The 135,456-nt window shown below is 36.1% G+C and overlaps 4 protein-coding genes across 7 annotated transcripts; 3 read left to right on the forward strand and 1 right to left on the reverse strand.

Annotated features, from left to right (window-relative positions):
- Positions 1 to 9,960: 9,960 nt before the first annotated feature.
- On the forward strand, positions 9,961 to 12,612 carry LOC108979356 (aspartic proteinase NANA, chloroplast). Its single transcript, XM_018950025.2, has 2 exons — positions 9,961 to 10,890; positions 11,674 to 12,612. The coding sequence occupies exons 1-2, from the start codon at positions 10,250 to 10,252 to the stop codon at positions 12,485 to 12,487; spliced, it is 1,455 nt and encodes a 484-aa protein (XP_018805570.1). The 5' UTR covers positions 9,961 to 10,249; the 3' UTR covers positions 12,488 to 12,612.
- Positions 12,613 to 34,990: 22,378 nt separating this feature from the next.
- LOC108979355 (YTH domain-containing protein ECT4-like) lies at positions 34,991 to 40,651 on the forward strand. Of its 3 annotated transcripts, none has more exons than XM_018950022.2 (10): positions 34,991 to 35,399; positions 36,002 to 36,088; positions 36,680 to 36,845; positions 36,928 to 37,004; positions 38,036 to 38,345; positions 38,439 to 38,476; positions 38,557 to 39,111; positions 39,229 to 39,441; positions 39,563 to 39,715; positions 40,144 to 40,651. In XM_018950022.2, exons 2-10 carry the CDS (start codon positions 36,029 to 36,031, stop codon positions 40,240 to 40,242), a joined length of 1,671 nt encoding a protein of 556 aa, XP_018805567.2. In that variant the 5' UTR covers positions 34,991 to 35,399; positions 36,002 to 36,028; the 3' UTR covers positions 40,243 to 40,651. The 3 variants fall into 3 exon arrangements, with proteins under 3 accessions (XP_018805567.2, XP_018805568.2, XP_035546908.1); XM_018950023.2 differs by having other exon boundaries at positions 34,992 to 35,399; positions 38,584 to 39,111; XM_035691015.1 differs by lacking the exon at positions 34,991 to 35,399 and adding an exon at positions 35,432 to 35,640.
- Positions 40,652 to 49,916: 9,265 nt separating this feature from the next.
- Positions 49,917 to 112,817, reverse strand: LOC108979354 (nuclear-pore anchor-like). Of its 2 annotated transcripts, none has more exons than XM_018950018.2 (48): positions 112,368 to 112,817; positions 112,084 to 112,230; positions 111,871 to 111,969; positions 110,055 to 110,183; positions 109,833 to 109,925; positions 109,676 to 109,741; positions 99,969 to 100,058; positions 99,793 to 99,870; positions 99,349 to 99,458; positions 80,460 to 80,580; positions 80,277 to 80,369; positions 79,723 to 79,771; positions 78,813 to 78,916; positions 78,674 to 78,742; positions 77,750 to 77,887; positions 77,534 to 77,638; positions 77,314 to 77,427; positions 76,038 to 76,116; positions 75,537 to 75,580; positions 75,375 to 75,448; positions 74,356 to 74,458; positions 74,049 to 74,183; positions 73,877 to 73,975; positions 73,771 to 73,812; positions 73,620 to 73,673; positions 73,265 to 73,444; positions 73,067 to 73,114; positions 72,302 to 72,352; positions 71,146 to 71,229; positions 70,993 to 71,067; positions 70,692 to 70,876; positions 70,515 to 70,617; positions 69,928 to 70,044; positions 68,051 to 68,143; positions 67,641 to 67,799; positions 67,487 to 67,540; positions 58,893 to 59,006; positions 58,039 to 58,116; positions 57,779 to 57,928; positions 57,629 to 57,700; positions 55,395 to 55,550; positions 55,229 to 55,282; positions 55,012 to 55,099; positions 54,878 to 54,942; positions 54,691 to 54,798; positions 52,597 to 52,701; positions 51,835 to 52,012; positions 49,917 to 51,729 (listed from the first exon to the last, which is right to left on the reverse strand). In XM_018950018.2, the coding sequence occupies exons 1-48, from the start codon at positions 112,671 to 112,673 to the stop codon at positions 50,240 to 50,242; spliced, it is 6,348 nt and encodes a 2,115-aa protein (XP_018805563.2). In that variant the 5' UTR covers positions 112,674 to 112,817; the 3' UTR covers positions 49,917 to 50,239. The 2 variants fall into 2 exon arrangements, with proteins under 2 accessions (XP_018805563.2, XP_018805561.2); XM_018950016.2 differs by having other exon boundaries at positions 99,948 to 100,058.
- A 3,702-nt stretch (positions 112,818 to 116,519) lies between these two features.
- Positions 116,520 to 117,401, forward strand: LOC108979352 (17.8 kDa class I heat shock protein-like). The gene has a single exon (XM_018950013.2). The coding sequence runs from the start codon at positions 116,746 to 116,748 to the stop codon at positions 117,238 to 117,240; it is 495 nt and encodes a 164-aa protein (XP_018805558.1). The 5' UTR covers positions 116,520 to 116,745; the 3' UTR covers positions 117,241 to 117,401.
- Positions 117,402 to 135,456: the final 18,055 nt, after the last annotated feature.

Raw genomic sequence — 135,456 nt, forward strand, 5'->3', positions numbered from 1 at the left:
ACTCACGTTTTAGTTATGTCTATCTGATCTCCTATCGATTTGAAGCATTGACCTGCTTCAAGCGCTTTGTGGTTAAGGTTGAGAATCAAAAAGAAAAGAATTTAAAAATTCTATGAATTGATCAAGGTTGAGAGTACTTGTCTAAAGAGTTTCAGTTACTATGTAAGCAAAAGGAGATATACACAGGCAATTAACAATTTCTGGCACACCACAACAAAATGGTGTTGTGGAAAGGAGGAATTGTACCTTATTGGAAACGGTTCGATCAATGATGGCGCAAGCTAACCTACCAATATCATTTTAGGGGATACTCTTCTAGCGGCTGCCTACATTTTGAATCTTGTGCCTTCTAAGTCCATTCCTTCAACCCCATATAAATTATGGAATAATGCAAAATCAAATTTGGAACATTTGCGGCCTTGGGGTTCTGCTGGTTATGCTCACACCACTTTCCATAAATATAGAAAACTTGGCCCTAGAGCAAATAAGCATATCTTCATACGATATTCAAAGAGCTCAAATGGCTATATAATGTTTGGTGAACATCTTAATGGAGGGATGCAAAAATAGAGTCATGTGATGTCATATTTATCGAGAATGATTTTTCCCATATTGGTGAAACAAAGAAAGATCTTGAACTTTTTTAGTTGCAAAAACTTGAGGGAGTTACACCATCTTTTGTCGAGGTTGAAGAATAATCACATCCTAGAATCGTAAAAGATAGTGAGAGTGATTTGCCTCCTAGTGGGATTATACCACTAGAAAGTGACTCACAAGAGTCTCAGTTACGTAGAAGTGAACATCGTCATTTTGAAATTGAAGAGAAATCTTTCATGTGTGCTCCATGTGACTTTGATAAGCCTTCTTCTTATGAGGAAACACTAAATTCACTTACTTTAAATAAATGGCTGGCTGCTATGAGATAGAAGATGAGTTCTATAGCAAAGACCCAAGTTTGAGAGTTAGTTGACCTTCCACCTGGGTGCAAATCTATTGGAAATAAATGGATTTTAAAAATTAAGCGCCAGGCAGATGGATCAATTGACAAGTATAAGGCTCAACTCATGACGAGGGGCTATACCCAAAAAGAGGGTATAAATTATGAAGAAACATTCTCCCCAGTGGTGAGATTTGCTCTCATTCGCCTCATTTTAGCTATAGTTGCACATCTAGATTTAGAACTTTTTCAAATGGATGTGAAAGTTGCATTTCTCAATGGAGAAGTAGATAAGGAGATTTATATGAATCAACCTGTTGGTTTTGAGGTTGAGGGACAAAAGTGCAAAGTATGACAGCTGAAACATTCCAGTTATGGCCTTAAACAATCATCTAAACAATAGTACTTCAGATTTCATGAGGCAATTATTTCAATTGTCTTTACGATGCTAGAAGAAGACCATTATGTATATGTCAAACGTACAGGGAAGAGTTTTCTAATTTTTTCTTTATACATGGATGAAATTTTATTAGCTGGAAATGATATGGAGATAATTGTCGCTACAAAAGAGTGGTTGTTGTCTATTTTTTAGATGAATAACATGGTTAAAGCAAACTATGTGCTGGGAGTTAAAAGTTCAAAGTATTTTGATCTAGGAAGCTTCTTGGTTTGTCTTAAGAGACTTACATTAAGAAAATTCTAGAACTATTTTGTATGCAGAACACCAAGCCCATAGACACTCCAATTGAGAAAGGTTATACATTGAGGCTAAAACATTACCCTAAGAATGATGAGAAAAAGAAAGAGATGATCAGAGTTCCTTATGCAAGTGCAATTGGAAGCCTGATGTACGCTATGTTGTGTACACAATCTGACATTTGTTTTGCAGTTGAATTGGTTAGTCATTACCAGAGTAATCCAGGACCTGTTCATTAGCAAGTAGTTAAGAGTTTTTTCGATACATTCATAGGACATCAGACCTCATTCTTTGCTATTAGGGTAGAGACATGAGACTGAAGAGTTATAGCGATGCTAATTGGGCTAGTGATAAAGATGAGCGAAAATCCACGACATGTTACACATTTATGCTTAGTGGTGGAGCTATTTCTTGGTGTAGCAAGAAACAATCATGCATTGCTTTGTCCATGATGGAATCACAGTAAGTTGCTTGTTCAGCAACTATACAAGAGACTGTTTGGTTGAGAAAATTTTTGCAGCTTCTAGAGGTTACGACTCTTCCAGATGAAGCCATTAAGATATACAATGATAGTCTGACAACTTTAGCATATACTTTGGCATATGCCAATGATCCCAAATATGATGGCGAAACCAAACACAGATATTCATTTTCAATACATTCGAGATGTTGTTGCAAGAGTTAAGGTTTTCCTATAACATATCTCTACTAGTAAGATGATAGTTGATTCTCTTACTAAGGCTATGTTTTCCAAACTCATGTTAGAAGTTTGGGACTTCATTTAATTTGATATATGTTGTATTGAGGATATCTTAGACTTTATTATACATTTGACACTGTTAGTATCTATTGCAGTGAGATTATTGTGTTTATCTCATATTATTAATTAATTGATACTAAGTGAAACGCACACATTATAAAGATGTCACAATGCAAATATCAGTCCACTCACATGGATGATCACCTTAGCACTTGAATAGCAAGAAAGATGAGACAAATTAATTACTTTGGAGTTTCGAAAACGAGCTAGTAAATATCTTAATGCTTTTGGAGCATTTAAGATAAATTTAAAGAATGTCGCCTTACTTTAGCTAATATGAGACTTTCAAGAGTCGTGTATAAAATATTTGTACAACTTCATGAACCCTAATTAAAGTGAAATGTGAGATTTTAGGCAGCCGTTAGATGAGTGATTGTGCTAAGAAACTCAAGTTAGAGAGCCTTTGTGACAACTAGACTAAGATTCTTACGGCATTTGAATGTGACAAGTCCAATTAAGTGGGAGTTCTGCCATAAAATACATTTCATATTGTATGTGCTATAGATGATCATATGAGGGAGTAATTGGATGGGTCCCTACTCCATTACTATGTGAGCCCTAACTGATCAATAAATGATCTATTCCTATGCTCTTAAACTTGGAACTATGTCATAAAATGAAAACTTGATGCTGCTGTTTTAGCATATTTTCTTAGGGCCACGAATGGTATGGTCTTGCGGAGCATGTCTAGGAAAGCAATAAATTCTAATTGAATTGACATGAGTGTCTAGGGAAGAGTGTTTTGATTCTTACATGTTATTTATGTCTCATAGCCTAGGCAATTATGTCATTTTGAACATATTATGAACATATTATATCATGTGAAGTCCCAAACTCGTAAAGGATTAAGGACCCTTGACTAGAAGGGTATAGACTATACTTCTCTCATAGAACATGGTAGTTTTAGTTTGGTTACACAGATGAGATGAGATGAGATAAAAGTTAAAAGTTGAATAAAATATTATTAGAATATAATTTTTTAACATTATTTTTATTTGAATATTTGAAAAAGTTGAATTGTTTATTGTATTTTATGCGGGAGTTTGAAAAAATTGTAATGATCAGATGAGATAATTTGTGTAAGCAAACGAGACCATAGAGGCTGGGCTCGTTTGTTTTCAGAGATGAGATGAGATAAGATGAGATGAGTTGAGATTAAAGTTAAAAAGTTGAATAAAATATTGTTAGAATATATTTTTTAATATTATTGTTGTTTTGGGATTTGAAAAAGTTGAATTGTTTATTTTATTTTGTGTGGAGATTTGAAAAAGTTGTAATGATGAGGTGAGATGAGATGTTTTTGGAAAACAAACAAGGCCTGTTGTTCCCCATTTTTTTATTTTAAAAAGAAAAAAAAATCTATTTACAAACTTTTTATTAACACATCAAGCACGACACAGATACGTTAGTTAATATAAAAAAATATTTATCTATCGACTTTTTTTTAGAAGTATTAAAGAGGATTCACAAAAAATAAATTCACAAACTAATACGACTTCACGTGATTCGTTAGATTTACTTTACAATAAAAATAACTTTATAATCTGACGTATCATATCAAGCCACGTCAATTTATGAGTTTACTTTTATGAAATTCTTTTGTGATTAAAGTTTTTTTTTTTAAATTACAATAGCAATAAATGATGTGTTTACGTACCAATTTATAAATAATTGAATTAGTTGAAAAATGGTTAACATCTCTATGACCTTTCCCTCCCTCACCGCCATGCAAGTTGAACCAAAGGTGATTATACAAGTATTAATAGTCATACTTGTACATTTTTATAATATGACGCATCATATACAGTCATGTTAATTTATAAATTTATTTTTATAAAATTATTTTATAATTAAGTGATGCGTTTACACATCAATTTATAAGTAACATAATTATTTGATAAAGATAAATTATTCTTATCAGTCACTATTTATCATTTCATATCTCATACTTTTTGCAAAATATTTTTACATCTTATGAAAAAGTTATAGGTATAGAATGTGTGATATGAACAATTAATGATTTGTAGCATAACTCTGACAAATGGGTAACATCTTTCTGACCATTTCCTCCCTCACCGCCATGCAAGTTGAAATACCACGGTGATGATTCGCAGGCATTTACTTGTGTTTGCTCAGAATTTATATATACATCTTAATTTGACTTCTTTTGTCAGTATATATATATATATATATATATATATATATATATATAGATATATAGATAGATATAATGTGATTTTTTATTCAGATCATGTTTTGGTGTATTCCACTAACACTCCTCCGCCCTTTGAAAATTAATGGAGAATTAACAATTAAACGCGGATTCGCCGACGTTCTTATTGAGTATCTGTTACTCCACGCCAAGACGGCGAGTTTTTAATTTATAGGAAATCTCCTTGATCTTGTTTGGATGCTTTCACATATTAAACTTGGTCAAGCAATTCCCAATATTGACAATTAGACAGAATTTCCATTTCCAAGAAATTGCAATGCCATTTCTTGTTTAATTAATTCGGTACGTAGTATATGGGACAATGATCAACAAGGCTGCCTTTGAAGATACATGCATGCAACTACAAGTAATATTTGAGTACATTTCGAAGAGAGATACTATTATTCGTTATGAATTTTAGTTATCATTTTCAAAGTCTCCCAAGTACTTGATGTTGAGCATTTTAATTAAGTGAATAATATTATTGTTTATTATGAGTTTTATTATTATTTATAATCGCATCGATTGATCTGGCATCTTTTATATGATTGAGTTTTGTTATATACAGTTATTGTTGCGTATTTTTTACGCACTTTATTGAAGTGATTGGCCAAATGAGTTATTTTATATTAGTAAAAAGTGACAGAATCAATCATATTAGTGAAGTGTACAAGGAATATACAAAAGTGACTGCATATAAAAAAAATTTGTTTTCGTGACTAAAAATGTATTTATGTGATTAGACGTGACAAAATCAAAATCTTGAAATATATTTTGGAGTATATTTTTTATTATATATATTTTGTTTTTGTGCATTAATGCATGATCTGCAAAATGTTTTTGGATCCACCCAAAATTTTATAATTAGCCAAAAAAAAACTAATGAAGATTGTAGTTTCCAGCTCATCTTTTACATGATATGGTTGAATAAGATGTAAAAAATAAGTCATTTTCTTGTGAAAGGCAAAGTAAATGATTAATGGCTGTGGATGACCGAATTGAAGAGGTCAATTATCCAGTTAATGTGGGTAAGCCGAAAAACTATATATATATATATATATATATATATATATATATGTATGTATGTATGTTCTGTTATTCATGATGCAGTACCAATTAAACACATAAACTTAGCTGTTTCCAATTGATCTCTAGCTAGCTAGATATTTTGAATAACTAATGTTTATGAACTATCACTCTCTCTTGCAAGTTGATCCGAACGGTGACTCCACAAAAAATAAAAAATAAAATATATCTTTATTTGTTTTTATAGATGAGATGAGATAAGATGTGTTCAGACTAAAATTAAAAATTGAATAAAATATTATTATAATATATTTTTTTAATATTATTTTTATTTTGAGATTTGAAAAAGTTGAATTATTTATTTTATTTTATGTGAAATTTTGAAAAAATTGTAATAATTAAATGAGATGAGTTGAGAAGAGTTATAAAAACAAACGAGATTTCTTATCCACTAAATAAATAAATAAAAAATACCATCAATGTTAAACTTTTAAAATATAAGCATTTGAATCAAGGAATAATTGATCATTTGAAAATCTATTTATAAGTCTTATTTTTTACACACCTAACATATCTCTGATATAGAAGCTTTCTAAATCATCTATGTTAAAAAATTATTAGTGTTTTAATTTTTTTTTTTTTTTTTTTAAGTTGTAATGAGTTTCAACTACAAATAGCGTGTTAACGCACAAGCCTGTTGTGCATGTGCAGCAAAACTCTGAGATCGTAATACTGTTATTATTATGATTTTCTACATATATACCCATATGAAGACATGAATTCCCTATTAGTTTCCACGAAAATTAAAGATACTATGATTTGCTAGTTTCTTGATCAATGAAGTGAATGCATTCTAGGAATGAACTTTTTTACTACTTTTCATTCATTTCTTGCTATTACTTGGGTGCGTAACACATGAAGATAGGATGATTTGAAATAAGAAAAATTCTTATCATCAGTCATTATTTATCACTTCATACTCTATGAAAAATACTCACGCATTCTATAAAAAACACATTCATATCTTATGAAAAAATAAATAAATAAATTTTCAGGTGGGGTGAGCGATATGAATGGTTGCTAATTTGTAGCAAAACTCTTAAAATAAAGCTCTCAAGATTGAACGCGTTGTAGCTGTTCACATATCCAAGTATTGTATAGAATTGCTCAAAATGTTGGTAGGTTTTCAAGTTGGATAGAAGTTTCTTTGGATCCGATTTGGGTCCCCCGTAATCCTTTACAAGTAAAGCTTGCATTATTTTAAACACGCGCTTCCATCGGGTGAATCGGGAATGGGTCGTGGACGTGGTTCCACTTCCACCCTTGCAACGTGGACAGCTGTTATTCGGAAGTCTACCATATATTTTTGGAAATTTATTTGTAAATATTGTTTGGGTTTTTTTTTTTTAAATGAGAAGTTCTATAAGAGAGATCTACAGAATAAACGTATAAGTTGACATAATTTTATATGATATATTAAATTTAATTTATAATAAAAATAGTTAATGTAACATACCAAATCATGCAAATTTATAAAATCTTGTTATAATTAAAATATTTTTCTTTTTTGAAAATTTTTGTTCAAACTCTAGCATCACGAAAAAGAGTGAGACATACATATCAAATGAGTTCAACAACATTTATTATTGATTGGTTAAATCTCTCGAATAACGCTAAACGCTGAAATAAGGTTTCGTTTATTTTCATAACTTCTCTTATCTCATCTCATCTCATTTAATTATTATAATTTTTTTAAAATTTTTACAAAATAAAATAAACTATTCAACTTTTCAAATCTCAAAATAAAAATAATATTAAAAGAATATATTCTAATAATATTTTATTTAACTTTTAACCTTAATTCCAACTCATCTCATCTCATTTCATCTCATATGTAAAAACAAGTGAAGCTTAAATGCCTATTTTATATTTGTATATTTCTCTAATTATAGACACTTGTTCAATTGTTAATAAGGGAGCTAGACACATAAATCAGTTTGTTCTATTGAAGAAACATCCATCAGAACTAAATTGTGCTTTGGAACTGTCAATAATTAAGGCGGTCTTTGAGAATTTGCTCGATCTCCCGCTTCTTTCGAGAAGGGAGCATACAAAAGTATTTCAGGGTAGAAGAAGCATGAGGAGCTCTTAGTAAAATGGAACATCGGCTTCTACAGCAGCGAGTGGGAGCAACTAACTACTAGTCAAGATGTGAAGGTGTGTTGTTCAATGGGAGATTAGTTGTCAGACACGAAGAGACTTTCGACATAGCACGGTGTGGTTGAGGAGCGCCGACACCAGAAGCATTTGGGAGGCACTTGGCAGCCGCGCGTTGGAAGGTGGAGATGAAAGATCGATGTGGAGGGTGGACAAAGGTGGGGTGGGCACTTCTAATGGTTGGGGGGCATTTGGTTGGGGAGAATATGTGGTGGTGGACTATCCTTGGATTTGAAATTTATTTCTACTCATTTCATCTCATTTTATTATTAATTATATTTTAAATTTTTACATAAAATATAATAAATAATTTTAATTTTTTTAAATTTTAAAATAATAATAATATTAAAAAATAATATTCTAATAATAATTTATTTAACTCATTTAAAATCATCTCAATTTATCTCTAAATTCAAATGAATCTAATTCTTAGATATGGTTTAAATAGTAAGTTGAGATGAGATTAAAATTAAATAAAATATTATTAATATTAAATAAACTAGAGAGAAAGATAAAAATAAAATAAAAATAAAAAATAAAAAAAGGTGAGGTGATAAAGGACTATATTTGTCGGGGGTGATTGTCGGAGAAGAGGGAGGCGCCGCGTGTAAGTTGGACTACTCGATATAAAGCAACTCGAATATCTAAGATTGCCTGAAAGAATGCGTGTCTCGCACAGTATTTCCTTAGAGAAAAGTTCGGGTCAGATCGGTTGAAAAATATCCCAATGTACTCATAAGCTAGAGATTTTAGTCACATTTTATACAGTTAATTATTCTCTCATATGTAATAGTCAACATGGGCTGCATCAAATCATGATCAAAAGCATTTAAATTAATCTCGTTTGAATTTAGAGATAAGTTAAAATAGTTTATGAATAGTAGTGAGATTTGTAAATTCATAAATAATAGTAAACAATAATAAGATAAGTTAAGATAATCTCAACTCATCTCTCAATCCAAACCGACGATAAGAATATCCTTGCAGTGATGTATTTGATAAGCTCATGATGCGCCGTTGAAATTGTGAGGTCTATTACATTTGTTCATCTCTCTATCACTCTAAGAATTCTAAGGGATCCAAATTCTGAGAAGAAATAAAATAAATAAATAAATAAATAAAACAATAATATTTTTCATTATTGGGAGACCCCATCATTGCTGTATATTTTTGGATGAAAATAGGTTTGTAGATAAATTTTTTCCGAGAGAAGTGGGTGCACCCTCAACGTGCTAACTGCTAAGAATGGTGGTGTTGGGCCCAACAGTACTGATTATAGATCTGAAGCCTTTGCCTTTGAAGTGAAAGCAAGTCATATAGGAAGTGCTTGTGGGCATACAAAGTACTATATTTAAAAAAAAAAAAAAAAAAAACATGTATAAGAAGAATTCTATACATTAGCTAATGTTTATTTTCACACTCTACAATTATAATTTTTTTTCAAAGAATATAAAGATATTTTTCATAAGTTGTGAATATATTTTTCATAAGGTATAGGGCAGGGCCGGCTCAATGGTAAGGTCATTTAGGCCATTACCTAAGGCCCTCACCCTATGTAAGGCCCCTAAAAATAAAAATGAGGTGTTTTTTTTTCTTTTTTTGTAAAAAAACAAAAACCATTTCATTAAATAAAATTTTAAATAACTTTTATAGTTTTCAATGTGTGCAAAACTCCATAATACTAAATTTGATATTTAATACAATGAATTTTTTTTATAAGTAATACAATGAATTATTTATATTTTAAATAATTTTTTTAAGATCTTAATAAATTGAGGCACAAAATCTGTATTGAAGTCTCATTTTAAGTTGTTGTTACAAATATAAATTTATAAAAACTATATTTAAATACTTTAAATAAAATCTCATTTTATTGAAAAGTTTGAAAATATTCTATATAATAATTTATATTTTATTATATTATAATTACGAATAATTCATAAGCTTTAGCCGTCTCTAATGTAGTGAATGAGATTGTGAATAGCGATTGAGAGAATTTTTCTATATATAATAGGATAAAAAAAAGTAGACAACAAACATGGAATCAGAAGACAGAGGTGCACACCAGCACGATATATAGCCTCCAAATCCAACATAAAGGCGCCTCCCTTTCTAGCTCTCTCTCTATATCTTTTATTTATCTTTTGTTGTTAGGTCCCCCCTCCCCCCTTCACAATTCCTTTCCCAAAATTTACAAACCACTGAATATAACACGTTCCCAACTGCAAAAACCAAACCAAATTGCTGCTCCCAAGCCTCAATTCCCGTTATTATTGTTTATCTTCTTCTGTAGCTAATTCTAGCTGCTGCTGCTGCTGTTCCTCCATAAATTCAGAGCTTATGATGAAGTGGAGAACGATTTCTCTCCTCTTCATGATCTTCTTGCTTTCCATTTGTCTTAGTTTTCATGGTTTGGTTTTGGCTCACGACTTTCCCTATGAGGAACCCGACATGATGAGATTGGAGTTAATACATCGGCACAGTCCTCAATTCATTGGGACAGTGCATGGGGGGCCATGGCCTTTTAAAACTCGGCTGGAACGCATTAAAGAGCTCGTCGAGCGTGACATCGTGCGGCACCGCGTCACCATCTCCCACAAACGCGGCGGCCAAGGCCGGTTGAGCACGAGGAGAAAGGACCAGGAAACCTCTGCCGAAATGCCAATGCGCTCGGGTGCGGATTATGGGACGGGTCAGTACTTTGTGCACGTCAAAGTTGGGAAGCCGGCGCGGTCATTTCTTCTGATTGCGGATGCTGGGAGCGAGTTGACATGGGTGAACTGTAGATATGGTTGTGGGCCGAAGAACTGCAACACCCATAAAGGAAGACTAAGAGACCACCGGCGGGTCTATCTCACGGATCGCTCTTCTTCCTTTGAGACTATCCCATGCTCATCCAAGATGTGTAAGATTGAGCTCATGAATCTCTTCTCCCTCGCGCGCTGCCCCACCCCATCCACCCCCTGCGCCTATGATTACAGGTTTGTAACTTCGTTTTTCTTGTTCTTTTCCATTTGGGCAAGATCACATTCACATTATGGGCGATAAAAACTGTCCAGTTTAGCATTTCTAATGGTTAATCACAAATGTTTGATCAAACAATATGGTACGGAAGTAAATATTGTAAGATCTAATGCTGCAACAATGGCTTAATTATGGGAAACAGTTGATAGTATCGAGTGATTCGGGTTCCAATGGAGAAGGAAAAAAAATCAACCAATGGAATACTTTTTTGAGGTCGAGTTCAGTCTTAAAAGCAAGCCTAAAAATAGCTGGAACGTGTCTTTATTGAAGTGAGTTGAGTCTGGTTGGGTTTATTTAATAGACTACTGATACTAGTTATTGTGGGTTGGGAATTCATTATAAGCATCTCAACATCTTCGACCCTTGTTCACGGGTTGTTCTGTTATAATTAAATCAATGGACTGCAGCCACAAAAATAGTTAGCACACCCAATTCTCACAATCACATACACTGGTGAAGCAGGGCAATTTGACCTGCTGTTAAAAGCAAGCACTTGACCTCTTACCTAAATCCAAGACAAGATTTAAATGGCAGTTATTGTCAGTAGGTAAGCTTCACGCGACCCACATTTTTGTACCCTTCTTCTGCATATGTCAGTTGCTGCAATGTCAATGCCAGTCGTTAATAATAAGCTGCATTTCATATAGTTCAAGGCTTTTTTTTTTTTTTTTTGCATCCCCTCAATTTACCAGCACTATTTTAATTTGTTTACCGACCTTGTGTATCCTGATTCTGATTAGTTACCTTGACGGATCGGCTGCATTGGGGTTCTTCGCCAACGACACCATAACAGTTGGCCTAACAAATGGTAGGAAGATGATGCTAGAGAATGTGCTAATTGGTTGTACCGAGTCTACTCGGGGTGAGGGGTTCAAGGGAGCTGATGGTGTATTAGGGTTGGGCTACGGCAAGCACAGCTTTGCGACAAAAGCAGCTGGAAAATTTGGTGACAAGTTTTCATATTGCCTAGTTGATCACTTAAGCCCCAAGAACATCTCAAATCAGCTCATTTTTGGTACCAATAGAAATAAGGATTCATTGTCAAGGAATATCCAACATACCAAGCTCCTTCTCGATGCCATACCGCCATTCTATGCTGTAAACATATTGGGCATCTCCATTGGTGGGGTGATGTTGAGAATACCAACAGAAGTTTGGGATGCAAGTCTTGGTGGTGGAACAATTCTTGATTCAGGCTCAAGCCTAACACTTCTAGCAGAGCCAGCTTACAATCCCGTCATGACTGCATTGCAAATGTCTGTATCAACATATGAAAGATTGGACATAAAACCATTTGAGTATTGCTTCAAATCGACAGGATTCAATGAGTCATTGGTGCCAAGATTAGTATTTCATTTCACAGACGGAGCTCGATTTGAGCCGCCGGTTAAGAGCTATATCATTGATGTTGCTCCTCGGTCGAAGTGTCTCGGATTTGTGTCAGTAATTTGGCCTTCCACCTCTATAATTGGCAATATTATGCAGCAAAACAATTTGTGGGAATTTGATTTGGTGCAAGGTACAGTGGGTTTTGCGCCCTCTAGCTGCACCTAGTCCTCTTTAAGTCGACTTTCTTTTTTATTTTCTGTTCACATACTTGTCTATTTTTCTGTTTCTTAAATTCTTTGCAATTCTTCTTGTAATTTCTTGAGCTTCAGCAAGTATAATCACTTGGTTCATTGTTGGGATGTTTTTCTTCTAAATGAATGTGTTTTAAAGGAACAAGCGCAACCCCTGTGCGTGTATAAAGAGCATTGCATAAAGAACAAAACTCTATTCCTTGTGATTGATGTCTAAAGATTATTCTCCAAACAACATTATTCATTAGAATTTGGCATCTGCTTACATGTCTGTATGAGTAATGCTACATACAGTCTACGCAAGTGTCTCTTTTCATGTAAATCTCGTATTTTATTCATTTTTTTTAAAGTGATTGTACGGCGCATTCACACTCACGACTGTAACTATCATTTCTCTTTCTTCTGTATTCACTTAATCCAAGTAACTTCGGCGCAACCACGATTAAAAGCATATTTTCTCCCCCCTAAAAGAAATTCATTTTCTTGAAAACAATGCATGTGAAACTTCCGAACTATCAATTTAGACAAGACATGAAACATATGCGCCTTCCCACTACTTGCATGTGACATGGGTTGAATTGATAGAGTCAAAGTTGTGGATGTAATACCCAAATGTCCTAGTGTGCTTGGAGAAAGTGAAAACATAAAAACACATGCATGCCATGTTAAATGCAGTAGAGCTGGCATTGGATGGCATCTAGTTTTTTTCTCCTTTTTTTTTTTTTTTTTGTTTTATTTCATATGATAAAAAAGTTTGTAAAGAATCACTAATAACAATCATATTCATTCCATAATAACTATATGTATCACTATTCATATATATGACATCCACGCAGATATTATCCCTTAACCAGATGTCAATTTAATTTAAAAATAATTTTTTTCATCAGCTACTATTCATTACTTCACATCTCATATCTTGAAAAAAAAACTGTTACATATAAAGTGAAAAATATGAAGATAAATAGTAGTTGATATATAGTAAAATTCTTAATTTGAACATCCAAACCTCAACTAAGGACTCAAAATAAATATATCCACTAAAAGAAATAAAAAGAAGGTAGTGAAATAGGTTGACAAATATAAGGGGTAACTATATGATAATGATTTATCATATACATTGAATTTTGCACAACATGAATGCTTACTAGAAGAACATGGCGTAGAATGAACAATGATCACAACTACGCAACACAATTAATGCTACTCACGCGAATCAACGTGAGTGACACCATTTCTGACGTGCACGCCTAAAACACACACAAAAATAAAATAAAAGAAAACCAATAATGCAGGGGGGCAGAGATGCTTGTTTGCTGCTGATCTATTAATTTCTTCACTCAAAACAAACAACATTTGATTTGGCTCTTCGTGCACATTTTGATTTGGGGTAGGGAAAGCTTTAGAACTGAATCCAATGACATTTCAATAATAATATTTGATGAATGTTGCTTAAGATTACCTAATTTCAATCAGATATATCTTAAAGTGGGACCCCACAATCAATCCATTTTGTCAGTTTATCATCATCATCCTAAAACATTTGACTATACTTTGTGCTAAGCAGCTCAATGATTATTATTTGGGTGGGGCCGGTGGTATTTGATTGCAACTTGTAGAACGTGGCATCCATCATCCATGAAAGTTTATTATAAAGTAAATCTTATCATTTTCAATCATTATGATATATTTTAAATAATTATTATTAAATTGATTAATAAAAGCAATGGTTAAAAATGATTCATAACTATAAGTGTGACTAAAGATAATAAAATATAAGATAAAAAGTAGCATTATTAAAAAATATATAATTAATTAATAAAATCAAATAAGGTTAAAAGACTCATTAGATGCTTAGAAGATATCAACCGAACGAAGATTTATTCAGGTTGTTGGTGAAATGTAGATATAAAGTTTTGTTATTGCGTCGTTCAAATGTCCCTCTTGATATTCAAAAATACATATTCAAATCAAAATGGCGTCCAAAATTAAATGACCAAGTAGCATTATTATTATTTTAAAAAAAAATCATGTGGTATCATATTAAGAGGATTATATAAGTTGTAAGTTTCATATGGAGAAGTAGCATTATCCATAAATGTATAGTATGGATCTTACCGTATTAAATATTTAATATATACTTTAAACACAAATAGATTAGACAAAAATAAATACATAAATTGATATGATTTGATGTGATACGTCAGATTCTAAAATTATTAGTTATTGTATTTATCTTTGTATTTGTAATTTTGTATTCCGCAAATTGGAGCTAGCAAGATTGAGGGAATCTTTTATCCTCATCAATCATGTGGTTTTACATGAAACAAGGCATTTCGCCCGCTACCTAAGCTACCAACTATGGGCTTTGATATTTAGATGCATCTCCTTTTGTATGTACAAGTCTATCTATCTATTTAAATAAATAAATAAATAAATAGATAAAAAGTATAAAATCTCATTTGAGACAAGAAAGTCGTGGATCCCATGTGCAGCAGCACTATGGCTAATTCTTTTAGGGATGAGATTACATGACTCAGGCTCTCTGGGTTGTCTTCTTCTGTGCCTGGACTTTGGCCTAGTCATGGTCATGGACTGACTCCTGCGTTTGGAGGGGAGCAGGTATATATACATACAAAGCTCAAATTGTCAACTCCAGGATCCGATCAATAACCACTGTGATTTTAAATGGTTCAATGAAGTTTTTTTTTTTTTTTTTTGCTTAAGTTTTTATACAGGAAAATGCGAGAATGCAGCACGAGAAAAGTTACCGATTGATATTTTATTTTATTTTCCTATAATTATTTTTACTTAATTATTAAGAAAGTGTTTTTAAATGAGTTTGTAATTTAAATATTTAAAGAAATTTTAAAAAATGCTTAAAAAAATACAAAATAAAAAAATATATTTTGTACTTATCGGTAAGAATCCTAAGGACGACTCTCGGTGGCTCCAACATGATCCTTTTAGCTGGACCTTTTGGGTACTGAGACTATATCAGGTATTCTCAGAATATCTTATTTGATTATACAGATGAGATGAGATGAAATAAAAATTAAAAGTTGAATAAAATATTATTTTTATTTTAAAATTTAAAAAATTTATTATATTTTATATAAAAATTTAAAAAATTATATCGATTATATTAGATAAGATATGTTAACCAAATAAAAGTCCACTGGCTCAAGAAATTTATATTCTATTTAAAACAGAATTTACAAAAAAAATTATTTAAACAAAAATGATTTGTCGTTTTGTTTATAATTAAATCAGGTATCATATTCATTTGATCCATTAGAAACGATGACTAGTACATACGAGTTAGACTCGTTGGATTCACGATAAAATAGTAAATAATAGTAATTAATAATAAAAATTAATGAAAACTATATACAAAATAATTATAAAATAATAAATAATAAATAATAATGGAGTGATTTAAAAAACTCATTATACTTCTTAAAAATGGGCCCAAATATAATTTATTTTACAATTTGTATAGTGTAGTTTTCATGATGAAAGGAGGATGATACCCAAATATTACAGATTATAAGGCTAGGGCCCAATGGCTTTTACCCAAATAAATCTTCCTAGCGTTCATCCTCTTGGGCTGTGAACTTCTGCTTTATTTCAATGGGACAGCTTTTGGTTTAGGGTGGCTCTACTGCCGCTCCCAGCTTCCGGAGTTACCCTTAGTGCAATTGTATTTTTTTTAATTTTTTTTATATGTATTTTTTTAATATTTTATTTTTATTTAAAAAAAATACAACATCATTAAAAAATATTTACTTAATTATTAATTAAAAATAATAATAAAAATAAAAAAATGCAACGAGAGCTCTCAGCTGGAGCCTGGAGTTGAGAGCAATGAGAGTAGCTTTACTCTTTAGTTTATTTGCAAACCATAAGTTCTGTTTGTTTTAGTTTTTTTCTTTCTCCAGTCATTGTTTTTTATATATAATATTTTAAGAGTAGTGGTATATGTATTTACAGTTTTACTTACACTTTTATTTATAAGACTCATTTTGTTAGTTTTCTTTTGAAATTTAAAATTCAAATTTCATGATTTTTAACATATCAATAATTGACATGTGGAGAAAAAAGTTTTTATAAATTTTTCTTAAGTACGTATAGCATTTTCCATATTTTAAATGATTTTCTAGTAAAATCGAGTTTGAGCATAGCAAATGATTTTCAGTAATATTATTTCTGTGTACATCGGGGGATATGAGCTGCTTTTAATTACGAGCATTTTTTTCCCCTAAGCAACGGATGTGTGCTATTATGTATTCAAGTTGCAAGAAATTCTTCCAACAAATATGCAGCTTCCTCGCTCTAAGTAGTAAATAACGTTTTGCTCGGTCTGTGGGTTCAATGATCGCAATATTATAAAATTTTATTTTAAAAAATTAAATAAATAGAGTTTGAATGCCCCATCAATATTTTTTCATGAAAAAATATTCATAATATTTAGGCTTTGATTTAAAAAAAAAAAAAAAAGAACCAAGTGCAACCCGAAACCCGGGTTCTGGATTTTTAAAAGCTGGTTTCAATCCGGGTTTCGGCCCGGTTTTGAAACCCGGGTTTCAGTCTAAGTATACCCGAGTTCTTGGGCTGGAACCCGGATGTACAGTCCAAATGAGAGCAATTCAATCAACAGAGGAGGCTAGTTCTGTAACACCCTATCTCTCTAGATTAATGAAACGATGTGAATTGAAGACGAAAATGATTTTTGTGAGACTGGAGACTTTCTTCTTCTCTCAAAATTTTTCTTATATTGTTTTTCTTTTTAATAAGAAAGCCATGTCAGCGTCGGTGCATGGTTTGGTGTGCCATACCGCTTGTATCTAGCAAGACTCGAAATGAAATTTCATATATCGTAACTTTTTCTAGGATCTGGGTTAAAAATAAAAAAACAATTATACTACAGGTACCTAGCATTGGGTACCTATTGCGGAATCGGCTAACATGGTTAATGCCACATCAGCCGATATTATTTAAATAAATTAATTAAAATTAAAAAAAAAAATAATTTCTTAAAAAAAAATCCCATCCCAGCCAGCACTCAAATCGATATCAGAAGTAAATCAAATCCATCTCAGATAAAAGCTATTGGGGTTTACGAAAGGAAGGAATCAAAGGTCTTTGTTCTTTCATTTTTACAGATTCGGCTTCTTATAGGATTGGTTGCCTTCTTTCATTTTTGCAATACTATTTGGGTAAGAAAAAGTCTACTTTCTTATACCTAGGTGATGAAAGCCCCAGATCTACACACTTTAGACTTCATTCCAACAATATTTCTACCATCAGACTTTGCCTTGTTCTTTCATTCTTTCAACACTTTCGTATACCCAGGTGATGAAAGCCCCAAATCATGATGATCAAATTGTTGCCCACAATTACACTTCCAATCTCTTTCCATATTTTCTTCATGTTTCTTCTTCATTCGTCTTCTTTTTTTTTTTTCTTTTTTTTTTCTATTCTTGTTTGAATATTCTTTGCTTTTCGTACTCTGTCTGGTTTTCAATTCATATCCATGGTAGCCATCATGAGTAGATCCTTGATTCCTACCAATTGTTGGTTGAAGAAACACTACCAATGGGGCATGGCTTCGTCAAAAAATAGCGAAGTCGAAGAAGATGAGGACCAATACCCATGAAGAACTTGTCTTCATGTTTCGTCTTCGTGGTCTTCTGTGGGGAAGCTTGCTCCCGAAGTCGAAGTGCTGCATTCCGTGAGAAGAAAATGTGAAGAAGATGCAAAGAAGAAGATGAGAGGTAGCTGAATTTAAATGAAATGCACCATTTTATTTTTACACGTGGTTAGACGTGTACGCGAGGTACCCCTCCCGAATGCAAATAGCTTTTTTGAAAAAAGAATCAGGTCGAATAGAAAAAATTGAATTTTTCTTAATTAGGTTCGGGTCATAAAATCAATTAACTGGATTCAGTTTGGAAACATTTAATCGGAACTACAAATAACCTCTCAAAACTCTAACTGAAGTATGAGAAAAACACAAATTTTCTCTTTTCGTACGTACGATGCCTCACACCTCCCTCTCTTTCTTTTCTACCTTTTCTTCTTTGTCTCACAAACACACACGACACGTCACATTTTAAAACACAAATATATTGTATAGAATTACCAAAGTGCCACTCAGAGGGCTCACATGGGCTTCCCTCAAATGGAGGGATCAACCCAACAAATCTCCCATTCCTAACTATGTGAGGGGCTCCACCAAGCTTGTTCTTCTTTTACATACTTTAAGCTTTTGCATAGGCAGTGGTTTTGTCATCATATTTGACCAGTTTTCATCAGTATGGATTTTTTCAATTTGTAATAACTTCATCTCAAATGCATCAAAAATCCAGTGATACCTTATATCAATATGATTGGATCTTGAATGAAAAATTTAGTTCTTAATGACATGGATAGTACTCTGACTATCATTGTAGAAAATAAATATACTTCTCTTGTTTATGATCTATTATTTTAAGAACTTCTTCATTCATAACTCCTTTCTAGCTTTAGCGTTGGAAAAAATCGCAACCTATGTGGTAGACAAAACAACACATTTCTACAATTTGGATTGCCATGATACAGTTCTCCCTAAATAAGTAATCAAGTACCCTGAAGTAGACTTATTAAAATCAATATCACCAGCCATATATGCATTTGTAAACCTATCAAACATATACTTAATATTTCCAAAGCACAAACACACCCTAAAAGTATCTTTAAGATACTTGAGAATCCATTTCACAGCTGCCCAATGTATTTTGCTAGAATTAGAGAGGAATTGACTAGCAACTCCAATAGAATGAGCGATATCAGGTCTTGTGCACACTATGACATACATTAAGCTACCCACAGTTGATGCATAAGGCACATTTTGTATCTCTTCATTTTCTTTCTCACTTGTAGGACTCTACTTTGAATTTAGCTTCAAATGTCATGTAAGTGGAAAGCTTTTTTGCCTTGCCCATGTTGTAAATGTCTAGTACCTTTTTAATATAACTCTCTTGAGATAGCCACAACTTGACATTCTTTTTGTCACAAGAGATTTTCATACCAAGGCTCTGTTTTGCGAGTCCCAAATCTTTCATAGCTAAAGATTTAGGGGATGTTTGTAAATAATTCTCATCATATTCTTCATCTTATCTCATCTCATCTTTTTCTGAAACATCACTCAAACACAAACACTTTCAAACTAATCATTACAACTTTTTCAACTAATCATTACATGTAACACCCTGTATTTTAGTATATTTTTATTGAAGGATTATTTTTATTAATTTAAAAATTTATTCTCTTGTTTTAAAGTTGTTGGATTTTTAGTTGGTTTATTTTTATGATTTTTAATTTTATGAAAATTATTTTGAAGTGCTTTCTTAATATTAATTATTGTTATGCATTTAAATTATTTTTCATATTAAATTAATTTATTGTTGGATTTAATTATTTTACTTTCATTTAATCACTACGTTTGAATTATTTTATTTAACGTGTTGTTTTGAAATCTTTCTCGTTAGATCATTTTTGTGACCTAAGATGTGAAGATTGGGCCTCATTTCTTTCCCTCACTTTTTCTTTTTCCTCTTTTTCTTTTCTTCTTCTTTTCTTTTCTCCTCTCTCTCTCTCTCTTCTCTCCTGTGCGCACAGCACCCCCTCCCCTGTTCGTTTGGTTGCTCACCACCCACTGTCGCCGTGCGGCCCCGTGATCGACACCGCCCCTCTCCTTCCCTTCCTCACCGGCCGGCGACCACCCCCCTTCAATCCCAGTCCCTTTCGCATTGCCGTGAGTCCCCACGCATGGCTTGAAGCCGCGGCATTCCTTGCGCCGCCGTCACGCCACCTCCGGCCACCATTTTCTCACCACATCATCATCGACCTCTTAGCAACCTAATGCACCCATTCTTAGCTCCAATTTGTCACCAGTGAAGTACATCCAACTCCATTTTCGTTTTGAGATTTTTGGTCTTCAACCGCCCTCTACGCCGCCACCCACAGCCAACCACCACCACCATTAGTTTCATCGACATCCCTACGTCCTTCCCTAGCAATCTCGAGTCTTCGTTTGTTCCTGTTCAAAAGTGAGTTTTTGAGACCCACGGCCACAGTGCATTTGGTACTATTCTGTCGCTCTGTTGCCACTTCTTGCAGCTCCGTGATCCTTTGAAAATTATAAAATAGCACTGTAAGTATTTTTCTAAAGAACTTTCGTGATTTAAATGTATTTTTGTACTAACTCATTTTATTGTGAACTGGTTGGTTATGTCGGACTGAGTCCGAGGAGTAAGGGGGTCAAATGGATTGGAGGATGGAGTTGTTTGTGTGTTTTGGACTATGTTGTGAATTGTTGGATGTTGGATATTGAGACGTTTCATGTCCATTGCATATTTGCATGCATGATCATATTTGTAAATGAAACTAGGTTTTCATGTAATTGCATTCATGTTTATGTGTTTATTGAAAACTGGGTTTTCATGTGATATGGTTTTCGAGTGCGTGTGTATCACGACCTCATGCTGAGATGGGGCATTATCTCGATGGAGCTCCTCTGGTGACTCGGGAGCGGAATATATTGAGTGACATCCCCTGGGTTGTCGTTGGGCGACAACAGGATCGGACGAGATGGTAACGATCTCGTGCCGACTCTGTGGCCCCTCTACTGGCGAGAGCTAGAGGATGCTTGACCACATACGCGCTGGGCGCAGAACTGAACGTCTCTCTTTACGAAGTCACACACACGGTCGTTACCCATGATGTGGCGAAGGGAGCCAAGGTGTGCGGATGGTCCCTAGGGGAGATCATGGTGCATACGGTTAAAATGAATAATGGGCTATTTTCTGGAAAAATAGCGTGTGTTGGATAAAATGATTTTGTGTGGGTCATTTTCTGAAAAAATGACGGATTATTATTTTTAGGCCAAATGAGATTTTGGCGTGCATTGGTAAATGTTCATTTTCGGAGAAAATGTTGTTTTGAGAATAATGCATACTTCATCATATGCATGCATGTTGGTTACATTAATGTATTTTTATTCTCGTGAGTTGTTTAGATTATACTTGCCTACTGTACCATTTATGGTAACGCAGATTTCGATACAGATGATGCTGAGGACGAGCCTGAGGATTCGGCCCCGCCAGAGGAGTGATATGGGATCACTCGTTATCGTATTTGGACTTGTATTATATTTTATTTTGGGATACTGTATAACTCTCTTTAAACATTTTACCTATGTAAATTTGTATTAAAAATTCTGGTACTTAGTTAACTTACTTAAATTATCTGATGCGTTGTTCATTGTACGCTATTTGCATGTACACACACTTGACACTATCGTTAGGATGCGTGACCGTTTGTCATCATCCGGGTGTCTCAATTCCTGTGTTTCCGTAAATGGGGGTCGGGGACGCCACATTACAGCTTTCCCAAACTTTCAAACAAAAAATAATTCAAATTTTTCAAATTTAAAAAAATTATATTAAAAATTATATTCTAACAATATTTTAACTTCATAATATTTTTTATTCAATTTTTTTTATCTCCTTTCCCAAAATTCAAAAAATACTTAACTCAAACTATCTCATTACTATTCACAAATCATATTACTATTATTCACAAAATTCTCATCTTCTCATTCCCCAAACATCCCCTTATTCAATTATCTTCTCAATTTGTCAATTTTTCCAGAATCACGACCAACTATCAACATATCATCCACATATAGCAAGAAAATAATAAGTTTACCATTGAAAAATTTTCAACAAATACACCATGATCAGAAGTAGTTCTATCATACCCATGCTAAACCATAAAGAAATCAAATTTTTTGTACCACTGTCTAAGTGCCTGCTTGAGTCCATGTAAACTCTTCTTCTGTCGACACACAAGATGCTCTTTACTCTTTGTTGTGAACCCCTATGGTTGCTCCATATATTTTTCCTCCTTCAAGTCACTATAGAGGAAAGCAATCGTCACATTATGTTGTTCAATCTCTAAATTCATACTAGCAACCAAATCTAAGACAACTCTAATAGAAGACATTTTTAACATGGATGAATAAATTTATTCCAAATCAATGCCTTTCTTCTGACTAGACTCCTTCGCAACCAATCATGCCTTGTAACTTAGTTTTGAGCTATTTGGCTCAATCTTCAGTCTGAAAACTTATTTATTTCTCAATGCTCTTTTATCCTTTGGTAGTTCTACCAACTTATAGGTATGGTTCTCATATAGGTATTACATATCTCTTGCTTGGCTCTCAACCACTCTTTTTTTTTATCATGCAGGATAGCCTCTTGATAACATTATGACTCTCCCCCATCTGAAAGCAAAACACACTCCATAGCAGAAAACCAGGTGGAAGGTTGATGCTCTTTAGCATATCTTCTTAATTGATTTTTTTATAGCTGGTTATAAAAGAGGTTCCTCGACTTTTTGTTCTAGTCTTATATCATTAATTTCAGGTTCACCAATTTCAATAGTATCAACATATTATTCCAATACATCTCTCTCATGTTCATCATGCATCATCAAGTTCTTCACTGAAAGACTCAGGCTTTTTTACTCTAATTCACAGTTTTAATGATTTGATCTTCAAAGAAAACATCTTTGATCCTTTGAATTTTCTTCTTAACTGGATCCCACAATCTGTAACCAAATTCTTCTTGTGCATAACCCTAGAAGTTGCACTACTTGGATTTGCTATCAACTTTGAACCTCTTCTCTTTAGCAACATGAACAAAAGTCATGTAGCCAAATAACCTCCAATACTCGAGAAATATATTTTCCTGTCCAAGCCCTTTCATGAATGCCAACATCCAAAGGAACTGAAGGAGAAAGGTTGACCAAGTCAACTACTATCCTCGTTGCCTTATCTGAAAAGAAATTAGGAGAAAAGGTTAACCAAATCAATTGTTGTCCTCATTGTCTCACCTAAAAATGAATTAGGCAATTTTGCATGAAAGAGCATACACTTGATTCTTTCACAAATTGTTCTATTTATTTTCTCTGCTACACCATTATATTGTGGTGTCTTGGAAACTGTTTCTCAAGCCTAATGCCATGACTTATGCCATAACACTCCAATGGAAAACCCAAGTCACATGGTCTATACAAAGAGACTAGTCAATAATACAATTGGAGCTCCATTGGAATATTATAAAGAGCAAGAATTTCTCCTTCCCAAGCAATGAGAGATCTCATACACCACCTACCCTTATCATTTATCATAATGGGCTATCACAAGCTCATCTATATTCCCTGCTTTCTCGTCAAGCTAGTCCATTGTAGGTGGCATGTATCAAGTCCCACATTTTTTGTTGGGATAGGTTCTTATACAATTTGTAATACCGCAATGGAAAGCCCAAGCCATGTGACCCATATTCCAAGAACACTAGTTAATGATATAATTGGTGCCCCATCAGAACATTATAAGAGAGCCAGAACTTCTCATTTTTAAGCAATGTGGGGCCTCATACATCACATACTCTTATCACTTATCAGAATGAGGTATCACACCTGTAATACTTTTCAAATGGTCATTTGTATTCACCACCATTATCTGCCCGAACCTCAAAGAAACAAGCATGAGACCTGCCTTGATATTTGCTACAGTTATCTAAGGTTGAGATTGTTTTCTTCAAAAACAATATGTGAGATTGCTATAAAAACTTTATAGACCCACTGCAGCCTTGGCTTTTTTGGATTTCAAGCCATGCAATCCTTTTTATAAAGCTGGAAAGATCTAGTAATAGGGCTATACGAATTTAACTTACAATTTGTTTCAAAAAAAGGGTTACAAGAACCCTAATAGCTATGAATTATTGGGAAAAATCCTGATCACTTATCGAGTATTGTTATGCTGAAAATATCTGCAAGTGCACATAATTGTAACAAGTAGTAAAATGTTTAAAAAAAAAAAAACAGTTATCGGACCCACATGGAATAATTATGCTATTCAGTATTGAAATTTACTAAATTAATTACTATTTGGAAAACCGAAATTTGAAGAATAGATTATCTAAATTAAACTGAAGAAAATAACATTAAAATTAAGATTTTAAAGATAATAAGAATAGATCTAAAGCATTTGATTTCACCTAGCAAATCCCACACAATTTATTCTTCCTTGTTATAGAATTCCAATTATCCCAAGTTGATGATAAAAATCCCTTAACTATTCAATATTTTCTCTCAAACAATACCAAAAATATCTCCAACTAATAACTTCATATCTCTACGTGAATTTAACTAATTGCAGACTCATTAAATTCTTTGAATTTTTCTTGAAAATCACACTAATCGCAGTAAAATATCTCTACTTTCACTCAACTAATGTGCTTAATCCTAGAGCTTTAATCACAAATCACATCTCGGTCTCATTGTGATTTGATAGATTGAACAATAATTAGCTAGAAAATTGTGAACATTAAGAATAAGGAATAAACACTCAATTATGGAAATATTGAAAATAAAATAACTTAGAATATAAATTGTGTGTTCAATGCTAGACTACATCAAAACTCTAGAAAATAAAATTAGTTCATAATGAAATTAAAAATAAAAACAATAAAACTAGTGTTTTTCGTTGGAGTCGGTTGATTAAGCATGCAACTCTCGCCTCTGCCATCCAGATCTGCCTCCTCGAAAGAAACTTAAAAATTAATCTCTGGAATATTTTTGGACTCTAAACCTCAGGCTCTCCCCCCTCCTCCTATTCATCCCACAAGATGTGATTAAATAGATGTCAAAACTTAAATCTAGAAACAAGATAAATGCGGCTACAATCTAGCCTAAAGATCTGGAAAATAATTTCTAAAAATAAATATTAACATAAAAGAAATTAACCCAAGAATAACATAATTATCTAAAATTGAAGATTCAGTAATAAGTAGCTTGATTTATAGAGTTTGGGAGGATCTGGTAGTAAGCAGACTGATTACGGAACTCAAAAGGGTCCCACCGGGTAGATACCGTGTACGTTGAATATAACTGGTTTACTCATCTACCGAGAGGAAAGACTCTCGACTAGGATGATAGAACCCTCTCGCCAACCTACCGAGCAGTAAAGCTGCTCGCCTTTACTAGTTGTTACTTACGATGTCTTTTAGGTTGGTCTTTTAAATTGGTCGGTTAGACTGGTCACCCAATCTAACAGCCCGGAACCTTGTCAACAAGTCTTCTCGCCCATAAGGTAATATATCGCTTATCGTCTAACTCTTGTCACCAATCCTGGTCACCATCGAGTCTCCTGGTTTAAATCTCATCGACTCTCTTTAGATCTCGCTGCCTCTAGTTGGTTCGGATCCGTAGTCTCTTATTTTGTACTAAATCTTCTCATTCTTTCAAATCCAAGAAAATAATAAAAAATATATAGAAATAAAATAAAATCAATACTATTGAAGGAGAACTGACACTTTTCATAAATAAAAGAGTAATAAAAATCACATGAAAATCACACATATCAAGTATTATAGTTTATTTACATCATTAAGTAGAGACCCACCCTCATGTGTCTCCACAGTTGTGGGTTCTAGGTGGAGACATCACTTGGAGATCCTCTCTAAACTTTTATTTATTTAATTTATTTATTTGTTAAAGAAACATATTTTTTGTTTATTCTATTTTACCATATTTGAGAATCACAATCAATAGTTAACAATTTGGATAGACTCAGGTGCCGTTTAAATAGTGAGTTGAGATGAGATGAGTTGAGACGAAAGTTAAATAAAATATTATTATAATATTATTTATTATTATTTTAAGATTTGAAAAAGTTGAATTGTTTATTATATTTTGTGTGAGAATTTAGAAAAGTTATAATGATGAGATGAAATGAAACACTTTCACTATCCAAATGGAGCCTCATTGTATACTAGTTGTATTCCTACCATTTTTGTTTCCGAATGGATAGTGTGAGTGATGAGTCATAACCATTTATGATGCATTATCAATGGCAAAATGAGTTTTTCTACATATAAGTCGGTTAGTTAACACACCATTTATAATGAGATTCATTATAATTTTTAAAAAAATCAAAGCACCAATATTTTATAGTATAGTTGATGTAAAAAGCTTCCACATTAGCAATATGTTGAGTATGTAAGAAATAAAGCTTATAAATATTTTTTTTTTCAAAATAAAAACTCCGAAATTAATAAATCATGTATCACAAATAAATGTCAATTCCTCCATAGTTGTTGCTTACACCCTAAAATATAGAAAAATCAAAAGGATTATAACAATATATGATATTTCTTGATTCCCATCCCTATGTCTACAACATAGTGTTTAAAATTGGTATGTAATACTTTTTCTTTATTTTAAGTTTTGTCATTCCCAACAATATTTATTCCGTGGAACATTTTAAGTGGCATTCGTTGAATTGATTGATAGAGTCAACCATTTAAAATGGTTTGCATAAATATCTGTGATTGAATATGATAAAATTTAAGGTAAGAATAATGTTAAAAAAAAGGATAAGAATGATATTTCTAGTTTACATGATAATTATGTGACGTCTCCAACCTCTGCTTGGGATGGAACAGAGAGTTGAGCGTCGGAACATGTAACATAAGGTTACATACCCCCGTACATGACAATTAGTATGCAATGCATCCTATAAATGTAACTAGCAGAGTGCAATATTCGTAGCGGATTAAGGGTGAAAATATAACTTATGACAGAATAACTAAAAATATCTCAATGCATTAATGACCATTATATGTTTAAAGCCAAATAGTAGCATAAGCTAAACATAGAAGTCTCCCAAGTTAAATCAATCACTTCATGCATTCTAGAGGATGAATGACTAAGGCTATAAACATAAGGATCAAGTCCAATATCTTCTCGAGGTCTGGCTCCCCCTCAATCAGTAGAGTCTAACGCTTCATCTACCCACTGTCATCTTCGAATCCTGACACAACTTCTATCATTCCGAGTAGAATGATAGTGGATCCATAAAGAGTGAGATTTACTTGAAATTTCAGCAATTTAAACAACCAACATGCATAAAGATAAATTATGCATGAAGAATGATAAATATGACACGCATAACATGCAAAAAAAAATGTGTGTCTACCATCCAAATTCCTTAAAATTTTCAAAAAAACAGAGACAAATATTTTCGTACAGAGAACATTTTTACTTCAACCTTAAAAAACATAATTTCATCATAACATTTCATCATTAGCAGTTCATAATTAATCGTAACATGTGGTATCTTCACAGTTTCCCATGTGCATTGTGAGTACTTACCGGTGACCATGGTACAACTCACGTTGAAACTACGTTATTTCCAGACTCGTTCTCAATGCATTGGTAATATAATATAATATCATAACATGTACGCCCACCATCCTTATATGTCATAACATTTGACTTTGCTCCGACTTTTTTTAAAAAGAACTCATTCGAAACTCACTGACTATTATTCGTCAACCCAGGGATTACCACTCCATTCTTAAACATATCAGAGTTGACAAAGGAGTTCTACTAGGATAATTTTTCATCCTCGCCTTTGGGGTTGTTAAAAAAATTATTTTCATGCTATGCTTAAAAAATGTATTTCATAACGTGTGCATATGTAGCAAGTTTTTATGTGAAAATGTCATTTATAAATGCAATATGCAAAAGTGATGAAAATATCGCATGTCATGTAAGTATGCACTTAATATATCATATAACATGATATTTTATGCTCAAAATGATAATTATGTGACATTTATTAATAAATCATAAATAATTTATCAAGGTGTAAGTTAGAGGCCAACTTACAAACTTCCTAAGTTTTAAAAATTGTAGCGACTGAAATCAAATTCATACTAATTTAGGTAGGGGTGCTACCCGCATGGTGCAGGGCGGGAGCATCCCCTCCTTGCCCCCAGCCTCGCACCATGCGGGGGTTGCAGGTTTCAACTCCGCACCACGCCCCGATAGCGGGGGGTTCAACCCCACCCTGCCCCCCGCTCAATCTAGTGATTTACTGGATCTATAATTTTTTTTGGGTCTAAATTTTTTTAGACCCAAATTATAATATAATATAATTATAAATTTTCTTCAAAAAAATATAAACTCATTAGAGTTTTATTTTAGATTGCCTTGACCTCTTAGGCTAACCTTTATATAGGAGGCCAAAGCAATACAATAGTCATTATTAAGCAATGTGAGACTTAACAGCAAATCCCACATTGCTTAAGAATGACTATTGCATCGCCTTGGCCTCCTATATAAATGTTGGCCTAGAAAGCTAATGCAATCCATTAACTTGAATTCAAGTTTTTAACAAATTGTATATATTTATATACAATATATATTTATATAAATATAAAAAATAATTTTTTTATTATTTTTGGGAAGGAGTAGGGTGCAGGGCGAGGACCCGCTGGAGTCAACTCACCCCCGCTATGGGTCCTTCATGAGGGGCAGGCCCCTGCTGCCCACCCCTAAATTTAGGATTTATACCACTATGGATGAGGTTCATACACAAAGGCTTAAAAATGGGTATTTAAAAAAAATATCCCTAAACTTTCAAAAATTACCATTAAGGCCCTAATTTTTTACTATCTGTAAATGAACCTCAAATTCAACCAAATTTCATGGACCTCATATTTCTGATATTATAAAAGCATCTATATTTTTAGAATTTTAAAATTCAAAGTGGAACTAGCTTAAACAATCTCAACCCGTGGCATGCACTCTAGTTGATGCCTAAGTGTGATTTTAACTATTGATCCATATGAATGTATGCACAAGCAATTTTATTTAATCACAAACAATCACTATAGTCCTTAATGATATGATAAAGGCCAATTCTTTAGTGATAAAATTCATCCCAACACTTAATCATGGCTAAAAATCTTAATTTCCATTAATTCTCCATCAATTAAGTTTGATGTTTCTAGTGTAAATTATAAATGTATGCTTTCAAAACTCACCCAAAACATGCAATTTCAATCTTATCCCAATCATAAGATTTCTATATGCTTAATCATCAAGCCTCGGAGGAACAAATCAAACTTCATGCCTAATCACAAACTTACTTAAAACTCATGCATGTTTTGATGATCAAAACAAGATAGAATTAAAACCTATCATGACATGCTTTTAATAAAAAATAAAACATTCCATAATCATTCTAAGACATTAATAAATCATATCAAAATATGCTAAGACATGCCATAGCTAAATTTTCCACTTAAAACAACTTAAACACTTAATTCATCCTTAATGAATCCGGTTTTGAATCAAGCATGATAATCTTTTCTAAATTCATCCAAAATCACTCCAACACTTAAAAATTAAAGCTTGACATGTAAACTAAGATCTAGGGTAAGAATACTTACAAATTTTGTAGCCCACTCAAGCTCCTAGCACAAGAACTTCAAAGAACACTCAACCTCACTAACCTTTCGGTTTTTTTCAAAACTAAGGGGGGAGATGGCTTTATATGCTCAAGGGGGTGTTGGAGATGAGGTGTGGAGGAAATAAGGGGGTGAATGGGCCTTTTATAGGTGGTCAAGAGGGTGGAGACGTTGGCCTAAGTCCATGGGGATTGGATGAGATGGGTGGTGGTGTAAGGGGTTGAATTTTCAGATTGCATTCAATCACCTTGTATCACTTGTGCAGAATGAAATAGTAGCCTAAATCACCATGATTTCATCACTACAAGTGCTACATTGAACCTAAGGGTGCTGGTCAAGTCGTGGTGTAGAAGAAATAGTTGAAAAACTAACAGAAACCAACTATGGGGTTGATGGGTTCAAAGTGGTTTTCTTTGGACAGATTTGTTCATTATCTTGACTCATCTTCTTGACTCATCATCATGGCTGATTTGTGTAGGTGTAAGGTCACTTCTTGAAGGCTTTTTTCAGGTGGTAGAAAGTGGAGGGTTGGATGCCAAGTGATCATGAAGGTGTAGCTCAAAGAAAATGATGCAAGGGAGGGTGGTTGTTGAAATGGAGTGGTGCATAAAAGCCATTCGGTTTGGTGCCTTCTTTGGGTGGAAAAATCTGGTCAAAAGCTCATGATGACCATGAGGGCCTCTTGGAATTGGGTGGTGCTGGAAGTGGCGTGGGGTGGTGGCTCAGCCATGGGTAGAAGGGCTGTTGAACCTCAACCAATTCGATTGTCATTCAACTAGTCTTTTGAGTGAAATTGGTTTTGGTTTTTAGTTTAGTTTTTGAAACCAAATTTCATCCAAGGCTTAGTCTGGGTTTAAAGGAGTTATGTGAGGTATTTTAGGACCATAGTGCCCTAGAGTACAAGGCAAAAAAAATTTGGGCTTAAGGGCAAAACAATCTTTTGCACACAAAGGGCACACATGTGTATCGATTGGTGTAGTTTGGAGTTTGATATGTCATTTCTTTTAATGACATGTGTGGAGGTTTATCTAGGGTCCTAATATGATCTAAGAATGATATAATTGAATAATAAAACAAGGAAAATTTCAGATAAAAAAGGCTAAAAAAATTAAGAAATAAAATTAAGCTCTAAAACATGGTTTAAAGATCACTAATCATAGGTATGCTGATTAATGGTCTTAACCAAATTTCAAAACTTAATTTGAATACTTAGGGTATGACATGGGTTTGAAGAAACCCATGATATGGTGTATTGAGCTTTCAAATTGAAGAGTGAAGCAAAACAAGACTTTTGGCATTGTGGGCTTAAAAAGGTCATGAGTGTGAGGTAATGGTCCAAGGACTTTTGAGTTTGAGTGAATGAGGGTCTTGTTTCTAGATTTTGAAGGATTAAAAACGATCTCAAGATCTATAAAGATTGGGCTTGAAATGTTTACCTTGACCTAATTGGACTATGGGTCAAATATATACCATGATTGGCCCAGAAGGCCTTATGCTTACTAAGTTGGGCCTAATATATTGGGTCTAAATAGTTAGGTCTATAGTCTTATGTTCAATAAGTGAGGTCTAAATTCTTATGTCTTTTAAGTTGGGCCTAAGACATTCACTCTTACTAAGTTAGGTCTAATGACCTTATGTCATTTTCATTGAGCTTATTTTCTAGTATCTCCAAAAAAGGGTTAAAACTTAATATCTCCTAAATTGGGCCTAAGGCTTCTTAACATCTTAACCTTAGCCAATCACATCTTTAGTGCATTAGGGCTTGAAAGTCTTATTATCTCTCCTAAGTCTTTATACTCAAAAAAAGCTTGGGCTTGTAGTAAACCACTCTTTGGGCCTACTCCAATTTCATCAAATATTTAACTTAAATTGCTTCGTACATTAACGTGGCAACCATTCGCTATGCCATGTGTCATTCCCTTATGGGTCTCTTTGCTTCTTATCCTCAAATTAAAAAAAAAAAACATTAAAAATTCGCCAAAATAATATTACTAAACCAATCAAGCTCAAAAAATTTTCTTTTCCTCTAGATTAATATTGTACTAGAATCTTCTAATAATTCTACTAAACTCAAAGTATATGGCTTTTTTGCCAACTCAAGTATCTAAAATTGTTCTTATTCTAAAATAGCTCAATTCTTAATTATCTAGGATTAAGATTATTAAGGTCAAAACCTAAGGAGCTTTTTAGGCAAGATGTTACAAATTAGTACACGAAATTAAGCAAAGCTAGAAAGTGGAAGGCATTTCAAACTAGGGCTGTACAGGAACCGTCGGAACCGACCGTGAACCGATCAGACCGACCGCCGGAGCACGGAACCGGCCGGAACCGACAAAGAACCGGTCGGCAGTCGAGAGAAATGGAAGGAAAACCGATATCGGCGGTTCGGCGTCGGTTTGAACCCCTGGAAAACCGCTGAACCGGCCGATCCGGTCTATTTATATATTTTTTTTAATATATGTATATAAAACGGCGCCGTTTCACTTATTATAAGTGAAATGGCGCCGTTTTAAAGCTTGAAAGTTAAAAAAAAATTAAAATAGAACGGCACCGTTTGGCTTAAAAGCCAAACGGCGCCGTTTTAAGATGAATTAATGACCCCCCAGGCCCCTCTTCTTCTTCCCCGTGTCATCTTCTTTCTCTCTACCCTCTGCAACTCTCTTCTTCTTCCATGGCAGCGACGGCGAGACAGTTCTTCACTCTTCCTCAGTTCCTCCTCCTTCACAGAAGACGCTGACGGTGGACCGAAGACCGCCCCGACGCACGTCGAGACCGATATGATCGGTTTTTTATCCCCAAACCATCGGTTTCGACCGGTTCAACCGACCCATAGCAGACGTCGGTGGTGTCTCGGTTTTGCACCAAAACCGACACCGAACCCATCGGTGTACAACCCTATTTCAAACTCACTTATTTAACAGAAATGATAGTTGCAGTCATGAATGTGTAAGTACCGTATAATCACTTTAAAAAAAAAAAATAAATATAAAATTCACATAAAAAAATAATATTTTAATACTAAATTTAACTCTTTTAATATGACTATACATCACTTACGTACTTTATGACTATAAGTAATATTACTCTCAATTTAAATCCCAAATTCAGATTTAGATTATCTTGACAAAAACGCAAGCCCTGATGTCGATAAAATCGTGTGCAAAATTAATAATAGAAAGGTTTGGAGACGTACACCATCATCCAAACTCACTAAGTGGTTGAGTGACAATAGAGCATTACACGTAGACACAAATGTCAAATGTCAACGTGGCGGTCTATATATTAAAAAAAAAATTTAATTAAAAATAAATAAATATATTGTCTTTAATTGGGCATGCATGACTACTAATTTGGATGGACTGATGGCTGGAAATACTTGGCTCCTAAGCAAATCTTGACAGTATCTCTCCCCTTTCTAGTTGCTTCTAATTCTCTCCCTCAACTTCTTGGATTCATTGAAAAGTCCAAATCTAATGCCCATTTTTTCAAAAATAATAAATAATTAATTAAAATTAATAAAGCAAATAAAAAAGCTAAATGTAAAATACAATGTGTTCTTGAAAATCGGAATAATGTAAATTAAATGCAGAGTATGGGCTTCCATAAAATCATATTAAATTCCACGTTCCTTATGAATCACTAATTAATTTTCAAACAGATCTAATTTGTTTTTACAAAATATCTTATCTCATCTCATTTAATTAATATAAATTTTTTAAATTTTTATATAATATTAAAAAAAAAAATATTTTAAAAATATTTTATTTAATTTTTAATTTTTATCTCAACTCAATTCTTCTCATTTACAAAAATAATTGTCGTGTCTTCCATTTTACTGTCTATCTTTCTATCATTCCAAATCTTTAAACTCCTCAATTTTAAGCATCCTTTTTATATCATAGGTTGGGTAAGTTTGCACTTTTTTTTAAAAATAATATAGTTTATTATTAAAAAATATATTTTTTTTTTTATGTGAATCTTAAATTTGTTATTGTTTTTAAATGAGTGCACAAGTCTTCTTAAGACTTTACAAATCATTTTCTTTTACATTTTACATTTTAAAAAAGTCACACATAATATTTTAAAATTATCAAAACTAATACGCAACATTTTTGTTCAACTCCAATAAATATATAGGTGAAAAGCAAAATCTTAAAAAGAATAAATAATATAATTTCCAAAGAGAAATAGCTATATTTTGCTATCTTCAATATAATTTAACATTGCTTTAATTTTGATATTTACGAGTAGGGCTGTATAGAAATCAACAGGGCCGATCGTTGCTGATGCAGACCTGTTATTAGAGTCCGAAACCGATTGAAACAGTTAAAAAATTGGTCGGCCGATGGTATAAAATTAGGAGACGTTTAGATTCGCAAGTCATTTCAACTCATCTCACTACTATTTATTACTATTCAGCAACTTTAACTCACAAACTTCACTACTATTCACAACTCATCTCATTACTATTCACAATCCATCTCAACTCATTTTAATTTATCTTAAATCATTTTCGAATCCAAACGTCTTCTAAGAAAATTGATGCCGATTGGTTCAATTTCGGTCTGAGCCAAACTCAAACTATTGGATCATATTTTTATATTATACATATATAAAACGACGTCATATTTAAATGAAACAATATCTTTTTAGTTATGAATTTATAAAAAAAAAAAAAAAAATAGATGAAACAGCATTGCTTGGACCAAGATTTTACTTCTTATTCTCCCGTTTTCTTCATTCCTCTACTTCTTCCCACCAATGGCACCACCCGTCACTCCCCTCTAAAGTGACACCGAAAGTAGACCAACGAACCGTACCGACTCACGACACAAAGGCTGCCAATTTTCTCTCCCCCTCTCCAAAAGCACCGACGAAGTTCGTCGGTTTTCAGCCCTATTTACGAGATAAAACTTTGTATCAAGTAAAAGACAAGAATCACCTTGGGGGTAATCGGACGGGTGGGGCAGAATCATGGAATCAAACAGAAAGGAACAAATTGGATGACGTGGGAGCCCTACCACCGTCGGTTAGTCCTACCATTCCACCACATAAATTATTCTGATTTAATCTTTTGTTTTTAAAAAGAAAATGAAATGAAAGAGCGTTCACGTTGTTGTCTTCTTTGATAATCATGGAATCATCCTCCTCATCAACCATTTCCCTCTAAACTCTCTTTCTCTCTCTCTTTCTCTTCACCCAAACGGAGACTAGGGGAAGAGACGCCGATTACGCTCCACTCAACCGCTGTGTTATCTGTCATTTTTCTTTTTTTCTTTTCCTCTCTGGATCTAAATCCTCGCCCTTACAAAGTTTTTTCTTCTTCCCTCATTTTTTCCCGCGAGTATTGTTTTGAGTCTTTCGGTTTCCTTTCGGAGATCTTTCTCTGTGAGTCAACTGTAGCTGGTGAAAAGAGATTCGAAAAGGAACTCTTCTGTCGGCTGAATTTGATCAAAATTACTTTTACTGCTGTCGTCTCACGCCTCCTCAAGTCGCTGCTCCTCCCACAACTACACCGTATCCTCTCTCTCCATCTCCCTCTCTCTCTCTCTCTCTCTCTCTCTCTCTCTCTGCGCACACACACACATACACGCAAATCCTTATATTCATATACATTTATATGTATGTAAGTATGCGTAGCAGCGAGATTTAGTCTTATTCCGAGTGGTTCTTTGGATAATTTCAACGGATTTCGAGATATTTATACTGCTTATTGGATCCTTTAACTGAAGACGTGCTTACATATATTTATGTACATGTATGTGTATGTTTATGGATGTTGCTTTTGGCGTCTTTTTCTTTTGTGAATTTTCGAAAATTAATATTACGACCTTCACGCATTTTTTTTTTAAAAAAAACCGTCACGCAATTTTTACATTAATCTCGAATCACGACCTTATATCGCCTCCTTATTTGTATTATATAGGAGTAAATAAATATTTAAAAAAATATTTATTTATATCCTGGCTCTTGTTTTAATGTAGTTAATCCCAAGTTTAATTACATTGCAGTTGATTTATGGTAATAATTATGATGGATATAAATGCATTGATTCATACCTTAATTTTTTTATATTGCTGATCGACTTATTTCTTAGTTTGTTTATTTTCTGCCATCAGATTCAGACATACTAATACGCTGAAGAGATGGTAAAAAATCTGAAAAGAGTTTCTGATCCTTCTATGGAGGGCGCTGATTCCAATCTGGTAATTTCAAGATTCCGCCTAGACTTTTTAAGTACCTCTCCCTTTGATGTTTAAATTCAAATAGTATGAGTAATATAATTCTATCTAATTTTTTATATGTCATGGGGAAAATTAGCGCTTATAAGGGATGCTTCGTGTCACACGTAGCAGAAAAAAGCGCAGAAACATGTTCTTACAACAAGTTTCCTGAATTTTTATTTTCCCTTCAGATCCATTTTTATTTTATTTTTTAATTTCTTTGTTCCCCTCTTTTGTTCCTCGGAAAGATGATACCACCTGGATCATGTGCTAAAAGTTTTTCCTTTATTTGTTTTCCTCTCTGTCTTGTAAAAAGAATAATTCTCCATATTCGTATTTTGGGGTGGAAACCAAAATCAATAGTGAATGAAGATGCATGGTAGATTTAGTAGGATATCTTAAGGAGATAAGGGATGCCTGTGTTCAACATTGTAACACTGCTCAATTTTTTCTTTTCCTATCATTATATTTTTCAAAATTGGAGTTTTGCTATGGCTTTTTTTTCTTAAATTTAAGAAATGAAGTCTTCCCGTTCACTACAATTGATTTGTGAACCTGGTTACATAATTTTAGGCTCCTTTGAAAGACACAACTCCACAATCTGATGCAACATCGTGTATATCATCTGTGGGAGACGCAACCGGTAGTGTCAAAGGAAGTGAAGTTGACCATGATTCCCTCGCTATGGATCAAGGCATGTCTTATTCAAGCAGTGGCTATTACGGATACTATTATCCAGGTTAGCTGTGGCTATGATATAGTTCATTGTTTTAGATGGTTGTATAAATACGTCTTCACATCTTACAGTAGCATGTTGACAGGTTATGATTGTTCCTATGGAGGGTTGGACAACCAAGGGTACCATGTTGGTGGTGATGGAATGGAACTTCAATATCCTGTAAGTATCTCAATATTTTCTGGATTCTTGTGATGAATGGCATGAAGTCTGCAATTTTCTTTAATCTTTTTTCTACACTCCAGAAAAAGCCTGTTCCTATGTACCCTTGGTTGTTTATTTGGCTGGTTCTCTTTTTTCAAATCTATTGATAGATGATTGGGATATTTTATTTGTTTGGACTCCACAGCGCCTGAAATTTATGTTGTGTGTAGTTCTCAAGAAGATGAGAAAGAATGTAAATTGCAATTTAAACGCTAGTTGTTTTAAGCTCATTCATTTTGTGCTCCTTTTTCAAGAGTCATGAAGAGTCGCCTCGCTTGTTTTCACAACATATCTCATTTCATTTCATCTCATTTAATCATCATTAACTTTCCCATATTCCCACACAAAATAAAATAAACAATTCAACTTTTTCAAATCTCAAAACAATTATAATATTAAAAAAAAATATTCTAACAATATTTTATTCAATTTTTAACTTTTATCTCAACTCATCTCATCTACGAAAACAAACGAGGATCTGTACTAGTTTCATTAACTTTCTTGTGATCGTCTCAAGTTGATGGGGAAAGAAATTGAAATGATTGTTTAAACGCAAGTTGTTTAGAGCTCATTCTTTTGTGCTTCTTCTCCAAGAGTCACTGAGAGTCTTTAAGTTCTGTATTGATTTCAGTCACTTTCTCTTGTTATAGATCATGCGATGCAAATTTAGCTTTATAGAAAATGAACCACAAAATTTCCCTTTGCCTATATTGGTTCTTAAGTTCTAGCTGTGATTAGCAGCCAGATACCTTTTAATTTTTAGTTGGTCTGTAAATTTTGAATTGGAAATCCAAGATTTGTTTTGGAATTTAATGAAGTAATTTTACTCGACTACAATAAATATTGGTGCAACCGTAGCATATGAATTCAATGTCTGCCTTTGCTTTGTAAGTTTTCCCTGTATGATGATAGTATGCTACTAGAATTTTGCGTATGCAGTTAGGCATTTCATTTCAAGTTAAACTTACGTTCACTTTTGCTTCATTTAGGTTATGCAAGCAGATAACGGGTCTTTTGTCTACTTCATGCCAGGATTTCAGCCTGGTTACACTCCATATTTTCCCATGTCGACAATTGGCGTTGATGGACAATATGTCGATCAACAGGCATATCTGCCAACCCCCATGTTTCAACCACCAATTGCCTCGCCTGGACATTATCCCACTACTATTCCTTATGGGAAGTTGCTACCATCACCCTATGTGTGGGATCCATCCCTTGTTGGAGATGGATATTTTGGAAATATCTATGCAGGAGCTCCAGAATTTACAGAGCCAAAACACAATTTGCCTTCCCCAAGTAATACTTTCCCTCCTCTTTCAAAATCCTTTTCTGAGTTTAGCAATCCATTGGGTATCAATAATTCCTTGCCTTCATTGGATCTCTCATCAGGTCACAGCATCCATAAACAACTGAAACCAGTGAACAAGGTATTCTAGTTCTTTGTGCTTTGTTGAATTATGCACTCCCCTCCTCTGGATATGTCACTGGATTTTGTAGTTATTTTTAGGCCTTGCCTCATGCCTCATCTTTTCAGTCAGATGTAGTTGCCAAAGGTTACTTTCCCGTTTCAAAACCTTCAGCCCATAATCAAGAGAAGGGTGGAATGCCATATTCAAACAGTCCAGTGAATTTAAAAGCAAATGCAAGGGGTTGGGGCAGCAGTGAGAAGCTGAAATCAAGAAGCAAAATTAATGGTGTTAGGGATATTGGTTTGCTAAATGAGCACAACCAGGGTCCTAAAACGGCCAATGCAAAAGGTGTTTTGATTTCTGGAGGTAATGCTGCTGGATCCCTGGAAACTGATGGGAATGGAAATAGTAACAGCATATCCTCTTTTATCAGGATGGATCAATATAACCTTCCTGACTTTCCGACCAAATATGATCATGCATTTTTCTTTGTTATCAAATCTTACAGTGAAGATGATATTCATAAGAGCATCAAGTACAATGTGTGGGCTAGTACTCCTAATGGGAATAAGAGGCTAGATAGTGCATATCAAGATGCTCAAGAGAGGATGGTTGATAAAGGCAGCAAGTGCCCAGTGCTTCTTTTCTTTTCGGTATGCTCTAGAGATCAATATTGATTCTGATGCCTGAGTTTCCACTCTGCACACCAGGTGTTCGAAAAACAATAACTAAACGCATCTTTTGTTTGTTTGTCTGTCTGTCTGGTTTAGGTTAATGCAAGTGGTCAGTTCTGTGGAATAGCCGAGATGATTGGCCGAGTTGATTATAATAAGAACATGGATTTCTGGCAGCAAGATAAGTGGAATGGTTATTTTCCTGTTAAGTGGCACATTCTAAAAGACGTTCCAAATCCACTTTTACGACATATAATACTTGAGAATAATGACAACAAGCCCGTTACCAACAGTCGAGATACCCAGGAGGTGTGCATAATCAACTAGTATCTCATTGTTATTTATTTATTTTTTCTTGTTCTTTTTCTTTTTCCTAATTGACTTGTGCACCGCTCCTGCCTTGCTTAATCTTGCTATATTCCATTTCCAGGTGAGATTTCCTCAGGGTATTGAAATGTTGATTATTTTTAAAAACTATGTGTCAAAGACGTCCATATTGGACGATTTCGACTTTTATGAAAACCGCCAGAAGGTGATGCAAGAAAAGAGGACGGGGGAATTTACACCCCATTATAATCTGCAGGTTCTCCCTTCTTCCCTTCTCCCACTTGTTATTTCCAACTACTAATCTATTTTTTCGCTACTCTGAACTGATTCAAATATGTCGAAGAGTGCATATAATGTGGGGTCATGTTGAAATAATTGGAGGTGGAGGGTTAGGAATCATATGCCAAGACCAATGGCTAATGGGTGGGATTTATCTAACTTAATATTCTTTAAAATGATTCTCTTGGATTACAAAATGATTGAAGAATAAAGAAGGATCCTTATACAAGTAGAGCATAGTGCATGGTTTTGTACCGATGAGATTTTGACTTTATTCTGTTCAACAGAATAGGCCCTTTGCAGCATTTCTTTATTTCGGTTTCACTTGAGCTGTGTCAGTGTGCGCGTACCTCTTTTGGTTTTTTATTTTTTATTTTTACATGTTATTCATTTGTCTGGAAGCAGAAGATAGATGAATTAACCACCAGTTTTAAGACGGTAGATCTGTCTGCTGCGAAGAGCATTGGGCAACCGGAGGACGTCGAAGACAAGGCGAAGAAATGAAGAGGATATGAAAACCTTTACAGAAAGGGTCTAATTGCTGCTGAGACCAATGCCAACCTGGATGGAAATAAGAGCAGTCTCAGAAGAAAAGAAAATAAAAGAATTGACTTGTTTAGAAGATTTTCAGTGATCCTTTACGAGGAAAAAAGGAGCCGATGATCCTTTCTTGTATTGAGATGGTTAGTGGGTTTCGCTGCCACGAAAGCTGTTTGTGTACCACCATTACAGAAACTTGGATGACCCCTTTGATAATTGATATGCTTTTGGGGTTTCATGCAATCCAAGTTTTTTCTTTCCTTTTTTTTTTTTTTTTCTTTTTTCAAGTTCCCTCTTTCTTTAAGTTGTATTTGGTTTTTATTTTATTTTATTTTTTTTTTAAATCCTTATTCAAATGCCCCCTTGCACATTAGATGATGCCATTTGCCTGCATTTCCATTGCGAATTAGAACCTAATAAACGGTTTTTAGTAAGTGAAACATAATCTCAAGACTTTACCCCGCTAATCTGCCACTGGTCAATGTATTATAGAAAGATTGTAATACATCCTAAGTCATTTCATCTTAGTACTGTTCATCCAGATTCTGGACTAAGTATCCAGATATAGCGAGTCCGGAACTCGGATTTCAAACCATTAAAAGCTCGTCGTCATCCGGGTATCTGGGTTAGGACGTTTGATTTGGCTAAATGCAATCCATTAAATGGCTAATATTGGATCAAACGGGCCTGCATTGGATTAGGCAGATAAATTCATCCAAGCTTTAGATACGGTAAACTAAGTTGATTCAATATATTTAGTTACAATTGAAAATATGATTGTTTAAATAATAATTTATTTATAATATGATTATTAATTAACATATGATTGGTAGAACTGTAAAATATGATAGAAATAAATTAGATAAAAAAGTTAATAAAAAATTAATAATATTTAATTATTATATAGAAAGTATATGTATAATCTAATATGGAAATATGTTTTGAATGGAATAGGCAAAAAGAAAAACAAGTGATATTAGCTAAAACTTGACTTTGCATTTGCCTAATCAAATGAGGATTCTCTTTATCATTTCTTTTCAATTTTGGCAAAATTATGAACACGACTTGACTCATATAAAGTTAGATAACTCTGTATTTATTATTTTTTTATAATATTATTTTAATTCTACGATAAAGATATTTTAAATATATTTACAAATATAATCATTGGTATATAATACAAAAAGGATGTTCATTCCGGCAACGCCAATGGCCAACAGTACAGTTGAATGTACAACAATGATGCTTGGGTGGAAGTACCTGATCGGATGCTCATCCATAGATAAGATAATACATAAAATATAAATAAAGATAAAGCCACCTAAATTTATGTGGTTCGACATAAAGACTTACGTTCTTGGATCTTTTGAGATGAAATTCATTATGCTTAATAACTTTACAGCTTCTCATGACTTCACTTTGCTTTCAATATTATGAAAAAAATATAGTTAAAGATAGGTGAAAGTATTGTTCCGGTAAAAATTTGGAGAGAGAGAGAGTAGAAGAGTGTCTACGTCTATAGAAGTCTCTTCCTTTTATAGATGTCTTCTTTCTTTTCTTTGGGTTATCCATTTTGCTTTATGTTTTAGGATAATGATAGGGTTACTATCCTCCTACTATTCATTTACTATTCTTTTTGTTTTTGATTTTTTTTTTTGAATTTCTTATTTTACTTAATGATTAAGAAAGTGACTATTAGTAAAATTATATATTTTTTAAATTTTTTCTTAATGATTAAGGATATTAAAAAAATACTTAAAAAAAATGATAAAAAAATAAAAAACTTTAAATATAAGTGATAAATAAGTAATTAGAGGATAATAACTATATCACTACCCAATATTTTATCCCACATCTTAGTTGTATCCTACTTGTTTATGTCACTTTCATTTATTCACATGTCAGTCAATCACTTGCTTTTATCTATATTTACAAGTTGGTTTGTCTTCAACTTCCTTGCTTGGCTTGGGCCCTTCTTACTCATGGGCTAGGCCATTGTACATTTTATACTCAGTAGGTACCCCATGATTCTTAAGGTTGGCTTGTCTAACAAGAAGATATTAAAAATCTTCAACATAAAAGTCAATCATGATCAAAGAAAGAATTCGAATTTGCACTTGATTTTCCGTTGTTGCGCGATGTAATAAAGGCCTTTTGGGGTGGGCCTCGAGCAGACTAGTAAAATACGTTGTAAAAACCTCTAAGAATGGGTCTTGAGGAAGTTTATCCTTGTGAGAGCGCTTCGCTGGTGGTTGGCGAAGAGTGTCATGAATAAAAAATACATAACTCGTTGGCAAGAAATATAGAAAATGTGTATTCCCATAATTGGAGATCATTTTGTTTTTGTTTACGCTATGTTTTTTTCTCAATTGATAATGATGGATTTCTAGCCATCTAAAGTGATTTCAAGGGAGAGTTGTTGTTTTGATGTTGTTGTAAACCTACACTAAGTAGATAGGGAACTCGTTGGCTCTTGAATCCATGTTAGAAAATTGTCGACTCATTCCCGAATGCAACCTGCATGTAGCGGTTATGGAGTCTGGAGTTTCATTCCCGTAAGTACCAAACATAATACAGTTGTGGAGCGTTAAGGCTCATTTTGTTGATGGAGATCATGCTGGAAGTTGGACTTGGGCCTAAGTGATAGACTCGAGAGTTGTCCTGCGATACGCTCCATTTTTGTAAGAGATCCTGACCGACCATTTGTTAAGGGGTGTGCGATGGGGGCCCTGAGTGTTAGACTTTCAGATCTCTTACGCCATACGTTTGTTTTCCTTTGCAGGGCAGGGGACTTGAGTGAGAATTTGTAATACCTAGTAGATTAATTATTTGCTTAATAAATATAATTATGAAATAAATACCAATTGACTGACATGATTAAAATCTAAATCTACATCTTAAATATTATTTTGAAACTATAAAATAATAATATATTCAATTACTCTCCAAACTTTAATTGCTGGAATTTTGTATTTTTTTTTTAATTTTATATATGTATATAAAACATCAAGTTTGACCTCAGGCTCAGGAAGTGCTCAAGAATACCAAGCATACTGGTCCAAAAATACCGAGCATACTTGCTTGAAAATGCCAAGTAAACTTGCTTGGATACGTCAAGTATACCTGCTCAGAAATGCTATGCATACTTGCTTAAATATGAAATTATTAGTGACATATAAATTGATGCTATGTGTAGACGTGGAACAAGGGAGCACGTGAAGAAAGAGAGAGGTTGAAGAGAATAACAAAAAAGATGGGCGGCGGAAATGTTGCCAGCCTAAACCTAAGGTGTAACACCTCGCTTAATTAACTCTTGATTAACCCTTAAGTACTCTAGATTAGGTTTTTATTTTTGGGTTAATCACTTTCATTAAGGGTTGATAGTGAGATTAGCATTAATGTTGGTACTTAGTGTTAATGAGATAAGGATTAGAGAGGTAAGCCCATTTGTAATTTTGGTGAGGCTTTTTAGGACCCAAATGCATTTATGGGCCTAGTCCAAGAAAACCTTGAACCAACCCCTTAGAAAATCAAGGTTAGTCTTGGCCCAAGTATAGGAAGGCATAAGGCTTTTGGTGTAGATTGGACCTTTGGCCCTTTTCAAGCTCATATAGCCTAAAGCCATGTTTGGACTCATTTTACCATTCAAAGGCCAAAGGCCCAATACACCATACCATTGGTTTCATTAAGCCCAAATCACACTCAAAGTACCCAAATTAAGTTTTGAAAATTGGCTAAGGCCATTAACCATCATATTTGAGGTTAGTGCACTTTAAGCTATGCTTTGAAGCTTAATCATGCTTAATCTCTTCTTAAAATTTTTAATTCAATTTTTATTGAATTAATACTCCCTTAAATCATAATTAGACCATGTTAGTACCCTAGCTAAACTATTCCACATGTCATTAAGAAAAATGACATAAAAAGCCCAAACCATGCTTCAATCGGTTTTGTGCATTGCCCTTTGTAATGCTTGGACTGTTTTTCCCTTGGGCACAACATTTTTGTGGTTTATCTTCAAGGGTAATATGGTCCTTAAACACCTTATGAAACCCTCCCAAACTCAGTTTGAGCCTTGGATGAAATTGATTGCATCAACCAACTCAAAGAACCAAATCGGGTGCACCTTGGTCTAGTTTGTGTAGGAACCATTTGGATTGAATTTGAACCAGCCTCCTGCCATGGTTTGCACCACCACCCTACACCACCTACTTCTCCACCCAATCACCAAGAAGTCCCATGACCATCATGAAGAATTTTGACTCATTTTTCCTGCCCAAAAAGATCCAAAATCGAACTGATTTTCTGCCACCACAAAACCACCTTCATCCACCTGTTTTCAAGGGTAATTTGAGGGATCTTCTGCCATCCAAATGATGCCCCACGACCTGGAGTCATCTACAGGACCCTTGCAGCTACTGTGGAGAGGAAATAATGGTGGTTTAGGACACTATTTCATTCTACACAAGTGACCTAAACTCATGCAAGTAAATCTGGAAATTTACCAGATTTGAGCACCTCCCACTTCACCCAATCACCAAGCACCCAAGCCAACGCCCCTCACCCCTTGGCCACCTATAAATACTCCACAACCCTTCTCATTTCACCCACACCACAGCTCTAAGTATCATCTTGAGCCTTGAGAGCATTTCCTTATAGAGATCAAAAGAGTGCAAACCGAGTGAGTTTTGGTGAGTTCTTGAGTGTTCTTGTGTAAGGCGGTCTAGAGTGCTTGGAAGGCCACGAAATTTGTAAGTTTTCTTCCTTTTGATCTTAGCTAGCATTTCAAGTTTTGTTTCCAAGTGTTGGTATGAAATTTGGTTGAGTTTTGAGAAGGTTATGATGCTTAATGCAAAATCGGGTCAATTAAAGGAAGGTTTGAATGATTGAATGTTTTTAATTGGAAATTTAGCTATGACATGTCCTAAGTATGATTTGATATGACCTATCATTATCCTAAGATGATTATGGAAGGTTAAATAAATTATTAGAAGCATGTCATCATAGATTTTAAATCTATCATGTTTTGATCATCAAGCATGAATCGGTTGTACCCATGAATTGGTGATTAAGGATTTCTTAGCTTTGATTAAGTGTTGGGATGAACTTGATTACTCAAGGATTAGACTTCATAATGTCCCTAAAGATGTTAGTGATCATTAATGATTAAATAAAATCTCATATGCATGCATTCATAGGGATCAATAGTTGAAATGCACAGGTATCAAGTAGGATGCATGACATAGGGTGGGACTAATTGGACAAGTTCCACTTTGAATTTTGAAAATCTAAGGGCATGGATGATTTTAGAATGCCAAAAATATGAAGTTCATGAAATTTAGTTAAATTTGGAGTTCGTTTGCAATTAGTGAAAATTTAGGGCCTAAATGACAATTTTTGAAAGTTCGAGAGTATTTTTGTGAATACCCAATTTTTTTCAAACTTTTGATTTTGAACCTATCTATAAGAGTATTAAATCTAACTTCGTATACACACGATTCACTCAGCTATGACGCTGATTTCGAATTTCCTCGAAAGTTTGTAAGTTGACCTCTAACTTACACCTCGATAAATTTCTTATGAATTATTGATAAATGCTTCATTTATTCTTCAATTATCATTTTGGGCATAATTTATCTTATTATATGACTCATTAGGTGCATACTTATATAACATATGATATTCTCACCATTTTTGCATGTTACATTTATAAAAGTCAATTTTTTTTTGCATGAAATTTATTACATTTACGCGTCATGAAAAATATTTTCTAAAATATTGCATGAAAATAATTTTATCACGACTCCAAAGGTTAGGATGTGAATTATCCTAGTGAAACTCCTATGTCCACTCTAGAGTGTTTAATAATGGAGTGGTAACCCCTAAATTGACAGACAATAGTCAAAATGCTTCGAATGGGTTCTCTTTAAAGAACACCGGAGCGAAGTCAACATGTTATAACATCTAACGCTGGTGGGTGTACACGTTATGATTTTTATGATGTTATGTTATTTACCAATGCATTGAGAATGAGTCTATAGAGAACGTCGTTTCAACGAAAGTTATACTACAGTCACAGACAGGTACTCACAGTGCATATGGGGAACTGTGATATTACCACACGTTATGTTATTAATTAAGATAATGATTTAAGTCTATGATGAAATTTTTATGAAGAAGTTATGTCTTTTAAAAAATGATGACGAAATTACTTACTGAGTAAAAACCCATCTTCATTTTTTTTATTTTTAAAATATGTTGAGGAATCTGGATTAGAGACATGTATACTGATTTTCTACATCGCATATTTATCATTTTTCATGATTGATTTATTTTTGTGTCAATTAGTTGTTTAACTTACTGAGATTTCGAATAAATCTCACTCTTTTATGAGTGTGTCAGGAATCGACCAGGACGAGATTGATGGAGCACTGGATTCGCATGATTGAGGAGGAGTTGAATTTGGAGAGGAAGCTGGACTTAATTTTGATGCTCATAGCCAAGTCCTTTATGCTTTAGATTGCATTAAAAGAATAATATGACTTTGAATATAAGTCTACACTACTTTAGTATTTCGAACATGATGATTATTTAATGAAGTTGGGATGTTTTAGTTATTCTGGCATATTTTTCACCTTAACCTTTTATTTTCGCTACGATTATTGCATTCTTCTAGTTGCATATTAGGATGCATTGCATATTAACTGTCATGAACGAGGTATGTAACCTGTTGCATGTCCCAACGCTCTAAATCTCCGTTCCATACCAAGTAGGGATTGTGGGTGTCACATAAGGTGTCAAGACTAGGCACTAGAGTAACAGTGGATAAGCCTTACTAACTGAATGTATATTTACTTCAACAATAAGACTCCTAGTGCTATAAATATGGGGGTGGACCAGTGATAACTTACAGGCTATAAAAAGTGAAAAGTGAGAGAGATCAAAAGGCGGAAATGGAAAGGAATGAAAACAAAAAAACTATGTGAAGGTAGGTGCGCCAATAAGAGTAGGCAAGGACAAGAGAGCGAAAAAGAAAAGAGGGAAAGGAAAAGGGGCTAGTAAAAGTGCAATGTATTCTGACAAAGTTCAAATTTATCAATGTAAGTAGGAATTGTGACAATCCTATGAACAATCTTGTAGGTTATTTATTTATTCATTTATTTTTTATTATATTGTGGATTTGACTAACCATTTACTTGCTGATTTTGTTTTGGATTCATAACTAATTGTTGAATGAGACCTAAGTTGATAAAGTATAATTAACAAGCTTTGAATGAGACCTAAGTAGATGGTTATTGGAGCGAAGTTAGGCAACCAATGCCAACTACATGTTTAATAGTTTTATCAATTCAATTATCATGACGTACTCACAACTAGTGTAGATGTCTGTGATGTGATGCAGTATCAACAGGAACACGGCCATTGGGAGTCGTGGAGCATTTGCAATTTCACTTAATCAAACATGTATATGTAACAAGGTCATGTTTATGTCAAGTCAAGTCAAGTCATGCCACGTACAAGTCAAGTCATGTAATGTTATTCATGTTATTTACAAGTCACATCACGCATGTTTAAGTTCATGTCATGATGCATACATGTTATTTTATTGTCATGCATGCTTATGTATACTGTTGGTAGTTTAGTAGCTTACTTGCTAAGATTTGTAAAATCTCACTTGGTATTCCTAACTACCATTCTCCCCAGAATGGTAGATGATATGTCAGGATCTCAAAAATCCTCACCTAACCAATTGGACAAGAGGTTGAATAGCATGGAGCATTGACGAGGAATTGATAGTGTTGATACTTCATTTTCTAGATATAATTTTGGACATTAAAGTCGAGCTGCGTGAGCAGCTTAGTGATTTAGTTCAGTAGTTTATATTTCACATCTGGATTATGGAGTATTGTCTCCAGTACCCACTTTGATTAAGATTGATGTTATAACTTTTGGAGAGATGAACATTATGATATCATGATTATATTTTGGGATATAGTATTTTGGTACATTGTGTATTATTACTAAAACAAAAAATTATCCACTGTGAATACTGCATATTGTTAGATGCATGCTAGATACACTGCATCTTAACTATCATGAATAAATGTATGTGACATTGCGTTGCATGTCCCAACGCTTCAAGCTCCGTCAAATGGCTTAATCTTCTTCTTTTTTGTATGGTAGAGATTAAGCACCATTAAATGGGATTAGAGGGCAAAATGCACTGTTCACGTGTCTTCCTTATCTGTTCTTCTTGCTGCTTTGTATAGGCTATTGTGGGCTGAATAATTTTGTCCTTTGTGGTGCTTTGACTCGCTAGCTATGGGCGATTACTAGTCCCAAAATGCTTTGCAAAACAAACTTAGAAAGTGATTAGTGTCACATATAAAGTCTTAGAAAGTGATCGTGATATGTGCCTAGTTGGTTTCACATGGTGGTGATCAAGGCAAGCTAGTATGGTGCCAAGCAACGATGGCCTCGCCTGTGTAGGGCGAGCAACCTTTGCATCGAGCTAGCCACTTACTGAGTTTGATTGTGCATGGCGGGATGGGCAAGCATTCCTTGTCATGCACATTCTGCTTGGAGTTGTATGTGTTCCTCACTGTGTGTGGGTGAGTAATGGACTGTAAGGGTTGCAGATTCATAAACCCGCCTACAAGAGTGATCACTTGCTCCCCCCTTATGCACTCTTCACATTTGTTGCCATTCATGAACTCGTGAGCATGCCATTATAATGAAGTGGAGTGGCCCACCTGGTATTAGGTGTTGTGATTTGACACTTTAAGTGCGAGATGTAGTGTGCAGGTCGAGGTGAGGCTAGCCCGAGCATGTTCTCCATTGTTTTCGAATAGCCATGGTTGAGCTCGATTTGTGGTGACAAAGTTGGTGAGGATGAGGTGGGCACTGCCAACTAGCCCATCGCCATTAGGGGTGGTGGGAGCGGCAAGGTAGCATTAACTTGCCTGTTGTATCTCTTTGCCAGCAATTGTTGAATGGTTAGGTGCACAACATCCCCATCACCTTGAATCCCGTGTAGGTGAGATGTGCTCATTGGCACCCTGGTACCAGAAACATAGGTATGTGACCCTCGTTCCACCCGAAGTAGGCTTCTGCTGGGCAGGGATTCACTAGTCAAGGACCAGCACAGTACTTGTGCCCGTGGTGCTGGGTAATGGTCCAATGACCATGCACATCCTATATTGCATGCATGGCGATGATGTACACTTCAGCTGAGGTGAGTGCTCATTTGGATGAGATATTTATGAGTTCATTTCTCAAGTTGTACTAAATTGGTTGCTTGGAAAGAGAGGTTGAATGAGTTTTCCCAGCTAAGGATGTAATTCTTTTTGAATGAAAAAATGCTGAATGCTAAAAGCTCAGAGCTGAAGCTGTGACTTTGAGTTATGGCTGGTGTTTAGAATAATGCAAGTACTTTGGTTTCCCATTCTGAAGGTTAGCAGGTTGGATATGGTAGCGTAATGGTTCTGTTGGTTGGTCTTCTTTTGTAATAGCTTTGATTTGGTAGTGTAATAGTTCACTAATCACAACGACCTCTTGCTCCTAAAGTGCTTTGGGAAAAACAAAGCAATCAGCCGCGGAATATGCCTTGGGAATTCTGTGTTATTCTCAACAAATCATTGGAAAGAACAATAGTTGCTTTCTCAGTGCATGGAATTGCATGAATATGAGTCGTAACAAAAGGACGAAATATAACATACCACCCCCCGGGAGGGGCGGAGTGGGGGGGAGGGGGGGGGGACCCACCATCCAACGAACCAAAATTGATTTTACATATGTTACCATCACCCAAAGCAGAAACTCTGCGTACAGGAAGTTCTATAAACAGAATAGAGAGGCAAATCTTACCAGACAATAAAAAATGAGTGCGAGCCCACCTTGGTTCAAGTACAATGAACAAAGTAAGGTACAAGTAGAAAACAGTAACGCAAAGGCACCAAGCTTAACCTTGTTCGCCAGATGATTGTCCACGTCCAACGCGTCCGCCACGTACACCACGTGCACCTCGAGCACGTTGTACAGCTCTTCCGCGGCCTCTAACCACTGGAGAAGAAACCACACCTAATCTTTTCGCAGCATTCTGCCTAGCTCGCTCTGAAAGATTTATTGTAGTTGAAGTATTACCTGCAGGTGACACCTGTCTTACCACTTCCACTTCCGTGGTGACAGTTGAACTGCTGCCTTGTTTAGAGACAGGACTACCCTGTTTTGAGATATCAACTTGTTTCGAGATATCAACTTCTGCAGCAGCACTTGCTGAAGTACTCTCGATTGAACCAACTTGTTTTGAGAGGGGACTACCTTGTTTTGAGATATCGATTTCTGTACCCACACTTGCTGAAGTACTCTCGACTGGAACGTAGAGAGCTTCAGTGACCTGATCAGTCTCCACCACAATTTGGTCCTTTCCATCATTTGACTTATCAGAACCCTCAGCAGTCTCTTCAGCAACATCACCTTCTAGGAAAACATCATTTAAAGCCTCGGGAGAATTTATCTCACCAACCTCGACTGCTGCAGCAACTAGAGTTTCATCATCAGCCCTAGCTGGTGAAGCCACGGGGGTTGCAACATGCTCAGGTTGACCTTCCCCTATTTCTGGGCTCTCCATTATGTTGGAAATATCACCAACCTCAGGGTCTGTAAAATCAGGCAAGAGCTCTCCCTCTTCTCTCTCACTTCCAGATTCCATAACTGACTGCTGGTAATCTGGCTCAGCTTGATCCTTCGGCCCGTCATCAGACACCATCTCTAATCCACCCTGTCTATCCACATTCTCATCTAGAACACTGTTCTTGTCACTCTGCAATTCACATGGCCTCATACTTTCTAATTGTTGTTCTTTAGCCACCTCTGCTATCTCTCCAGTAGTCTCAACCTCTTCCTTCTCAGCATCCATTGCTTCCTCATTTGAACCTTGTGGCAATTCACCAGCCTCAAATGGTTCTTCAGTGGCCAGTAAAGTTCCAAGACCTTCCACAGGAGCAGCAAATTGACCTTCATCACTCTCTTGTGCCCGTTCTGAACCTTTCAACTTCTTCAGTGCAGGTACTGGCACATCAGAGCTGGTGTCTCCTTGGATTACTGTCTCCTCATGCAACTCGGAAGTGGAGGAAGATGCCATACGTTTGTGGGCCAATGGTTGCGTTGATAAAGTTGGATTTCCCTGAGTTTCCGTGTCACTACTAGAAGGTGCACGTTTGCCAGCATTGATAGCTCCTTCCACCTCTGACATCTCCACATCACCCTGTGGCTCTTCAGGTTTTACAATACGAGGTCGGACTAACCTCCTCCCCATTTTTCGAGTCTCAACATTGGTTTTGGGCAAAGTTAGTCTCTTCACACTTTCTTCAGTTGCTTTAGCAGGCAAGCCACTTGTTGCAGGTCCCACTGGGAGCACAAGACTTGGGGCTTGAACAGAAACTATCGGACCTGCAAAATGGGGAGATCACAGCTTTAAGAAAGATGAAACTCAAATCTAGAATGGATACAATTGCATATAGAGAAAAGGCGAGGGAAAAAGGAATAGAAAAGGACCTGTAGCAGCCGTCAATGAAGTGTCTGCAACTGAAGAGGTGTCCATGGGAACACCACGAGCTCCATGTTCACCGAAAACTATATGTGCTGCCTTTTCGAAATTTTCAACGGCCAACACATAGGCTGCGCCTAGATCATCCAGAACAGTGCCAGAAAGAATTTGAACTACTGACGTACCCTGAGTAATTTTTTTATTAGTAAAATAACATACCCTGAGTAAAACAGAGTTTTAAGTTTGGGTAAAAGAAACCAAAAGCAGTTCCAAAAGTTGGGAAAAGCAACAATAATAATGCATTAAATTGAGCACATGGAATCTGAAGAAAGAAAGTTGAGGAGAACGGCTATGCAAGCATTACTTGTAAAATTACAAGTTCCCAACTAACACGAGGAGAATGGGACAAAAGTTACTTTTTCCTATTTCAGAGAAAATGAAATTTGAAGCGTATAGAACTAAAACATGGTAATCGAGAATGGGACAAAAGTTGATTTTTTCTAATTTCAGAGAAAATGATATTTGAAGCGTATAGAACTAAAAAATGGTAACATAAAAAATTAAATCCACAATATGCTGAGCTTTCTTTGGTATATATTGCCAGACTAACGTGTGTGAGAAGATTGATGGAGAACAATTAAAATTAATACTTTTGTACGATAGTGTATTGATGTAGAATTTAGTTCAGAAATCCCTTCCTGCTTCCCACCTCTCCGCCCACAGCGAATGGTAAAATATAAAAAAATACAAATTAATAACTAACATATTACCTGGGGCAAATTGTCTTTCGCATGCTTAAGCTTTTGTAGTTCATCTGAAAGCTGCTTCAGTGCCTGCTTATGCATCTCAAGTTCATTTACGAACTTTGTTTTATCCTGAGGTTGGAAATGGGAGATATCATAAATTCGTAATGGTGACTGGAATCGGAAATGGAATAGCAGAGAAGCAATTAACCATGACACTAAAGGTGCAGCAATTTAAATCTTAATTATCATGCTTTTGTTTTTAAGAGCAAAGATTTTCTTGTTTTTAAAAGTGCCCTTGTATGCTAGGTGTCAATAGTAGATGATATAGTTGCATTAAAATCTCAGACTTCTTGAGCTTATTTTTCTTTTCTGAATCAGATGAGGTAGCAATTGAATCTAGTACAAGGGAAACACTGGGAAAAAGGAAAAAACCTAACGCCTAAAATTAAGATGTAAAAGTGCAGTTCTCTTAATTTTAGACATTAATTTTCTTTTTCTTTGTTTCTCTTACATATTTCACTTGTACTATATTTCCACCATCAGACATCATTCACTCATCCAAAGAGCTTGAAAAAAGAATTTTCAGTTCGAGAATGGAAATATCGACACTGTTAAAAGTTCAATAATTGCTCTGTACAAATATTTCTTGGAAGGCAAAGAGGAGTCAGGATTCATGCTAAGCTACTCTTATCTCGCCCAAATAGTCTATCAAAGAATTCTTGACTGAAAAGCCATCTTAAAAAGCAGCTTCAAACCTGCCAAACAATTTTCTCTTTCTCAAACCAAAAAAATTAAAAAATTCCTCTTCCTACATAAACTCCAAATAAGAACGTGACACAACTTTATAAGTCATACTATCTCCATGTTTACAAAACCTCCAATTCCAACAAGCTGACAGTGTAACCTATTGACATAATAATCTATCGTGCTCTATGCCGCTCTATCGTTCAAAGTAACCCAAGCCTAACTGGTCACAACATGTTGTTTGTTGATATTTATTGAGGAGTTTTATGGAGTTTAGCTGACTGAATCCATAAACCAATAAGTCACTGACACTGGTACTTTTTTGACTCAATAGGTAGGTATTGGTGGAGCGTGTGTAATTTAGTTGTAGTTAAGGCTGCATTGAAGTAGCGCTTTTTCTTTTTGAAGATCTACTGAAGTACCAAAGGCAAACAGGGCTCCCAGGCCGGGACGTCTGGCAGAATGCTTGGCCTCCTGCGCTGGAAGCGACACCCGAAGGGTGAACTTCTGGTGATTAGCTTTTAGAATTAGATAATATAATAGGCATTGCCGCATTAGGCATTCTGAACTGGAAGTAGGCAAGTAAATGAAGGGAGGCATTACGGGCCGACTACAAAAAGCAAAGCTTTGTAGACTTGACAAGTTGCTTATAGAATGCCGACTACAAGTGAAGACTTTCCACTTCATTTAATAAGGGAAGGGGGGAGGGAAGCTAGCATGGTCATGGGTGCCAAGTCCTACAATGGCTACATACCAGGTGAGATTGGACTCTACAAGTGATTATAAGGAAGCATAAATTGAACAGTCTTTTTGGGACAATAGTGCAAATACGGTTAGTTTTCTATGATTTGTTAGGTAAGGTACACTACAGGAACACGTACCTCACTTATGCACCACTTATGCAAAACAGTTAGAACTCTTTAATGTTCTCTATTTTGGACATTTTTATGCACCTTAATCCCTTAAATCTGCTTCTTTCCTCTATGCTGAACCGTATCAACATGTTGGATATATGGGCCTCCATTAACATGTTTAGCAATATTCATTTTTAGAATAGTCATAAATTTTAACAATTTATTTTTCCATGTCTAGCAATTTCAGCTTGACTTTTAACAAGCATTTTTTTTTTCCAGCAAAGAGGCCAAAGTGTCTACACCTTATGCTCAATTTTAATCCCAATGGAGGGGAAACGTCAATCTACTGTGACTCAAAACAGAAAAAACAAAAGTAGTAAAAGACAAGCCAATTAATAACTTTTGGAACGACAAAGCATATACGTCACATCTGAAAGATAGGGGGACCAAATGCAAAACTCAATGTTATTAAAGACAAACATCAGGAAAAAATGCAATGAGTGACAAACATGAGGAAAACCTGCTCAATGTTATTATAAGAATCCCTTATTGCCTTCTCATTCTTCAGACGCCTTTCCTTCTCCTTTCTCAACTCCTCTCTCTGCCTCTCCAAATGTTTCTCAAGTGTCTGGGAAAATGTAGAACAAATTAATTATATGATAATGAAAACAACCAAAACACTGGAAAATATTGATTGTTGGATGAACCTGTATCTTGGTATCTTTCTCCTCCATGGCCTGTTCACCAGCAGTATCACCAATTGACCTTTTCCCTGTAATGTACGGTTAGAAAGCAAATTAAGACTTTGATGGCTGACTAAAAGAGCAGATTCGTTAATTACCTTGTTTAAGCTCCTCCAACTGCTTAGAAAGAGTTTGATTCTCTTTGCTCAGTTCCTCCTTTTCCTTTGACAGAGTATCAGATCGCCTCTGCAGGATGAAACAGAAAAGAATGGCAATGAATAAAACACGAGTCTGACCCCATAGACTGAAATCTGTAATTACTTATGTTCAGAGATAAATTGGATTTTTATGTGCGCAATACAAATTTTCAACAACCTTCAACTGAATCAACATCTTCCTTTGCTTCTCTACATCTAGCTTTGAACTAGCCTGCACATGTCAACCAGAATAAGGAGCTATATGATGGACAACAGAAATCTTTTGGCTCTATCTTTTCATAAACAACAAATATGATCTGTCTTAGTTCCAATTTTGCAAGTACCTCAACTTGCAAAATTACATTTATCCTCTTCTCCTTTTCACTCAGTTCCAATTTGCATTTTGAAAGATCTTTCTCCAATTTTGATATTGTATCCTCCCTTTCACAAAGAATGTTTCTCATCTCTTCCATCTGAGCATCCTTATCTTTCAGTTTCTCCTGATGGAAACAAAGCAGAAGGCAAAAATAGATTCTAAGTATAACAGCCTACAACATCCAAGTATTAGAGAACAAGAAATGACTCATTGTGATAGAACTGAACAGATATGACTCTTACACATCTGAATAATCAAACAAAATCCACTATTAATAAAATAAGCCTGGATGTCAAAGTTAAAAAGACAATAAAGGAAAGCCAGACATAAACTTGATATTTAGTGCATTCCCCCACTGCGTTTAAATTTGCAGTTTTCTTCGAGATCAAACCTGCAATATCAACTTAATCCAGAAAGGGCAATTTGGGGCATCGAATAAAACAAGCATGAAACTAGGGCCTATGAAGATTGTTTCGAGGGGCAAGCACCGATTTAGTCGGAGTCAGATTCTGCTAAATCCAACTCCGACTCTGACTTATGTAGGCTCTGATCCGACTCCAACTTCGACTTGTCGGGAGTTGAATTTGAGCTTTTTTGGGTTTTTTTTTTTTTTTAACTTCATATTTAGCCCATTTAAAAAAAAAATTTGTGGATTTTCAAATTTCAATTTTTCCATAAATTAAAAACTAAAACTTAATCATTCACTGCTGATTTATTTCTATACTAACATCTAACTTATTTTTATACTATATTTATGATGTATTGTCTAATTACATGTTATCATACTATAGTATTACATATTATTTCTAGTATCTAATTACATGTTATTCTACTATAGTATTACGTGTTATTAACTTCTTATATTAGACTTAATTCTAGACAAGTATCTAACTTTTTTTTTTTAAATTTTATTTTATGTAAGAGGTAAATTATTGATACGAATGAAATAGACATAGCTTATGTACACAGAAGTGTCTAACTTTTATTTCTTTACCCGACTTATACTATAGTATCTAATTACATGTTATTATATTATACTAGCGTCTAACTTATTTATAACTTATTTCTCCACTAACTTATTTCTATACAAGACTTATATTGTAGTGTTTAATTACATGTTATTATACATTAGTATTATACTAATGTATTTCTAACTTAATTATATACTAGACTTTCTAGTGTCTAATTACGTATTATATCAATTCAAAGTCGAAGGGCAAAGTTGGAGTCGGAGTTGGTCTAGAAACACCTCCGACTCTGACTGAAAAATTAAAAAGAAATCCGACTCCAACTCCATTTTGCCGGAGTTGGATTTTCGGATTTTTGCTCAGCCCTAACTGTTTCTAAGGAAATTACCGGACTATGATGAAACTGAAAGATTCAAGGAACAGATCATTGTCGTTTCTAACATTATACTGGGCAGATCTGCTCCTCAGGCACTCGAAACAATAAGAAGAGACACAATCATGGAACAGTTTTGACATATTGGTGATTGCATTATAATTCTTCTTGACAGAACCCATTGTCCTGGGTTAGATTTATGAATTAAATAATATAAGTAATTTCTTCAGAATATATTATTGGATAAAAGTAAATGTTTAAGTTCAAAACAGCTGGCCTAACTGATATGACAAGTTGATTGTATCCTGTTCCATGGTCAGTCATCTCCGAAGAATAATTACCTATTTCTGACAGGTTTCAACACATTGCCAAGCATCTTGAATTCAACCTCAAGTTAAATAACATTTAGATTAAAAAATTCAACCCTAGTGTGCATAGTAACTTGATTTCTAATAATTTTCGTTCCTTAAATAGCCTGCACTCTGCACAGTCATATTCCTTCGATTTATTTCTGAGACTACTTTTCCCTAGATCCTAAATTTTCCCAATCCATATCCTAAAGTATGGCCAGGACCTATCCTTAACAGGTTTAATCCTGTTCAACTAAATTTCAACTGCAGGATATTTAACAAAAGCATGTCCAAGCCTAAATATTTTAAATGAGTTTAAGGCATCTAAAATAGTGTCAACTAAAACTTAACTACGAGCATTGAAAAGAACAAAATAAGAGAGAACGATGGACAAGATGCTAGATGTAATGTAAATTGAGAACCAAGTACACAATATATAACCAGCTTTGAATGAACTGTTGACATGTGAAAAGCTTTCTCATGTGCTACTAAGATAGAAATTTTAACCTACCTGCATGAGTTGAACGTCATTCTTCATTCGATCATAATCTTCTACATCTATATTTTTACACCTTACAAGTAACTTCAAACAAGAGGAAATGTTAGAATACAGATATAATGTGCTTGAATGGCATTAAAATACATTTCCCACATGTAATACCTCAGAGACCCTCTTTTCCAGATTATCTTTCTCAAGCTTGTGCATCTCAATTTCTTTCTTACAAGCTTCCACCTCAATTTCTCGCTCCCTAAGTAGGGACTCTATATTCTCTGTCTTGGCCCTACCCATTTGAACAACTTCACGAAGTTTCTAAATCAAATCAGAATAATCAACTTTTAGTTGGTTAAAGCCATCAATGAAGTACATAACAAAAAGTCTTGATGACACTGAAACACAGGAGTTACTTCCATTGCCCTTACCTGGCATTCCTCAAAATTGTGCTTGTTCTCTTCTCTGAGTTGCATGTTGCTTTCCCGAAGTAAGTTCATTTCTCTAACCTGCAACCCAAAAAGGAAAAAAAACAGCTTCCTGTCATAAGTAAAATAAATTTCATAGAGGAATATTTCAAGCACAGGGGGACTAAGGCCTCATTTGGTTACGTAGGTCAGATGAGATGAGATATTTTGTTGAAAGTTGAATAAAATATTGTTATAATATAACTTTTTAATATTATTTTTATTTTGAGATTTGAAAAAGTTGAATTGTTTATTATATTTTGTGTAGGAGTTTGGAAAAGTTGCAATGATGAGATGAAATAAGATCAGATGTTTTGTGTATCCAAACAGAGCCTAAGTGCCTGTTTGGGATAGTTGTAGGTAATAGAGCTTTTCAGTGTAAAACGTTTAGTTGTAGAGCTTTTTAACAAAGCTCTACCATTGAAAATTTACTTATTGTTTGGTGAACATACACCTAAAGCGCTTTTACAGTTAGTTATGGTGGTTTTTATGTTATCTGCAGGAGTTTTTCAACAAATGCTTCACTTTGGTGGTTTTTAAAAAAAGTGGGTTTTCAGCTTTTTTTTAAGTGCTTACGTCACTTTTTATAAATTTACGGAACATACTAATTTTCTATAAAAGAGTTTTAGACCATTAAAAGTTTTAAGCTTCCAAACTCGAAACCAAACAGGCACTAAGCATTGTACAGAAGAAAAAAACAGCTAGTTGAGTTCCTACGAAATATGAAAAATATAGCATGCTGATAAGAGAATTAGTACGAACCATTCTCTGTAAAAATTCACCACAGGATTCTACAGGTTAAAAGTTCCAGGACAAACCTGCAGTTGTAAAGATTTGATTTCTTCCTCAGTGAACAACACTACTCTTGAATTTGCACGCTCTGCTTGCAGTGATGCTTGGGCAGTCTCTGCTGCCTTGAGAGCACTCTCAAGCTATACAAGAACCAAAAAGCACATTGAATTATTCAATGACAGCCAAACAATAAATTGGACCACCATTAAAAACATATTATAGACCTGCATACTGCATGCTAACAATCACACTGAAACACAGGCATAAATACATCACTTCATACATCGATTCATAACATAAATACATATAGAAGCCTTAAGGAATGCAGTGCAAGTAACTATTAACATGCTGCCATCTCCTACTACTAGAGTTGAGGATTAACCATTTAGAGAAATGACTAATTAGATGTCTGAAGAGTTGAGGAAGAAAACCTCCTTACCAATTCTTTAGAATAAAGGGGATAACCAGAATTCTATGAATGAAATGTTCACCTGACAAAAGGATCTCTCTCTAACGGCTCTCCCTAGTGACTTTTGCCGCTGAAACCAGTCTTTATATTTGTCATTAGTATTATGGTTTATGGGTTTCTTCAGCTGTTTACTCATCAAATCCAAAGCTTATGACTTGTCAGAAATGGAGACCATACTGTAGTTGGTATTATAGAGAGTAGGCAAATTGTTCGATTGATTTCACTCGGCCGATAGTGCCAAGTGGTTGTTGAAGTCTATTCAGAAATTATGAAAAGATGTAGGCAGGATTGATTTCAATGCTCATACAGGCTCGGATGCTTATGGATGTTAATTGCCCTTGTCAATCATGGTGGAGGTGACCCTCAGGGAAATCTTGCATAAACATTCATTGGTAGCCCATTTTACATGTACCTTCTTTTTTTTTTTTTGATAAGTAAAAACAAATTATATTACTTCAAGAATAGGCCTAGCCCAGTATATACACGAGACAACCTTGACTAGGAGGGTGCAAGGGAAACAAGAAAATCATGAAGGGCCATGCCATTGAAATCAACAACATTGGACCAAGTACATATCGTGCTATAAAATAAAGTTATAAGTTCCTCTAGCAATCTTTCCTTGTCCTCAAACATCCGCACATTACGTTCCTGCCATAGACACCACATGATACACATAGGAATCATCTTCCAGACTGCTGAAATCTGATGTACCCCTCCAATACTTGGCCAGCTGGCCAAAGCTGCCATCACAGTCTACCATAACCCAACCCAACTCTACTCTACCCAGCACCCCATCCCATAAAGCCAGTGCTATGTCACAGTGTGGCAAGAGATGATCCACCGACTCGCCCCCTCCCTTACACATACAAAACCAATCTGCTATAATAATTCTCTGCTTCCTCAATTATCACTTGTGAGAATCTTACCCAAAGATGCTATCCACACAAAGAAAGCTACTTTGGGGGGCGCCTTGTGTCTCCATATCCACCTCCAAGGGAACCGAATGTTGGAGTCTTGGGTAAGAGCCTTATAAAATGAACAAATTGAAAAAACACCTTTCCCGGCAGGTACCCACCACAATCCATCTTCTTGTACATTGCTTGGCTTTATGGAGTACAGAAGACTATGAAAATCAGCAAAACTATTCATCTCCCAATCTTGCGTAGCCCTCGTAAAACTGATATTCCAATGAAGTTGCTCAACTGATATTCCCATAACCTCCGCTATTGAAGCCTCTTTGACACTAGCAATTTGGAATAATGAGGGAAATGCATCTTGTAGAGTAGTATTTTCTTACCAAATATCTTTCCAAAATTTAATCCTGGATCCATTGCCCATCAAAAGTCGAGTGTGACAAAGAAAGACCATCCATCCTCTTCTAATATGTTTCCACAACCCGACTCCATCAGCTCCTCTAACTTCTTTAGTGCACCATCCCCCCTATATATCGCCATATTTGTACCCAATCACCCCTCTCCACAAGACTTCCGGTTCCTTATTGTATCTCCACAACCATTTGTCGAATAACGCCCAATTGAAAGTCCTCACATTTCTAATACTCAGACCACCATTAGATATTGGGCGACATACCGTCTCCCACTTGACTAGATGAAATTTAAACTCTTCCCCCAAACCACCCCATAAGAAGTCACGTTGTAGTTTCTCAATCCAGCCTGCCACACTTGCAGGTATAGGAAAAAGTGATAAAAAGTATGTAGGTAAGTTAGAGAGTGTACTCTTTATAAGCCTACCACCTTTCGACAGGTACATTCTCTTCCAACACACTAATCTCTTCTCCATTTTCTAAATCACTGGCTCCCATATAGCTGGCGTCCTTGCACCAACCCCCAACGGAAGATCCAAGTACTTCAAAGGTAGATAGGGAACCTTACAACCCAACGCATGAGCCAGTTGCCGTGCATTAGACACCACACCGATTGGCACCTATGCGAACTTATAAAAATTCACTTTTAAACTAGACACTGCTTCAAAACACAGAAGCAACGCCTTTAAAGCCCGCACCTGATTCTGATCTAGATCACAAAAACAAGTGCATCATCTGCAAACAATAAATGAGATATGTTAATGATGCCCCTATCCGGGGTTCCAATCGAAAATCCTTCCACGAAACCATGATGGGTCAAGGCTGAAATCATCTTGCCTAATCCCTCCATCACAATAACAAACAGTAAAGGCAACAATGGATCGCCTTGTCTTAGGTCTCGTGAACTATGAAAGAAACCCGTTGGGCTACCATTTATCAACACAGAGAATTTGGCCGTTGATATACACCATCGGATCCATGACTGCCACCTCTCACCAAAACCACATCTCCCAAGAAGATAAAGAAGGAAATCCTAGTTAACATGATCGCACGCCTTCTCCACGTCTAACTTGCATATGATCCCTGTTGAGCCTGCCTGAATTCTACTATCCAGACATTCATTAGCAATAAGGACCGTATCAAGTATTTGCCAACCTTTAACAAAGGCATTTTGGGACTTGCTGATGATCTTCCCCACAACCTCACTAAGTTGGTTGGCTAACACTTTGTAAATGATCTTGTAAACCGCTCCCACTAAGCTAATAGGATGATACTCCGTTATCTCGTTTGCCCCCACCTTCTTTGGGATCAATGAAAGTATTATTTAAGCTTTTCTCAAATTTTCCAGCCACAACAAGCTCTTGAAACACCTTCTTGATATCTTCCTTTACAACATCCCAACAATCTTGGAAGAAACCCATAAGGAAGCCATCCGGCCCCAGTGCCTTGTTTTTGGCCATTTTCCGCACTACCTCCGCCACCTCCTCTTCCTCAAAAGCCCTCTCCAACTGAGAGACATCACTCATTCCAATGGCGTCATATACCAAGCCATCAAGGGACGACTGCCAACACATCGGTTCAATTAGGAGTTGCACATAGAATCCAACTATGTGATCATGAATAACTTGTTCTTCTCCACACTCAACACCATCAATCTTCAGCATCTCAATGTTATTGTTCCTCCTGTGAGAATTTGCAACTCGATGAAAGAACTTGATGCTTCGGTCTCCTTCCCTGAGCCACAAGGCTCTTGATTTTTGTTGCCAAAAAATCTCTTCTAGCAAGATAATTCTCTCAAGCTCCTCAACCAACAAAGACTTTCGAGCTACTTCATCTTGGGTAAGGGACCTAGCCTCTTGGATCCTCTCAATTTCCTGGATCTCCTTCAACTTACCCTTCTTGTTTGCCCCTAGATCACCAAAAGATTGCACATTCCATAGTTTCAGATCTCTTTTTAGCACTTTTAATTTACCTGAAAGGACAAAACTAGGGGAACCTTGAAACTGGTACGAAGACCACCATTGTCTTACTCTTTCAATGAAGCCTTCAGATTTTAACTAAATATTTTTGAATTTAAAGTACCTTTGACCACCTCAGATACCACCACAATCAAGCAAGATAGGCCAACGGTCCGAGCTAATACGAGGCAGACGCTTTTGCCATACGTCTGGAAAGTGGCTTTCACACTCAGGAGAAATGAGAAGCGATCCAACCGGGACCAAGTTTGATTATTAGCCCACATGGCGAAGCCACCAGCTAGTGGCAAATCTACCAAATTCAAATCCGAGATGCACTCGGAGAACTCTATCACAGCTGGCCACCCTCTTCTATTACCGGAAGACTCACTTGGAAATCTAGTGACATTAAAATCTCCCCATACACTTTATTGGAGGTTAAACCAACTGTGAATTCCAGCTAGTTCTTCCCACATACTCTGTTGCTATCTAGATTTGGACTGTAAACGCTTGCAAAAGCCCATAAAAAATTCTTTGACACACTCTTAAAAGAGCATGCTACTGTGTACCTCCCTATGAACTCCTTCATTTTCTCCACTACTCGTCGATCCCACATCACAACCACTCCTCCTAACGCCCCATTAGAAGCCATATAAACCCAGTCCACATGAGCTCCACTCCACAAACTTCTCACAATTCCCCTATTGATCAGCTTCAACTTAGTCTCTTGTAAACACACAATGCTTGCCTTTCCACTCACGAAGCAAGTATTTATCCGAAGATGTTTATTGGCCTCGTTGAGCCCGCAGGCATTCCACGACACAATTTTAGGCTTCATGGAGAAAAGGTCAGCCCCTTTCTTTTCAACCTGCCCCTGCTAGAGCTACCCTCAGTGTTTAGCGACCATGTCAGCCTATTAAGTTCCTGCTGTTTTTTCGAGGCATTCTTTCGATGTTGTTGGTGCCATGCTTTGATGGTTGTGAGGAAGGCCATAAACTGTTCTTCGTACCCTTCACATTCCGCTCCCACAATTTTTAGTATTTCTTTAACCTTATCGAAAATCCAGTCTGAGACTCCCGACTGTGAGGGGAACAAAAAATTCAAAGGGGTCGGATCCACCTCCTTGCTAACCCCCGACAGATCTTGAGTCTCCACCACCGAGATTTCAGTCATACCTAAATGATGGCTCAAGGCTAGTGCACTTTCTTCATCTGATGTCACCCCTTCAACAGAATCATATTGGGACAAACCGCTCTCAGAGTCCGAAAGCTCCCCATCCCTCACGTCCACCTCAGTGTCCATGAGAAATCCCCCAGATCTTATCTCATGTATTGAACTCTTGTTTACTTCGTAATAAAGAACGTTGTTCTTCCTCTCTCCCTCTTCCTTTGCATGCTAGTCGAGCTTCTCACTATTTTGATTTTATCCATAGTGATGTTTGGGGACCTTCCCCGGTTAATTCATGAAAAATTTAAATATTATGTGACTTTCATTCATGATCATAACAGATTTACTTGGGTCTATTTTCTTCACTCTAAATCTGAGGTTTTTCATACTTTCACTGTGTTTTTAGTGCATGTTGAAAATCAATTTCTGCTTCTATCAAGACATTACACACCGATTCCGATGGCGAATATTTGTCTAATGAGTTTCAGAATTTCTTGCCTTCTAAAGGTATTCTTCATCAACGTTCGTGTCCCGCTACTCCACAACAAAATGGAGTAGCCGAACGCAAAAATCGCCATCTTCTGGATGTGGTACGTACTCTCTTGTTAGAATCCTTTGTTCCATCCATGTGCTGGGTCGACGCTATGAAAACAACTACTAACTTGATTAATCTTTTAACTTCCTAAGTTCTACATATGGAGTCTCCCTATTTGCGCTTGTTTGCTAAGCAACCTAGTTACGATAATCTTCGTACCTTTGGTTGTGTATGTTTTGTTCATTTACCTCCTTATAAGCGACATAAATTATCTTCTCAAGCTGTTCGATGTGCATTATTGGAATATAATGTGTCAAAAGGGTTTTGTTTGCTATGATCCTACGTTACATCGTACACGTATTTCTCGGAATGTTATTTTCAAAAATCAACATTTTTTTCTTGTGTCTTCTTTGTACTGTGGTCCTTCCCTCCTTTGAGTAGCAATTCTCGGATCCTCATCCTGTCAACTCTCGCTTTAAAACAGGTATTGTGTATACAAGACGTCCTCGCCCACAATCTCTTCCGGTAGCTCCCCTACCACGCTCCAGATTCAGTCAATTACAACACCTACAGTGCCTTTGGTTCGTTGCTCTCCTCGAGTGTCTATACCCCTAGATAGGTATGGGTTTTCTTCCATCACTTCTGGCAATTTTATTTCAGCTCTTACTGCTGCTTTGTCCAGTTTTGATATTCTCACATCCTACTCACAAGCTGTCAAGCATGAATGTTGGCGACAAGCCATGTAAGAAGAAATTGCCACTCTAGAGGCCAATCACACCTGGGATGTTGAGTCTTGTCCTCCCACCGTTATTCCTCTAGGTTGCAAATGGATTTATTCAGTCAAGGTCCGATCTGATGGAAGTTTGGATCGTTACAAAGCTCGGCTTGTTGCACTTGGGAATAATCAAGAATATGGTGTCAATTATGAAGAGACCTTTGCACATGTGGCAAAGATGACTACTATTCGTACTATCCTAGCTCTTGCTGCTTCCAATGATTGGCCACGACATCAAATGGATGTCAAAAATGCTTTTCTTCACAGGGATCTTAAAGAGTGTATTTATATGAAGCCACCCTAGGGATTGTTTTCCTCTTCGACTTCGCATGTGTGTAAGCTTTGTCGCTCCTTTGTCTCAAACAAGCTCCGAGGGCCTAGTTTGATAAGTTTTGAACCACTTTATTACAATTTTCATTTAAGCAGAGCAAGTATGGCACTTCCTTGCTTATTCGGAAATCAAACATGGGTATTGTTGTTCTTTTGGTTTATGTTGATGATATTGTGATTATTGGTTCAGATTCTACCTTACTTGGTCGCCTCAAGACTGATCTCTCAGAGTCCTTTAATATGAAAGATCTTGGGTCTCTCATATTTTCTGGGTCTTGAGGTGCATCGTAATCCATCTGGTATTTCACTCAATCAACACAAGTATGCTAGTGACCCGGTGGCTAAAACCGGCCTATAGGAAGCCATCTCTGTTTATACTCCCATGGAATTAAATGTCAAGCAAGAGGAGGGTGACTTACTTGCTAATCCCAGTTTATACCAGAAGTTGGTGGATAGCCTCGTCTCTCTCACCATTACTAGACTAGACATTTCATTTGTAGTACAACAAGTCAACCAGTTTCTTAAGACTCCTTGTCATCTTCATTTGGCTACTGTCCGTAGGATCATACACTATGTTTAGGGCACTTCTGCTCGTGGCTTATTCTTTCCTGCAGGCAATTCTCATCACCTTGCTGCTTATAGCGACGCTGATTGGGGTAGTTGTGTTGATACATGTCGCTCCATCACTGGTTGGTGTGTGTTCTTAGGTGATGCATTGATCCCCTGGAAGAGTAAGAAGCAAGACAAAGTTTCTAAGTCATCTACCGAATTTGGTATTGGGCGATGTCTCTTGCTTGTTTTGAGATTATTTGGCTTCGAGGCTTGCTTGCTAAGTTAGACTTCTCTGAGACCGATCCTACACCTCTACATGTAGATAATACGAGTGCTATTCAGATCACAGTCAATCCTGTCTATCATGAGCGCACAAAGCATATTGAAGTTGACTGTCACTCTATTTGTGAAGCATTTGAAGCTCATGTTATCACTCTTCCGCATAATTCCACTGAGCTACAAATTGTTGATATCTTCACTAAAGCTCTCACTCGCCATCGACATTGCTTCTTAAGTAGCAAATTGATGCTTGTTAATCAACCCGCATCAATTTGAGAGGGGCTATCAATGGACAACTCTTTCCTTATCTCTCTAGTTACTATTTGACAGATTATAGATTCCATGTATAGGGCTAGAATTAGGCGTATACTTATTTATTTCCATGTATAGAATTATTTTGTAAAGATTATATAATATACATAACTCTCAAGGCCAAGGTATTCGGCCATTCTCACAAAGTTGACAAGTACCGCATGGGTTTATTTATGATTAGACAGTTGAATAAGTGATTTTGGTACATAGGACTACTTTATGTTATTTTTATGTTTTAGCTTTTATATTACGTTACTCTATTATGCTAAGTTAATGAGAGGAAGAAGTCGACACAGCCTGTTATTTTGACGATTCAATAAATGAGATATTTTTATGGTGTCAAATCTCTTTACCATAACTCAAATGATCTCAAACACTCATATTTCAGATCAATAAATGCCTCCACGAACTCAATTTCATTGACTAAAGAATGATCATATTAATGCAGGAGAAGAAAAAGGCAAAAGAAACAAAAAGCGATATCAGTAGAAAGTATACGGAAAGATATAAACCTCCTAGGGTTTGTGGGGCGAAGGAACCCATTTAATCAATCCTAACTAGTAGGGATGGAGACTTAATTGTGTTTAGATGAGAGAGTTGACTGATCCTACCAGATCCTAAAGTAGGCAGTGGTAGAAGTTAATCCAATGCAACCTGGATATACTTGTGTACGGCCAGTAAATATTACTTATGAATGCATTTGAACATTCTACATAGGGATCCAATGAAATGACTAAAAAACCAATTCTACACATTACATTGAAGCTACAACAATGGACCATTTGCATGGCATCTAAAATGCAGAAAAGAAAATTTTTCATATGGCTTTCTTCAGGAGGGGTATTTGAATACTAAACCAAAATAAAAAAGAGAGAATTTGTAAGATAATCAGAAAAAGTGACGCAACCTAAGATAAACTTACTTGTGATTGCAGTCGTAGTTTTTCCTGTTTTAACAAAGAAATCTCTGTTTCTGCCTGTTAAAGGTTGAAGCAAAAGTTGTTCAGTTTACACCATGAACACTTATGTGTCTGTGGGAGAGTGAGAGAAAGCAGTAACATTGCAAAAGAAACTTACAATCTCTTTCGAGCGTCGGAGATAATTAATAACATTCTGTAAACCAGCATCTCCAAGGGTATTAGTGGTGGCAGTTCCAGAAGAAACTCCGACAGAAGAACGATCCTTCTCAGCCAACTGAATGTGCAAAGCCTCAAGTCGACTGTGCAGTATTTTGTTCTGAAGATGGTTGACAAAGCAGATAAAGAGAATACCAAAATGCATGACAGAGAAACAAAAGACCCATAAAAAACTTACATACTCAACATGCAAAATAAATGAGACGTGACAAAGCTTATCTGACACGAATAGTTAAATTCTATCTTTATGACATCATAAGCAAACAAGCCTCACAAATCTTGTTGAGCGATGCATGGTACTCCATGCACCTCTCACATAGACTGAAGCCACACATGTCAGAGAGCACCAACCTGCTCATTGATTTCATTGTACTTCTTCTCAGCTTCACTCTTTGATTCCTCAAGAATTGTCTTCTCTACTTCCCACTTAGATTTCAATTCCTTCTGTGGATGACAGAAAGGAATAGTCATATCAATTTCAAAGTTGCAAAAAAAGCAAAAATGAACAGATAGCCAGACAACTTTTCAGCACAGGTAACATTAAAGGAGACTACCTGCAAATTTAGTAGCAAAGCAAAGCATACAAGGTACTTGTTTATCACAAAACCCACAATACATTCAGCAATACTTATTACCATATATTGGTTCAGCAGCAGTTCTTATCAGATTTATGCACTACATTAATGCAGCAACTATCCACCTAACATTGAAATCTCACACCATCACAAATTTAACAAGCCCAAAGCTATAGGCCAAAGGCAAATCAATTTCTACAGTACTTGCATAATGACCTTAGAAGAAGGCATGAGTTCATGTGGTTGATATTACAATTTGAACTCATGCATTGATATAGGATATTATGATTTATTATAGTTCATTGTGTTATAAACGTTGCAACAGTATTAAGATGACTAAAACAATTGACAACAATAGTTTCTCTTGGTAATCGAATAAAGAAGCTGCACCGTGACTTTTTATAGCGTGGGTTATTGGGAGGAGTTAACATTTCACCTAGTAGATTAGGCGAAGTGTGCATTCCAATTTTTGAGGGAGGCCTGGAACTTAGAAAATTGCTTTTGAATGTGTTTAGGAAAGGTGGTGTTCTAATGAGGTACATGGACCACATGAAGAGGGCCTCTGGAAAAATATGAGGATAGGATGTTATCCCCCATATACCAGAGTAAAAGTGGGTTATGGCTCTAGAATTATATTCTGCCATGACCTATGTTGTGGTGAGAGTCCTCAAAAAGGGTTTCTAAAAGGTGTATAGTATTGCACGTGTGCAGGAGGCTTTGATCACCGATGTACTTGATTCCCCTATTCGATCTTTCTATAAGGTCCTTGTACCACAGGATAGGAACTCCTTCCCTAGGTCTGCTAATGAACTTTTTTGTTTGTATTGTATCGCCCCAAGAGAAGGCCCAAACCGCATCTAGACCCTACTCCAAAAGGACTAGTCAATAGTACAATTGGAGCCATATTGGAATCATTATAAAGACCAAAAACTTCTCCCTGCCAAGCAATGTGGAATCTCATTCATCACCTACACTCGTCATTAGTATGGGATATCACATGTATACTTTCCATATACCTAATGAGATTTTATTTTTTTTAAAATAAAATTTTGGTATCTTAAAACAGTTTTTTTTTCCTCATCTACATAAAGGGAGTTGGAGACCAACATTAGGATCTAAACTATATGGCCACATCCGATTGTAACAAGACTACAGGAATGTTTGGAAACAAATCTCATCCTATCTCATCTCATTTCATGTCATCTCATCTCATCCCATCTCATTTCCTTTCTAAACATCATTCAAATACAAACACTTTCAGACTAATCATTACAACTTTCCCAAATTTTCAAACAAAAAACAAAAAAAAAAAATTCAACTTCTTCAAATCCCAAAATAAAAATTATATTAAAAAAATTATATTCTACCAATATTTTAACTTTTATAATATTTTTTATTCAACTTTTTCTCTCATTTTCCAAAATCCAATAAATATTTAACTCAAACATCTCACTACTATTTACAAACCATCTTACACTACTATTCGCAAAATTCTCGTCTAATCTCATTCTCCAAGAATCCCCTAACTAATTCCAGTCAATAATCATTTACATAAAAATGAAAAAACCACAAAATCCACAAAAGGGAAGTAAAATGACCATATTATAAATATAGAATACAGGAAACAAAAGCAGTACGGGAAAGGGAAGATACATTTTCACTTTTGTGTGCATCTGCCGATTTACGCAATTCAGAAGCTTCCTCTTGGAGAGAAGCCAAGGTTTTTGATGTTTTTGTCAACTCCTGAATAGTCTCTGACTGAAGGATGACCTGTGCAAAATACGAATGGTTCCCAACAGCTTAGAAATTACATTAAACTTATGAATCATAAAGAAAACATATGCAATATGACCTTTGACAGCAAGTAAAATCATCGATGATAGGGTGACCCACTGAAGTACCTATTCTTAAACCAATTAGCAAACTAGAAGTTAATGTAGGGATTAAATACCGAGCTAACAAATTGCATTGGGTAGGTGACGAAAAAGTTCCAGGTGATGTATAGCAATGAGAAAAAGCTCAACTAAGAAAATTTTTTTAGTACAACCCTAAAGGAGGTCAATATTTTTGAATATTGCAAAAATATTCCGAAGCTAGGCTTTAAAGAGCATCTAGAAAAGCTATTTAACACAGAAATAGAGCTTCACTTTTTATCCACACAGTATACGAAACATAAATCCCTGCACGACATATATCAACTTACACCATAACCTAATGCGTCGAAAACATAAAAGACTAACCTGTCTTTCATAATTGGCCTGAGTGGCACGCCATCGCTGATGCTCCTTCTCCAAGTCTTCTTTCAATGCAGTTATCTGAACTTCCATTGCTAAAATTTGGGAACTACATGTGAAGACAGAATGTGAGACACCAAATCAGATAGTTGATTACAGAGCAAATGAAGAAGAAAGACTCACGTTTTTACTGACGATTGTTCTTTTAGATTTGTGATTTCTGCTAAAGCAGAAGCAAGGGTCTCCTCTTTCCCCGCAGTTGCAGAAGCCACTTCTTCCGACTTCAAACTAGATTCATATTCAAGTTCAGAAATCTTCTCTCTAAGGGAAAGAACTTCAGCTTCTAGTGATTTCTTCAGTTTGTCTGCCTGTACAATATTGGAAAGGGCATAACAAAAAGAAGCAAATTAGAATGAAAACTATTAACTCATTGACCAAAATTCACACCACCACAATACACCAAAATTCATGTAACATCATATACCTCAATCTTGAAGGTGTCATGGGCACATTCCATCTGTTTTAATGCATCTTCATTCACCTGTGCAATGCTCTTAAACTGCAAAGTGGAATGTACATAACCTATTAATTCGCTAGGCATTAAAGCAATTAGCACTTAAATGAGTAAAATAATAACCTGTTGCATGTGATCCTTGTTAGCCTGTGCTTCCACTTTCAATTTTTCAATCTCTTCCTTCGCCATGTGTAGTTCAGCAATAATCTAGTTTGAATTCAACCAAAAAGTCAAATACAGATCACAGGTATTGAGGTACATATGTAGTTCAGCAATAACCTAGCAAGGGCAGGGCTTTCATTCAGTAACTGCAATGTTAGCTTTAGAATAACAGCAAGAAATTCATTAATAGTTGGATTCCCAAGAGATTCAACCAGCTGCCTGATGTTTTAAGGAACCTCCAACAGGCAGTTAAATTCACGTCTAGCTTGTTCTAATGCATGCTAACAAACTGCCTAGTACAATGAGTACCAAGTTTGTTTGATTGATTCTCAACTAGACTTATACACCAGATAGGAACATATGCATTAGTACCTATTTAAAATATATATGCATTAGTATCATAAGCTTCGATATGTAGCAAAAAGATTACAGTTCCCACACTGTATAGCACCTAAATGATGCTTGGTTTCTGCACTTAGTGGACGTATGTGAGTTCAGGATACAAGCCCATGGCATGTGCACAGTATGTGGTTCATTCCTGACCCTCAACCTTATGACAAATGATAACAAAAAAGAACATCAAGTCTCATTTAGCAGTGTTTTTTACAAGTAAATCTCAGGAGGGATTGGATACCCGCATCCAATCAAAGTTCCATTTGAGTGCCCTCAGTTAGACATTGCCAGAAAATGCTAACAATTGCTGGGCTCTCTTTCCTTCTAAATATTTCAATTGATAGGCAGACCAGCGCAAATACTAAGGCCGTGGGGAAACAAAACATTAAAGGCAGGGCTCTCCTTCGCTCATGAGTAGTGAAGGAGAAAATACATTCTCAATTTGAGGGGTTTTTTTTTTTGGGGGGGGGGGCAATGGATATAACTCATGGGTAGAGTGTCACCTTGATGTGGCGGAAGTAAAGATAAAAAAGGAAACAGATGCCTCAAATGAGATGAACTGGAGAACAATGATAGGGAGAAACCTTTTTAAGTTATAAGATGAAACATCCAACAAATTGAACTTCTTAAAGGACCAACACTCAAAAGTTAACCAAATCAAACAGCTGACATTCCTAAAAGTACTAGTCAAAGATGAATTAGATAGGTAATGAGCAACACTAACCCCAATGCTTGACAGAGACGAAGGTTCACCTCCACCACCTATGTCAACATCCTGCACCCATAGAAAGAAAACAAGATTAAAAAAAACAAAAACAAATAACTGAAGTATGTGGGAAACACCTATACTTTTTTCTTTTCTTCAAGCTCCAACAATGTTAGTTTTGAATCTGCGAATATTTCACTCATCTAGTGTGTTGACCCTCACTTGAGACTGCACAAATGACAATGAACAATCTTGCACAAATCTGACAGCAAGGACCAGAATTGGATAACCTTTGCCTAAATACAATCAATGAATTAGTCGATATCCCAAAAGTACACTTTAAGTTAGTGTCTCAATAGTTAAATCCACTACCCCCTTCCCCTTCTCCCCTCCCCAAAAAAAAAAAAAAAAAAAGATATTTTTTTGCTTCTCAAATTCTATAGCAGAATCACCTTAGATCCTGCAGTTGAACAATTCACCCCAAATGTGAAAAATAGTAATGAATTCTATGCAATCAAAGAATGCTGTACATCTGAAGAGCTCGAACATGACTTTTTCAAAGGCATATAAATCTACTATCACAGCCTTTCAACATTGATAGCCACAGTGCACTAGAAAATAAAATAACAAGCATATAGGAAAGAATGCTTAAAGATGACTTTTTAAAACATCTGATGATAAATCAATATTTCAAAACATATAGGAAAAGAAAGAGCAAATTCTGATAATTAACTAAAACTTCAAATAACGAGCATGTGCATACAAAATGGTGCAAATATTTACCTTAGCATCTGCAGATTTGTTTTTTCTCTCTAGATCAGACAATTTCACCTGAGTGAGCAAATGGTAATAAGTGGTATGGCATGAAAGCATGAGCCAACTATAAGTTCCAATTACTGCTGATAGTAAGAAAATATAGCAATAACGCACTGCCATGATTTAGTGAAGTTTCAAAATGGTGAAAAGAAAAAGAAGAAAGACCTCAGCTACCGCGGCTCTGGATTCAGCAGCTGCAACAGCTCGCAAAGCATGAGCCAACTCTTTTCCCATTTCTTCAACTTGTCTCATTGCATTTTTTATAGTCTGCTCACGGTCTAACGTGAGGTTCCGAACACTGTCCCGCTCTTGTTGCACCTCTTTCTTAGCCTCCGCCCATTCCCTCTAATAGAATAAAAATAAGAAGAAGAAGATGAAGATGATATTTCCAAGAAAAAACCATGCAGCATCTATAAACGGAAATCCAAAGGTCAGCAGCCATATAAAAGAAGGAGCTGAACACCCCAAGTCAATAAAGATCCATCTACATCATAACAATTGAGAACTTGTGGGAACAAACCTCAACTTGCTTTATATGCTCCTCTTGTTTTCTCCTCTCAGTAGCTCTTGCCTCCTGTAATTCCCAACAAGAAATCAAACCATATAACCAAATGATGCATCTGAAGCTGCACCAATTATGGCGAAAGAACAAATTTAACAAAATGAGCTACCTCACGAACTTCCTCAGCACTCTGAATGGTGTCCAAACTAGCCTGCATAGAACTATATGAGACAAGAACCACATATGATGCTAACTAAAAATTCCATAATCCCAACCTGTAGACGATAGACCCTCTCTGACAAACTACGAACTTCATTGCAAGCTCTCTTCTCAGCACTAACTAACATTTCCTTTTCATTCTTTAGAACAGATACCTGTTTCGTTACAAGGTAAGTAGTGAGCATTATCATAGGAGAATCTCAACAGACAAGCTGATGAAATCTTCACCTCCATAGTCAGCTTCCGAGAAAGATCCTCAGCAACATGCAGAGATTCAGAACTTTCGCGCAGCTTTCGTTGGTAGTCAATTATTAATTGTGAAAACTCCACATTTCTAGCTAAAATGCCATTGGTTTCAATTCTCTGGTATGTTATACATCATAAAACTTGACACATCAGGACATGCTGTACCATATCTAGAAGATAATCAATGGGATATAATGATTGGCGAAGGGGGTTGGGTGGATAAGGGGAGAGAGAGATAGAGAAAGAATGCAAAATATTAAGTGATGAAAAAGTCAAACAACATGATCACCTGACGGTCATATTCCTTCATAAAGCTATCAAGTCTGTCTCTAGCAAAATTTGCTTCCAGAGCCAACTTGTCACGCTCTGTTCGCAATGATATAATCTCGCTCCTACCATAAAGCATCAAATATTTGGAATGAGCAACAAATCACATAGGATGAAGTGTTCTATAATACGGATATGACCTGCATTATGTACAACTCCTACGCTGACTATGTATATTGTTTTTTATAAGGAACACTGACTAGGTACATTGGTGGTCCCTCAGCCACTAAATCACATCCAGGTCCACCTCATTCATCCACAGGTCATATTGAGCTGATGGATTGCACAAAAGCAACACTAGGAAGTAATTGTAGGCATCCCGCTCCGTCCACAATCATTATTGCGATAGTTGATGACCTAAACACAGCTAGTCTTCAACCAAATTCTGTAAACAGTCCCCTCCACTTTCAAGTTTTGTTATTAGTCTGCACTCCACACACTTCTATGCCACATCCTCCATCACAACCCTTCCTCTCCTCCTAATCTCATCGTATTCAAGCCCCATCATCAGGTAATGGCAATTGATACAGTAGAGTTACAGATAGGGAGGCACAACGGCAAGCTCATGAAAGCAGGGAACTGAATTCTCCTTAGTAGTGAAGACTGTCCCATATACATTTAAAAAAAGATAAAAGAACAGCAATTGTTCAAACCCATAACCAAGTTTGGTGGTAATTTTGCTAACACTATTTTTGATAATTTGGAGGTAACTTTGCCAATACTACTTTTCCAAGAAGTTAATAGTTTTCATTTGTGCAACATGGCTAGTGGTAGTAAAAAGACAATTAGTATATACACGCTGAAAACCAATGGTTAAAGATAACATGAAAAAATAAAATCTAATGACCACGGCTCCAACACAGAAATAAGTTGGATCTCTGCCGTTATATCAAAAAATCAAAATAATTAAGAGTTTAAAGCAGGCAATAAAAATTACCGCACCAAACATATACATCAAGATTTAGAAGTTAACAAATTTACCGAGACTTCACCAGCTCGTCTTCAAGACATCTCACTCGCTCCCCAGCCTGCTCCTGGGCCTTCTTAGAAGCTTCCTATATTATTTGTGTATATTGAAAATTTGAGAAAATATAAAGTAACAATTAAGGTCCAGTAATTTGGTAACATCCTCTCTAGCCATACCTGGGATCTTTCAAGGAGAAGCTTCAGATTAGTCCTCCCACCATCTGCAATGACCAAATTATTATATAAGAATCTGAAGCAAAAAAGAAAATAACAGAACATAATAGACGCAAGACACCATGAACTTGCAACACAAATCAGGTCAACTGATGATACATTCAATTTCTACACGACTTTCCTATGTGGTAGAAAGCAGCTTCTGACTAGGTCACTGAATTTTCGAAGACAGGCTCAGATTTGCTATACGTTTATAGAACAAAAAACAAAATGTCCACAAAAGAAACCAAAATGGGGGAAAAGAAAAGAAAACCAAAACATGAATTTGGTATGCTTAAAAAGGCTTTAATTATCCTATCTCACAAAACATTGGGATGGAGCCGAATTTCATGCTCATCAAACTGCAGAGAAATCCTAATGTTGCAATATTTTCCAAGGACAAATTATCTTGCAAGTAGGATAAAAACTTTGATTTCAAGAGAGAGAGAGAGCAAATGGAGGGACCTGGAGCAGCTTCAGCAGAATGGGGCAGAGATGATTGATGTATATGTTCCTCTTCATATAACCTTTTGTACATTGTAACCTATGAAGAAAATGTAAACAAGAGATATAAAGCCAAGAAATCTATATCACCAAAAGCACACCACAATTAGGTAATTGTTAAATCACTACTTGTTCCAAAGGTTAAAGCTGATGGGAAGAGATGAATTAATAATTAAATGCTAATGGTAATAGTAACAACAACAATAACAATAAGAGTAATAATAATGACGACAATAAAAAGAGTGATCATAAAAATAATACAAGTACCAACAGCATGTCAAGTTGCTGAAATTATAGTTTCAATCTCCCCCCATCCATCCAAATCAAGCATTGATTTGCATGGAAATTGTGTCACACATTACAAATTCTCTCTAAGTAAAATAATTAAAATATACTTAAATAGACACCGATAACCCCTATGAATAAATTGGGTCTTCTGTTTGTTAAATTTCTTCAACAAAAGCCTTCGATTTTGGGTATTTAAAGCAATGGGGACAATAAGCTTTTATTTCCTGACATGGTGGTTCCAGTAGTTGTCATGGGGGCAGTGGTAGTAGTGGCCCATGTGGTTGCTGTGATTATAGAAGGGGTGGTCATACAGTAAGTAGTGTTCATGAAAGAGCCAAGTACACTTAAGTGCAAATGCTGCCTAGAGCCTAGGCACAAAGTACAAGTGCGCCTAGTTGAAGTAAAGCGCATAATTTAAAAATTATGTATAATAAAACAAAGATGCTGTGTTTGCACAATCTCCGAGATTCCACGTAATAAAAAAACAATATTCCTTTTAATTTACATTGTCTGGGTATTTTGCAACCTTACTCATCTAAAGGGAAAATTAGAAGAATATTGAACTTGGCTATTCAAAACATCATTTTCCCTAACTTTTTTTAAACGTAGTTCACAAGGATCTCCAGAATTTAGTATACAATTGTAAAAATAAAGAAATATTGTGCAAAAAATACATAACTAAATTTGTTAATGTATCAATCGCATACTGTTCAGTATTGCATTTGAAAAAAAGCAAACAACTCAATGTTAAAAAATTTGCCAACAACAACTACCACCTCATACCCATATTTTTAAGGTATGATTTTGCCCATTGTATAGACTTAATGGTTGGTGGAAACATTGACAAAGTGGTGGTAATTTGGAGGAACAAAGTGTAATTTACTCTACCAATTATAATAATAACTACAGGCTAGCAGCAAAACAAAGGTAGGTCTTGATAAAAGCATACAGAGGCATGAAGAGATTCAATCATGCGCCCTTGCTCCTCAGCTCTTTGTAACACAGCAGCTACTCTGGAGGCAAATTCATCAGTATGCCTTTTGAGCTCCATTTCAAACTTTTCCTGCAATCAATATACATCAAAGTATGAAGCAGGCTTTTTCCACTGAAAAAGTTCTATTTGCGAAAAAACAATCACAAAGTAGTCAGATACTATTTTCCTGACCAACCTTGAACTCCATCTCTCTACTTTCAACCTTATCAGAAAGACTGCGCACAAGGCTCCTGAGTTGGACATTCTGCTCCACCAATCCATTTATGTCCTTAAAGGTCAACTGTATACATATTTGACCCAAAAGTAACATCAGCTACACATCAATCACTTCAACAACAGAAAAGCAGACATGTAAGGAGTCATGTTGAAGAAAAACAAGCAAGAAACTTACGAGGCGTTCTGAAATTACTTTTTCAGTATCAGATTCTGCATTTGTCGCAACAACAATAGTACCATCATCAAGACCATCAAGCCCAAAAGATCCACAACGAAGTTGAATATCTCGGCATTCCTTAAGGAGAACTGTCACCTAAGAAATTTTTTCCAAACAAAACTAGAAAGGTAAGCTTGCACTGAACACAACTATTGAAGCACTACAAACATACCTTCGATGGAAATTTTTTTCATGTACAATGTAAAACTTCAGCAAAATGAATATGGTATCATACGGAAATGTAGTGCACATTACAACAGTCAGTTAAACCATTTGCATTCCATTGTCACATGCAATTATACACAGTCACACGCATACAGGAGTCTTGATGTGTCCAGATGCATGTTTGATAAACACAACACAAAATAAATTTTTTAGATTATATTCTTTAAGTACAATAAAATTGCCAATAGCCAAGGGCCAACACATTAAGACATAAGTCGCTCAATTTTAAAGCAACAAGCAAAAAAAGAGTAGAAAAAAGTCGAAACTAAAAATACATTAATGATGGTTATCATACTTATCAAAAAAATAATGATTCTGATTGGAAAACAAATTAAAACCATGGCTAATCTATTGAAGCACAAATGAAAGGAGGGTATGGAAGAAGGCAAACGGAAGGAATAGAAAGAAGATGAAGAAGTGATTGAGGTCAATACAGCTGTCCATTTTCAGTAACTCAATGCAAACATTCATGGATAGCGTTTAGATGATGTTCATGGTATCTATCATTATGCTTTGATGTTGATAATAAAAATCTCTTCCCAAAACAACAAACAAAAAACATAAGTGGTATAATCAACAATGATTATAATACAGAAGAATGGAACTTTTTGCATCAACTAATTAATCATTAGAACTGACAATGCTCGTTACTTTTACCTGCTTCTGAAGGTCAACTATCTCTTTTTGAGCAAGAACATAGTCACGTTCATGTCTCCTCAATTCAGCCTGGAAGATATAACTGTCAGCACAACATGAGAAACGTCATTGAGACTTATAACTTGATAATATGTCAGACCTTTAATTCCTGGATGGTTTTCTCCAAGCTAGCCTGTTCAGAAAGCAAGTTCTGCATTTTTTGGTCGATCACAGAGTATGCCTCTGCGAGTCTCTCATGTTCCGCTGCACAAATATCAATTACTTTATTAATGTAACAATATACAAGCTAAGCAGCAAGTTTAAACGCACCAAACTTCTGCTTTAAAGGGAAAACGGTGTGTGCAGATAAATGAAAGGTATTTTCATATAAATATGAAAACACCAATATTTACTCATTAAGTTTACATGGTAATACATAGCAGATAATCAATCTCAAGAATAACCAGGAGAACAGACAAGATTATAAGAAATATTTTATAAATTGTTAAAATATTCATTTTTCAAAACTAGACGTCACTAGATCAATAGCTAGGCCAGAATTATCAGCATTTCCCCATAATATACTCCCACATGAACATCAAAGAGCTGTCTGGAGCACTTTTGCATTAAGAAATGCTTTGGCCACAAATGAATTTCACGAAAGTAAACCCACAAACTGACGTGGCTTGATGTGATACATCATATTGTAAATTACTTTTAGTGTAACATAGATCTAACGTATCACATCAATTTGTGAGTTTACTTTTGTGAAATTTCTTTGTGACCATAGCACTTCTTTTTTGAATTACAAAGGACATGAGACTTCAAAATTTGTGAAAAAGATGCCTATCTGAGGTCTATTCTTGATAGGACCCCTTGCACACTTAAAATATTGACCTGTAAGCAGAGATTGGCTGCATATCTAAATTAATTTGACTCAAAAACTAACAATACTCACATATTGTGGAAATCACATTTTTCCCATACCATGAAGGAAACAGCTGAAGCATTTCAAACATAACATTAGAAGATGATAGATCCTCAACAACTATGTCAATGTTAGCAAATACCTCTTTCGTCCAAAATGACTTCAGCTTTCTCCTCTAATTCATATAAGACCTGCAAAACCAGATTAAATCTAAACTAAGCCCTCTCTTACAAATTAAGAAAATGACATCCAATGCATGTAAATATTTTGTGTCTAACAATAAACTCAAACGTCAAATGAGGAAAACCGTTAACAAAGGTAGTAAGAGGCATTTGAAAAGCAGGGTTAGGATTTAATTTTGAAAGGGCAGAAAGCATCAAGCAAACTTTAGCAAGCATACTACAAAGAAACTATACTGTAATCTATTTCCAAAAACAAGAACAGATAGTCAGCCCGACATTACAACTATCAAGCAGAGATTGGGAGAAGCAATTCAAAAACTATGGTAAAGGCAGTAAACTTAAAATCATAGTGCACATTTGGTATACAAAATAAGACCCTGAAATGGAGTACCATTCCTCCAGAATAGGAACTCTGTAGTTTTATTGTGCTTGAAATGGACCAGAAACTGTTTTACACTATCAATCATCCTCCCGTGAAGATTATACATATATTAATGCACAGAACAGAGAATACCCGTTGCAAAATGGCCTCAGACTGCTTCCTTCCCAACTGCTCATGTCTTAGGGCATCAACAGCCTCTTGATATTGTGAATACATTTTAGCCAGCTGAACAGAAAGAAGCGCAAGTTAAAAAACACAATTTAAAAAGTAATTAAAATACAAGAACAAGAAAATAGTAAAGTTAAAATAACTCACACTCCAACCATCACGCAGGAGTGAAGCTGCCAAGGCTGTTCCGGAAACACCTGCTGGAATCTTGGGGACAATCATGTGAGCATCCTCAACCACATCATTTGTTTCGAAAGAATTCATCAATCTGCCCAAAAAAACTAATGTAAGATTTTATCAAAGTAACTTTGTAAAATAAACCATCTGCATCCAACCATAGCATTAAAAATTAGCATCATGAAGATATTGCATTGTGCCTCGTTAATACTACATAATATTTAAGAAAGTTTAAAACCATGACATAATGTAATTAAAATAGCGGAATAAAGAAGTCAACTAAAATTTAGTTACAACAACACTTAAAAAATGTATAATATCAACATTATACACTGCATATGGATAGTAACCTGAGAAATATCTCCACCAATAATTACTGTCCAACCATAAGATCATATCCAAGGTGCTTGTAAACGCTTTTGTAAGGGGTAGGGAAATTCTAGACTCAGATCTCATTGCCAATGAATGCCTCGATAGTAGAATAAAATCCGACAATAAATGGATCTCATGTAAAGGAAGACTTAATGAAGGTGGTAAAGGAAGACTTAATAAAGGTGTTTCAGGAGTTATTCTCGAAGGGGAAATTTGAGAAAAGTCTCAATACCACCTTTTTAGCATTAATACCTAAAAAGGTGGGGGCTACGATGATTACGGAGTTCCGGCCTATTAGCCTAGTGAATGGGGTCCACCAGATTATCTCAAAAGTGCTTGCAAACCGTCTTAGCGAGGTAATAGGGAAGATTATCACTAAACCCCAAAATGTCTTTGTAAAAGGTAGGCGGTCCTTATTGCTAATAAATGTCTTGATAGTAGAATGAAGGATGGAACCACAGGGATATTATGCAAATTAGATATGGAGAAGGCGTATGATCATGTTAATTGGGATTTCCTTCTCTATCTACTAGGGAGGTGTAGTTTTGGGGAAAGGTGGAAGACATGGATCCATTGGTGTATTTCTACAATGAGATTTTCTGTTTTGATAAATGGCAGACCAGAGGGTTTCTTCTAGAGTTCACGGGGCTTGAGACAAGGGGATCCATTATCACCTTTACTATTTGTTATTGTTATAGAGGCGCTAAGCAGGATGACGTCGGCTTTGGTAGATAATGGTTTTGTAAATGGCTTCTCGATTGGAACCCAAGATAGGGGTATTATTACTATTTCTCATTGTTGTTTGCAGATAATACACTCATTTTGTGTGAAGCCAATCAGAATCAAGTGCGAGCTTTGAAAGCCTTGTTATTATGTTTTAAAGCAGTTTCTGGCTTGAAAGTGAACTTTGACAAATCAGAGATGGTGCCAATTGGGGAGGTTCCTAACTTGCGCCAACTGGCTAGACCACGGGGTTGCAAGATTGTTGCGTTGCCCATGACTTATCTGGGACTTCCGTTGGGGATTGCATTGAGGGCATCCTCCATTTGGGATACGGTGCTTGAAAGAATTGAGAGGAGATTGGCAGAGTGGAAGAGAATGTATTTGTCGAAACGAGGTAGGATTACTTTGATCAAGAATACACTCCCTAATCTACCAACCTATTTTTTGTCTCTTTTCCCTATACCGGCAGGAGTGGCGGCCCGTATTGAGAAGTTACAAAGAGATTTCTTGTGGGGAGGTATGGGGGAGGAGTTCAAGTTCCATCTAGTTAAGTGGGAGACAATGTGTCGTCCTATTTCTAATGGTGGATTAGGTATAAGAAATTTGAGGATGTTTAATCAGGCATTACTTGGCAAATGGTTGTGAAGATTTAGCAAGGAACTTGAGGCCTTGTGGAAAATGGTGATTGAACATAAATATGGTGGTTTATGGGGGGGATGGTGTACTAGAGAAATTGGGGCTAATAGAGTAGGCCTGTGGAAACATATAAGAAAAGGGTGGGAGGTCTTTAATCGACACTCTAGACGTCAGGTGGGTGTAGGAAACAGGATTAGATTCTGGAGAGATGTTTGGTGTGGTAGCAGTGCTCTACAAGAGTTGTTTCCTTCACTTTACCAGATTGCAAGTTCCAAAGACATCACAGTGGCAGAAGTGATGGGGAGCTCGGGAGGGCGGATTAATTGGAATATTAACTTTAGTAGGGCGGCATAGGATTGGGAAATGAGTAGTTTTATAGATTTTTATAGCCTAATATACTCCATACGACCGAACATGCAGCATGACGATGGTATGTGGTGGTTACCTACAAGGAAAGGCGTCTTTTTTGTCCGCTCCTTTTATAAGGCTCTAACTCAAGAGCTTGATACTCAGTTTCCTTGGAAAAGGCTCTGGAGGCACAAGGCACCCCTAAAAGCCTCTTTTTTTGTGTGGACAACTTCATTGGGAAAGATCCTCACTAACGACAACCTAAGGAAAAGGAGGGTAATCATCACAGATTGGTGCTGCATGTGTAGAATAGGGAGTGAGTCTGTGGATCATCTTCTTCTACATTGTGAGTTAGCAAGGGAACTCTGGAACAAGGTATTTGGTAGACTAGATCTAGCGTGGGTTATGCCGAAGACCGTGGTGGCAGCGATGGCGTGTTGGACTAACATCAAAGGGATGCAGCAGATCAAAGCGGTCTAGAAGATGATCCCTATATGCATCATGTGGTGTTTGTGGCAGGAGCGTAACGAGCGGACGTTTGAGGACAAGGAGAGATCGGTGGATGAGCTAAAAGTTTTATTTTTTAGAACTCTTTGTACTTAGGCTATTGTTATGTACTTTAATGGCATGGACCTACATGATTTCCTTACTTCTAATGCACCTACTTAGCTAGGGCATAGGAGTTTTTTTGTAATTGGCATTTTGCCCATTCTTTTGCTAATAAAAGGTGTTTTCTAAAAGGCGGTACACAAGTAGCTGCAGCTTGGAAGATGATCCCGCTGTGCATTATGTGGTGTATTTGGTTGGAAAGGAACGCACGCTGCTTTGAAGATAGGGAGCGATCGATGGAGGAGCTTCAGAATTTTTTTCTACACACTTTACTATTATGGTTTTCAGCCATTGTTCTTAATGGAAACAGTGTACATGAGTTCCTAGCTCAAATTTAGTTTTTGAAGAATGTATTTAGGTGTTTTCTATTGTATACTCCCTGTGTACATAGGCCTTGCCTATCTTCATTCATATTAATGAAAATTCACTTTTTACTGATCAAAAAAAAATAAAAGGTGTTTTTTACTTATCAAAAAAAAGGGATCTTATGTAAATTGGATATGGAGAAAGCTTATCATCGTGTGAATTGATTTCTTAATTTACTTGCTTGGGAGATGTGATTTTGGGGAGAGATTGTGTTCGTGGATCAGATAGTGCATCTCTATGGTGAAGTTTTTAGTGTTAGTAAATGGCAGCCAGTTGGCTTCTTCAACAACTCGAGAGGCCTATGACAACGAAATCCTGTCTCCACTTTTATTTGTCATAGTTATGGAGGTGTTTAACAAAATGATCTCGGCCTTGGTTAACAGTGATTTTGTGACTAGTTTCTTGGTTGGTGAACCCAATAGGGGTACTCTTAACATTTCTCACCAATTGTTTGCAGATGATACACTGATTTTTTGTGAGACAAAACAAAACCAAATGCGGGCATTGAAGGCTCTCTTACTTTGTTTTGAAGCGACATCTGGTCTAAAAGTGAACTATGACAAATCAGAGTTGGTCCCAATTGGTAATATTCGCAACATCCGAGAGTTGGCTAACATTCTTGGATGTAAGGTTTCCTCTCTTCCAATGAATTACCTTGGTCTTCCATTGGAGGCAACATCAAGGGTTGAGTAGATTTAGGATACAGTGATTGAGAAAATTAAACGTAAATTAACTGGTTGGAAGAGATTGTACTTGTCGAAAGGTGGTCGGATTACCTTAATCAAAAGCACTTTGTCTAATTTACCAATGTATTTTCTATCTCTATTCGTCATTCCAGTAAGTGTGGCGACTCAAATTGAAAAATTGCATAGTTATCTCCACAACCATAGGAAACTCTATGGTTGGGTCATGCCCGCCACAATGGTTGAGTTCTTGGCCAACTGGACAAATCTAAGGGGAGCTCCACAAATCACAGTTGTGTGGAAAATGGTGCCTATTTGCATATGGTAGGAGCGAAATGACCGGACGTTTGAAAACAAAGAACGCTCGATAGAGGAACTTAGATCACTTTTTGTTAGAACATTATTTTTATGGGCCATAGCTGTAAATTTTAATGGCCTTAGCATACATGACTTTCTTATTTCTTTTTCTTCTAGCTCTTCCTAGATAACCGTTAAAAAGAGTGAAAAGTCGGTTGACCATCTACTACTTCATTGTGAGATTGTCAGGACATTATGGAATGAAGTTTTTGCTCGGGTGGGATTAGCATGGGTGATGCCGAGATGCGTAGTGGACCTCCTAACGTCTTGGAAAGCCATCCAGGGTAACTCTCAGATTGCCTCTATTTGGAAGATGGTTCCAATATGTTTATGATGGTGTATTTGGAGGGAGGGGAACAAAACAAGTTTTGAAGATCAAGTGCGGTCAACGGAGGAGCTTAGAAGTCTATTTTTCAATACTTTACTCCATTGGTCGATTGTAATTGATTTTCATGGCTTGTCATTTCATGAATTCCCTGTATCTCTAAATTAAGCACACATAGGCATTGCTCTTGTATGTGTCCCGTATACTTGGGCTTTTGCCTTTTCTTTTGATCAATAAAATCTTGTTTAACGATTAAAAGAAAAAAAAAAAAAGAAGAAGAAGAAGATAGTGTTAACTCGTGTAAACCAACTTGTGTACTTGGGCTAAGCCTATTATTATTAATACAATCGTTTACTTATAAAAGAAAAAATCTCTGCACTTGCCGCATGATATCTAATAAAGAGAGGAGACCAGACATTTAAAGAACCACAAATGTATCTGCATCCAACAATTCCAAACGCACCCAAATAAAGATAACATGAAATATGAAAGCCATCCAGGGTAACTCTCAGATTGCCTCTATTTGGAAGATGGTTCCAATATATTTATGGTGGTGTATTTGGAGGGAGGGGAACAAAACAAGTTTTGAAGATCAAGCGCGGTCAACGGAGGAGCTTAGAAATCTATTTCTCAATATTTTACTCCATTGGTCGATTGTAATTGATTTTCATGGCTTGTCATTTCATGAATTCCCTGTATCTCTAAATTAAGCACACATAGGCATTGCTCTTGTATGTGTCCCGTATACTTGGGCTTTTGCCTTTTCTTTTGATCAATAAAATCTTGTTTAACGATTAAAAGAAAAAAAAAAAAAAGAAGAAGAAGAAGATAGGTGTTAACTCGTGTATACTAACTTGTGTACTTGGGCTAAGCCTATTATTATTAATACAATCGTTTACTTATAAAAGAAAAAATCTCTGCATTTGCCGTATGATATCTAATAAAGAGAGGAGACCAGACATTTAAAGAACCACAAATGTATCTGCATCCAACAATTCCAAACGCACCCAAATAAAGATAACATGAAATATGAGCTAGTCAGACCTAAAACAAAAACCAAGGCATAAAGGTCGGTCGCACTTGGATGTGCTAGTTAACATAAAGGGTTTGAATGGTTAAAGCATACATTTCGAAATGACAGAACAAAGATACACACACATACACACGGTCACGGTTGTCCCGACTACATTCCAGAAAAAGTGGTCTGCTTGAAAGAAAGGACTTCATCAGGCGTTTAACCTTTGCCTATAGGTGATGGTTTGGCTTCGCTATCGCTCATGACTTGGTATAGATTCCATGTAGTCATCAACCCTCCCACCAAAAAAGGGCTCCTTTTATTTACACATTCTAATCCATTAAAATTTTTAAGAGGTTTGCACACTATGCATGGAATATGCTGATCTCTCTCTCTCTCTATCCCTCTCCAACAAAGTTGTAGCCCCAACACCATAGAAGAAGCTGCCATAAAATCCAATCCAAACCAAATTTCTAGAATCCTAAATGTAACGTCCCAATGGAAGGCCCAAACCACACGGCCTATACTCTAAAAGGACTAGTCAATGATGCAATTAGAGCCACATTGGAACTTTATAAAGAACAAGAATTTATCTTTTCCAAGCAATGTGGGATTTCATACACCACCTACTTTTATCCATATCATATGGGGTATTACAATCTACCCCCCTTAAATTCCCGACGTCCTCGTCGGGCCTGTTCATTGTAGGTGGCACGGCTCAAATTCCACATTTCTAGTTGGAATAGTCTCTGATACTATTTGTAACGTCTCAATGGAAGGCCCAAACCACATGGCCTACACTCTAAAATGACTAGTTAATGATGCAATTAGACCCCATTGAAACTTTATAAAGAGCAAGAATTTATCTTTCTCAAGCAATGTGATATCCCATACACCACCTACCTTTATCCATATCATATGGAGTATCACAGTAAAGAATCATGTCACCAAATTTTAGTGTTTTATTAAGTGCTAAAACTTCATTAAAAAGAGCGAAAGGTGCACCTAGGTATATGGAATGCATACAAGAGTCACCTATCTAGATTGAAAAGATAATCACGAAAAGTTAACGCATTGAAGTCTATGGAGGTTGTCCAAATGAAGAGTATTTAAAATTAAAGTTTTCAAATCCCCTAACATCCATTCACAGTCCTCAAAATGATGTCATCGCTTTCCTTCCAAATACACCATACAAGTAGGAAACATCTTTCACACTCCTACAATTTTTGAGATTCCTCCTAACCCCTCCAAGAATGAAAAAGGTCCACTACTCTTTTGAGAATAACCAAATACACTTGCAGAATTGAATGTATAGGGAATTTTTCTGGAAGTGTTCTTTTGATGTGGGACACAAGGGTGGTGAATTCTTTGGAGGAATGTATGGGGAATTTTTCAATAGCCTGTTGTTTTAAAAATGTGGAGGATGGGTGGGAGTGGGCCTTCATGGGTGTTTATGGCCCAAATTCAGATAGGGAAAGGAGTTCTTTTGTGGGAGGAATTGGTGGATTTGTATTCTCTTTGGAATTGGTGTGTATGAGTGGGGACTTCAACATTACTCGGTTCCCGAGTGAGCATTCAGGTGAATCTAGGATTTCTTCGGCTATGGAAGAGTTTTCAGAGTTTATCTTTGATCTGGATCTCTTGGATCAACCCATTGCAGGGGGTGTATCCACTTGGTCTAGTAGTCAAGGTTGGTCGAGATTGAATCAATTTCTTGTTTCTCCTCCTTCAGAAGTACATTACTAGGAGTTGTGTCAGAAGAGAATGCCTTGCGTGTGTTTGGACCATTTCCCTATTTTGCTGGATACTAGCGGTATTCACAGGGGCCAAAAGTATTTTAAGTTTAAAAACATGTGGTTAGGAGCTGATGGTTTTGTTGACAAGGTTAGCATATGGTAGCCTTCTTATCATTTCACGGATACTTCTACTTTCATCCTTGCTGGTAAGCTCAGAGCATTAAAGTTCAATTTAGGGAAATGGAATCCATAAGTTTTTGGGAATATTAACTGTCAAAAAACTTCTCTCAAGGAGGAGTTACATGATTTGGAGATTGGGGAGGAGAATGGGGTTCCTTCTAAGGAGGACTTTTTGAGAAAAAAATCGGCGGTGACTGACCTTGAGAGGTTGCTGTTGATGGAGGAAATTTCATGGCGACAAAAATTAAGGGGTCTTTGGTTGAAAGAGGGGGATAAATGTACTAAGTTTTTTCATAAAATGGCCAACTCACACCAGAAGAACAATGCTATTGAGATGCTTCATTCTGATGATTAAGCGATTTCATCTCCACCTGCGATTCAGGATCTTATTGTGCATTATTATGAAGGTCTTTTCACCGAACAAGCTTCTTGGAGGCCTAAACTTGATGGTTTGGCTTCTAACTCTATTGATCCCTTTAGTGCAAATTGGTTGGAGATACCATTTGATGAAGATGAGGTTTTCCAAGTGGTTAGTGGGATGGTTAAAGATAAAGCTCCTAATCTGGATGGGTTTTCAATTGCATTTTTCCAAGTTTGTTGGGAGATTGTGAAAGAATATATGATGCAAGTATTTCAGGAGTGCTTTTCTTTTGAAAAGTTTGAAAAATCACAATGCTATTTTTATTGCTCTCATTCAAGAAACCTGGGGCTTCAAAGTTAAAGGATTTTAGTCCTATTCGTATGAGCAAGGTGATGGAGCAAATTATCTCTAGGCCCTAAAATGCATTTGTTCAGGGGAGACAAATCCCCGACTCAATGCTTATTGCTAATGAATGTCTAGATAGTTGTATAAGGGAGGGTGTTCCTAGATTGTTTTGTAAGCTTGATCTGGAAAAACCATATGATCATCTGAATTGCGAGTTCCCTTGCTACATTCTTGGGAGATGTTGTTTCACGGGAAAGGTGGCGTTAGTGGATTAGGCATTGTGTTTCCACTACACGATTCTCGGTGTTGGTTAACAATAATCTTGCTGGTTTTTTCTATAGTTCTCGTGGTTTGAGACATGGGGACCCTTTGTCCACTTTCCTTTTGTCATTATTATGGAGGCATTGGGTCGAATGGTGGAGGTTGTTGTTGGGGGGAGGGGGGGTTCCTTTCAGGCTTCTCGGTTGGTAATGCTAATAATGGGTTTCTTACACTTTCTCATCTTCTTTTTGCAGACGAAACTCTCATTTTTTGTGATGTGGATCGCGGTCAGATTCAAACATTGGGAAGTCGGAGTTGATTCCGATGGAGGTGATGCGTAACATCAATAATTTGGCAAGTTTGTTGAGGCGTAAAGTTGCTTCTTTACCTCTAAAATATTTAGGCCTTCCGTTGGGGGCGTCTTTTAAAGCTAGTGCTATATGAGATAGGGTTGTTGAGAAAGTTGAGAAAATGTTGGCTGGTTGGAAGCAGTTATATTTATCTAAAGGGGGCAAACTTACTCTAGTCAAGCATACCCTTTCCAATCTTCCCACTTACTTTCTATCATTGTTTTCACTGCTTGAAAGGATAGCCAACTGAATCGAGAAGTTGTTTCGTGCTTTCTTGTGAGGTGGGATGGGAGAGAAAACTAAATTTCATCTTGTTAGTTGGAATAAAGTTTGTTCTCCTGTTTCGGTTGGGGGGTTGGGGCCTCGCAATTTGAGGATCTTTAAGAAAGCTTTATTGGGAAAGTGGTTAAGGAGATATCAATCGGAAAGAGTCACTTTGGAGGGAGTTTATTGATCGGAAGTATGGAAATGCTTAGGGGTTGGTGTTCCTAACGAAGTACGGGGGGATTATGGTGTGGGTCTTTGGAAGTTTATTAGAAAGGGCTGGGAGAGTTTTATTAGCCATGTTAGTTATGATGTTGGAGAGGGATCTAGGACCCGTTTCTGGTTTGACATTTGGTGTGATGATCGAGCCCTCAATTGGGTGTTTCTGGCTATTTTTTGGTTGGCTTCAGATCGGTACTTTGTTGTATCTGATCTACTTGTTCGTTCTAATGGCTCGCTTCAGTAGGATGCTTGCTTCACTAGAGCTGTTCAAAATTGGGAGATTGACAAAGTTTCAGCTTTCTTCAGTTTTTTGTACTCTTTGAGGTTTGGTGGTAATGATGGGGATAGGATGTTGTGGAAGTCCAAGAGGCTTGATTTTTTTATAAGTAAGTCCAAGAGGCTTGATGAATAGTAAAAAAATATTTTGTTTCTAATATATAACACAATTTTTAAATTACTTAACAAAAGAAAAGAGAGAGAGAGAGAGAGAGAGAGATTTGGGAATCACTAAGAGCATCGTGCCACCCTGGATTTTTTTTTCTAATTTTTGTTTAAAATATTATGTTTTAAATTCATTTTTAAAATATTTGATATTTGTGAAAATTTGAGTTAAGATAGTTTTTATGTTTGTATCATAGTTTTGAATTTCGTACCGTACTGGCCGGTACGGCCGAAATTTTTCGTACCGGCGTCCGACCGGTACAGGTACTACATCTGTTTCGTACCGGCTAAAATACCGGCCATAGCGGACGATATTTCGGCCTGTACCGGCCTTAATTTCGGCCTATACCGGCTGATATTTCGGCCAGTGTTTTTTTTTTTTTTTCGTTTTTTCAAACTACAATCTTATTTTTTAACCTCCAATTCAGACTAGACTATTTATAATTTATATATATGTATTTATATATAATTTATTTATATATAGACTATTATTTTGGAATATAATTTTAGAATATAATTTATTTATATATCGACTATCCCGAAATGTTATCCCGAAACGGTACCGGTACCGAAATATTTCGTTCCAGTGCCTTGACCGGTACGTCCTCCGGTGCGGTATTCAAAACATTGGTTCGTATGTTTGGTAGTAAGATGATCTTTGACTGAGAAATATTATTGACTTAAGATGAGATTGTATCACAGCCAAATATTTTATAAGGGATGATATGAATAAGGGATGCATGTTGGATGATTTTATAAGAGACTAAGGTGCGGTTTGGATAGTGAGTTGAGATGAGATGAGCAGAGATGAAAGTTGAATAAAATATTGTCAAAATATTATTTTTTTAATATTATTATTATTTTAGAATTTGAAAAAATTGAATTGTTTATTATATTTTTTTTTATAAGTAAACAAAATATATTACTCCCAAGAATAGGCCTAGGATTGTTTGATAATTCTTGTTAGTGTGGACGGTTTTATCAATAAGCTTCGGAGCCTGGACGCGTACCCGAAAATCAACGAGGACTTCTACAACCATACGCTCTCCGGTGGCATTATCACTCTCGTCTCTTCCATTGTCATGCTTTTGCTCTTCATCTCCGAGCTCCGTAACTCTCTCCATTTCTATGTATATTCGTTTGTTTGTTTTGTTAGGGTTTTAATTTTTGTTCCGTGCTCTGATTAAATCTTTTGAAGTTTTGTGATATAAGCACGACTTCTCCCTGATCTAAAATGTTGTCCGATAATCCAGTATAGACCTTTCTCTCTCTCTATTATGTTTTCTCTTTTCATATTTCCGGCGCTTCTCGCCGGGAATAATCGTTAAGACTTCTTTTTTCTCTTTTGATCGTTATTTCCTTTCTTCTTTTGCTTTTTGTTATTAGTTTATCTTGGTTCCAGTGTGGTGTTAGGAGGTGGTTTCGATGGAGTGCAGTTTTGGGGTGGAAGCTAAATCGTTTGTGTTTCGAAGGAAGGGGGGCAATCTCTTTAGTATTGTCGAAAAGTGTAGGAAATTTATTAAGGTTCTTTACCTTAATGGTGAAGCAGTGGTTTGGATGGCTAAGGGGATTGAGGATTGTCTGAGTTTTTCGGGTAAAAAGGTTTTTTTTCAGTCTAGAAGGGAAGGTAATAGAGTCTTCCTTTTCCAACTCTCTCATAACTCTTTTGGAAGATTTGTTAAAATGATTATTGAGTTGGGTGGGGGTAAGGGGAAAGGAATTATTGTAGTACCGGCAGGGAGAAATGGTAGCGGTTGGTCTGGTTTTGTGAAGAAGCGCGAGAGATTGTTGGGTCTAGACCCTCTGTTTTTGTTCAAGAAAACAAAGGTTCGATTGGAGATGAGAGGGAGAAAAGTTCCAGAGAAACTCCTTACTTAGTTGCTGCGATGAAATCGGCAGATGTTGATATTGGTTTCAAAAATAGGAGTGAATTGGTTGAATCTTTAGGAAGAATCAAGAACGAGATCTTGAAGGAGATGAACTGTTGTAGGATCTCTTCAGTAGAGGGTGACGGTTGGAGTTCCGAGATGTGGAAAAAAGTGGGGGAAGTTGAGGGGTCTCTCTGGCACGAACGGGCAGAATTAATGGGTTGGAAAGATAAAATTGGTTCCTTATTATTTTTTGTAGATGAGGGTTTGTGTCTCTTGATGGACTTGGGTAATGTGAAGTGTGGGCCTAAGTCAGATAAGCCTTCTAGGAGCAAGTTGGTTGGGCCAAATAGAGGCCAAAGTGGAAAGACCACTAAGGTTGTTTATCGGCACAATGGGGCTGGGCTTCGCCCTTCGGCTAGGTTGGTTTCCCCTATGCAGAAGTCTGGTCCACCACCTTAGACAAGGTCGCTGGCGAGGTGCGAACAGTCGAAGACCACTCTGGTGGTGAGCTCTGCGGCAGTGAATAGTGCGACGAGAGTTGGGATCAAAGAATGCAGTCGCCCAATAGCTTATGGGCTTCCTCCTTTGGCTACGGTGGACTGCGATGGTCAATGTCCTGGTCCATCATCAAAGAAAAAGTCGCTGGTAAGGTGCGAGCCAACGGGGACTTTGGAGTTGTCAAGATCGACGATCGTGAACAGTGATGAGGGGTTTTTTTCCTACTACGAAGATGGTGTATGCTCAACCAAGAGAGGATTTGGGTTCGATTATGTATGTGTCTTCACAGAAGGGGTCAATGGAGGTGGTGGGGGGGGGCGGTCTTCTAGTTGTATCCCATCGTTGTGTTTGCCCTTGCAGGGTGGGTTGGAGGCTGGAGTGCAGTCAATAGAATTTTTGGGATCGAGTCCAGTTCAGTTTGTGGAGGCAGTGGATAAGTTGTCTTGTGATGTTAGGGTTGGGGTTTTGGAGGAGTGTTGTGAAGGGGTCAAGGGGTCAATTTCATCTGAGGAAGTGGTGCCATGCACTCTTCTCAATAATTCTGAACTACAGTTGGTGTTGGGGGGAGGGGAAGACTCGGTTTCATGTGAGTCAGGGGAGATTTTGGAATCTAATGAGGATTTGATCCTGTGCCTTTGAGTTATTTGAATCTAGGCCTTGAATGGCCTTGTAACTCTTCTGATTGGGTTCTGAGGAAGGTTGAAGAGATCAAAGATGTTGTGGGGATTTTTTGTGATGGTTATGATGAGCAGTTCAGAACTCTTCTTATTGCTATAGAAGCGGGTCAACTTGCTTTGGCCAAATCTGCTGCTAAAAAGGAGAGGGAACTTAAAAGGTTGGAGTGTTCTATCACCTACAAGTCTAAGGAAGGGAGTGTTTGGCGGGAAAAAAAGTAAGGAAAGGGTTGTTACTGGTTTTTCATAAATCCCAAAATCATTTCTTGGAATGTTCGGGGTTTAAATGATTATAGGAAGCATTTAAGGGTGAAATATTGGCTGCGTCAAAGGAAGGCCGATGTTATCTGTCTTCAAGAAACCAAGATGAAATTTGTAAATAAAGCCATAGTTCAGAGTTTGTGGAATTGTTGTAGTGTGGGTTGGGTAGAGCTGGTCTCTAATGGGGCCACAGGTGGTATCATAATTTTGTGGAATAGGAGGGCGGTGGAGTTGGTGGAACACTTTGTGGGGGAATTCTTGGTGGCTTGTCATTTTAAAAATCTTGAGGATGAGTTTGAGTGGGCATTTGTTGGGGTTTATGGCCCAAATGTGGATAGTAGGAGGATTCATTTATGGGACGAAATGTCGGGTGTTTGTAGTTGGTGGAATTTACCTTGGTGTTTTGGAGGGGATATTAATCTTACTCGGTTTCCTAATGAGAGGTCGGGGGATTCATATTTTTCAAGTGTTATGGCTACTTTTTGAGATTTAATTTTTGATTTAAATCTGATAGATTTGCCTTTGATGAGAGGAGATTATTCTTGGTCTAATGGCAGATCTTCTTCTAGGTTGGATAGGTTTTTGGTCTCGTCTTCTAGGGAAGCACACTTTTCTGGTTTGTCGCAGAAAATTTTGCCGAGACTGTGTTCCGATCACTTTCTCATTATGTAGGATTGTGGAGGAATTGTGAGTAGAAGAAGTTAATTTAAATTTGAGAACATGTGGCTTAAGGTTGAAGGTTTTGGGGAAAAGGTTAGAAGTTGGTGGAATTCCTATAATGTTACTGGCACACCTAGTTTTGTTTTGGCTAGAAAGTTGAAATATCTTAAGAAAGACTTGATGAGATGGAATACAAAGGAGTTTGGGTTGTTGGATACCAAGAGGAAGCGGCTTATGGAGGAGATGCAATCTTTGGAAGAGAAGGAGGTGCAAGTGTTGTTATCGGAAGAGGATAGAACCAGAAAATTAGGGGTGGTTTCTGAATTAGAAAATTTAGCCTTGATGGAAGAGATTTCATGGAGGCAAAAATCGAGGGTGTTGTGGCTGAAGGAGGGGGGATAGGTGTTCCAAATTTTTTCATCAAATGGAAAACTCTCATAGAAGACATAATGCGATTGAGGTCCTTCATGATGGGGACAGGTTGATTACGGATCAAGAAGATGTTAAGGCCCACATTGTGAATTTTTATGAGCAACTGTTTTCAGAAAATTTTTCTTGGAGACCAAAACTGGACAGCCTTGCTTTTAACTCTATAGAGCAGTTGGATGCTGTGTGGTTGGAAAGAGAGTTTGAAGAAGAGCAAGAAATTCTAGATGTGGTAAAGGGTATGGACAAGGATAAGGCTCCGAGTCCGGATGGGTTCACTTTGGCTTTTTTTTAAAGATTGCTAGAATGTTGTTAGAGATGATATCATGAAGGTGTTTCCTGAGTTTCATTCGTATATGAGGTTTGAGAAGAGCTTGAACGCTACTTTCATTGCTCTTATTCCGAAAAAGGCAGGGGCTATGGAGATAAGAGACTTTAGGCCTATTAGTCCGGTGAATGGCATTTATAAAATTATCTCTAAGGTGCTGGCAAATCGTTTGAGTAGGGTGATGGAGAGGACAATTTCACCATCTCAAAATGCTTTTGTGAAAGGAAGGCAGATTTTAGATTTTGTTTTAATTGCTAATGAATGTTTGGAGAGTGGGTTGAAGGTGGAGAAAGCTGGTATTCTTATTAAACTGGATATGGAAAATGCTTCCATTCATGTAAGCTGGGATTTTCTTGTTTAGCTATTGAGGAGATTTGGTTTTGGTGTTAAATGGTGCTCATGGATTAAGCATTGTGTTTTGACTTTAAAATTTTCTATTTTGGTGAATGGTGAACCGGCTGGTTTCTTTTGTAGTTCTCACAGTTCGAGGCAAGGCGATCTCATTTCCCCCTTTCTTTTTGTTATGGTTATGGAAGCTTTGAGTAGAATGATTGAGAGGGTTGTGGAGGGTAATCTGCTGTCCAGTTTCGTGGTGGGTAATGAGACTAGGAATAGTTTAAAGATCTCTCATTTGTTATTTGCCGATGACACCTTGATTTTTAGTGAGCCTGTTCAATTTTTGTGCTTTGAGAGCACTTTTGGCGTGTATCGAAGCTGCTTCGGGGTTAAGAGTTAATTGTCAAAGTCTGAAATTGTTACTGTGGGTGATGTTCAGAATTTATTCGAATTGGCTAATTTACTGGGGTGCAGAATCTCTTCTTTGCCTTTGAGGTATCTTGGGCTTCCTTTAAGAGCCTCTTTTAAAGCTGTTAACATATGGGATGGGGTGATTGAAAAACTTGAAAGGAAGTTAGCGGGTTGGAAGAGGATCTACCTGTCTAAGGGGGGAAAGACTAACTCTAATAAAGAGTACTTTGTCCAACCTGCCCACCTATTTCCTTTCTCTTTTTCCTCTTCCAGCAAGAGTTGAAAAGAGGATTGGGTGTTTATTTCGAAATTTCTTATGGGGAGGCAATGGTGAGGAAAAGAAGTTTCACTTGATTAGTTGGAAGAAGGCTTGTCAACCACTGGATCGTGGTGGTTTGGGGATTAAAGATTTAAGGGTTTTTAATAAAGCTTTACTTGGGAAATGGCTTTGGAGATATCATTTGGAGAGTAAAGCACTGTGAAAAAATGTGATAGAAGTGAAATATGGAAGTTTGTGGGGAGGTTGGTGTACTAAAGCAGCTAGTGGTGCTTATGGGGTTAGTTTGTGGAAATTTATTAGAAAAGGATGGGATTCCTTCTCCAATAATTTCAAATTGAAGGTGGGAAATGGTAAGAGGATTCTCTTTTGGTATGATCCGTGGTGTGGGGATACTGCTCTCAAGCTGGTTTTTCCTTCCATTTTCAGAGTTGCTAGGGATCATAATGCATCTATTTATGATTCTTACTGCAGACGTTAATGACTGGGAAGTGGATGAAGTTATGGCTCTGCTGGTTAAACTCTACAGTTCCAAGTTGGTGCTTGAAAGAGAGGATAGCATGGTGTGGATTCCTGCTGGAAATGCTAAGTTTTCAGTCTCAACTTATTACAAAATTTTGTCATGTCATAGTAGTTGTGTTTTTCCTTGGAAAAGTATATGCAAGGTAAAAGTTCCCTCTAAGGTTGCTTTTTTCTGTTGGGTGGCATCTTTGGGTAAAGTATTGACTGCTGATAATCTTAGAAGAAGGGGTCTGTTTATTGTTGATTGGTGTGTCACGTGTCAAAGGGCAGGAGAATCTATAAATCACATTTTTCTTCACTGCGAAGTGACAAGAATCTTGTGGAATGAGGTTTTGAGTTGTACAGGATTACATTGGGTAATGCCTAGAGAAGTGGTGGATTTATTGGTAGGATGGAAGGGTTTGAAGGGCTGTAAGAAGGCGGTGAGAGTTTGGAAGATGATACCTCCTAGTCTTATGTGGTGCATATGGCTTGAAAGAAATGGGAGATGCTTCAAAGATAAAGCGGCTCTTTGGGAGATCTTAGGGATTTTTTCTTGAGTACTTTGAGTTTTTGGGTTAAAGCTTTTGTAATCGAGGATAATTTTCTGCTCCTGTTTTAGTTTTCTGGTGTCAGTTTCTTTTCGTTTGTGGAAGTTGTAGGTGTTTCCTTTGTATACGTCCTGTGTACTTGGGCTTATGCCTATTTCTTTGAATAAATTATTACTTATCAAAAAAACAGAATAGGCCTAGCCCAGTATATACAAGAGACACCCTGACTAGGAGGGTGCAAGAGAGACAAGGAAATCATGAAGGGTCATGCCATTGAAATCAACAGCATTGGACCAGGAACATAACGTGCTATAAAATAAAGCCATAAGTTCCTCTAGCGATCAATTGTTTATTATATTTTGTATGAGAATTTGGGAAAGTTGTAACGATGAGAAAAGATGAAATACTTATTGTATTCAAACCGGGCCTAAAGCATCTTAGAGGCTCCATGACTCACAGCTAAGGTATTCTAGGTGCATGGACAGATTTTGTGCTAGTGAATGAGGTTTGGACAGCATCTAGTATAGGCTTGAATTGTTATGTTATGGGCTTCATGAGAACTAGATGAATAGCCTTATGATGATTGTGATTTGTGAGTTTTATTAGGTCTCAATATAGATCCATGCATTGAATATTAGGACAAGAGGAACTCACATGTTTAAGGATTACTTGCATGCATTGTTGGTTAACTTGTATAAAGTTAGGCTTGATAATTCTTGGCGTGTATAGGCATGAATTATGCCTGGAATTTGATGGGCTAAATTGATTAAGAGTGACATGATAAGATTTAGTGGCGAATTAGATGTTGGAGGGCCCAATTTACATTTGGGTAGGATGCATGTAGGCCAGGTTTGCGTTAAAGCGTTTTAAGCGAGGATGTGATTAGGTTAGGTGCATAATTAGAAAGTCACGCTAGCCTCATTAGGCAAAGTTCTACATTTAAATTGATTAAGTGCTTGAGTAGATTTTAATGTAGCAACATGCTTATATGTATAGGTGCCTATTGACGTGCTTGTGATTAAATTGCATAAGGTGTTTATTTGCATAAAGGCTCATGGTAAGTAATATGATCACGCCCTTCATTATCACGTATATTTTCTTATTGTAAGTAGCATGATCATATCCTTACATGTATACACAGTAAATAATGTTGTTTTTAAAAGCATGTTTGGCGTTGCTCTTGTATATGTCCCATATACTTAGGCTCTTGCCTATCCTTATGATAATAAAATCTTGTTTACCAATAAAAAATTAATAATGTTGTTTTTAAAAGAATATGCTATGTATAACGCTTCGTTAGAAGCCCCTTTTCACAACCCAAGTTATTATGGAAGTGATTTTAAGTTGCAAGATGAATTGTATTTGCTATGATTTTATGCATATGTTTATTTTATGCAATATATGCATAACGATGCGTTATGATGTGTCACGATTTTAAGTGTTCCACATGCATCATGGTAAGATATGATAAGATACAGCAAGAAAGCATGCAAGCATATCATGATTGAATGTATGATATTTAAAATATTTTAGGATAAGTATGATGCTACCATAAGATAACGGCATATTGTATTGCCAAGATAGGCACACAAGTAGTGCACCCAGTGATATCATCCTCGTGTGGATTCTTATATTCACGGGAGGAATCGAGATCACAAGGATTGCTAGCCCCAACTCTAGGGGGTCCACATTGGTTACCAGCCAAGAAGGAAAATGAAACTAAGTGCATATGCATGTATGTATAAATGAAAAGGTACTTATCAAAAAAAAAAAATGTATAAATGAAAAGGTTTTACTAAGCATGTGTTATTTTCAAAAAGAAGGCCCTAAATTAATTAGATCATTATTATTGCGTGATTATTGCTTATTGAGTATTGGACTCATTGTTATTTTCAAATATTTTTACCATCCCATGGTCGATGTGAGAATAATGTTGTAGGATGGGACTTACCTCAGGGAGAAGAGGCAAAGACCTAGAAAATTTCTTGACATTTTTAATTTATGTATCATTTATTAATAAGTTATTTCATAAGCACATGATTTTTAAGTGTTTCCATTGACCCATTTAATTTTAGGGAAATATATTTTATTTTAAATTATGGAATCTTTTATACCTGGCTCCTAAGTGATTCATAAGGAAGTTAATAGCATCTCATTCCCTCTTATTTTCGAAAACTAGTATTGTTTTGAATCCTAGAGGGATGGGGTGTTACACAAGGATCTCATTTTGTCATACTCATATCTTGACAACAATATTGAAAACTAACAAGAATAAGCTAGCAAGGATCTTGATTGGAAAAGACAAGGATATACTTCTACATGAATCAGCATATGCGATAAAGTTAAAAGCAGATTCATATATGCCACATCATTGAACTAAACATCATAAACATTTAGTGCATTATATCTTTCAAGAAAAATGACAAAAGCAACTGGCCAAACACTATAAAATGCACGATAGTGTAACATACATTTCAGTACTGAAATTGCTGAGTGGAAGAAGATTTAGTTCATTTGATTTTCTACTATTCTCAATCTCAGCTTCACATTTTTCAAGCTTTGCTTTCAGATCTGCAGCCTCCTGTAAGAAACAAAATATATATATATATATACATCTATGGTTAGGGGAAAACAATCACAATTGACTTGGTTAAGAAATTGGGAATGGACTCCACAAATAAATAACAAAACCAGCTTTTACCAATGTGAAAGCATACTAAAATAAACAAGTCATCATCAGAAATTCAAAGAAAGCACATAATGGGAACAACATGATATAGATTTGGAAGACTGTACACGGGTGAGAGCAATTATAAAATTGTCTCAGCAAAATAAAGAGAAGGAGGTGACAAAATAATTGCTGCCTGGTCCATTGAAATATTTGATGTCCATCACATACAAGTCAGGAAGCAAACCTTTTCAAATTGGCATCTTGCAGATACTTCCTTTTCAAGTCTGTCTTTGTAATCATTTTCAACTTGACTCAAATGTGTCTGCTTAGGATGGCAACAAAAAGCCAAAATCAAAACAAGAGGACAAATAGGCCACACTTCGAAGTTTTAAAAGGCACCTGATTGGCAGAGCAATTCACCTCTAGAGCTTTAATGACACCCTCAAGCTCTCCCGCCTTCTTGGACCATTCCTCAGAACTTTCTTTATATAGTTCAACAAGCTTATTTACCTGTGAAGTTGCGAACATTTAAATTAAAAATACATGACCAGAAAAAATTAGGCAAAAATCAAATGGCTGTCCTTGTGTTTTGTAGTCAGAATCAGAAACAAGGGCCACAAAACCAAACGAGCTGACATAGCATTATTAAATAACGATAACGGTGCAACTAGCAAAAGTAAATGTCTTGCAGCCCACTAGACAATAACAGAAAGTAGTAACCTAAGATATGATTACACTATCTTTATTTTTATAAGTGATAAAATTCATGAAAAAGCGTAAGTGTGCAATTTAAGAATACCGGAAGTATACAAGATAAAGACCTACTAGAAAGAGAAAAAGACACAAGAAAATAATGTCAATTGAGCCCATTAAATTCAAAAGACGCTATCCAAAGGAGTACTGCAAAAAGAAACTGAGCCCCTCCATTGTTAGTTCTCGATTCTAAAAAAATTCAATCATTTCTTACCCTCCAAATACACCATATGAGACAAGTAGGAGCTACTTTAAACACTACCGCAATTTGTGAGCTACCAGCTAGCCTACTCTCAGAATCAAAAAGGCCCACCATTCTGCAAGGCATGACACACGCCAAACCAACCTAACTAAAAAAATACACAAGGCGGTAGCCATCTCGCAATAGAGTAAGAGATTATATGTTGATTCCCCGATCCTCTTACAATTGCAACACCACTCAACCACACCAGTGTTTCTTTTTTCCAAATTATCCATTGTGAGAATGCTACCCAGAGAAGCAGCCCAAGAAAATAACGTAAATCTTGGGGGAGTTATTATCATGAGGAATAAGAACATTATAGAAAGAATGAATGTTGAACAACCCTTTCTTGGAAGGGGCCCAAATAAGCTCTTCTTCACCTTCTCTTTTCACAATAGTGGAATACAGAAAATTAAGGAATGATGTAATTCACCAACTCCTAATCAAGAGTTGTTCCAATTAAACTTAAATTCTTTTTTATATTGGCACTAGTTGTCCAAGAACAAAGCCATGACAAATCACATGGTGCACAAGCCCTTGGCAAAGAGTTTCCCACAAGTGCACCTTGGATAATTTAATGAAAAGTTCCCTCAGTCCAATGGCCCCTAGAAATTGTTTGCACCCACGAAGATTTGAACCTTAGACCTAAAGGAAGCATACCACCAAGACCAGAGCCTTAACCACTTGAGCCAACCCCTAGGGTAAAACTTAAATTCTACAAAGGGAGATCACTAGATAACGCCAAAAGCTATGCCACAGAAGCATCCTTACCACAAGTCACATTCTAAACCTCGAGGAAAGCTTCCTTCAGAGCCGTCTCACCACACCATAAATCATGCCAAAATTGGATCTTGGCACCCTCTCCCATTTCAAGTTTAGCATGGTTAGATAACTTCCCCCAACATTTCCTAGCATTCTTCCACTACCCCCACATGGTCCTTGGACCTCATTAGAACACCACCCACCAAACTAGCATTTGTAATTAGTATCTACTCTCCATGGTGCCTCTCATTCTGATAAATTCCGATTACATTAGTAATGAGGATTCAAAATACTTGTACCACAAGTTTCCCAAATGACTCAGTACCATAAAAGAGAATGACTCATGCTCGATTGGAGGTCAAGAGTGTTGTCTGGCAAAAAAAAGTTGTTCGTATAAAGTTATTCATGAATTGCTCAGTAGTGCTCCGCCACCATCGTAGCAGGCAGAATTTGCTTAATGGTAAAGCATAGCCTTGAACTTGCTTTCGCTACATCTCCAATGGGTTCCCTTAACCAAGCCACTGCCTATGACTCACTGGCTCATTCTTCAACAGGCACCCGGTCAAATAAGTTTGCCTTTGAATTGCTAGAACAACCTAAATTACGTTCAAATTATAAATAATCTATTTTAATAAAACCACTAGCTATCTCTAACTGTTCATTTCCTACTTCCTTTCATCCCTCTCCTTTCTCTCCACTACATCTATGCTTCATCTCTGATTCTCCATCTCTTCATTGCAATTGTTGATCTCCAACTTCACTGTGACTGCTTATTATGTTTACTATATGATATTTTGTTTATTGAGTATTTGACTCATTTTTGTATGTTTTTTATGTTTTAACTATGCTAGGTGACGATCTTCATGAGGTTGAAACTACAAGACGGGACTTGGCCCAAGGAGACAAGGCAGAGGCCTAGACAGTTTATGACATGCTAAGTTTCATGATTTCAATTTAATAATTTATTCTTGATAAGTACATGAGACTTGATTGATTTTAATAAGTGCTTTCGCAGACTCTCTTTTAGATTTTAAGTATTTTAATAAAAAGATTGACTATATTTATTTATGGAATCTTTTGTATCTAGCACTTCGTTAAGAAGAAAATAAGTCAAGGTTAGTAGCACACCGGTTTCACCCCTAGATTTTCTAAAAGTGACGTTTTTTAACCCCAAGGGAATGGGGTGTTACACAAATACAAGATGATTAGGGAATGGGGTGTTACACAAATACAAGATGATTAGAAAATCTTCCCATCATTTTCTTATGTTCTTTCATAATCCTACCCCACAAGGTCTTTGTACCTCTCTAGAGCACCACTCATCCCACACCCATATTTAGAGCCTACAACTTAACTCCACAATGCTTTTCTCTCAATCTAAAACGCTAGTGCCACTTCCCCAAACTCCTAACCACCATCTGCTATTGGTGACAATGTTGTTAAAAGCACTTCAGTCTTGGCGCTTAAGCGTGCTTTGCTTACCAAAAGCAGTGTACTTACAAACATAATCTTTAAGAGCACTTTTTAGGGCTATTTGTGTGAGCTTAAAGCGTAGAAAAGTGCACTTTTGTTTTTTTTTTTTTAAATATATATATAATATCATTTCAAGAACTAGAAAATTATGTAACAAATATTTTTTAAGTATTTAGCTTATATTAAGGTCATTCATGTACCATGGTGCCACATGTTATCATATGTGACGTATATGCTTTGAACTCAATAAAAAGTCCAAGTTGGCTTTCTAGATGGATTGATATTTGATTGTTTATGTTAGCATAGAAGTCAATACCTACAATTCTTAAGCTTTTTAATCATGGCCTTTTTTGGTATATTTTGATTTAAGCATGTACTTTAGTTTGTTATGGCTATCAAAACAATTTTTTATGAGCGGCTATCAAGTATCGTATATGTGTGTATATATATATATATATTAAGCAAAGCACAAGAGAAATATATAAAATGTTATTTTAAGAAACTGTTGGAAAATAGATAATTGATTCCCTCAATCTTTGGTATATTAGGAAACCTATATATTTGTATCTTTGACTTTCCTAGGATTAGGGGATAACCATTAAGGAATCCCACTGATATAGAAATTTGTTTTAGGAAGGAAAGTTTCCTATTTTATTTCCTTGTAATTAGCTCTGTAAATCAGCCATGTAATGGTACATATAGTCTGTGTAAAGGCTCCAATTGATAATAATACAATTGATTCATTTTTCCCACATGGTATCAGAGCTTTAGGCCCTTTTCTGGGATTCTTGGCCTTCATTGCCATGAATCAATGTCTGAAATCAAAGTATCCAATACTATGGCACAATCTGAGGACGCCCTTTCACATCAGTCATCCGATGACCTGCAAAACATTCAGGCAGCATATAGGCTGAACGGAAAGAACTACTTGAAGTGGTCCCAATTTATTCGAACCTATTTGAAGGGAAAGGGAAAGCTTAGCCATCTCCTAGGGACTAGACCAAAGGAAGGAGATCCACGGTATGATGCGTGGGATGAAGCAAATTCCATGATTATGTCATGGTTATGGGGAATTCGATGAACCCAGAGATTAGCGACACTTGTATGTTTCTATCCACAGCTAAAGAAATTTGGGATGCGGTTCGACAGACGTACTCGAAGGCCCGCGATGCAACTCAAGTATACAAGATCAAGGTCAAGACCAATGCAACTAGACAAGGAAATAAAACTGTAACCGAATATGCCAACTTGCTGAAAAATCTGTGGCAAGAACTTGATCATTACCGGTGCATAGAGACTAAATGTGCATCAAATGCTGCCATCTTAAAAAGTTTTATTGAAAAGGATCGAGTCTACGGCTTCCTCGCAGGACTCAACGTAGAATTCGATCAGGTCAGGGTCCAAATTCTCGGCAAAGAAGAGGTACCATCTCTCAATGAGACTATCTCTCTGATTCGTGCTGAGGAAAGTCGCAGGGGAGTTATGCTGGAACCCCAAGTTCTGGAAGGATCAGCCATGGTGACTAAAACAAAACAACAACCAATACAAGAGAACATGAAGAGAGATCCATTGAGAAACTCGGGACGAGATAACAAAGATGCCCTCTGGTGCACTTATTGCAAGAAACCAGGGCATACTAAACAAAATTGTTGGAAGCTGAATGGTAAACCACCAAGCAAAGAATGGTTTTATCAAGGAAGATCGCAGAGGAATCCAAACCAGGCCTACTTCACCACGACTCAACCCACAAATTAGCAACATCAAGAAATTCCCAAAATCTGGTTGAGCTCAATAAGGAAGAGATTGAGAAATTCAGGGGACTTTTGGGATCATTGGAGAAGCCTACTAGTGAATGTTCTCTTGCACTCTCAGGTGAGTTCTATATTTCTCAAGGATTAAATGCCTCAGATGAACCTATTAGGAATCTATGGGTTATTGACTCAGGAGCCACGGATCATATGACTCACTCTTCACTACATTTTAACACTTATACCCCATGTCCAAGCAATCGAAAAATAGCCGTTGCTGATGGTTCTCTCACTACAGTAGCTGGTCTAGGGGACATTGTTTTTAATTTCGTACCGTACCGGCCGGTACAGCCGAAATTTTTCGTTTCGGCCGTCCGGCCGGTACAGGTACTAGATATATACCGTACCGGCCAAAATACCGGCCGTTTCGGCCGGTACCGGCCGTTTCGGCCTAAATTTCGGCCTGTACCGGCCTATATTTCGGCCGGTACCGGCCGATATTTCGGCCTGTGTTTTTTTTTTTTTTTTTTTTCATTTTTTCAAACTACAAGTTTATTTTTTGACCCCCAATTTAGATTAGACTATTTATAATTTATATGTATGTATGTATTTATATATAATTTATTCATATATAAACTATTATTTTAGAATATAATTGTTATATATATTTATATATATAATTTATTCATATATCGACTATCCCGAAACGGTACACGAAACGGTACCGGTACCGAAATATTTCGTTCCAGTGTCTTGACCGGTACGCCATCCGGTACGGTATTCAAAACATTGCTAGGGGATATCCGTGTCAATCCATCTCTTATCCTAAAAAATGTTCTTCATGTCCCCAAATTATCCACCAACCTAGTATCCATCCAAAAACTAACTCAAGATATTAACTGCAATGTGGTTTTCTATCCCTCTTACTGTGTATTTCAGGACCGGGATTAGGGGAAGAGGATTGGACTTGCTAGGGAGAAGGACGGGCTCTACCATCTTGAGGAATCAGGCATATCAAATATTTTCAGGAATAAATTATCTCTGTCACTGTTATCATCATCCAATAGAGACAGCATTTGGCTTCATCATTTTAGACTAGGGCACCCATCATTTGGAGTTTTAAAAACTATGTTTCCTTCATTGTTTAAAGGGCTGAATTCTGAACCTTTTTTCCTGTGATGTATGCGAGTTTGCAAAACATAAACGTGTACCCTTTCCAATATGTAATGAGAGAAGTTCAGTTCCATTTGCTTTGATTCATAGTGACATATGGTGACCCTCCACAATTCCAAATGTTCCAGGTTCACGATGGTTTGTCTCTTTTATCGATGATTGCACTAGAGTCTCTTGGATCTTTCTCCTCAAAACCAAATCTGATGTAAGCAGTGTGCTCCCAAATTTTCATAACATGGTTCAAAACCAGTTTGGTGTTAAAATAAAAAAAGTTAGATCGGATAATGCACGGGATTATTTCAATCATATCTTATCTCCTTACTTCCATAAAGAAGGTATTATCCATGAATCCTCTTGCATTAATACCCACAGCAAAATGGCATTGCTAAGAAGAAGAATGGTCATTTGCTAGCCACAACCCGAGCCTTCCTTTTCCATCAAAATGTTCCAAAAACTTATTGGGGGGAGGCTGTACTCACAGCTACATATATCATCAACCGACTGCCATCAAGGGTGCTAGGGTTTAAAACACCAATGGAGATACTTTCTCATTTTTATCCCGATCTAAGAATAACAAATCATCTCATTCCACGAAGTTTTGGTTGCAAGGCCTTTGTTCATATTCATAGCCATCAAAGAGGAAAACTGGATCCAAGAGCAGTTAAGTGTATTTTTGTAGGGTATTCATCAACCCAAAAGGGGTACAAGTGTCATCATCCACCTACCAAGAAGTTCTTTGTTTCTATTGATGTCACCTTTGAGGAGCAAAAATCATACTTTACTCAGCCTTATCTTCAGGGGGAGCCCTTGTCATTCATTGAAGATAAAGACAAAGATTTGTTTTTACTTAGTTACCATCGAATCCTTCAATTCCTCAAACCTCAAACTCAGCCCCTGAATCTGTCCAATCCACTTCCACAACCCATGAATCTGTCCAATCCACTTCCATACCTGCTGAACCATCTCAAACTGTGACATAGAATGATGAATTTCGTGACTCTAGAAGATTTGTGCAGGTTTACTCAAGACAAAGAGATCCGGACCCTAATCCTGAGCAAATTCCAACTTCAACTCCAGATCTTGAGAATGAGGTAAGTCCCGATATGTCTCCTCCATCAGCTCATGATCTTCCTATTGCTATTAGGAAAGGCACAAGAGAATGCACTAAACACCCATTGTACCCTTTATCTAAGTTTGTGTCATTTAGAAAATTCTCACAATCACATAGGAGTTTTCTAGTCAGCATAAATACCATTCCTATTCCTAATACCTTATATGAGGCATTATCTGATGAGAATTGGAGAAATGCTATGAATGAAGAGATGCAGGAACTAAGAAAAAATCAGACATGGAAAATTGTGGATTTACCACCCGGGAAGAAAGTTGCGGGATGCAAGTGGGTGTTTACAGTGAAGTACAAGTCAGATGGTTCCTTGGAGAGATACAAGGCTAGACTAGTGGCAAAAGGATACACGCAGACCTATGGGGTTGACTATCAAAAAACATTTGCTCCAGTGGCTAAGATGAGTACGGTAAGAGTGTTGCTATCACTAGCTTCTAACTTTGACTAGTACTTGGAGCAATTCGATGTAAAAAATGCCTTTCTTCATGGTGAGTTGTAGGAAGAAATATACATGGATGTTCCTCCGGGCTTCAAGGGAAATTTGAAAAGTAATAAAGTGTGTAGATTGAAGAAAGCACTTTATGGTCTTAAACAATCACCAAGGGCTTGGTTTGGAAGGTTTACCAAAGTAATGCTTGCCACTGGATACAGACAAAGTCAAGGAGATCATACACTCTTTGTTAAGCACTCAGATGTAGGGGGAGTCACAGCTCTTTTGGTATATGTTAATGACATAATTGTGACAGAAAATGATGAGAAGGAGAAGGAAGCCTTGAGAAGGTGTCTTGTCAGAGAATTTGAGATAAAAGAACTTGGAAGAATAAAGTATTTTCTGGGAATTGAAGTAGCTCATTCCAAAGAGGCATCTTTATTTCACAACAGAAATATGTAACTGATCTTCTAAGGGAGACAGGAAAGTTGGCATGTAGACCCGTTTCCACAACAATCGAACCAAACCACAAACTTGGAGAGGCAAATGAAGATTCAGCTGTAGACAAGGAAATGTACCAGAAACTGGTAGGAAAACTTATATATCTTGCTCACACACAGCCAAACATTGCATATGCCGTGAGTGTGGTTAGCCAATTTATGCATAGCCCGAGAGAAGTTCAACTACAGGCAATGTACCGTGTACTACATTACCTAAAGGCCAATCCTGGCAAGGGAATTCTATTTAGAAGAAACACCGGATTGATTCTTGAAGCATACACCGATGCTGATTATGCAGGCTCACCAGTTGATAGGAGGTCTACTATAGGTTATTGCACTTTCCTTAGAGGCAATCTTGTGACTTGGAGGAGTAAGAAGCAGAATGTGGTAGCTAGATCAAGTGCGGAGGCAGAATTTAGGGCAATGGCTCAAGGAGTGTGTGAATTACTATGGCTCAAGATAATTCTGGAAGACCTTAGAATCAGATGGGAAGGACCAATGAAATTATTTTGTGACAACAAGTCAGCCATCAACATTGCTCACAATCCTGTTCAACATGATAAAACAAAGCACATTGAAGTGGATAGACACTTCATAAAAGAAAAGTTGGATAGCGGATTAATTTGTACCCCAGATGTGTCAACTAATGGCCAACTCGCGGATGTACTCACAAAAGGGCTTAGTAGTGCAGCATTCCAAGGATTATCTTCAAGCTGGGAATGAAGGATGTATATTTACCAGCTTGAGGGGGAGTGTTGGAAAATAGATAATTGATTCCCTCAATCTTTGGTATATTAGGAAACCTATATATTTGTGTCTTTGACTTTCCTAGGATTAGGGGATAACCATTAAGGAATCCCACTGATATAGAAATCTGTTTTAGGAACGAAAGTTTCCTATTTTATTTCCTTGTAATTAGCTCTGTAAATCAGCCATGTAATGGTACATATAGTCTGTGTAAAGGCTCCAATTGATAATAATACAATTGATTCATTTTTCCCACAGAAACGTTTAACTTAATTACTTAAGAAAAGAATTAAAGGTGGACACATGGCAATCTATGAAGCTGCCACATGTTTTTGATTAACTTTGATAGACGAAAAAAAAATTAAGAGGGTCCTCTTCCTAAATAACTCATACCACAATTTCTCAAAAAAACAAAAAAATAATAAGTTATAGGATCTTAAACTTAAGTACCCTATAGCACAGGGGTGTTTGACTAAAATTTCCTAAATTTATGAATTACTAGATTTTCATACTGTAAAATACTCTAATGAACTGAGCTGCAGGCTAAATATATTATCATCTTGCTTCTTAAACCTTAGGTTTCAGCCTTGGAGCTTTGCACTTAAGCTCACTTTTGGCAGCAACAATCTGTACAAAACCTAATTGCAATACTCTTCAACCCTTGATATTCTGGGTTGCCCAAAAAAATACCAAGTTACTGATTGCATATTCTAGCCCATACCCTTCCCCTACCTAAGATGGGCTACTTTCCCTTTTTTTTTTTTGGATAAGATGGGCTGCTTTCCTAAAGAAGCTAACATAGCATAAACATAAAAAAATGTATGTATACAGTATAAAAGGGACCACCACTACAAAGCAACAATAATAGTACCACTAGCATAATATTTATACAACAAACACAGGCAATATATGAATTGTTTTTATTAAATTCCAGATTCATTCCAGCACTTGCTCTTTTTTCAAACGAGGATGGCTTTGGTTATATAAAATATGATTAACTGAGGTTGTTCAAACAATGACAAATCAAACTCCTCATAAAGAATCTATTAATAAGATTATTTATTCAATACTATTCAGAAATTGTGCATGGCCCAAAAAACTATGAAAATGGGAGTAAGATGGCAAAAAAAATTATCACTATCTCTTTTAATTTGCTAAGACTTATGTTAAAACTTACTGTTGAGAGTTCAGCAGATAATCGGTCTTCATTGGCAGCAGCAGTAAGTTTAGATGAACACAGTTCCTACACGTGTCATAGAAATACCTATAAGGCACTTGCCACAAAATTAATGACACGCAAAGCAATTTCGAAGGTCGAAAAGAACATAACACACCTCTTGCAACGATGTTAGTTTTGTTTCTAGCTCCCTCACTCTTTCCTTGTTCCATTGTAATGAACTAGAGCAGTCATTGGATTGCCTCTCGATCTAAAGCATTAAGAGAAAATTCAAATTTGGCACAACAATAATATTATTTTTTTTATGAATAAATTAAAACAAAAATTATATTATAATAAAGCTTAGCTAATAAAATGCAACTTGTAAAAGCATTCTTACATCTGCAAGCTTAGCGGACATATCAGCCTCAAGATCATTATATTTTCTACGTTGCTCAGTGAGATTATCAACTTTGTCAGTCAACTCATCATTCAGCCAGACATTATGCCTCTCAATAAGTTCTTTCTCCTGCTCAAATCCAAACACAGATATGGTCCAAATAAACCATGAAAGAAAGCAATAATAGATAGAAGAGAGGGTAAAATTAGGTACTCAAAGCCAGAACCTAGCATAAACATACGATAAGAACAGAATGCATATTAAAAGCAAACATGTCTGAGTCCTTTAAAATTAGAAAAAAAATTAACCATTCTTTTTATGAAGGGTCACAGTTAGTTTTAGCCACCAGACATCTTAAGAGAATAACTTTGATGACAAAGAAGACCCATTTACCAGATTGATTATACCTTTTATTGGGGGCCCTAGGTCCAAGTAATGAGGACAAATTGCTAAATTTGTAAGGTTAGAACATGTTAAACATACTTGTTATTGGTACTCACTCATCCACATCATTAGAACCATGAAAAACATATACAAGCATTTTGCCAATTCTACTTTTTCAAGTTCCTTGATTCTCTTCTATCTTTATGGTAAGAAAATGCCATTACCAGGCGAGGAAAAATGCTAGACATAACAGGTTCTGCTTCTAGGTAGTCCATTACAAAACCATGAATTTTTTATGTGTAACAAGAACTTTACAAGGAAAAAGGCAGAGCATCAGTCCAGAAGACATTACAAAACCATGAGTTGTTTTTATTCAAGTTAGTATTACCCTTCCTTGAACAACCGCGTTTATTGCGGCCTTATCGAAAATGCAGCACTATCTATATTTATCCAGTGTTTCAAAGACTAGACAATGGAGAACAAACTTTGTTGAAGAGATTAGTTGAAGGGTGAACTAAATACTATTCTCCTTTTCCTTTGTTTCTTCTCCTTTTGTATCACATTGTATTAAGCAACATTAAACAAGCCCTGTAATGTAAATTTTCTATCACGAGTCGAACAGGACACAAAAAGCATAGAAATGAAAGAGAAAATCTTATTTTGTTCTACTAACCTTTTTCTTTTTAAGAATTTTGTTCGGGCCATTTTCCTAAATATGCTTAAGAGTTTTGAGCAGAGCATCGTGATGGATAATGGAATTATTGTGGAGTTAACAAGCTCGTGTCACTTCCCCCAAAGACTGAATGAATAATCAACTAATTCCAAATAAAATCATAAAATAAAATCATAAATGACAAACCTATTACACTAAAGCTCAATAAAAAAAGCTGCTTCTCTAGTCGAAGTTATGTGTTGTTGAACAGCCTTAAATGAAACCATAACAATCATCTAAGATGTTCATCAGTGGAAGTGTCATCTCATCAGATTCATGAAATTTTGAATACTTATAGAGTTCAAAAACGACAATCTAACATGATTTTTGAGAAGCAATAAATAGAACATGTTACAACTATCAACAGGTACCTAGTCACAGCTTTTTTCATAATATAAGCGGATTTCCTAATCCCATTTATGTACATACAAGATTCTAGTACTTCATAATTCTAGTTAAAATAAGACTCATGACAATTGCTCCATAGGCTAGGTGTGAAATTGCAGAATTACATCTTATGGAAACCCACGCGTCAGTATTCAAGGGCACCCCATTTCAAATTAGGCCCCCAATTCTAATCATCAAATTTGGGCATTGCAAAGTATTAAAGATATAATAAAGAAACATTCACAACAGATAGGGACGTACAATAATAAAAGACAATCTAAGGACGGCCCAGGGAGAAGATAGAGCTATACAACATTACACCACCGTAGATACCTGTGAAAGACGAGAACATGTAGCCTGAGCACGCGACAACTCAGCCTCAATTTCACTCACACGGGACTCCCTTTGCGCGGCAGTGTCGGATAAGTTGACCTTGAGAATGATCATACAAAAAAAATGAAACAAGGTAAAAGTAATTGTTTAGCTTTTAACCTACAAAAATCCAACCAACATATTTGTAAAAGGAAAAGGAGGTCTACAACTCACAATCTTATCAAGATAGCTCTTAAACGTGGCATTCTTCTCGCTTATCTCCAAATCCTTCTGCTCCACCAACTCTATCAGCTGCCTTTTCGACTTATGCAACTCTGACACCTCCGTTGTCAATCTCTCTATCTCGCCATCCTTGCCAATCTACAAAATTTCAGATCCCTATTTTGTCATCCAAACATAAACAACACATTTGTAGGCACCCACGCACATAGGAAGAAACCCATATAGAAAAAAGAAATTACAATCCAATAGATACGACTAGTTAAAGGTATTCTTACAGATTGCAAATGAAGTTGATGCTTTTGGGCCTGGACTTGGGCCAGGTCGGAGAGGTGATGATCGAGGGAGGAGTGAAGCTGTGCGTTGTCCGACTCGAGCTTCGAGAATTCGGCGGAGAGGGAGAGGTACTTCTGCTCGAGGAGCGAGCAGGTCTGCTCGGCGGTGATGGCGGAGGCATCAGCCTGAGCCCTCACGGTCTCGAGCTCCTTATACAGCTGGCTGATGAACGCGTCGGCCTTCTCCGCCACCGCAAAAGCGTCGTTCGCGCAGCGCGAGAACTCTTCCTCCGAGAGGAAGAGAGGCATTTTCTGAAATCAAAACCCTACCCAATTGCAACGATCGGCGAGAGAGGAAGAGACGATAATCGGGGATGTATGTGAATTGTGAAGTGAGAAAGTGAGGGAAATGAAGAGAATTTGAAGGGAAGGAGGAGAGACGCAATAAAAGAAAAGCCCTATAAAAGTCCTCTCTCCTTTTCACCTCCTTTTGAGGGAGTCGGTGGATCAGTCTGTTCTTTCTTTCACTTGGACTTGAACTTGCCCATGGGCCAGGCTCAGTTTTTTATTTTGTTAGATTATGTAAACCCTTCTCCTGCAAGTAACTTAATAATGAGGTAGTGTAATCAATGTTTTGAATACCGTACCGGATGGCGTACCGGTCAAGACACTGGAACGAAATATTTCAGTACCGGTACCGTTTCGTGTACCGTTTCGAGATAGTCGATATATGAATAAATTATATATATAAATATATATAACAATTATATTCTAAAATAATAGTTTATATATGAATAAATTATATATAAATACATACATACATATAAATTATAAATAGTCTAATCTAAAATTGGGGGTCAAAAAATAAACTTGTAGTTTGAAAAAATGAAAAAAAAAAACACAGGCCGAAATTTAGGCCGAAACGGCCGATACCGGCCGATACGGCCGATACCGGCCGATACGGCCGGTATTTTGGCCGGTACGGTATATATCTAGTACCTGTACCTGCCGGACGGCCGAAACGAAAAATTTCGACCGTACCGGCCGGTACGATACGAAATTAAAAACAATGAGTGTAATATCCAAAATCATAACACTTCGTTAAAAACACACAGATAAATAGAATCATAAAATATGTCAGAATTTAACACGACAAGAATTTTGAGTAAGAAAACAAAAAATAACTTCACCAGCATTAGGTGTTGCAACATAAAACTTCATTCCGGCATTCTTTAAAAAGAACTCATTCGAAACCTGTTAGCTGTTCTTCGTTAATCTAGGGGTTGCCACTTTATATTTAATCACTTCAGAGTAGACAGATGAGTTCTACCAAGATACTTTCCCATCCTAACATTTGAGATCGTGATAAAATAATTTTTCATGATATGCATGCATGTGGCACAATTAAAAAATGATAGTTGTGTGCGGAAAAAATGGAACATAAGATATGACATTTAATGCTCAAAATGACAGTTATAAAATGAATGCGGTATTTATCAATAATCATCAAAGTGTAAGTTAGAGGCCAACATACAGGCTATTGAAGCTGTAAGTGAAGTTCTGATTGTGAAATAAATTATGCTAAGTTAGAATCTAACTAACTTAAGGAAAATAAATATTGGCATGGAAGAAAAATTATGAAAATGCCCTTAGATATCTAAATGATGCATGCAATTTAATAATCCATAACCTATCTCATGAAATGCATGACATGCACTCTAGTTGATGCCTTATTGAACTCACTAATGATGCATGCAAGGCAAAACCTCCAAGGAACGTGCTCACTAGAATTCTCAAGGACGTACTTAAATCTTCAGTTTGAGCAAGTTCATCCCAACACTTAATCATAGCTAATGAAATCCTCAAATGCTAACTAAATCTCAATGATGTATGACATGATCCTATCACCGATGACACGCTAATTATCATGCATTCCTTTTATCCCAATCAGAAGGCTTTTCTATTTCTAAATACTCGAGTCATGCCAAAGTCTAGCGTGCATGCTTGATGATAAACACAAGATAGAATTCAAACTAGTTATGGCATGTTTCTCATCTTGATCTAAACCTCTATAAATAATCTTATGACCAAACTATACCATAAATAATTATGCCATAACTAATTTCCTCAAAAATGCATTTGATCTCAACCCTATCCTAAATATGCAAACTCGGCTACTCATGCTAAAAATGACTACTAACACTTCGAAACATAGATTAACAAGGAAACTAAGATCAAGAGAGGGAATACTCACAAAGATTGGAGCCCTTGAAACTTTTCCACTTAAACTCCAAAAACTCACAAGAACACTCAAGAATACTTAAGAGAGAAGAGAGGAAATGAAGTGGAGTGAGGAAGAAGTGAGGCGAGGATGGATTTATATAGCCCAAGAAGTGAAAGTGGCGTTGGCTTAGGTACTTCCTCATTGGGTGGTGGTTCATGATGGCTCTCCTCCTTGTAGGTTTATGATGATGCCTTAGGTGTAGGGGAAAAATTAGCCAAAGGGGAAGAGAGAGAGAGAGTTGTCGTGCAGGGTGATGAGAGAGAAAGATGATGCAATTGATGCTAGGGTTCAACCCTTAATGACTGGCAATTTAGGGTTTCCACAAGGGTTTACAATTTCGTCTTATTCTTGTCTTTTTCCCTTGGCTTCTAGTGGCTATGTAAGGCATACTCAAGTGTCATCTAAGGTGATTGAATGGTGGTGATTGGGCGGTGGAGAGGTGATTGAAATTAAAACAAATAGAGGAAGAAAAAGGAAAGAATCAAATAAAAAGGGTTGGTTGAAATTCCCAAGGGCAAAAATCGGTATTTTGAAAATATTTAAGGTTTTGGCTAGGATTTTTTTTTCCAAATCAATCTCAAGGAAATTTTTACAGATAATTCACAGGACTAAAAACAGAATTGTGCTTGAAGAAAATATCGAGCTAACAGTATTTTGGTCCATTGCACACAAAGTACACATGGTTGTCAAACGAAACAATTTTAGGGTTTGACATGTCATCACACAAAATGACATGTACTAAGGCTCAATAAAAATGCAAGTATGGCTAATAAATGCTAGAAATGGATGATCAAAAAAAGGAAACTTAAATAAAAGCTCGAGGAAAGAAATTGAACCAAACTTGCCTAGCAGAAGTCAGTATTCTTCTAAATATATGAGCTAACCTTCTAAAATCTAGGGATAATGTAAGAGTTAATCTAATGGGGTAGAGAAGTGGGGTGTTACAAAAAGTCCCATTTCTCATTCGGTCTTATCCCTTCCTTTATACCACATCTCTCCCTCATTTATGTCACATCTCTTATTTTTCTCCCGACACACTATCTTTTCTCAACCTTTTATCCTCTCACTTCTCTACTCCTATCTTTCTTCCCTCTTGACGAGACTTCACCCTTGTACTGGGCTTGGATGGCCATTATGGGCCTTTTAGCATGACAATATAGAATCTTATATAACTGTAAATGTTAGCAAGCTATTTCCAAGAAAATCATGTTCATAAACATCTTTAGACTAGCTAGTTAGTAAAAAATCACTTACTTAAGTTTTATTTGAATGTTGAGATGATATGAGATGATAAAACTGTAATTAGTAATAATATAGTTTGTGAATAGTAGTGAAATGATTTGGATGTTGAGATGGATGAGATCAAATACATTCAAATAAAAACACGTTTCAATTTTAGATTTTCAACCTTTTCAACTAATCAGAATCTAATCATTATAACTTTTCTAAACTTTTAAACAAAATATAAAAAATAATTCAATTTTTTCAATTTTTAAAATAAAATAATATAAAAAGGAGAAAAATCTGAAAGTATGGCTATTTATGCCATGTTTTTATTATTAATCTTAATTTATCTAATCTAATCTAATTTAATTATTATAATTTTTTAAATTTTTATAATTTAAAAATAAAAATAATATTAAAATAATATATTTTAATAATATTTTATTCAATTTTTAATTTTAAATCTCGTTCACGCCGAAACAAACTTAAAATTATTTCGAAGATTTCCGTGAACATGTTCCGAGAAGACTCCAGCGACTTCCTCTCAACATTGACTTCCACTCTCACTACTTTTCCTAAATAAATTCCAAAAGCATGGTGAAATAAAATGATCATCCGAACATTCTTCAACATTCTTCTTTTAGGCAAAAGTGAGTGGCGAAGATTCTACCCAGCTCCGCTCCAGAAGCTTCATGAACCTACTCTCCCCTTCTCTTCAATCCAATATATATACATGTACACCTACCTCTTACGTTCATCAACTACCCAGAACCATTAGCAAACAAACAAGAAAAATCTATCTGTCTCTCTCTCTCTCTGTCCCAATAATTACATTCAGATTCAATTTCCGTTCCTATCCAACAGCTAAAGATCATGTCCCTGTTTCAATCCCTCTTTGATCAGCGAAGCTTTTCCGATCCTTTCCGAGGATTCTTCTTCGAAAACTCGGAAAATATCCTTGGATCTGGGAACACCCAAATGGACTGGAAGGAAACCCCTCACGCACACATATTTGAGATTGATCTTCCGGGCCTTACAAAAGAGGAGGTGAAGCTCGAAGTGCATGAAGACAGAGTGGTTCGTATAAGTGCGGAGAGGAAAGATGTTGCGGGCGAGGACGAGAAGACCTTTTACAAGTGGCACTGCAAAGAGAGAAGTAGCGGCAACTTTGCGAGAGAGTTCCGTTTGCCAGAGAATGCAAAGGTTGATGAGATTAAGGCTTCGATGAGTGATGGGCTGCTCGTTGTAACTGTGCCTAAAGACGAGACAAAAAAGAAGGATAAAAAGCAGAAGGCGGTTGAGATTTCTGGAGATGAAGGAAATGCTCCAAAAGGAGTACTTGCTCGTTTTGTTTGCTGCAAAGCTTGATAATTTGGTGTGTGATATAGATAATCTGTTTTCTATTTTTCCTTTTCTGGGTTACGATTTATTAAGTTCTGTTTGTGTTCGAATTGTATATTTTTCTACTGAAAGTGAGATTACGAAGTGTATACATACATATTTACATATAAAGTTGCTGTTATCTCTTATGATAGCTCTCCCTCTGTCCTGAAAACGAAGAAAAACAAGTGAAAAGCAATACAATTAAGAGGCACCACTAAAATGTAGGTAGGACTGCTCATATTGGTCGGATTTTTTTTTTCAAGTTGAGTTCGAAATTCGGAAAATGGGATAAATTAAGGCCGGAATTCGAGTTGCGATAATACCGGATGATAAATTAAGGCCTGAACAAGATCGCCCGTATGTTATTTTCCCACTACCATCTTTCGACAAACATGCATGCATCTTGATTGACAATTAGAGGGTGTGCGCCTGCACTATGATGGCGTCCTTTGTTGGAAAATGTTACGAAGAAAACAAACATCAAAACATTTCAAAAAAAAAAAAAAAAAAAATCAACTTGGGTTTCAGCTCGAGTACTCTGATACGGATTCCAGCTTGAGAATTTAAAATTTGAGTTCTGGTTCTGCTATATCTAGATTTTTGGATTGAAATTCGAATAAACAGTCATAAATATGGGCTATTAGACTGTCTCAGTCCTTCCAAAATTAAGATTAAATTATATATATATATATATATATATATATATATATATATATATATATATTGAAGGCATTCTGCTAGCACATATTCTCACAACTCCAAAATGGGCAAGATTTTAACTTTTTAAGCATCCAAACTATCATTCTTTTTGTAAATAATTTGATAAGGCACCAAAAGATTTTGGTTGAACTTGTCCTCTAGCAAAGGCACTAATAGACTTTGCATAAGCTCATTCCCTGGCCAACGCAACCTTGCACGAGCTAGTGCCAACAAGGTACCACAAAAACTAATTCGAATCATGCTGCCCAAAGAAAAGGAAAAAAAGAAGAAGCCTAAATCATACTTTTGCCAGGCATAAAAATACCTAATCATAATCATGCTGTAATTCTAAATCATGTGATCTTTAAACGGTATATATTTTAGAATGACATTTTTTTTATGGTGATGATTCTCGTGGAGGTGATGGTTGAAGAAGTGTTAAGAGATAATATTATAATTTAATTAAAATGTTGTGTCACTTATCAATAGTTATGCCCCTTACTAAGTGCTTTATGGTCAATAAATAGAGATTATTTGTGCACAACTAATACACTTGAAATATCCTTTATCCATCATCAGTTTGTGGAAAAAATACACTTAATGGACACGACAACAAAGCTAAGATTTTGGAAAGATTTAAAATGAAAATCGTCTCAAAAAATGAGTTATAGGGATGAAAGTCAATCCCTAAAAACCGACGAAAGAAATAAATATTTTGTTCGAAACGTATATGTGGGATGATAAATTTTTTTCCTAATAAAACAACCGTTCGAACATTTACAAATACGTTCGAACATATTAAAATAAGCATTCGAATGGATAATATATAAGGTCGAATGAGAATTTGGCATGTTAAGTGACTAAATTTAACAGAACATTGACTTACCGTTCAAACAACAGATAACACCGTTTGAATGTCAAAGTTAATCAATGTTCGAACGGATATTAATTGCAAAAATATTTTCAAACATAATAAAATAAATATTCAAACGGATATTATATATGATCGAACGAAAAATTGATGGGTTAATTCACTAAATTTAGCAAGACATTGACTTACCATTCAAACAATTTACTGTACCATTTGAACGACTAGGTTAATCAATGTTAGAACATAAAAATAAAAAAAAATAAAAAAAGTGTTCGAACGGAAATTTATTGCAAAAATATCTGGCGAGAATGGAGAAACGTTCGAATGGTTATATGTTATGTTCGAACGATGATAGAATTTTTACAATTTGTTACTTAATTATGGAGAAATATTTAACTTATAAAAAAATTAGCAATTAAAGAATATATATATAATAGAAATCAATAATTAATGTAGAAAAGAAAAAGAGAATTCATAATTAAATTAATTTTATAAAATACAAAATATTGTCCATACAAAACAAAATGTAAATAAAAATATAGCCTACTACTGAGCCAACTCTCTAACCACATCCTCAACTCTAGCTAGGCGTGTCTCTAGCTATGTTAACCGAGTACTAATCGTGACCTGAGTCATAGAGATGATATCAATCTCTGTAAGTAAGTTAGAGATGCTAGCATTAATCTCTATATGTAAGTCAGAGATGGCACTTCATATCTCTGTACGCACAGCATCAATCACCTTTGATGTTGTTCATGGATCTCTTCACGCACTATATCTGTAATCTCCTCATGATTAGTAGTGCGTGATGCCTTCTGTGTGGATGTCTCACTGGCCGATACTCCATGATCTCTCGGGTGTGCATCTTCCTGAGTATCGACTGGCTCTGGAATAGGAGCAAGAAGACAAAGTCATGGGTGTCCCGTGCAACACCCCGTATTTTAGTGTATTTTTTTATTTATTTAAAGATTATCTGTTATTAATTTAAAATTTATTCTCATTTTAAAATTGTTGGATTTTTAGTTGTGTTATTTTTATGATTTTAATTTTGTGAAAATTATTTTTGAAGTGCTTTCTCTAAATTAATTATTTTTATGCGTTTAAATTTCTTCTCAAATTAAATTAACTTGTTGTGGGGTTTAATTATTTATTTTCATTTTAATCATTACGTTTGAATTATTTTATTTTACTTGCTGTTTTAAAATCGTTTCCAGCCCCAGCCGCGCCGCCGTTAGCCTCCACGCATCACACGAAGTCGCGGCATTCCTTGCGCCGTTGCGCCGCCGTCGCGCCACCTCCGGCCACCATCTCTTCACCACATCATCCTCGACCTCCCAGCTACCCAATGGACCCAACCCCGGCTCCGATCCGTCACCGGTGAAGCCCGACCAAGTCCATTTCCGATTTGTGCATTTTTGGCCTAAAACACCCATTGCGCCGCCACCCACGGCAAACCACCACCACCATTGGCTTCACCGACCTCTCTAGGCCCTACCCTATCAATTTTGGGTCTTGGTTTGTCCCCGTTGAAAAGTAGATTTTTGAGACCCACGGCCAGTGTATTTTACACTGTTACGTTGCTGAGCCGCCACTTCTTGCAGTTTCATGATCCTTCGGAAATCATTATATAGCAATGTAAGTATTTCTCCAAAGAATTCTTGTGAATTTAATGTATTTTTGCACTAACGCATTTCACTGTATTTGTTTGTCATGCCGGACTGAGTCCGAGGAGTACGGGGGTCGGATGGATTTGTGATTGGAGTTGTTAGTATGATTAGTTTAGACTATGAGATTTGTTGGCTGTTCGGGTTTAAATATTGGTATTTTGTGTATGACGTGGGTTGTGGTGGATATTGATGATTTTATGAAGTAATGATATACTTTGGGATTATGAGGATTTTTAAGTTTTGAGAAATTAAGATAGATTATTTTAGAAGCTTAGGCTTAAATATGGAAATCCGTAATTGGTTGAAAACTTACGAAAATTGTGTGATTATTTTTTTTTATAGGTGACGATTATTAGTCGACTCAATATTTTTTGAAGATATTTCTGAAAAGCTAAGAAGTCCAGGTAAGCAGGGTTCATATACTAGTTTTGCTTAAAAGAAATAAAATGAGGTTGACTTTGAAAATAAACGTGTTTGTTTTTTGAAAAGAAATGATCTGAAAACAACCTCAGATGTTTATTCTGCATATGCATAAATTCAATATAAGAGAAAGTGTTTTCTGTCATGACTGGTGTAGACATGAGCTAGTTTTGTGCACTTTGTTTTTGAACTATGTAAAAGAACGAATAAGGAATTCTAAAAGTTTTGTTATGAACAAATGAGAATATTTTGTTTATGTTTATCTCGAACATGTGAAATGATCTGAAGCCTTTCAGTGTTTTGTTTTGATATGATGTGTCATCTGAAAATCTTGGCATGAAGTTCTGATTCTGTATATGATTGTAATCGGATTTTCGATGAAATCCGTTCTGTTTCTGTTAAGGCCCAGCCACGGGTATAATGGTGGTTTATAACCCTACTATGGGGGTGAAACATGGTATACGGCTCAACCACGGGTATAATGGTGGTTTATAACCCTACCACGGGGGTGAAACATGGAATATGGCCCAGCCACGGGTATAATGGTGGTTTATAACCCTACCACGGGGGTTAAACATGGTATTGTCCCGATGTGATATTAAATGAAGATAAGATTATAATGTTTCAGTTTAGAAATGTCAACGGATTCTATTTTTGGAATAAGTTCATTTTTCTGAAAATTTCGCTCTAATATTTTTTGTACAAGTTTTGTTTCTACATTCTGAAAGTAAATGTTCTGTTCGGCTTATCAAATGTTATAAATGCTCATGTTTACATGCTAGTATATGCTCTCTGCTTACTGAGTTGTTGATAACTCACCCCGTTAATCTTCATAATATTTCAGATGACATCGATGGCTCAGCTGAAGATCAGTATTAGAGTCTATGGAGAAGATTAGCATTGATTTGTTGTTGGGTATCTCATGATATTAGTGTTGGTGTTGGAGGTTAATTATCTTTCTTAAGTTTGCTTCAATGGATTTAGACGGTTTATGGATACTTATGTTAATGTTATATTATTTCTAGTTGTTATTTGAGACATGAATAAGAGTTGATTTTATTTGGGTTGTTGGATTGAATATTGGATAGATGAGTTTATTTGATTTATTTAATTGAAGTATATACGTTCGATTTGAGGTTTGGAAAAATGGATAAATTCTTGAATTTGGAAGTACTCTAGCCTTGATAGAGTTGATTATCAGGTTTTATGAGTTAACTCTCCGGACCCTCGGGGTCGGGGTGTTACAGATGGTATCAGAGACAGGTTAGAGATTCTGCATACTATAAACCTTGGAGGTTTAGATATCTGTGGGTTTAAGAAGAAACTTCAGATTTGAGGTGTAGAATTTTAAAGAATAAGAGATGATTATGTGGATATTGGAGGTTTAGATTTTACAGACTTTATGATTGAGTTTCGAGATTTTGAGGTTTAGGGATTTTAGATCCGACAAGCTTACTTGGTGGACTGTAGGAGATAATCTTTATAAGATTAATTTAAGGTTTAGATTTTTGAGGTTAGATTTCTAAAGACGAAAGAGAGTTTAGAGCGATGTCGGGTTTACAATATTAGATGGTAGGAATGACTATATGTGCTGATTAATGATATGACTAAGATTGGGTAAAACCATGTGTGCAGTACCAGAAAAGTTTAAAGGTTTAATTGGAAATTATTATTTTTATTTAACTTGAATTTATTTGGTTTTGTTTGATTTTATTTTATTTGAATTGAAATTATATTATTATATTTATTAAGTTTATTTTGTTTTGTTCGTTTCGTTCGAAGCTGAAAAGCAGGTTAAGGATTAAGTTATGGCAGGATGATGGTATGACTGAGAACGCTTTTGTTATATTTAGCAGAGTAAACTTGAACTTTTATCAACTTGGTGTGCATTTATAATATCAAGGTTTGAAAGGAACGGCATAGTCTGGGTAATCTATTTGGGGAGTAAGATATTTGAGATTTTCGATTTCATGGATGTATGACACGAGGCTTTAGAATAGAAGATTGTAAGTTCAACAAACTTTAAAGATAGACTTACGGAAATTTCACCAAAAGTTTAAGGTTTTGCAGATTTTAGGAAATGATTGTTATCATTTAATGTTTAGATTTTGAAAGCTTTGGGAGTCAATTGTTTTATTATTGGATATAAGTTCATCGATCTTACAGATTTCGGAAATTGATTCTTATATAATTTAAGATCTTAGAATTGCAATTTGAAGGACTGATTTATAATGAGATTGAAATTTTTAATTCTGCAAGCTTGGAGTGTTAGCTTGATTTATTTTGGAGACTGATTAATCTGTGACCATTAATGGGGTTGATCGAAGTTGAGTTATTAATATAGGAAATTTTAAGGGGATTATTTCTTTGAGGATTGAAGGTATTGGTCCAGTTTGGATAATAATTGTTATTAATTCGAGGTTTTAGTGGTAGGTTTTGGGATTAGATCCATATCAGATTTAAGGATAATAGTTGGTGCAGATCCAGGAATTAATTCTTGGTGAGTTTGAGGAAAGTGTGTAATAGTTCATGGTTTTGGAGATAAAGAATTTTCTACCAAATGTGGTGAGAGTTTTTTGGTTAGTAGGCTTTGAGCTACCTCGTACTCAATGGTATTATGTTGTGTTATATTTAAGGATTCAAACCTTATGCTGATCTTAAGGAATTAGAGATTAAACTTTTGGTGGTGCGGAATTAGGATATAATTCTTGTTGATTTTGAGATAATAGGTCTGGATGATGGAAATGTTTATTGATGGTTAACTTTGGAAGTGGCTATTAGGTTACCAAAAATAGAATTCAATGGAGGTTTAGAAGTTGTAGCATAGGTGTTGATTGATGTTGGCCATTTTCGAATCGTAGAGAAGGTTGGGTTTGTTGCTTATAGAGTGGCCTTGCCGGACTATTTTGGTGGTATGTTCTTAGTCTGCTCTTAGTTGAATCTTATTCCTGTCTTAGTCTTAATGTTGACCTTGCCAATTTCGAGGACGAAATTTTTTTAAGGGGGGAAGGATGTAACACCCCGTATTTTAGTGTATTTTTTTTTTATTTAAAGATTATATGTTATTAATTTAAAATTTATTCTCATTTTAAAATTGTTGGATTTTTAGTTGTGTTATTTTTATGATATTAATTTTGTGAAAATTATTTTTGAAGTGCTTTCTCTAAATTAATTATTTTTATGCGTTTAAATTTCTTCTCAAATTAAATTAACTTGTTGTGGGGTTTAATTATTTATTTTCATTTTAATCATTACGTTTGAATTATTTTATTTTACTTGCTGTTTTAAAATCGTTTCCGTTGGATCTTTTTTTTGTGACCCAAGATTTAAGGATTGGACCTTATTTCTTTCTCTACATTTTCTCTTTCCTCTTTTCTTTTTCTTCTTTTCTTTTTTTTTTCCTTTCTTTCTTTTTCTTTTTCTCCCCCCTGCTTCCCGCGCGGACGTCTCTCTCTCTCTCTCTCTCTCACGCCGTGCAACCGTTCCTCACCCAGCCCGCCGCCGTCGCACCGTCGTGTGCGACACCGCCCACCCCATCGTGCTCCCCACCGGCCGGCGACCTCCCTCTCCGATTTCCAGCCCCAGCCGCGCCGCCGTTAGCCTCCACGCACCACACGAAGTCGCGGCATTCCTTGCGCCGCTGCGCCGCCGTCGCGCCACCTCCGGCCACCATCTCTTCACCACATCATCCTCGACCTCCCAGCTACCCAATGGACCCAACCCCGGCTCCGATCCGTCACCGGTGAAGCCCGACCAAGTCCATTTCCGATTTGTGCATTTTTGGCCTAAAACACCCCTTGCGCCGCCACCCACGGCAAACCACCACCACCATTGGCTTCACCGACCTCTCTAGGCCCTACCCTATCAATTTTGGGTCTTGGTTTGTCCCCGTTGAAAAGTGGGTTTTTGAGACCCACGGCCAGTGTATTTTACACTGTTACGTTGCTGAGCCGCCACTTCTTGCAGTTTCATGATCCTTCGGAAATCATTATATAGCAATGTAAGTATTTCTCCAAAGAATTCTTGTGAATTTAATGTATTTTTGCACTAACGCATTTCACTGTATTTGTTTGTCATGCCGGACTGAGTCCGAGGAGTACGGGGGTCGGATGGATTTGTGATTGGAGTTGTTAGTATGATTAGTTTAGACTATGAGATTTGTTGGCTGTTCGGGTTTAAATATTGGTATTTTGTGTATGACGTGGGTTGTGGTGGATATTGGTGATTTTATGAAGTAATGATATACTTTGGGATTATGAGGATTTTTAAGTTTTGAGAAATTAAGATAGATTATTTTAGAAGCTTAGGCTTAAATATGGAAATCCGTAATTGGTTGAAAACTTACGAAAATTGTGTGATTATTTTTTTTTTATAGGTGACGATTATTAGTCGACTCAACATTTTTTGAAGAAATTTCTGAAAAGCTAAGAAGTCCAGGTAAGCGGGGTTCATATACTAGTTTTGCTTAAAAGAAATAAAATGAGGTTGACTTTGAAAATAAACGTGTTTGTTTTTTGAAAAGAAATGATCTGAAAACAACCTCAGATGTTTATTCTGCATATGCATAAATTCAATATAAGAGAAAGTGTTTTCTGTCATGACTGGTGTAGACATGAGCTAGTTTTGTGCACTTTGTTTTTGAACTATGTAAAAGAACGAATAAGGAATTCTAAAAGTTTTGTTATGAACAAATGAGAATATTTTGTTTATGTTTATCTCGAACATGTGAAATGATCTGAAGCCTTTCAGTGTTTTGTTTTGATATGATGTGTCATCTGAAAATCTTGGCATGAAGTTCTGATTCTGTATATGATTGTAATCGGATTTTCGATGAAATCCGTTCTGTTTCTGTTAAGGCCCAGCCACGGGTATAATGGTGGTTTATAACCCTACCACGGGGGTGAAACATGGTATACGGCCCAGCCACGGGTATAATGGTGGTTTATAACCCTACCACGGGGGTGAAACATGGAAAATGGCCCAGCCACGGGTATAATGGTGGTTTATAACCCTACCACGGGGGTGAAACATGGAATATGACCCAGCCACGGGTATAATAGTGGTTTATAACCCTACCACGGGAGTTAAACATGGTATTGTCCCGATGTGATATTAAATGAAGATAAGATTATAATGTTTCAGTTTAGAAATGCCAACGGATTCTATTTTTGGAATAAGTTTATTTTTCTGAAAATTTCGCTCTAATGTTTTTGTACAAGTTTTGTTTCTGCATTCTGAAAGTAAATGTTTTGTTCGGCTTATCAAATGTTATAAATGCTCATGTTTACATGCTAGTATATGCTCTCTGCTTACTGAGTTGTTGATAACTCACCCCGTTAATCTTCATAATATTTCAGATGACATCGATGGCTCAGCTGAAGATCAGTATTAGAGTCTATGGAGAAGATTAGCATTGATTTGTTGTTGGGTATCTCATGATATTAGTGTTGGTGTTGGAGGTTAATTATCTTTCTTAAGTTTGCTTCAATGGATTTAGACGGTTTATGGATACTTATGTTAATGTTATATTATTTCTAGTTGTTATTTGAGACATGAAGAAAGTTGATTTTATTTGGGTTGTTGGATTGAATATTGGATAGATGAGTTTATTTGATTTATTTAATTGAAGTATATACGTTCGATTTGAGGTTTGGAAAAATGGATAAATTCTTGAATTTGGAAGTACTCTAGCCTTGTTAGAGTTGATTATCAGGTTTTATGAGTTAACTCTCCGGACCCTCGGGGTCGGAGTGTTACATCCCGTACTTGTAATAGGGTGGAGGAGTTGATCGATCCAATTGGCTCTCGGACACGCTCTGCAATATCTGGCAAGACCTTAGCATGTAGTAGAAATTGTGTGATCAAGATTCCAAATGGCAGTATATTTGTCGTAATGTACTAGGCTTTTGATTGAATCCTAGTGAATATATAACCCACTAGGTCGATAAGCACCCCACATCATAAATTTCGCTCAATCCATGCCAACTTTCTCACTCAGAGCCCTCGTCCTCAGCCATCTCCTTATCAGCCATCTCCTTATCATCCATAGCTGAAGACTCTTTGGGCACCACGTTCGGATATGCAGTGCGGCATCGTGGGATACGAATGAAATCAGTGAGCATGTCCGCTGAAAGTGTAACTGGGGCTCCCCGAACTAAGATCGTGTATACCCCTCCCTTATCTTGGCTGGCACTACTGATCTCTCTATAAAACTTTGAGACGATGTCGATATAGGAAACGAGGTCTCATGCTGCGCCCTTTTGGTTGAGGATTAGTATCCAATCACGCTCAATGAAGACTATTGTCAAGGAACGACCCTCCTAGATAAGATCCTGAAAGTCAAAGATCTTTACCTGACGCTCCAATAAAATAGTCCTCTCTCAAACTGTTTCGATGGAGGGTTGCCATGGTCTGCCACGCTTCCACCCCCTATAAGACATTGTCAACCTGAAATTTAAAAAATAAAATAAAGAAAATTAGTTATAAAATATGAGACATAAACCTTAAGTACTAAATTATATGCTAATTGAAACAATTACAAACTGCTTTGTGTTATACCGTTCGATGGACGATAAAGTGTTCAAATGGTTAAATAATCGTTCAAACATTCTTGAACGGAGCAAACAGTTCGAATGTCATTCTATACAGTTCGAACGCAATGGTTAACAAATGTTTGAACAATTGATTAACCGTTCGAGGAGTGGGTTCCTGCCGTTCCAACAGCAAAGTCATTGTTAGAACGGTTTTTGAATCGAACTCAGTAATGATTGAGTAAACTTGGTGGCCATTAAAACGAAAGGAATCAACTGATTCCTTTCAGTTTACCCACAAATAATACACATACTAGGTCGGAATGTGCATAAAGGCATCACAATCTTGTGTTTTTCCGCCATCTACTGTGTCCATCGATGAAAATTATTGATTTTCCTATTTTCTATCAAAAAACATTTAAAATAGTATGAAATCAACCCATTAAATGTTCATAAGTAGTGTACCTCTTGACTAGAAGTCATCTTTGACGATGGCGGTGACAACGATGGTCAAAATGCACGAGGAGCATTTTATTGATGGTGTGAGTTCGTTTAGAGATTAGAATGCGATCAATCGAAAGCCAGGTATTGTTTATATGTGTTATACTGTTCGAACACCTATTTGAACAATAAAGTGAAACGGTCGACTGGTGTTCTATACAATGTACCATTCGAATGCATAATTTGCACGTTCAAACGGTACCTATAGACTAATACTATAATATATGATATATTATACTATATATGATACTATATATATAATGCTATATATATTAATACTATATATAATATTAGTGTATAGTATATACTAATACTATACTAATACTCTATACGATACCATATATGATACCAATACTATATATGATACTATACTAATACTATATATGATACTATAGTAATACCAGTGACAAGTCACGTTCAGACTGTGCCTAGGATTTTCGGGACCTCCTGAAATAGTGGTGGGAATTTCTCTCGTGAATCCTTCAGCATCAGATTAACGTTCGAATGATACTTTATTAACGTTCGAATTTTAGGACGCAAATCTTGATTTGAAGGTTGGGTATACCATGAAAATTACAAAAATTTGTTATATAAACTTACGTGTCTTGATTTGATATATTCAATTAAAAATATTTTTTTATTACAAAATAGATCTAATGTATTACATCAAATCACGTTATTTGAAGCATCTTGTCTTAATATTTCTCTTCATCTGAATTAATTTAGAAACATCGTTTTGAAAAATGTAATTAGGTTAAGGTTTGTTAGATTGAATTGTTGATTTTTAAAAGGTAATGTTATACTATACGCTTATCTTCTTTTCATTTTATTATGTAAATGAGGTAGTATTTTTTATTACTCATGAATCATCTCTTATACTTTTTAAAAGTAAATTAAAAAAATTGGTAGACAATACCATCTCATTATAATAATATAAAAATGAGACGAGTGTTTCGAATTTGACATTCTCCAATATAAAATTAGAGAAGATATACAGCCAAAAAGAGATCACACAAAAGTAAACCCACAAACTGACATGATTTTATATGATACATTAGATCCATTTTACAATAAAAATAACTTTACAATATAATGTACCATACCAAATAACGTTAATTTCTGGATTTACTTTTATGAAATCTTTATAGCTAAATCATTTATCTTAAAACTTATCCATCGGACATAGATCATAAGTGCACAATAAATGGTGGAGAAATCATTTATATAATATTGTTGACACTCTTACAATTAGTCGACCCGTTTAGTTAGCATAGGTGGCCTCAGTCTTGGATCGATTCTTCACCACCAAAACCTAACTATTTATTTTAGATATCTAAAAAAATATTAAATTAAATAGAATAATTTTATTTGAATATCTTTATACCACATACTATTCACGTGATTTAAAACAAAGTCCCATTTAGTTGCAAAGACAGCAGAATTTCTATAATAAAAGAAGCCGAAATGGTCCCTCATAGCCATGAAGTTCTTACTATTTTGATTGGATTTATCATAGCTAAAGGTTTGGATGTACTTGATTTAGGCTCTATTTGACATCCAAACGGGGCCTTAATCACTCTATTTGGGGCACCCACAGTTGGTAGATCTACTTGGGGTCCATTTCTAAATAGGCTCTATAGCTTGGAACTAGAAAGCTGCTTGATCCCTCCCTCAATATCTATTACTTGAAGTTGAGGAAGAATGCAAATGTGCATCTAATCTTGTTTACTTCAATGTCACAGGTCTAAGAACTTTTTTGTGAAATCACTACTTGTCCCATGTAGAATATGAAGATCAAGATGCACATATCTCGGATGTAGAAGATAAAGCTGGAAGTCAATCTCCTGATAAGCAACCTATTAAATGTAACAAACTCAAGCATAAACTCCCAAGTGATACAAATCCTATTGTAACCACTTGATAAATCAGCGGATAACATGTAATCATTATCCTTTGTAACAAAGTACTCTATAAATACAAGCACTCTCCTGCATATTCAATGTGCATAGAATATTAATTCATAGTGAAAAACTATTTCTCTTTATGATAACAAGAGCACTTTGACTTATGTCCACAACCAACCCTATGGCCTTTACCCTTCATTCTTCTTTTCCTTCTTCACCACCTTCCTCAACTATCTCAGCCTCTCCCATTACCCTCCCTTCTTTTGTCTCCATTAAACTAAATAATGACAACTATTTACCATGGCGAGCACAAATTACACCCAATCTTTGTGGACAACAAACTTTTGACTATGTTGATGGCAACCTTCCTATTCCGCCTCAGTTCCTATTGGCTTCTTCCACTGATGGTTCCACTATGTTGCCCGACAATCCCGCCTACACAAAATGGTATCATCATGATCAAGTCATCCTCAATATGTTGGTTTCTTCTATATCTAAGTGTGTTCTTGCCAAAATTGTTGGACACACTACTTTCGTGTAGTATGGTTTTCACTGGAAAAGATGTTCCTCTCCACATCTCAAGCTCGCATCATCCGCATCTGTTATCAACTATCTACACTAAAAAAAGGTGACTCATCCATCTCTGGTTATTTTCCAAAGGTAAAATTCTTGGGCGATATTCTTGCTACTATTAGAAAACCTCTTGAAGATTCTTAAATTATATCATTTTTATTGGCGGGACCAGATTCCTCTTATGAATCATTACCATTACCACTCATGTGAACCATGGATGATATCTTCAGTCATCTTCTTTATCATGAAGCTAGGCTGGAACAACTAAATTTAGCCAATGATCTTACAGTTGCATCAGCAAATTTAGTTGCAAAAAACTATCACAATTGAAATAAAACCAACTCCAACAGTGGAAAATCCTCCTTCAACAATAATTCACAAGGCCATGGTAGAGGCAGAGGTTGTTTTGGCCTTCCCAATCAATCTTCTCCACCCTTCAGACCAATGTGTCAAGTGTGTGGCAAAATAGGCCAAACTACTATTAATTGTTGGCATGGATTTGATCAATCCTTCCAAGGACAACAACAACAACAATAGCCCTCTACATATACTGCCTTCCCCAACCAAACCAACGATGGTGTCTAGTATGCTGATATAGGGGCGACGCATCACATTACCAATGATGCTCATAATCTCACAATGCATGCCGAGCCATATCATGGTCATGATCACATTCAACTGGGCGATAGAATAGGTTTGAAAATTCAGCAAATTGGTACCTCTAAACTTTCTCTACCTCAATCATCATTATTACTCAAGCAATTTCTACATGTGCTTGCGATAAAAAAGAATTTGATTTCCAAAAGTAAATTAACTACTGATATTAATATTTTTGTTGAATTTCATAGCAACCATTTTTGCATCAAGGACGAGGGCATGGGGAACACAGTGCTTAGCAGCAAGGCTAGGAATGGCCTGTATCCACTCCCTTCAACATTGTCCTCCACCTTTGCTTCTCAAACATATTTTTCAGCTTGTGTTCCTCTTCATATGTGGCACTCCCGTCTCGATCATCCAACTATGTCTACTATCAAGCAAGTTATTTCAAAGTTTTCATTACCTGTTTCGTCCCTTAAGTTTGATGGAGTTTGTGGTACTTGTCAACGAGGCAAAAGTTACCAACTCCCATTTTCTTTATCTGATTCAATAATAAAGGCTCCTCTTGATTTATTATTCTCGGATGTATGGGGGCCTTCTTCTTGTCTTTTGATTAATGGAAATTGGTACTATGTCATTTTTGTTGATCATTTCAGTAATTACTCTTGGTTATTTCCTATTGCCAAGAAATTGGATGTTTTATCTCTATTTCGTTCATTTTGTTTGCATGTTGAACGTCTGTTTAATTAAAAAAATTAAAATGGTTCAAACTGACTAGGGAAGGGAGTTTCACAATTTAGGCCGTTACTTTAATTCTCTTGGCATACATCATTGTATTGCTTGTCCCTATATTCATCAACAAAATGGTTCCGTAGAGCATCATCATTGCCACATTGTTGAAACTAGATTGGCCTTACTCACAATCTTCATCTCCCTACAAATACTGGATTTTGCATTTCAAATGGTGTGTCACTAGATAAACCACCTACTCACACTAGTCTTATCTAATTTGTCCCCTTTTGAAAAATTGTTTTAACTCTCCTTCAACTATTCCTATCTTTGTGTCTTTGGTTGTGAATGTTGGCCATTTCGTTGTCATAAAATGTACTTTCGCTCTCATCATTGCATATTTCTTGGATATAGTGAGCATCATCGGGGGTTTGAATGTCTTGAACCTTCATTTGGTCATATTTTCTTATCTCGCCATGTAATTTTTAATGAGTTCAAATTTCTATTTATGGAGCTTTCTTCTTCGGCAATTGCATAACATTCATCTCGTGTCCCTCTTCCATCTTCCTTGCGTCTCTCTTCTCGTCTCGATGAGCCTAATATTCCAGGTACTCCAGTTCTATCTTACATTCACCTCAAGTAAGGATCGTTCCCACGAAGAGTATTTAGCCTAGTTTTATGCTACGTGAACAAGGATTGGGGGTTTTGAGTATAACGAAAACAATTTTAAGAAGAACAACTAAGAAACAATTCAAATTAAAGTATTGAAATCAATCAAAAGAACAAACATTGGTCTAAGTCAACATCCACCATCGAAATTTTACAACTGATCATCGATGCAAATATATATTAATTCATACTTTAAATATTCATCGTTGACATTATTTTCCTATCTTTCTTTAGTCGTAGTTAATTAGAAAACAAGCGATCTAATTAACCTTAACCACTAAACAATCCAAGACAAGCGCTAAATGTTTAATCTAATATCAACCTTAAGAATTAGAAAATCGATGAAGCCAAACAACACAAGTACAAGCGGTTGTATTTAATTTCGTCGAGCATTCTTCCTAAGATCTAATAATTTCTGACGCAACAAATTATCAAATCTTAATTGCTTCACAAATTAGAGGGATCAAACAATTACGGATTTGATGTCTAATCTAGCAATAGATTACAACAAATAATAAACTAGTAGGTCTCCTAGTAATTAAATGAGACAATCATGAAAATAAGCAAAGAAAAACATTCGATACTCAAAGCATAAATTGAACACTAAAAACAAATCAGATCTCACAGTTTTATTGATTCCAAGGTTTCAATTTCCTTCGACCAATTATGAAAATTTAGCCAAACAAGACCATCATGAAAACTGGAATGAGGAGTTAGAGAAGAGGGGAGAGAGATGCCCTAGTCTAATGATTTTTTCCCCCCTTTTACACGTCCATGCCCCCTTCTTAGAATCCTACCAAATCTCCTAAAATATTCTAACCATTATCCTCAAATAACCATATTCAAATCTGACTTAATTAAGGGAAATATTAAAAATAAAATAGAGTCCTAATATAACTAGGAAAGTGCTGTTTTCCAGCTATAACTTTCGTACACCAGATCTCCAAAACATCTGCAATTAAATCGCATATTTGAATTGCACGATAAGGCCGAACGTTCTGAAACGTCAGCCGTGCAGGTGCATCAACTTCAAGCCAGATTTCGACATTTATGCATCCAGTATATTTTCAAACTCAAAACATTAAAGTTGTAGATCTTTGTCTTGGTGTTCCATAGCATCTTGAATCATCTCAATTGAAGCTCGGATAAGAGAGTTATGTCTAGATTACAAAATAGTGTCGAAACTGTCTAGAGTCGCCCAATTAACTACGTTTGCTTCCTAAATAAAAATATAAGAATAATGAGTACATTTAGGCACCAAATAAGTATAAAAGACTAAACATTAAGGGAGAAAAATATGACACTTTGCATTCTCAACAAATTCCCCCACACTTAACTTTTGCTTGTCCTCGGGCAAAACTCAAATTCACTTTCCCAAAAACACCAAGGTTGCTACGCCATTAAAAAAGAACAACCAAGCTCTTCAAAACTCATAACATATCATGAACATTCTTAATCAACTTACAATTACTTAGTAAGCATTTTCACTCAAAGATGGAGTAAACTAAATATGTAGACCCTCACGAAAATTAACACTCGACTCTCATGTGTTTGAAGGGTATGTGTTTCACTCAAATTCATTCCAATGGAAATGATCTACCATAGGCTTGCATATCTTCTCATTCTCCACCACTGAGATCACATGCATAACACGAATCATAAGGACTTTTTAAGGGTTGTAACGGGGTTTAGGATCAATGTGAGAAATATTTCGGAATGTAGCTCAAAAGCCATCGAAACTAGTGGAGCGAAGATTAATCAACTCAAGTTCGAATATATAAGACATGTAAAACCAATCACTCCATTCAACAGCTTCTTCAATTTGGGTTTAAAGCATTTAAACCATGTAAAACACTTGCATTGAAAAAGAGATCGTTCAAAAAGACAAGGAACGATCCTTCACAACAGCTTCCACCTTGTATATATCACGTATAAACAGACCCATTGATTGAAATTTTAGGAGGACTTATGAACATGGATAGTTTGTAATATCAAAAGCAATTTCCTCCATGACTTCCTTTTTTTTTTTTAACCAAAATTACATCAATAATGGAACTCACGAATTGAGAATGAAAACATGTTCCATTTCACCAATCATAGCCATACCGCAAATCCAGACACCCCCACACTTATTTCTTGCACACTCATACATATCATAATGATGAACAATGCTCCACTAGCTTTACGGCTTAGGTAAAGGTATTATTTTTTGGGTTTAAAGCTTGTAACGTGGGTCACAATAAATGGAAAAAAAAAACCAATAAAGCTCAAAGGGATTCAACAAAGGGAAAAATTAATTACAAGGTAGGGGTATTTGGCTTATGTAGCTTATAACAAAGAGAACCTTAATCATGTTCATGCATGCATGTGTCAATATGACCTCGAAGAGAATCAATGCAAGTTCTAGAGAAATAAACCCATGGAGAATATCTCACATGAAAAAATAATAATGAAACTGATATGGATGTGTCAGTCTAAAGGCACAAAATCTCAATAGTTTTTGTCTACCAAATTTAGTCACTACCATTCTCAAGGAAATAACTAGACTTAATTAATTCTAAGTTGGAAAATTACTTATTCAATCATATTATGAGTTTTTCAAGCTTAATTGAATCTTGCTTATGACACATAACCAAATATCGTTTAAAACCACAAAAACAAAAAGCAAAAATTAAAAAATAAAATAAAATTAAAACACAACCTAAATCCCTTCCCCCACACTTAAAACTTACATTGTCCCCAATGTAAGGTGAAATGCAAAAACAATGTAAAAATAACCAAAATATAAATGCGAGAATAAGAAATCAAACTCTCCTTGGGTTGCCTCCCAAGCAGTGCTTTTGTTTATTGTCGTTGGCTTAACTCAAGACTTTCTTCTTCAATCAGTATAAATCGGATCCTCAAGGTCCAATTTTGCCACATTCTATACTTGGAAACCTTCATAGAAAGTCTTAAGTCTATGACCATTCACCTTGAACATTTTAGAAGTTGATAAACTTTGAATTTCAACTGCACCATGAGGAAAAACATTATTAACAATG

This window comes from Juglans regia, chromosome 6, assembly GCF_001411555.2.
Source record: "Juglans regia cultivar Chandler chromosome 6, Walnut 2.0, whole genome shotgun sequence".
In the NCBI taxonomy this organism is placed as follows: domain Eukaryota; kingdom Viridiplantae; phylum Streptophyta; class Magnoliopsida; order Fagales; family Juglandaceae; genus Juglans; species Juglans regia.

Bases quoted from the DNA above. Each gene is read 5' to 3' on its own strand.
- LOC108979356 (XM_018950025.2), top strand. From the start codon at position 10,250: ATGATGAAGTGGAGAACGATTTCTCTCCTCTTCATGATCTTCTTGCTT. The intron at 10,891-11,673 runs GTTTGTAACTTC...GATTCTGATTAG, and splicing joins CCCTGCGCCTATGATTACAG to TTACCTTGACGGATCGGCTG.
- LOC108979352 (XM_018950013.2), top strand. From the start codon at position 116,746: ATGTCCCTGTTTCAATCCCTCTTTGATCAGCGAAGCTTTTCCGATCCT.
- LOC108979354 (XM_018950016.2), bottom strand. From the start codon at position 112,673: ATGCCTCTCTTCCTCTCGGAGGAAGAGTTCTCGCGCTGCGCGAACGAC. The intron at 112,231-112,367 runs GTAAGAATACCT...GAAATTTTGTAG, and splicing joins ATCAACTTCATTTGCAATCT to ATTGGCAAGGATGGCGAGAT. The intron at 110,184-111,870 runs GTATCTACGGTG...GGATTTGAGCAG, and splicing joins CATGTTCTCGTCTTTCACAG to GAGAAAGAACTTATTGAGAG.
- LOC108979355 (XM_018950022.2), top strand. From the start codon at position 36,029: ATGGTAAAAAATCTGAAAAGAGTTTCTGATCCTTCTATGGAGGGCGCT. The intron at 38,346-38,438 runs GTAATACTTTCC...ATCTCTCATCAG, and splicing joins ACACAATTTGCCTTCCCCAA to GTCACAGCATCCATAAACAA. The intron at 39,442-39,562 runs GTGTGCATAATC...TTCCATTTCCAG, and splicing joins ACAGTCGAGATACCCAGGAG to GTGAGATTTCCTCAGGGTAT.